This window comes from Populus euphratica, unplaced genomic scaffold, assembly GCF_000495115.2.
Source record: "Populus euphratica unplaced genomic scaffold, PopEup_1.0 scaffold68.1, whole genome shotgun sequence".
Lineage (NCBI taxonomy): Eukaryota > Viridiplantae > Streptophyta > Magnoliopsida > Malpighiales > Salicaceae > Populus > Populus euphratica.
This window is the reverse complement of record NW_011499901.1, coordinates 957808-1096634: the sequence shown is the minus strand read 5'-3', so window position 1 is coordinate 1096634 and position 138827 is coordinate 957808. Positions and strand designations below refer to the sequence as shown.

At 33.4% G+C, this 138827-nt stretch overlaps 20 protein-coding genes, 1 long non-coding RNA gene and 2 pseudogenes across 28 annotated transcripts; 9 read left to right on the top strand and 14 right to left on the bottom strand.

The window, feature by feature from the left end:
• The first annotated feature begins 5357 nt into the window (after nt 1-5357).
• Nucleotides 5358-6457, top strand: LOC105132932 (SKP1-like protein 1B). Its single transcript, XM_011036684.1, has 2 exons — nt 5358-5807; nt 6097-6457. The coding sequence occupies exons 1-2, from the start codon at nt 5508-5510 to the stop codon at nt 6268-6270; spliced, it is 474 nt and encodes a 157-aa protein (XP_011034986.1). The 5' UTR covers nt 5358-5507; the 3' UTR covers nt 6271-6457.
• A 302-nt stretch (nt 6458-6759) lies between these two features.
• On the bottom strand, nt 6760-10411 carry LOC105132930 (CO(2)-response secreted protease). The gene is made up of 9 exons (XM_011036682.1): nt 10022-10411; nt 9452-9711; nt 9258-9357; nt 8645-9164; nt 8423-8523; nt 8062-8304; nt 7837-7951; nt 7507-7717; nt 6760-7405 (listed from the first exon to the last, which is right to left on the bottom strand). The coding sequence occupies exons 1-9, from the start codon at nt 10195-10197 to the stop codon at nt 6843-6845; spliced, it is 2289 nt and encodes a 762-aa protein (XP_011034984.1). The 5' UTR covers nt 10198-10411; the 3' UTR covers nt 6760-6842.
• Nucleotides 10412-12397: 1986 nt separating this feature from the next.
• On the bottom strand, nt 12398-14385 carry LOC105132931 (uncharacterized). Its single transcript, XR_843668.1, has 6 exons — nt 14047-14385; nt 13677-13947; nt 13432-13596; nt 13034-13270; nt 12527-12949; nt 12398-12430 (listed from the first exon to the last, which is right to left on the bottom strand). It is a non-coding gene; the product is annotated as an uncharacterized LOC105132931 (long non-coding RNA).
• Nucleotides 14386-21316: 6931 nt separating this feature from the next.
• On the bottom strand, nt 21317-22991 carry LOC105132929 (protein FD-like). The gene is made up of 4 exons (XM_011036681.1): nt 22411-22991; nt 22141-22243; nt 21971-22048; nt 21317-21835 (listed from the first exon to the last, which is right to left on the bottom strand). The coding sequence occupies exons 1-4, from the start codon at nt 22776-22778 to the stop codon at nt 21764-21766; spliced, it is 621 nt and encodes a 206-aa protein (XP_011034983.1). The 5' UTR covers nt 22779-22991; the 3' UTR covers nt 21317-21763.
• A 3371-nt stretch (nt 22992-26362) lies between these two features.
• Nucleotides 26363-29276, top strand: LOC105132927 (probable cinnamyl alcohol dehydrogenase 6). The gene is made up of 6 exons (XM_011036680.1): nt 26363-26548; nt 26651-26764; nt 26867-27094; nt 27904-28192; nt 28645-28798; nt 28903-29276. Exons 1-6 carry the CDS (start codon nt 26454-26456, stop codon nt 29103-29105), a joined length of 1083 nt encoding a protein of 360 aa, XP_011034982.1. The 5' UTR covers nt 26363-26453; the 3' UTR covers nt 29106-29276.
• Nucleotides 29277-32936: 3660 nt separating this feature from the next.
• Nucleotides 32937-34636, top strand: LOC105132926 (UPF0496 protein At1g20180-like). Its single transcript, XM_011036679.1, has 2 exons — nt 32937-33055; nt 33251-34636. The coding sequence occupies exons 1-2, from the start codon at nt 33007-33009 to the stop codon at nt 34375-34377; spliced, it is 1176 nt and encodes a 391-aa protein (XP_011034981.1). The 5' UTR covers nt 32937-33006; the 3' UTR covers nt 34378-34636.
• A 261-nt stretch (nt 34637-34897) lies between these two features.
• Nucleotides 34898-37388, bottom strand: LOC105132925 (Single hybrid motif superfamily protein). The gene is made up of 6 exons (XM_011036678.1): nt 37090-37388; nt 36962-37010; nt 36751-36877; nt 35967-36037; nt 35801-35873; nt 34898-35480 (listed from the first exon to the last, which is right to left on the bottom strand). The coding sequence occupies exons 1-6, from the start codon at nt 37271-37273 to the stop codon at nt 35367-35369; spliced, it is 618 nt and encodes a 205-aa protein (XP_011034980.1). The 5' UTR covers nt 37274-37388; the 3' UTR covers nt 34898-35366.
• Nucleotides 37389-38032: 644 nt separating this feature from the next.
• On the bottom strand, nt 38033-39537 carry LOC105132924 (peroxidase 64-like). The gene is made up of 4 exons (XM_011036677.1): nt 39268-39537; nt 38989-39177; nt 38691-38853; nt 38033-38610 (listed from the first exon to the last, which is right to left on the bottom strand). The coding sequence occupies exons 1-4, from the start codon at nt 39472-39474 to the stop codon at nt 38216-38218; spliced, it is 954 nt and encodes a 317-aa protein (XP_011034979.1). The 5' UTR covers nt 39475-39537; the 3' UTR covers nt 38033-38215.
• A 2804-nt stretch (nt 39538-42341) lies between these two features.
• On the bottom strand, nt 42342-44013 carry LOC105132923 (expansin-A11-like). Its single transcript, XM_011036676.1, has 3 exons — nt 43696-44013; nt 43286-43607; nt 42342-43186 (listed from the first exon to the last, which is right to left on the bottom strand). The coding sequence occupies exons 1-3, from the start codon at nt 43835-43837 to the stop codon at nt 42880-42882; spliced, it is 771 nt and encodes a 256-aa protein (XP_011034978.1). The 5' UTR covers nt 43838-44013; the 3' UTR covers nt 42342-42879.
• A 3558-nt stretch (nt 44014-47571) lies between these two features.
• LOC105132922 (probable 26S proteasome non-ATPase regulatory subunit 3) lies at nt 47572-49549 on the bottom strand. The gene is made up of 6 exons (XM_011036675.1): nt 49413-49549; nt 49184-49329; nt 48900-48954; nt 48734-48844; nt 48272-48511; nt 47572-48140 (listed from the first exon to the last, which is right to left on the bottom strand). The coding sequence occupies exons 1-6, from the start codon at nt 49506-49508 to the stop codon at nt 47631-47633; spliced, it is 1158 nt and encodes a 385-aa protein (XP_011034977.1). The 5' UTR covers nt 49509-49549; the 3' UTR covers nt 47572-47630.
• A 1249-nt stretch (nt 49550-50798) lies between these two features.
• LOC105132921 (probable 26S proteasome non-ATPase regulatory subunit 3) lies at nt 50799-53903 on the bottom strand. Of its 4 annotated transcripts, none has more exons than XM_011036673.1 (8): nt 53486-53903; nt 53189-53385; nt 52890-53018; nt 52643-52788; nt 52387-52441; nt 52198-52311; nt 51736-51975; nt 50799-51593 (listed from the first exon to the last, which is right to left on the bottom strand). In XM_011036673.1, exons 1-8 carry the CDS (start codon nt 53568-53570, stop codon nt 51081-51083), a joined length of 1479 nt encoding a protein of 492 aa, XP_011034975.1. In that variant the 5' UTR covers nt 53571-53903; the 3' UTR covers nt 50799-51080. The 4 variants fall into 4 exon arrangements, with proteins under 4 accessions (XP_011034975.1, XP_011034976.1, XP_011034973.1 ...); XM_011036674.1 differs by having other exon boundaries at nt 52198-52308; XM_011036671.1 differs by having other exon boundaries at nt 52198-52441; nt 53486-53582; nt 53663-53903.
• An 846-nt stretch (nt 53904-54749) lies between these two features.
• Nucleotides 54750-57597, bottom strand: LOC105132920 (Alba DNA/RNA-binding protein). The gene is made up of 9 exons (XM_011036669.1): nt 57487-57597; nt 57262-57388; nt 56906-56986; nt 56729-56817; nt 56538-56612; nt 56381-56442; nt 56243-56302; nt 55679-55936; nt 54750-55125 (listed from the first exon to the last, which is right to left on the bottom strand). The coding sequence occupies exons 2-9, from the start codon at nt 57382-57384 to the stop codon at nt 55049-55051; spliced, it is 825 nt and encodes a 274-aa protein (XP_011034971.1). The 5' UTR covers nt 57385-57388; nt 57487-57597; the 3' UTR covers nt 54750-55048.
• A 6930-nt stretch (nt 57598-64527) lies between these two features.
• LOC105132919 (Thioredoxin superfamily protein) lies at nt 64528-66058 on the bottom strand. The gene is made up of 4 exons (XM_011036668.1): nt 65700-66058; nt 65401-65503; nt 65042-65203; nt 64528-64845 (listed from the first exon to the last, which is right to left on the bottom strand). The coding sequence occupies exons 1-4, from the start codon at nt 65972-65974 to the stop codon at nt 64714-64716; spliced, it is 672 nt and encodes a 223-aa protein (XP_011034970.1). The 5' UTR covers nt 65975-66058; the 3' UTR covers nt 64528-64713.
• A 5045-nt stretch (nt 66059-71103) lies between these two features.
• On the top strand, nt 71104-72293 carry LOC105132918 (E3 ubiquitin-protein ligase ATL23-like). The gene is made up of 2 exons (XM_011036667.1): nt 71104-71299; nt 71396-72293. The coding sequence occupies exons 1-2, from the start codon at nt 71167-71169 to the stop codon at nt 71656-71658; spliced, it is 396 nt and encodes a 131-aa protein (XP_011034969.1). The 5' UTR covers nt 71104-71166; the 3' UTR covers nt 71659-72293.
• A 12257-nt stretch (nt 72294-84550) lies between these two features.
• LOC105132917 (probable nucleoredoxin 2) lies at nt 84551-89783 on the top strand. Its single transcript, XM_011036666.1, has 3 exons — nt 84551-84890; nt 87301-87798; nt 88865-89783. Exons 1-3 carry the CDS (start codon nt 84642-84644, stop codon nt 89492-89494), a joined length of 1377 nt encoding a protein of 458 aa, XP_011034968.1. The 5' UTR covers nt 84551-84641; the 3' UTR covers nt 89495-89783.
• Nucleotides 89784-95990: 6207 nt separating this feature from the next.
• On the top strand, nt 95991-99667 carry CPK29 (calcium-dependent protein kinase 29). Its single transcript, XM_011036665.1, has 8 exons — nt 95991-96844; nt 97455-97598; nt 97816-97968; nt 98179-98294; nt 98525-98692; nt 98824-98951; nt 99064-99163; nt 99524-99667. The coding sequence occupies exons 1-8, from the start codon at nt 96112-96114 to the stop codon at nt 99599-99601; spliced, it is 1620 nt and encodes a 539-aa protein (XP_011034967.1). The 5' UTR covers nt 95991-96111; the 3' UTR covers nt 99602-99667.
• Nucleotides 99668-103150: 3483 nt separating this feature from the next.
• Nucleotides 103151-107408, top strand: LOC105132915 (eukaryotic translation initiation factor 3 subunit C-like). 4 transcript variants are annotated; one of them, XM_011036660.1, is made up of 4 exons: nt 103151-103258; nt 103692-103760; nt 103871-105646; nt 106264-107408. In XM_011036660.1, the coding sequence occupies exons 2-4, from the start codon at nt 103737-103739 to the stop codon at nt 107194-107196; spliced, it is 2733 nt and encodes a 910-aa protein (XP_011034962.1). In that variant the 5' UTR covers nt 103151-103258; nt 103692-103736; the 3' UTR covers nt 107197-107408. The 4 variants fall into 4 exon arrangements, with proteins under 4 accessions (XP_011034962.1, XP_011034965.1, XP_011034964.1 ...); XM_011036663.1 differs by having other exon boundaries at nt 103152-103258; nt 103724-103760; XM_011036662.1 differs by having other exon boundaries at nt 103152-103258; nt 103717-103760.
• A 3200-nt stretch (nt 107409-110608) lies between these two features.
• Nucleotides 110609-113800, top strand: LOC105132914 (Pseudouridine synthase family protein). Its single transcript, XM_011036659.1, has 8 exons — nt 110609-110949; nt 111026-111169; nt 111258-111485; nt 111592-111791; nt 111946-112024; nt 112466-112641; nt 112736-112838; nt 113338-113800. Exons 1-8 carry the CDS (start codon nt 110647-110649, stop codon nt 113353-113355), a joined length of 1251 nt encoding a protein of 416 aa, XP_011034961.1. The 5' UTR covers nt 110609-110646; the 3' UTR covers nt 113356-113800.
• Nucleotides 113801-114074: 274 nt separating this feature from the next.
• On the bottom strand, nt 114075-116214 carry LOC105132970 (probable prolyl 4-hydroxylase 3; annotated as a pseudogene).
• Nucleotides 116113-118803, bottom strand: EMB1793 (LYR family of Fe/S cluster biogenesis protein). Of its 2 annotated transcripts, none has more exons than XM_011036657.1 (2): nt 118296-118803; nt 116113-116131 (listed from the first exon to the last, which is right to left on the bottom strand). In XM_011036657.1, the coding sequence occupies exon 1, from the start codon at nt 118780-118782 to the stop codon at nt 118309-118311; it is 474 nt and encodes a 157-aa protein (XP_011034959.1). In that variant the 5' UTR covers nt 118783-118803; the 3' UTR covers nt 116113-116131; nt 118296-118308. The 2 variants fall into 2 exon arrangements, with proteins under 2 accessions (XP_011034959.1, XP_011034960.1); XM_011036658.1 differs by lacking the exon at nt 116113-116131 and adding an exon at nt 117458-117961.
• A 2190-nt stretch (nt 118804-120993) lies between these two features.
• Nucleotides 120994-122190, top strand: LOC105132912 (uncharacterized protein At1g76070). The gene has a single exon (XM_011036656.1). It carries the CDS (start codon nt 121180-121182, stop codon nt 121999-122001), a length of 822 nt encoding a protein of 273 aa, XP_011034958.1. The 5' UTR covers nt 120994-121179; the 3' UTR covers nt 122002-122190.
• A 2699-nt stretch (nt 122191-124889) lies between these two features.
• LOC105132969 (thioredoxin-like protein CDSP32, chloroplastic) lies at nt 124890-126742 on the bottom strand (annotated as a pseudogene).
• Nucleotides 126743-129242: 2500 nt separating this feature from the next.
• Nucleotides 129243-130709, bottom strand: LOC105132911 (24-methylenesterol C-methyltransferase 2). The gene has a single exon (XM_011036654.1). The coding sequence runs from the start codon at nt 130612-130614 to the stop codon at nt 129520-129522; it is 1095 nt and encodes a 364-aa protein (XP_011034956.1). The 5' UTR covers nt 130615-130709; the 3' UTR covers nt 129243-129519.
• Nucleotides 130710-138827: the final 8118 nt, after the last annotated feature.

The following is a 138827-nucleotide window of genomic DNA, read 5'->3' as shown; positions in this document are numbered from 1 at the left end:
GTAAAAAAATTAAAAAATTGATTAAATGAGAAAACCGGAAAAAAAAAACTAAAAAAATCAAACCGAAAAAAAAAACCGATTAAACTGATTAAAATTTTGAAAAAACCAGTCGGTTCGGTTCGGTTTCGGTTTTATAACCAAAAAACCGAAAAACCGAACCGAACCGAAACAAAAAAAAACTGAGCCAAAACCGAGCAAAACCGGAAAAACAGAGCCAAACTGGAAAAACCGAGAAAACCGAGTCAAACCGATTTGAACCGGTTTTCCTCCTAAAAAACCGACCGAATCGAACTGAAACCGGTTGGTTTGACCCGATTTCGGTTCGGTTTCGGACAAAGTCAAACTGGAAAAACCGAGAAAAACCGAGTCAAACCGATTTGAACCGCCCTATCGCGATAGACCACCTTACTCAAATAGGGGGCATCTCGGGCATTGAAAGCAAGGAGACTGGAAAGGGCTGAGGTAAGGGATCGTGAGCCATAAGCAGCAAGCACAGTATTCAAGTAAAGGCCTTACTAATCTAATATAATATATAATATAAAGGAGGAGGATTTGGATCAAGCTCATATTACTATCACATTACTATGTTAGGAGATAAAAGCCATTCAATCCCCGGGAGCTCTTTTTCCCTAAAGCGAACGGTCTACTCAAGCTCAAGAAAGTAGAAGTTGTGCAGCAAGTCGGGACTTCAATTCCTATCGTATCAGTTCGAGACAGTCAATTGTATCCCCCTCGACGCGAGGCCATCCAAAAGAATGAAGACGAGCTCACCCTGCAAGAAAACGGATGCAACAAGCAACGATTGAGCAGGGCGAATCCCTTACCCGGAGTCAAAATGCGCTGCGATCTAGCCTCTCTTGGCGCACCTACCTAATAGATAGAGATAAAGCTGAGGTAAGTAGTTAACTGACTAGTGCTTCCAGTCCAACAAGTCTCCTATTTCCGAGTGAATTAGCAAGAGCACGACCCGCGACCTGTTATTCAGCGACATAAGACTTTTGTCGCCTAATCTTCCGTTCCCCTCTACCTATGAGCTCCCAAGTCGGTCATTCCAGGAACAGCACGTCGTCGAAGCGGGAGTGGTGAAATAAAGAAGTCGGAGCTCACTCCTAAGGGTTGGTCGGCTGGCTTGTCATCCCGTGAATCGGGCTAGACGAGTGAATCTAGCCATAAACACTCTTTTGTTGCTTGCGTATCGTACCCGATCCCTCCTTCAAGCATCTCTATTCCCCAGACCGCTTGAAAGAGTAGAAGTCGGCCAGTCCGTAGTCATAGGGCAGCTAAGCTAAGCTTTCAGGCAAGGGAGGTATAGGATGAGATAGAGAAAGTCTTTCCAGTCCTACAGCTTGAGCAGTAAGTAGTCTTTACTAATTTATACGCGTCAGCGATCAAAGGTCAGCATAGTTGGGCAAGCATGAGGAGATCCAGTTTAGTCCGAACAGTACTATTATCCCGAGTCAAGTAGTAGCCTCATGGAGGAAACGAATATTGAGTGGATGATATATATATATATATATATATATATATATCATTGTTTAATAATTATTGAAACTAAAAATAGTTTTTTTGGCTATCAATTCATAAGTTCATGATTGATTTGTTGTTTAGCGAACACACAATAATTTTCTTCTCTACAAAGTTTTCTTATGCAATCTCATCTCCTCCAATCACCTTGTGTTTTATCAATGTATTTTTTTTGTTTGTTAAAACAAAAAAATGTTAGAAATTTTATTTGAAATTGGTTTTTAATTTCATCCCTTGTTATTTTATTTTATTTTATTAAATTTAATTTTTATTTTTTTAAAATCTATTTATTTTTATTTTGATTATTTTTTTGTTGAATTTTTTTTTAATTATATCCCTAATTATTTTTTGTTGAATTTATTTTTTTTAATTATATCCCTAATTATTTTGATTGATTGAGAATTTAACATTATAATTTTTTAAAAAAAATTATCTTTTATGGTGTAATTCGACCTTATAATTTGTGTTGCAAGCTTTGACGATTTGATAGAATATTATTTTTTAGGTCTTTTATATTATTTATTTTTAAATTTAATTTTTTAATATTAAATTAGTTGAAAATTGATTTTTATTATTTTTTCTTAACTTTTCTTTCTATAATGAATTAGTTGAAAATTGATTTTTGTTATTTTTTCTTAACTTTTCTTTCTATAATGTTTTCTCAATCTCATATTATAGTTCATGGATTTTGCAAATTCATCAGGGTTGATTCAAACTTTTTTTTTTATTTTGTTTAAAAATATTATTTTTTCAACTTTGTCTCTTAATATTAAGATTGTTTGAGAATTGAGTTTTATAATTTTATTCAATTTACTTTCCACGAGATTATTCTAGTCTCGCAAATATGTTATAGATTTGATGTGCTGGTTCGAATAGACCCAGGTCAATTTCTTTTGTGTTTTTTAAAATTGTTATCTTTTTCTTTTGTGTTTTTTAAAATTGTTTTCTTTTTATTTTCTTTGTTTGATATTTTATTAGCTAGAAATTGAGATTCATTTTTTTTTATTTTTCTTTCTATGCAATTATAATGTTCTCATTTGATTTTTATTTTGTTAAGAAACAAGATCATGAGACCTTTTAAGAATATTATAAAACATATTTTTATAATATATATTGACATGTATTCATCTTTTGTATTGAATCATTATTAAATTTTTGTTTTGTTTTATTTATTTTTGATATTTTCTGTTCGAATTATATTATTAAATTAGTAAAAATTATTAAACCTAATCAAGTCAATAACAATAACCTATTTCTTTTTATTATATCCTTTTTATTAAAGCATTTATATCACCCTATTATCTTTTTCTACAATAAAAAAAAAGTTAGACCCGCGGCAATGCAACGGCGTAACCCTAGCATTCTTTAAACTTGAAATTTAAATACTAATCTCAATAATTCATTTGTTTTAATGCATTTCGATTAATCCCCGATGATTTATTATGTTCCTTATACACGATCCTATCCTTATCTCATCAACCAGTTGGCTGATGACCCCTTCTATTAATGTAAACTTTAAACCCAAACACGGATGTCCATGATTGACGGTCAAATTAGCAGCCAATTCTTTGCAATATGAACATTAATTTACACTTGTTATTAATGCACTCCACCGATTCTTGTTGATTTTCTCTTTTGCCAAAATGAAGTTTGCTTTGCTTCTATCGCGTGTTTTTCTTTCATTGTGCTGCTCGGAAGCTGCCAATGGAACAGTTCCGTCTGTTTTTCTTTTGGAGATTCAATCCTTGACACAGGAAATAGTAATCAAAATCCCTATTTTGTTAAAGAGCAATGCCCCTCCGTATGTAAGGGATTTCCCTGGAGGGAAAGCAACTGGAACGTTTTTAGTGGTGGAAAAATATTGTCCGACTTGATTGGTAAGTCAGCTTTAGCAGGCTGAGCTTGCATGATTACTTCCTTTAGTTTTAATGCTCTTAACTGTTTGCATGATTCCAACTTTTCTAGTTATCATTATTTTTTAGGAAATATTTCAATTTTTTAATATTAAGAATAGATTACAAATGGTATATTTCCAATATGGTGCTTCAAGAAATTGATTTTTTCTCCTTAAGAAATAGCGTGAACGTTCGTAATTTCTCATCTCTCAATATGGCACCCATCTCATGAACTCCTCTTAACCTTATTTTCCATTATTTGTTGGATGGATATAATTCAGTCTTATCAATGGAATACCAATTGAATGTCTTCAAAAATTACATATCAAAGCTTCAACAAGTCGTTGGAGAAGAGAGAGCAAATCCCATCATATCAAGAAGCCTATTTCTAGTTCCACAAGGAAACAATGATACTGTCATTACTTACTGTTCACTTCATTAGGAAACAATGATATCAAGAAAGAAAAAATATAGTTACAATTGATGAATAAGAATAGGAGAAATCTTTTGATTTTTGTAATTTGTAATTATAGTCACATTCTAATTTAATTGCTATTGATTAAGAAGTGCTGACAACCTATTGCTTTCTGTTGGTGCAATGTTGAAGAATTTGCATAATCTGGGATCTTGAAAAATAGTGTTTCTGAGTACGTTTCCGTTGGGATGTCTGCCACCAACTAGAGTTGCCGTAGGAGGGTTAACTAGAGAATACTCTGATGATATCAATAATATAGGTTTGGTTTTTAAAGCTAATCAGTTTGAGTTTTTTAAATTTAAAGATTAATAAAAGTTTATATAAAATGAGTTTTAAGTTATATTTAAACTGGCTCGGATATCCAGAATATAAATATACAACACCAAGTTATCATCTGAACTAACTAGTCGTCTTAACTGTAGCCTTGCCGACTCCGACTCCAAGATTTTCTATCTTGATCAATGTCTACAATAGTACCCTGCTTGCTGTCTTCCAACATCCCGAAGCATGCATCAGGTAAAATATTGTTTACAACAATTTCCCGTTTCTTTACCTCAGCCATGGCGTGATTGTTATAATTATATTATTAAAAACATCAAATTAACTACTGATAATATCAGGATTTCAACAAGCTGCCAGAGGGTGTTGTGGCACGGGAGCCTTTGAGCTGGGGATAGCTCAATGTACCAATGCACTCCTACACGCATCCCAATATGAGTTTTGGGACGCTGCCTATCCATCTGAAAGAGCAGAAAGAATGATTGCTTCTCAGCTCCTCCAAGATTATGCAAGCAGCTTCTCTGGATAATATCAACTGATTTTCCAGGATTAAGGGTTACCTTTCATTTGCTCTCCTTGCTTTAATTAGAGAAGATTTCCCAATATTCCATGCTCTAGAAATTACTTTTTTTTTTATAACTTTTAATTAGTAGCATCTTATTAGTTACTCTTAAGTATCCACTTAATAATAATAATAAAAAAAATTAACCTGATAATAATATCTTCATCTAAGATTTTTTTATCTTAATTTTTTTTATTTTTTTAAAAGTAATATCTAAATAATAGTTTAAATATCATTAGTTATTCATTAAGCACCATAAAATTATTTTTTATTGTCGAGTTAATATTTAAATGTATTATTAAATATTATAACGTTATTTTTCCTTGTTTTTTGTCTTAAAAGACCCTTCCAAATGGACCTAGAATCAAAAAAGGATAAATACGACCTTCATTAAAAAAATAAAAGGAATTTTATAGGAAAAAAATAATTTAAACTAATTTTATGAGAAAAGATAAAGGAAACACATTTGTTTGATCTAGGTTTTTACTGGGCTATTAGTACTTTCCCTTCTCATAACTAGGCCCAATGACTACTAAAACAGTAATTTGGGCTTGGGCCGTTTAATGTAATTTCTCCCTTTTTGGAAAGGAAAAACATACCACCCCCTAGAAATCAGAGACAACAACGAACTCTATGCCACCGTTTTTGACCGTAGATTAACATCGGTTCCACATAACCCGAAAACACGATAAAACAATCTGCTGTTACTCTCAGGCTATTCATTGCTCTGTAGATATTGTTGGAGCTTCTCTGTAGTCTCTCGATCAAAGAAATGTCGTCGAGCAGGAAATTTACTCTGAAAAGCTCAGACGGAGAGGCTTTTGAGGTAGACGAAGCTGTAGCGCTTGAATCGCAGACTATAAAACATATGATCGAAGAAGATTGCGCTGATAACGCTATTCCTTTGCCTAACGTCACAAGCAAGATTCTTTCTAAGGTGATCGAGTACTGCAAAAAGCACGTTGAGACTCCTAAATCGGACGATCGCCCTTCTTCCGCTGATGACGATCTTAAATCCTGGGATGCTGAGTTCGTCAAAGTTGATCAGGCCACTCTCTTTGATCTCATCCTGGTTTGTTCGTAATTTTTTTGTATGGTTTTTAATTAGGTTAATTAATTGCTAGGGTTTGATTTATTTATTTTACGTAATTTCTAGGATTGAATGTCATAGCTTTATTTTATTGTAAGAACCTTATTTAATTGCTAGGGTTAGGGTTTGAATTTATTTTTAGCTGACACTAGAAGTTAGGTGAATGTTGAATTAATGGTGTCTAAGGGCTGTGGTCACTGTATGTGTTTGCGCTTGCTGTGGAAGGTTTGGGAATAGATCTTAATGTTCTAATCTGCTTGGATTTGTTTAGGCTGCCAATTACTTGAACATCAAGAACTTGCTGGACCTAACTTGTCAGACAGTGGCTGATATGATCAAGGGCAAGACTCCAGAAGAGATCCGCAAGACATTCAACATCAAGAATGACTTTACACCAGAGGAAGAGGAGGAGGTTCGGAGAGAGAACCAGTGGGCTTTTGAGTAGAAGGGAAGGGGTTTAATCTATTTCTATAATTGCCTTTTTCTGTTGGACGTGGATTGATGTTAAGGTTTTAATTTTTTGCAAACAATTGTCATTTTGTTTCTTTGTCTTGTGTCGTTCTGTAACAGTTTAAATCTGTTGATATGGTATTTGTTGTTCCTTTATGATATCTTTGTGTTTTAGATTGCCTGATTATGCCATCTTGTCTTACCATACTGATGCTTTACTATCAATTCTTTGGCACCCACAAATTCAGAAATTCGAAGTTGGTTTTATGCGAGAAGGATGCGATGAACTTTTTGAATTCATGTTGATGTTAGGAATAAAACTGATCATTCTTAAGATTCATGTGATTATAGTGAAATTCAGGTTCCTTGCAGTCTTTTTCTATTCACTAGGTTGAGAGATCTCAATGAGAAATATAAATGCAAGACAGGAAGCTGTCTTGTCTTGCACAACAAGCATTCTTATATACAGATTGAGCTTGAGATATATAGTTTGAGCTTTTATTATCTCAAGCATTCTTAAATTTATTACTTGTGAAATACATCTTTCTGATGCAGCTGTTTTGTGAATTACCTACTGCTTGCAACAAATGGAGTGCGGACTTTAAGTTTTTTGTTAGTCCATATAATTGACCCAAACACGTCTTTGGGTAATGAAGGGACAGTTGTAGTGAAAATTACTTGATAACTCAATCTCTGGCTGTTCTTCGTAAATTGCAGGCTGGTTGGGCTCACGGTGATGGTTAGACTGCTAGGTGCTTCAATGGTTAGAGAGTATGTTGAATTACCATCTCCAGCAACATTTGTTAGGGTTCTGGTAATATTCTTGCTCTGCTTTCCAGTGAGGTTGAAAACTGCTATTGACGGGTAGTTGATGTTGGATATCAAGTCGACACTTGATTCCTCTGGACAAGTAAAACCATCTGGAATGTCTTTGGAAATAACTTTGATGGTGGATGTGTTGTACCCGTGATAGCATAGGAAGTTTAAGTAGTCAGTGGTGGTCGTTTCATAAACCAGCCCTGGTTGCAATGCTCCACTTGTGCTTATTTCTCCTGCCCCATAATCATAAGCCGTGGCTATAGCACCTAATTCTTTTGTTATTGGGGCCTTCATGTTGTTTATCTGAGATGCTGTAAGAAAGGGAAAGAAAACGGAAGAGGAATTCTAAAGTTAATATGAAATAATGAAATATTAACTAATTAGTTTTCCTTTGCTGGTCATAGATCTTTACCTGTTGACATAATGGCAGATTTGATTGCAGAGGGGCTCCAAGAGGGGTACTGGGATTTGACCACAGCAGCCAATCCAGAAACATGCGGACATGACATGGAAGTTCCCGAGATAATGTTGAATTTTGGGGATTCTTTACCTTTAAGAGTCACTTCTGTATCATTCGCCATCCAAGCTGCAAGTATGTCTACTCCTGGAGCCGCAATATCAGGCTGCAAAGCAAGAAGACAAGAGAACAATTTATTCACACATAGACTCAGGTGAGGCTTCTGTGACTTGTGGGAGATTCATGAATCCAGTGAAATAATTTGTATAGAAGAACTGGCTTTGCCTTGAGGATATTCCTTGAGAGGGAGGAAGGCCCTCTGGATGAGAAGTATGCGATAGTAGGTGCTGGCTTATATTGTGACACCACTGTGCTAGGTAGGATCGTTGCAACTGGATTTCTGGGAAATTATAAAATTTATCAGAAAACAAGTTGCCATAATCAATTTAATGAATTTGTTACTCACACAGTTACAGGTAAAGATTGCACCAAGATAATAGCATGTCTTACTTGGTCGAGTTAAGGTACGAAAGGATCCCGGGAGCATCCTTCGAACTAATCACAGTCAAAGGGTATTCATTGTAATTAGATGCAACTCCGCTCTTCTTGTCATCAACCAAAACAAGACCAATTCCTCCCAAACTCTGCACTTCGCCCTCCTTTTCATAAAAGGAGTATGAATCGTCATCGTTGTCACAGAGGACAATTTTTCCTTTGATCATTTCCCCATCCATAGAATCCGGGTTGCAGTTTCTGAAACAAAACGTCTTGTGACGTAAGTATTGGTGCCACTGCCTAAGATCCGTGTGGACTATATTGTTTTGTCATCTTAGATGAAAAAATAAACGGCTATCACATAAATATAGCACACCTAGCCTCACTTTCGGTTGCATCAGTCTTCTTAGCTGACTTTCCATAAATCAATGGATGTATTGGAGATGTTCCAATATTGGCGAAATTTATGGCTTCACCCTGAATTGAAATAAGAACACTCATTATGTTTCAATTGATATGATCTTATTGGTTGAAAGATTGCTAATAGAAAAAATTATAAAGGACAAGAAATTTAGTTGCTGCTAAAAAATTCCATCACCTTGATCACCTTTCCCCCATCGAGCACAACATTTGACTCAAATTTGCGGTCTATGGTTGTAGCAGCAACTGTCAGAATCCAGGGTGCAACATTCGTAACTGTTTCCTCGGATGGACCATCATTCCCCGCAGAGCAGACCACAGTGATCCCATTTTCAACAGCATGGAACGCTCCAATGGCTATTGGATCTTCCTTGTAATCGAGCATGAATGATGCTGGTGACCCTAGTGATAATGAAAGTATATCGACACCATCTTTAATGGCATCACTGAATGCAGCTAATATACTGGACCCATCACATCCATATTGTGCACACACTCTGTACATAGCAATCCTTGACCCAGGGGACCCACCTTTGGCAGTCCCAGTAGCTAATCCATAGTAAGATGCATCAGGTACCATAGTTCCTGCTGCAGTGGATGCTACATGAGTGCCATGCCCATTCGTATCTCTTGGTGTATTATCTAGTCCGTCATCGTCATCGTCGGGGCTATTGTAAGCTCTTGCTCCGATTATTTTCCTGATGAGGATCAAGATCTTAAGGTCATGGATAAATATGTGCAAACCAATGGAGGACAGATTTTCAAATTCTAGTTGACAGAGCAGGTTTTACCCGTTACAAAAATCATGAGCATCGACACAGGTACCGTTCCAGCGCGACGGTATTGGACCCATATCCTTGCCACTAAAACTCTCAGACTCGGGCGAAATACCTATATTACATATAACTCAAAGCTACACGTCAGTTTTTGGGAAAGAAATGATGTTTCGGAATGAGTTTATATAGCAAAGGACAAGAGATTTCACCTGTGTCTAGGATTCCAATGATCGAATCATATCCTCCGGAAGATGAGCTGGAGTTAGAATTGGGGCTTGAGTCAATCACTACATCGGTTCCGTATTTCAGGAAATCCCATGAACGAGTTGTGTGGAGTTGGTAGACAGGATCAGGAAAAACAGATACAACTCCGGGGTTTCTAGCGATTGATTGAGCCTCTGCTGCTGATAAACGAGCTGCAAACCCTGAAATTCCATGTTCATAGCTCTGCACTAGAGCATTCTTTCTCCTGGCAAGCACAAATATATTCAGTTTATCATGAAATTCCATCTGCAAGTAAAAACAGTCTTCTCATCGTTTTCCTTAGATTGAACTGTCTCCTAAAACCCTAATAGGAAAAAACACAGAGCCAACTTAGTTTACAGCAAGTGGGCTTAGGCCAAAAAGTCTTCATTTATTTATAGAGTTATCGTCACTTGGTCTTAGCTAGCTTAAAAATAATAGCAAAAGCTCGACACAGGCAAAGTTCTTAAAAGCTAGAATATTAGTATTGACACAACTTAACCAAAAGAAAAGAGTGATATTCCTAATGTGTTCACCGTTTCAAGACAGAGCTCAGAAGCTGGGCATGATCATTCTTCGAAGAACCTGTCGCAGCTCCCATGTAAACAATATAAACACCATCCTTCTCTCCCCCAGCTGCTCCTGCTGATTCTACCAGCACTGCAACAAAGAGGATAGGAAACAACACATAGCATATAGTATAACCTTTCATTTTAGCTGATCGCCAGGCCTCTCTAGTTTACTGAATCAGGCTGGATGTAAGTGAGGAAGCTATTAGCTAGACAGCCATCTACTGCTTCTTATATTGGTAGGATGGTGCTTGTGTGTGATAGTTGGCAACCGCAGGCCCAATGTCATATCCACCCGAAGTGCGCTATTGCTCAGCGTTTGCACGTAGACATCTGGATATGGTGGCAGTGGTGGTGCTGGTGGGGTGGTGACGGTGCATGGAAGTAGTGGTAATAGGTGAAGGCACCAACTAAATGTGCCAGCATCTTGAGCATAAAAATAGCAAAGAAGCTTGGCAACGGAACATCTCTTGTACTAAAGATACGTTTGTTCGCTGGAAACAAATTCTTTTTGGTAAATGAATATTTAGAAAATAAGTTTTTTTTATGGTATTTGAATGTCCCAGGAAAAATAAATTGAAAAGTTTGTTGTGGATATTGAAAATAAAATTATTTTTTCTATTATCCATACTATATGACCTAATATGTATGGATATTATATAACATGAAATGCCATCTTTTTAGCGTATTTTTTAATGGTTTTATAAATTTTATTTTATGCACTAATATAATGTGCTATATATGTATATAATTGTATTACTATTAAGGTATATTATTTAATAATTAAAATCTAGAATGTTTATATACTTTGGGCACCAGTACAATATTAATAGCCATCAAGATAATGAATTTAAAGGGGCATTGACCATTGGGGAAAACGTGAGTTATGATACATGCCAAAAATAAAAATAAAAACCCCACCAACATTACAAGAACACACAAATACATAAATTACCATAAAGTTCCATATTATTACAAACCACACCAGTTCATTCACTTAAGTTGTGTCACACTAGGCAAGTATTTATCGGATTGACTTGTACAAAGTGTCATTTTCAACATGCCTTACTCGATAAGTTTTTTGAAATATAATTGTAATATATGATCTAGGATATGACCAGGTTTAATGATGAGTCTACTGGGTTGCTGAGTTGATTCCCAGGTTATAGAATTAACTATTATTTTATTTAAAGTGATGTTGTTTATTTTTTAAAAAAATTCCTTTTTTATCCAAGCTTAGGCAATTTAATTCAATAATGAGTCAATGAATTGTGAATTAACTCTTCAAATCATTTAATTTGAAACGAGTTAATATTTAAAATTGTTTCAAAGTGAATGGATAAAATAAAACTCTAATTGTCGAGTCATTGAATTGACCCATAAAATCGAGTGATGCAGAGTTTAATAACTATATTAAAGCTTTGTACAAGTGCGGTCAGTTGTTTTTTCTAATAAAATACAAAGAGGCTGATAATCAATCTCGAATGGGTTTTCCATTTAGGACCAAGCACGTTTAGTGCTTTTTGAGACATAAAGGGACAGTAATTACTTCTTCCAATCATATTTTTGGTGCATGCTGAGCATGACTTTCACCATTTTCATAGTAATGGCGAATCAATTTTGGCAACCATATGTATATACAATGGTGTTAGACTTTGGAGAGGAATCTCTCACGATGAGTAAAACGCACCAAAATTAGGATAACACTCATCAAATCAAAATCTTTCCCTGCCCCCACCAAAATTATGACCCTCACATTCTTGTTAAAATAACCCTTCTTCGGTCAATTTTGATTTTTTGTCTGTCGATCATAGATTGTGATTGGCAATTTAAAATTATGACCCACATATTTTGTACTCTATTTTTTTGTATTTGCAATTTGGCACGGTACTTATTTTTATTACTTATAAAATGCCTGTAATGAAGAGATGGTTGGAGTGAAAGTCACTTGATAACTCAGTCTTTGAGCATTCTTCGTAAATTGCAGGCTAGGTGGACTCACTGCGATTATTAGACCGCTCGGTGCTTCAATGGTTAGAGAGTCTGTTGAAGTACCATCTCCAGCAACATTTGTAAGAGTTCTGTTAATGGTCCGGCTCTGAAATCCAGTGAGGTTGGAAGCTGATATGGACGGATAGTTGATGTTGGACATAAGATCGACGCTCGAGTCTTTCGGACAAGAGAAAACACCCCGAACATCCTTGGAAATAACTGTAATTGTGGACGTGTCAGTAGTCAATGGTGGTGGTTTCATAAACAAGTCCTGGTTTTAATGGTCCAGTAGTGCTTATTTCCCCTGCCTCATAATCATAAGCCGTGGCTATAGCACCTAATTCTTTTGTCATTGGATCCTTCGTATTGTTTATTTGAGAGATGCTGTAGGCCGGAAAAAAGGAAGAAAAATGACTCAAACATTAGTGTGGAATAATGGAAATAATTGTATTCAATGCTGCTTGTTGTAGATCTTTTTACCTGTTGTCATTATGGCAGATTTTATTGCAGAGGGACTCCATGAAGGATACTCGGGTTTGACCACAGCAATCATTGCAGAAACATGTGGACATGACGTTGAAGTTCCTGAAATCACGTTGAATTGTGGGGATTCTGTACCTCTTAGATTCACTTCTGTATCATTGGCCTTCCAAGCTGCCACATTGTCTGCTTCTGGGGCTGCAAAGCTCGAACAAGAGAACAATTTGATTACATATAAACTCCGGTGATTCTTCTTTGATTCGTGGGAGATATATTATTCATGAATCCAATCAAATAAAGTGTCCAGGAGAAAGAGAGGCTTTTCCTTGAGGATATTTCTTGAGATTGAGGAAGGCCCTCTTGATGAAAAATATGCCACGATAGGTGCTAGTTTCTGGTAGGCAGGTTGTTGCGACTGGATTTCTAAGAAGTTTCCGAATGTGTCAGCACATAAATTGCCATATATTTGTAATTGATATAGGTATCGAGATATAGTGTGTATCTTACTTATCTATGTAGGCAAGGACCTCTGCAGCATCCTTTGAACTGATCACAGTCATCAGAAATTCCATGAAATTGTCTGCAAATCCCCTTGTCTTGTCCTCAACCTAAACAATACCATCCCCTCCCAAGCTCTGCACTCCCTCTTTCTTGGCATCCTGCGAGCGTGTATCGTCGTCATTCTCACAGATGACAATCTTTCCTTTGATCATGTCACCAACCATAGAATCTGGGTTGCAGTTTCTGAATCACTACATGTTACATAGCATAAATATTGGTGCCAATATTTTAGGATCCATGTGACCTATTTCTAGATTTTTTTAATGATACATCTTTAAGCTAAGTTGGTAATCGTTTGTCATCTTCGTGGGCTAAGTAAGGGATATATCACAAAAATTGCATACCTAGCCTAATTTTCACCCGCTTAAGTGTTCTTAGCTGACATTGCAGACATCAATGGATGCCCTGGAGATTCTCCAATATTGGCAAAATTCATGGCTTCGCCTTGAATTGAAATGTGAACTCCCTTCATGTTCAATTGACTCAATTTTATATAGGATCGATCATTTCTTTATATACAACACAAGTAAAAATGAAAGGAAATTTCAACAAGGAATGGGACTCAATTTCTACCAAGAAACATCATTACCTCGACCACCTTGTTTCCACCCAACACAACATCAGACACAAACTTCTTGGTTACTGTTTCTTTGGTTGGCCCCTCATTTCCTGCAGAGCAGACCAAAGTGATCCCATTCTCTACGGCATGGAACGCTCCACTGGCTATTGAACCTAGTGATAAATATCAACACCATCTTCAATGGCATCGCTGAATGCAGCTAGCATACAGGCACCTTTCCAGCGCGATGGTATTGGACTCATATCCATGTCGTTGAAACTTTCAGACTCGGGCCAAATACCTGTGTTACAAAGAACTCCCGGCAGACATGTCAGTTGTTGAAAAAAGGAATGATTCTTTGTTTACCATTGATTTTAGGTAGTGAGTGCATGAGGTTCACCTGAATCTAAAAATCCAATGATGGTGTCAGATCCTTGAGAGAACAAGTTCGAGTCAGAATTGGGACTCGAATTAATCTCCAGATCGGTTCCATACTTCAAGAAATCCCAGGAACGAGTTGTGTGGAGGTGATAGACAGGATCAGGAAAAACTGATACAGCTCCAGGTGTTTTAGTAATTGATTGTGCATCTGGTGCTGTTAAACGTGCTGCAAACCCTGAAATTTCCGGCTTAAAGCTGCGCACCAGAGCATTCTTTCTCCTAACAAGCACAAAGAAATGTTGGTTCAAGTTATTATTACAAATCTATGTCCCGAAAACGTTCTGAGATGAAATTTGGCTACGAAACCACTTATGCTGTTTAGGTGGGCGTCGCTTTCCGGTGGAGGACGATTCTTGTTTTTTTTTTTGTCCATATGTCAATAATTCCCGCAGGAAAATGATTCATAGTGAGGACAAGTATTTTTCAAATTTAATAATTAATAGCTAGGATATATATAAATTTAAAAAATATTAATTACTATTTTTTTTATCTAACATTTTTAATTTAGTCAATGCATTCTATATCTAACATTCTATCATTATGGAACATTTTTAATTTAGTCAATGCATTCTAATTATATGTGACGTGAATATAAGTTAAAGATATTTACATGAATTAAAGTTTTATAAATCGTTTTATAAAAAAGCATGCCCTTTTTAATATTGTTAGTGTTTTTCTAAGGGTAAATATAATGTAAGGCAATAACTAAAAATAGCCCACAAGAAATTATTTAAGGATTCAAAATGAATTTTATTTTATTTAATTATTTTACTATTTTGTGTTTTTTAGTGTGTTGTGTCCAACACACCCATTATAAACCATTTTTATTTTAAATATTTTTTTTTAACTTATGCGTGATATGGATAAAAACTAGCAATGCATACATAAATAATAATAAAAAAGTCTTTATCCAAAAAAGTAAGTCACGACTTTGATCAAATAGATATTAAATTATTAAATTTAATAATTTGATAGATTTTGATTTAATTTAATTATTTTCATACTCTAATACTTTATATTTTTATTGGCTTTTTTATAAGCCTTTTTAGAGCTTTGATGGTCGAAATAAAATACCAAGAGCACCACATAGTTTATAAGGGATTTAAATAGATTATTTTATATTATTTAGAATTTTATATAATCTACAAGAAAAAATAAAAAAGAAAAAAGAAATGAGCTTACATTTTAGGATTCATTCTAAAAAGACCACCTATTCATTAAAAGCTAAAAATCTTATTTTCAAGAATTTTAATTTTTCTTAATTAGAGGTGGGATTGAATTTAACTATAATTAGGACACCGAAAGCCCGTCTTTTTTATAATATATGTATTATAATATTAGTTTTGTATTAATGATAAGATAGTCAATGATAAGGCTCTATAGCAATGGGATTTTGCTAAATTGCAAGTCGGCACTCAATGGAGTACTGTGGTTGACGTGCTAAGATTCCCAGCTGGGAAAAATGGAGCCCAAGAACGCGAAGATGGTAGCAATCAACATCTTGAACAGTGTTGCTTTCTATTAATCATCAAAGAGATATGTTCCATTTTGAGACATATAGGGCCAGTAATTGCTTCGGCAAATCATATTTTTTGTGCTGGCTCGGCGTGACTTTTATCATTTTCTAATTTGGTGACGATAATTTTGGTCAGGAATCAATTTTGGCAACAAAGTATAAAGTGGTGTTAGGGCCGAGTAGGAAGGAACCTTGCATGATGAGCAAGGTGTAGGTCCGATGTCTCGACTGAGTCTTTTAATCAGAGTTGTTGCGAGTGCGCCACTACCTCCTAATAAACTACCAAAATTAGGGTCCACATATTTCTGTTTCCACCCTCCCTCGAGCATTATCTATACTGATTCTTTACTGTAGAGGATTGAAATATACCAAAGGAATACCATGTCGGTGTCCATGTAAAATTTCATATGTATCCATGATATTATTGATGGAGTTGTCAACGGAAAACTATTGCTGGAAAATATCATGTTGGGTTTCTTTATCCCGTCATAAATTGCAATCTTCAACAAAACTCCCTTGCTAAAAAATCAGATTTTATTATTTATTTTCCGTCAGCAACTTCATTGACAGTTACCTTTTTAATGAAATAAAGATTTTTAAAAATTGCAAATTTGACATGTCAAAAAGGCCACCGGAATGGCTGGCAATTTTGTTTTATTATTATTTTTGTTTCATCGCCGTTTCTGTCAATAATCATGGACAAGAAAATATTGTTGATGGAGTATTTTCCGTGAGCATTTTCGTTGTTTTTTCTCGAGTTTAGAGTAGTGTGGGGTTCGGTTCATACCCTGAAAATTCAAAGATGTTCTTAGAGAGCTCCTTCATTGTGTCTTTGATGGATTCCGATGAACCTACTCCACATGTATCTGAAGAAAAGTCCCAATTGGTTGACCTAAAATGTAACGCGTGACTTTCAAGTTCGACAGTTTTATTTCGATCATCGGAGGTCAGACGTACTCCGACGAGGAAACTTGGGCACCATCTCCAGCTATCCTACCATCTTTCTATACGAATAGTTTATATATATATATTAAAACTTGTTTTTAAGATTATAATAAAGAGTAAGGAAAGAGGTTTTGTTAAAAAAATACATTTTTTTCTCTTTATTTTAAATCATTAAATGTATTTCTCATATTTATTTTAATTGCCTTTTTATGCAATAAATCACATGGATTAAAAAAATGTTTAAAAATTACATTAATCATCAAAGAAGAATTTAGACTAAGAAATTATACACACACACACACACTCACTCACTCCAGAATTTAGATTTTGTTTTTTTTAGGAAAACTCATTTTTATTTCTATGTATATACACACACTCCAGAAATTAGATTTTGTTTTTTTAGGAAAACTCATTTTTATTTCTATATAGTTAAATAAAGAATTGAATCGCATCTCATGACACAAGATAAATTACATACATGTACATTTATCTTTTATTTAAAAAAATATTGTATTTTTACTTTAATATTTAATTAGAGTTAATTTTTTTTTATGATTTAATATATAGTTTATATAGTTTTCAATTCATCTTATTAAGAAAATATATATTAACTTTTCAATTATCAATTAAAAAATCTCATGACATTAAAAAAGAAGAAGCAAGTTCACAACGCTTACTCATTATGCTTACTCATAACATTAAAAAAAAAAAAAAACAAGTTCACAACGCTTACTCATTATGCTTTTACATTGAAAATTAAATAGAAATCCTATTGATAGCATTGCACGGTTAACTAACTAGTAATCTTGTATTTCAATTCACAAAAATAGAGTCTATGACTACTCTTGATTATTTAATATAGGTACTGTGTTTATGTAAAATAGGAGAGTATAAATATTGATATACCAAATAGTTTTCACTCATTTTTATGAGATCAATATATAATTTATTTTGGAAAAAAATAATTTTAAGCAATTTTAATTATTAAAATTGTATAAAAAATCACTTAAATTTTGATTACGAAAATAGTCTTAAATCATAGTTCTCAAATTCAAATATAATCCTACCTGAAAAGTTGACTCGGGAATCCTGAAATTCAAGTTATAATCTAAATCAAATTTAAAATTAAATAATTAGTTTACCCGATGAAAATAAACTGTTTCTATGAAATTGATTATAAAATAAATAAAAGAAAAGAAATTGAAATAACATTATCGTAGTTTTTTATTTAAAAAAATGATTAACCAGATGTTTCAGTAATCCAAACTCTTTCACTAGATAGATGAAATTCTAAATAATATCTGACGCACATATCTAAAATACTTATTTACACCTCCAAACCATAATAAAAAAATGAATAAAATATTTGTCAACTATCTCTTAAATATTTTATTTTCAAAGGCCCCCGCGAGGAGGGTCGGCCCCTTTTTTCCAAAGCCATTGATTATTCTTCCTCCTTTCCTAGGTAGGACCCCGACATCATAGCTTGATTTTGTGCCAAGAAAAGACAAATAAATAAATAAATAAAAATTATGCCAAATAAAAATCACCGCAACAACACGCTGACTAATGTTGCCCCAATGAGAAGGATAAACAAACATCCAATCAAAAAAGGCCTCGTGGCATACGGAGCAAGTACCAGCACGTGCTTATCACGTGGATCGAATGCCCCTTTTCAATGCTGCATTTGTTTGTGCCGATTGTTTTTTAAAATATATTTTTAAAAAAATATTATATTAAAATAATATATATTTTTTATTTTTTAAAATTTATTTTTATTTCATCATTTAAAAATAATTAAAAAAATTAAAATTTTTAAAAATAAAATTTCTACAGTAAGAAAAAGCATGACTGTCGGGACGATTTGGTTCAATTACTGTACTCGAGCAGCTTTGAGTTCCCATTAATGGAGTCATTATTTATTTCCCTTTAACGCATTTGTTAAGAAAATATGAATTAATTTGTGATATTAATAAAATTAAAAAAATAACAATTTGATTAAAAAAATTATAATCACCTTATTGATGTACATTTTTTTTTCCTTTACATATAGGCATTAGAATTTTGTTTTTAGCTGCTAATTTCACAGAATCACTATGTAATTCCTTTTCAAATTTTTTTTTAAAACAAAACCTTAGCATCATTACGCTTTTGTCAAAATTTTAATTTTATCAAAATTTTAATAATTTTTAATTTTATTATTCAAATCAAATTTATAGTTTTTATTTTTTAATAATAATAATATTAATAATAACAATGATAATGGTGCTAATAAATAATAATAGTAATAGTAATGTTAGATATAATGATGATGATGATAAATAGTGATAGAGATAATAATAATAATAATAATATCATTAATAATGATAATAATAATAATAATATAAATAATAATGAAAATATTAATATTATTGATGATAAGAATGATAATAACAACAATTAAATTAGTAATTATAACAATGATGATGATAATGGTAATAATATTATTAATGATAATAGCAAAGATAATAATAACAAGATTAAATTAGTGATGATAATAAAAATAATAGTAGTTAATGGTAGTGACGGTGACAATGATACTGCTGTTACTATTAATAATGATAATAATAGTAATAATAATGGTGATAATAATAGCTGCGGATAAATAATAATAGTAATAGCAATGTTAGATATAATGATGATGATGATAAATAGTGATAGAGATAATAATAATAATATCATTAATAATGATAATAAAAATAAAAATAAAAATATTAATATTATTGATGATAAAAATGATAATAACAATAATTAAATTAGTAATTATAATAATGATGATGATAATGGTAATAATATTATTAATGATAATAGCAAAGATAATAATAACAAGATTAAATTAGTGATGATAATAAGAATAATAGTAGTTAATGGCAGTGACGGTGACAATGATACTACTGTTACTATTAATAATAATAGTAATAGTAATAATAATGGTGATAATAATAATGATAATATTAATAGTTATAATAATAATACTGATGATAATAATAGTTTTTGTGATAATAGTAGCAACAAAAATAGTAGTAATATTAATAATAATAACAACAGTAATAATAACGATGATGATGTTAATAATTATGAAAATAATAATGATGATAGTAATAATTGTAATGATAAAAATAGTAGTAATTATGGTGGTGATAATAATAGTAATAGTAATGATAATACTTATAATAATATCGATAACGGTGATAATGGTCGTAATGGTTGTAGTAATAATAGTTTACGATGATAATAATAGTTGTGGTGGTTATAATAATTGTAATGAAAATAATGGTTATGATATTAGTAATAATAAAAATAATATTAACAATGATGAAGGTAAGAATAGTAATAGTAATAGTAATTTTATGTGAGGGAGAAAAAAAAATAAGAATAGTGATGATAATAAAAACACTAATAATAATAACAGTGATAACATTAATAATGATAATAATAACAACAGTAACAAGAATAATAATAATAGTGATTATGAAAGTGGTAATTACTGTTAAGATAGTAATAATACTAATAAAAATATTACTATTATTATTAATAATAATAATGCTAGAAATAATAATAATAATAATAGAGACAACAACAATAATAGTTAATAGTAACACTAACATAGTTAATAGTAACACTAACAGTAGTAGTAGTAATAATAATAATAATAATAATAATAATAATGTTAATAATTATAATGTTAATAGTATGATATTACTAATTAATATTAGTGGTGATGGTGATTTTAATTCTTATTTATTGAATTGCTATTTAAAAAAAAAAATATATGATTTTTTTATTTTTTTATTTAATATTTAATTTATAAGAAATTAAATTTTATAATTTTTCTAGATTTGAAGTTTTGAGTATAATAACTCGGGTTATAAATTTAAAAAATTAACACTTTATTTTAAGGGTTTTATAATTTTTTTATTTTTTTATCAAATTATTACAATTATATAATCTGAACTATGGATCTAACATAATATTCTATTTTAACTTAGTTCAAATTAGTACTGTTATATATTTATATTTATCGGTTTTTAATATTATCTTTACTGCATTTCAATATTGTTTTTCATTAAAAAAAAAAATAGTTTGGCTTTGCCGCGCAGCACCGTGACCGACTATAGTTCACGCTAAATGTTGAACAATCTTTTGCCTATGTAAGTTCACTTTGGTCCCAGATTATTGACATAGTTCTTACAGCATTTGCCAACGGACGGAGATGGTCTTTAACGTGTCGACCAAAGCTGTGTGAATGATGGAATATAGGTGCAAATCGAAGATCCTTTTTTGTTGTCGTTCTGTTTCCGAGAAAGTAATGGTGTGCACTGCAAGGCGATGGAAGTATCCCATACCTATTCATCCTTATGAAATGGTTTATTCGTTCGGGGAATGTTTGGAAGTTTGATAAATATTATTTTTTAAAATATTATTTATTTAATAATATATTAAAATAATTTTTTTAAATATTAACATATTAAAATAATTAAAAAATAATAACTTGAAGCTAAAAAAAATCAAAAAGTTTAAAAAACATGTTTGAGCCAGCCTAAGTATTTGTCATGTCTCTAATTAAACCCACAGTTTCCCCTTCACATTTGATTTGCAGATTCTCCGTCTAGACAAGCAGTAAAATGCAAGATTGCTCGGAATGGGCACATACAAACGAGGTAGAAAAACACAAAGCACTGTCAAATATCAATAAAAATAATCAATAAATCATGATGGAAAGGAGGACACTGAAAATGAATAGATAAGATTAGAATAGAAAGTGACATTGATAGCCAAGCAGGTCCCATGTTTATATACATATTTGTAGGCAAACAAACAAGCTAGGGCTATTTTCCCTCGGCATTTATCTCTCCCAACGTTACAGCGTCCACATAGGAGGAGGAAAATTAGAAAGCAAACAAGGAAAAGAAGACAAAGGAGTGAAGAAATAGTGGTTTAAGAAAATAAAATACGAACCCTCCACTAGTCCTGCGGCTTGGCGTCCAGGCAACTTTAATTTGTCCTTGCTACTTTCCTACCTTTCTTTTCCCCTCCTTTCTTTTACATCAAAAGCCCTTTGAAATGATATATGGAAAACATCTCCCTCTTTTCTAGGAAGTTATTGGCAAGATAGCCAAGTGGAAACATAAAGGGATGAAAGGAGTAAATGGGCTAAGCATAAATTTCTTACTTCTCAAAATGGAGCCGTTGAGGTTCGATAGAGGGTGTGCTTTTTTGGTGGCTGAGCAGGAGCTGCTGCCAAGAACTGTAATCGCAAGTATGCATCACAAATTTAAATGCCATGATGTGATCTCTTGCTTTGTGTAAATTAACGTTCCATATCTGGAAATAAAAATGTGTGTGTGCGTGTGTGTAAACATTCCTCTTCTACAGTACTGACCCTTTCTTGCTGCTTTCTAAGCTTGGCATTCTCCTCTCCTAACAGAGCAACTTTAAGTTCCAACTCGGTCGTGTAAGCCTGCAAAAGGGTAAAGTAAATAAATAAAACCATTAAAGTTATATAATCATTAAATTTCACTAAAACAGTTTCTTAGAAGGAGAGAAAGATTCCTGCTTTTTTGCCCGGTACCGAGCTGCAGATTCTCTGTTCTTGATCATGCGCTCATGCCTCCGATCGCCGCCAGAAACGTCACCGTTTTCTTGAGGCCTTTTTCTGCAAATGGAAGGGAACAATGAAGAAGAACCCAAAGAATCAAAGGGGGTATCGAAAGAAGAATAAAAACTTGGTGTGCCAGCACCAGCACCAGCATGGCTATGCATTTGTGTGGATTTGACCTCAAAGGGACAGTCCTGCTTTCCAGATATTGAAAATGATCATACCCATAATTCAAATTCAGCATAGTAGCTGGTGGTGGCCCTAAAGCGTTCTTCAAGAAATTGTTGCCCCCACCAGATGAGGGCTCCTTAGAGGCAACCCTTGTTGGCGTGTCTTTATTGGAAGATCTAGCCAAGAGGTCTTGAAACATCATACCATGAAAAACATGGTCGTCGGTGTTGCTGTTGCTGCCCGTGTGACTATTTGGATGTTCATGAAGAGAAGCTAGGTTTATATCATTCCAAACTTCTTCCATCGAGTTTCCAGTCGTTGATTGGTTTGCTATTGGAGAAGGAGAGGACAAAGTTGAAGGAGATGAACATGTCTGAAGGGATTTTGACTTCGAATTACTAGAGGCTTTATTGGTGCTCATGCTGTTTTTATTTATATTTTGATCTCCTGCCACTGATCACATACTTTTACAAGGAAACACGGATCAGGAGGCCATGCGAGAGGAGATGTGACTCGGAGTGACTGGAGATGAAGAGATACTTCTTCTCCTCTTTCTGGTTGATATGGGGCCGTACGAGAGGAGATTGGACTAGGAGTCACTGTAGATGTAGAGATATTTCGGTTTCTCTTTATATGGGGCCATATTACGTTATATGGTGTGTCTTTAAAATCCTCCAAGTTTTAAATTCCTATTACTTTCTTTTCAAGCCATATCAACAACAACAACAATAATATATATATAAAAAAAGTATGCAACGTAATCTTCTGTCCTGGTTTGTCACGAATTTATATGGAAAAATTAATGGAAAGTGAACGATAGTATTTAATTAAAAATAAAAATAAAAATTATTATAATTAATTAACAAAAAGATATAAATTTTATATATCATATTACAATTATCCCGTTTTCCAGTTAATGCATCTCGAATCCTTAAAATCCTTATTTTATTAACTCGAGCTTTTTCTTACTAAAATTTACATAAGAAACAAAAAAAATAAATAGAAATCAGCAAAAATTATGTTTTACCGACCTTTAAAATTCATAAATAGCCAATTGTTTGTTTTTTTCCTTGACCAGAATAATAACGTAATTATAAATATGTGTTGTTTAAGTTGCGGACTTGGACTAATATGTGTTGTTTAAGTTGCGGACTTGGACACAAATTTACACAAAGTCCCAATTGGGTAGGCAGCCCAAAAATGGAAGAAGAGGTTAGATGGATCAATACAGGCTTGCACTTCTTTGATCACTTCCGATTATGAGAGAGATAAAATAAATAAAGGATTTTATTTTGATTTCTCTATCAAGATTTTTTTTTTTGGAAAAACCTTAAAAAAAAATTGATACAACCGTTTCTCTCTTTCTTTTTTACTAATTTATTTTGACCGAAGATTTATTATACATATATATTTGATGTGGATATCACCTATTTTGTTAATCTAGAATTTAAACCGACGCGGTTGAATAAAAAAAATTAGATAATCCTGTTAAAAATTTAAGCTGACCTGTAATCCTTCTTGCTTCCGTGAAACCCATCAAATCACCTTGTTGAATTTTTAATTTTTTATTTATAAAATGATGTTTTCATGTATTTATTTAAAAAGAATCTGAAAATCAACTCGAGTGGATTTTCCAACTTACGATATTAATCTTGTCCGGAGTCAATCCCATAACAGGTTTTATATATGAAAGGAAAGAATATAGCTCCAAGGATAATGACTAATCGCACTCGTGTTACTCGAACCGTATGTATTTATGAATTTAACGAAATCTTGGATCAACTGTGGCTTCGAACTTGGGCATCAGATATAAATCGTGAGCAATTTATTAGGAAAAAAAAAAGATTGTGGATGGATCATTGCCTGGAGAAAATACTTTGGTAATTTTCTTAAAACTTTTTTCCTTAAATCTATATGAGTTATATTCAAATTAAAATAACGCTTAGAAAAATAAAAGGGTTTCACTTTTGATCTTTGTTTTGACTCGAGGTTCATTAATTAATTGAATGTATAAAAGAAGAAGAAGCGAGTGACATAAACCATTGTCTAGGAGAGATCTACAATAAATTGAAAAATCCTTGGAAGAAAATCAAGCATTTATTTTTCTCTGATGAGTAAAATTACATGATTGCGATTATGTTCTTTCTTAGTTATATATATATATATATATATAGCTTCGGGACCATTTCCTCTTTGCTCCCCCTCCACTCGCAATTTTAATAATGAATGGTTTTTCAATTTTATTTATCATGTATTAATCTTACAAAATAGTGAGATGACAAATGGATCTGATTTGACAAAATTGCCCATGTCACTAGCTAGAGCCTGGAGGAGCAACGCGTGCGGCTTGGGAGTGGCATGTTTTGGGGTACATTGGGCCTCCAGGACCAGGCCTGAATGAGGCCAACTACTGCACAAGTTCTCTATGGGCCGTTTTAGTCCGAGTAAACTTTGAAATCCATAATGATCTTGAGCTTGAATCCATCACGGGCCCAGATAAGGGGAAGCGCTCACATGCGCTTCAAGCTGATAGGACGGGCACTGTCTTTCTCCATCGCTCTTTCCTTTGTTTTTCTTGTCTTATATGCCCAAAAAAAAAAAAAAAACACCCTACCAAACATTTTTGACAATTTCAGAAAGGAAAGGCAGTTGGAAAAGAGGGCCTAATGCAACGCTGAGCAACCTTATCATCTCAAGCAAAGCGTGCAAGTGGCTAACGACCAAAATTAATGTATTAAAATACTGGTCACATCCCTGGCTTGCATAGCACTCACCTAACACTATTTTGTAAGCATTAGTAATAGGCAATTATTAATATAATATTGGTTCTAGACGATAAATCCCAATCTCCAATTATCTTGTTTTTGCTTAAAAATTAGGACCGTATCAATATAAAAAAAATGGTTCCTCAGCCACGACAGATTTGAATATCCTGCCATGTGGTTGTTGTTACTAGGAAGTTTATGTTTGAAATTGTCATGTAAGTATTTTTTGATTAAGAATATATTAAAATATTTTTTTATTAGGTATATACACATTAAAATAATAAAAAACACTAAAATAAATTAACTGAAAAATTATTTTAAAAATTTTAAGAAATAAGTACAAACTACACCCTCAAATCGTGCAAAAGTCTCCTGGAAAAATTGGTTCGCAAATCCTGAGAATCTTCGGGTTAGAATTTATTAATTTAAAACGTATCATACCCTGCTTGATGATATCTGAGGCTGTTGCCAAGAAATTTCAGTCATTGCCCGGTGAAATTTTATTTTATTTTTTTCAAAAAATTATTTGTCAGAAGAAAAAAAAAGCGTATAAAGCGACGAGATATTGTTTTTGGGTAATAAAAATATTTTTTTACGAGATATTGTTTTTGGGTAATAAAAATTAATTTCACGGTTTTTGTACTACCTTACTATTTGGGATTCAAAAAAAAAAAAAAACTCTTGAATTCATGAGGCATATAGTAACTGTACCTGATAGTCAAGAATACACGTCTCTATTATTGATTTTTCGAGCTCAAACTTTAAAATTAATATATCGCGAAATTCATTGAATTATTTTGAAAAATCATGCGAGGTTATTCCTTAAAATCACATGAAAAAGAATATAATCGAGGATATTCCTTATAGTTGAAAAAAAAATCAGAGAAATTTAGTAGTCATTCAAGCAAATTGATATTACTACTGTTCACTCAACAACCCAATTATGATACCATAACTAACGACATAACTAAATATGTGGTAGCCGTGCAGTTCAAAGTCCAGATAAAGGCATGGTCACAATGCATATGAATTTAAGTTGATCAATGGGAATAATTTAATCCACTTTGTTAGGAAATTATATATATATATATATACATAAACAATAATAATATAATCAATCTACCGGTGGTCCTATTAGCCTGACCTCAAGGACGCAAAAAAAAACAATAATAATATAATCAATCTACCGGCGGTCCTATTAGCCTGACCTCAAGGACGCATCATTAAATAGACATTCCTCCCATAGTTAAACATACTCGAGAGAGCAGCTTCTTCTCAAGTGACCCATTTTTCCCCTGCCTCTGTCCGAGCAGAGCCTCGAGTCTCAGCTTATGGCTCAAACAACTCCAAACCACACGCAGACTGTTTCTGGCTGGGCAGCCCTCGACTCTTCTGGCAAAGTCGTCCCTTACACTTTTAAAAGAAGGTAATTAGCAGTCAGTTTCATAGATTTTTTACAGTATATTTGTTCCTCATACTATCAAGGAAATCAGCAGTAAACAATGGGCTTGATTTGTGTAATGAACAGGGAGAATGGTGTCAACGATGTGACCATAGAGATTATGTATTGCGGCATATGTCATACGGATCTCCATTTTGCAAAGAACGATTGGGGCATTTCCATGTACCCAGTTGTCCCCGGGTAACAAGTCTTTAAAGTCTAATGCCTGTCGTGCAAATGAGATACCAAGTCCTGTGTATTTGTGTTTTTCTTCAAAGTTTTAATGTTTTCGCTGTATGATAGGCATGAAATTACTGGGATAATCACGAAGGTGGGGAGCAACGTGAACAAGTTCAAGTTGGGAGACAGAGTTGGAGTGGGGTGCTTAGCAGCTTCATGTTTGGAGTGTGATTTCTGCAAGAGCTCGCGTGAGAATTATTGTGACCAAATACAGTTGACTTACAACGGTATTTTCTGGGATGGTAGCATCACTTATGGTGGCTACTCTAAATTCCTGGTTGCAGATCACAGGTATTGAACAGTCTTAATTATTAATTAATAATCCACTTCAATGTCCTCAACCACCACCTAACATAAATTTGTCATGTTCTTCATGACCTTCGTGTGGAAAATAAAAGTGAAGTGGGAAAGTGATGAGCTGCAATATTATTTGTTAATAACAGTCGTTTTCTTGTGCGTGCAACGACTTCATCACCGAATCCTTTATTTTTAGCAAAACCTCGTATTGCCCTCTAACTATTGCTGAGATCTGAATTGACTTCTCAATTATTTTTTAAATAAAAAATAGAGTACAATTTGGATAGAATTTGTTGAAAACATGAATGGAAGAATTCGATCCAGAATTTCTCACAACTTTAGAGACCCCAATGAAACAAGAATTTGTTTGTGAATGTCTATTTGGAATGTTTATTTGGAATTGTGATTGTGGTTATAGTTAAAAGTATTTTTTTATTTAAAAATGTATAAAAATAATATTTTTTATTTTTTAAATATTATTTTTGAAATCAAAATAATTTTAAAATATATAAAATATTTTTTAATAAAAAACATTTAAAATTTAAAGAAATGTGGATTCAACTATACTCCCAAACGGAGCCTCAATCAAGAATTATTATATAGATTGGGAACTTATTTTAGGGTCCTCCATTTTTCAATGCAAACATGTATGAGAGAAGAGGGGTATCTCTTCCATCCATGTGACCAAATTAAATATATTTGATCTGGGGCAAGTAATTTTTGTCTTATCGTAGGAGGCACTTCGTTGATTGAAAATTGTTAAGAAACTACATTTTCTTATTTTGCTAAATTTCTACACGAAGGTATGTGGTGCGGATACCAGAAAACCTGCCAATGGATGCAACAGCGCCCCTCCTCTGTGCAGGAATTACTGTATTCAGCCCTTTCAAGGAAAGCAACTTGGTCGAAACACCAGGAAAAAGGGTCGGGGTGGTTGGTCTCGGAGGTCTAGGACATGTAGCTGTCAAGTTTGGCAAGGCATTTGGTCACCATGTAACTGTGATCAGCACCTCTCCGTCTAAAGAAAAAGAGGCCAGAGAACGCTTGGGAGCTGATGATTTCATTGTCAGCACCAATGCCCAAGAACTTCAGGTGTGTTATCCTCTACTTCCAGTTTTCCACCAACCAAATTATTGTCCCTATATAATTGCTTGTCCCCTTGTAGCTAGAATGGCTGTCGATTTGATTGGTCATTGGCCATCGAAAAGTCAGGTAAGTGGGATGGGCCCTCGGATCTCCATACTGTATGGATCACAAATTGATCACTAATCTAAACTCTTTTCCGAATTAATTTTTAAGTCCAGTATAACAACCATGTGCTTTCTCTGGTATTCATTGTCGGCCGAGTAATTATAATAAATTAGTTAATCATGTTTGATAATTGGTAGTTACAGAAATTATATTTTAACTTCTGTATTGTAAGATTTATTTACAATTTAGTCCTTTTATCAATTTCATGTTATTTTTCAATAAGTTCTGTTTTCTAGAAAAAATAAAAGAGATAAAGAATAAATGAGTAAGAAGATGTATTTTTTGGATGGCAGGCAGCGAGAAGAACTCTAGATTTTATTGTGGATACAGTGTCAGCTAAGCATTCTCTGGGGCCAACACTAGAATTACTCAAAGTAAACGGGACATTGGCAGTGGTATGCGCACCAGACCAGCCGATGGAACTGCCAGCTTTTCCTCTGATATTCGGTAAATTAACGTTTCGAAGCTAAGTCGATTCATATGTAATCGAATATGGAACAGTAAAACAAGTGTTCTTCTCTTTTGCTTTCTTGTTTGTGTGCATAACGCAGGCAAGAGATCTGTAAGGGGCAGCATGACAGGATCAACAAGCGAGACCCAAGAGATGCTGGATGTGTGTGGCAAGCACAACATAACTTGTGACATTGAGCTTGTGAAAACAGACAACATTAATGAGGCTTGGGACCGCCTTGCAAAAAACGATGTCAGATATCGTTTTGTCATTGACATTGCTGGAAAGTCTTCAAATCTTTAGAGATACAGAAGCGCTCCCTCACATGAGAGTATTCCTTTTCTAAATTTCGTGGGCATATTTCTTTTGTTTTCGTGTGTCGCCGGAAATAAACAATTATTGCAAATTTCGGTTGGATCATTCTTCTTATTTCACGAGAAATGGCAATTTGTCTTAAAATTCCAAGCTTATGAATCAGAATTAGTGACCAGACTTTCATTTTATGGCAATGGAACCTGATTACGGAGGATAGAATATTTTATTGACAACTCCACATAAACAAACCAACTAAAAATCAAATTTCAAAGTTGAATGCCAAGATATCATTAATTTAATTATAATAAACCTAAATTTAATATACAAAAACTTTAAAAAATAAAATAAAAATTATGGGTTTGACTACCATTCTCAAACCCAATTTCTACTATGATACATGGGCTCAAGTATGATAACTCAAGCCCGTACATCTGGGCTCAAACATGAAATTCTAACCCCACCGTCTGGTGTAGATTAAAATGGAGCTATTAGCTGATTTTTCCCTTCATTGCACGAGTCTCAATCATGATAACTCAAGCCCATAATGGGTATACATCTGGGCTCAAACATGAAATCCTAATCCCACCGTCTGGTGTAGATTAAATTGAGCAATTAGCTGATTTTTCCCTTCATTGCACGATACCCTTTTGATCCCTGCCCCCACCTTCGGCCGACTTGAAGACCTAAAATCAGACACAATTTCTTCCCATTGATAGAAAATAGCAATCATATTATCCTGTACTTCTCTCAACTTTTCCCCATTTAATTTGCTTATGATTGCTGGGTATAGTGAGGAGTTGATCTCAATCACTAGTTTGAATCTTCATACCACAATTACAAACTCAACAATTATAATTTTATAGTTAAGGAGGTATGCTCTATTCCTTAATTTTTGGGTTCAACTCTTAAGATCAACACCCAGTAAAATTTATTAAATTTCTTTCAATTTATAGGACTGATGTGAGAATTCACTCTTAAAATCACATAAAAAAATTTAGTCTCGAATGAACGCATAAAATAGCTTGAAAATATCTCTTATCATAAAAAAAAAAGATACAAAAAAAATATTTACTGACTTCTAATTCTCAATATCACGACCCATAATAATTAGGGCATGAATAAATAATGGAAGGTTCCCAAACCCTAGAGAAATCCCAGTTCATAAACCGCCCTTGTTGAGAAGAAATTGCATAATCAGTTGGAAACAAACAAATATGTGGCCTCCTTTTAATATCACATAGTAAAGCTAGCTCAAATCTTAATTCTGTCCGGTTGCAAGATGCCTAGGAGTGGAAGCAAGAATGTCTTTGAAGTTTCAAGGCAAATGCCTGCTCCGAAAGCAATCATATCGCGTGCTACTATAGTCGGTCTCGGTATGTAGATTTAGGCTGGGTTTATAAATTTTGAGGGGTTAAGACACAAGTTTGCAAACGTCTTTTTGCCCACTAAACGTGAATAACAGGGAGAGAACAATCAGCCGCAGACTAGTGCCTAGTTCAGCAGACGAGTATGCTGACGGCTCATCAAGCTTATCCTATCTCCTTTCTGTTCCCTACATTTTTAACCCCGAAATGGTGGATTGAGTTTGAGCATGTTAAGTGAAGTAATTACCGATAAAAGTTTTTTTTTCTTTACCCTTCTTTTATTACATGGAGGGATTAAATCCTATAAATCGAAACTATCAAACACAATTTAGGAAAATTAATTCCATGAATATCTCGAAGAATGACAGGAACAATTTGGGGATGACGAAGCCATAAATTTAATAGAGAACGGGATTTTTTTCTTCCTATAAAGTTCTTATAAAAACTTCACGCCACTAGATGTAGTTTGTTTTTTGTTATCTTATATGACATGATTCCTAACTAATGTGGACTAAATGGCATCTAAAAAGTGGAAATATCTGACGAGTTCCTTCGCATCTTGGATGATTTGACGGGGAAAAAAAGCTTGCAAGTCTATTGTCAATTCCTATCAAAATTGAAGGTTATTAAACCCAATTTAATTTATGACTTGATCCAAGATCTGGGTAATGAATTCAGTTGGTTGACGAAGATTAAATCAAAATATTGAATTCAGTTTTAAATTTTTTAAAAACAATCAAAGTAATTTTGTTTTGAATTTTTATTAACTCCTAATTAATTTAATTTAAAACCTTACTTGAATTAGGTTATTAGTTAGCAGGTCAACATGCCAACCCATCAAATTACAACGTGTTTGATAAAACTGGGAGGAACAACTAGGTAACAAATATCATGACGCACCCATATAAATGCTTTTATTTTTGAAAGTGGAGACCGAGTTCATGTCCTTAGCTGGAAGGGTTCAACAACATAGAAGAACTAATAAGAGATCGGTGGCCATTACTTAAAGATACAGTGTAGACTAAATTAAGGACTACAAATTCAATCATCTTACATCTTTGATGATATACTTATAGCATCGGTATTAGCATGCACAATATCACAATATTTTTTGCTTAAGTTTCAAATACTCTCGATGGTAGCTGGAAATTGCGATTTTTAATTACCAAGCAATTAAGAAAAAGAAGGAAATTAAGTAAAAGGAAAACTCTATATTTTCCAGAAGTATTTTTCCCTGGGGAGTTTCGAGACAAGTACTTTAAGAAAAATAGCATCATCATCTCACATGCACAAAAAATAAATAATAAATATTTATTTGAAAGTATAATTATAATTATTTTTTACTTAAAAATATATCAAAATAATATTTTTTTATTGTTTAAAAATACTTTTTGACATTAGTATATTAAAATAATTTAAAAATAAAAAAAATATTAATTAAAAATAAATTAATTTTTTTTAATTTTTCTTAAAAATATTTTAAAAATAAACAGGATTTTAATAAACATGACCGTCTCATGTCAATCCTAGCAACAACCTCTTCTCTTACTCGCTTTATCGTCCTAGAAATTTCAAATCCTCTCGAACTGTATGTAGAATGTCCATATTCAAAGCAACGGATATTTTGAAAATTTGTACGCGGCAATCAACACAGCGCTGAAACTTCCTGAAGAAAGCTTCTTTTTTATTTTTCTTAATAAACGTTCTAGATTTTATTTATAGAAATTCAATTATATTAAGATAATCAGCGGATGATCTATATTTTTTAAATATTTTTAACAAATTAATGATTGTAATAATCAGTATTATTAAACACAGTCTGATTTAATAGGTTAATCTTATAACTCATCAATTCCAATCTTGATATGAGTTAAGTTTTAAAATAAATCAAGTGGTAATTAACTTAGTCAAATTAAATTTGATAGGCTAAGTTATGATTTAGTTTACTCTATTAAAACTTGATTTTATATTTTACAATAATATTATTTTAATTTTATCTGTAACTTGAAATTATATTATTTTTAATTAGTTTAGAATAACTTATATAATCCATGACTCAAGAGTTCAGTTAAATTTAATAATTTAAAAAATTAAAGAAAAAAAGATTAGAGTAAGTCATAATATGTTCCACGAAAAAAAAGGAGAAGATAATAATATTATACATAATTGATTTCAAGTTAATAACGTATGATAATATTTTTTTAAAAAAAAACCTAGCTATATCGTGTCATCTCATCCTGTTCTTGGTACGTCCATTTTTGCTTGCAAAAGCTCTGTCTCAAGGCATTACACGTAAGGTAAACACAGCGTGTGAGGGATGTTATCGTGTGACAAAAGCTATTAAATAACGAAACGAGGCGGTCCTAATTTCTTCCACCTGGACTTTCTTTATCCCTCATTTCTCATTATTTTTTAACCCAAATTGCTCCATATATATATATATATATATGCCCCTAAATTCTTTAATCGAACTCTTAATCTATTTCAAGAAACCATAAAAAAGAAAAGGAAAGGATTTCATCAACATGACAAATCTTTTGTGGGTTAAGATAAGATCTATCTTTTCAAGGGCAGGTGTTTTTCAACATCACCATGTCTTTCTCGAGCTTATTTCCATCAAAATCCAAAGCATATTTTGGAAAAATCTTTATTCCATGTTTTAGTTTCTTGAAATTGTTGATTCAAGTTGCTTCATAAGTTTTCTAGTTTCGATCCTGTTATTATTGTTATTTTACAGTTTGATTCATGTTAGTTGCTTTCTGGTTTCAGGAAGATCTCCAAAGGAACGTAGCAACAGCTTAAGCAACAAGCTGAACGTTAATGAAGAGTACAATGAAGCTTTCAGGACGAAATCTTATGTAGAAATGTGGAGCAAGGTTCAAGACCAGCTAAGAAAAACGAGCATTGATGGAGTTGACAAAGTCGTCTCACCGTCTAATCCATCTCTTCCTCTATATCTTCACCTCTCTGACTATCTATCTGAACCACAACAGCAAGAGACACTCAGAGAGATGATGGGAAGCTTAAAGTTTCATCACCTTCTGGTTGATTACTTTGAAGCCATCTCAAAAGCATGCCATATTTGTGAGTTGCATCTCCAGTGCATCCAACAATCACGAGGTAATTATAAGAAAATTAGAAGGGTAATCAAGTTAAGCAAAAGGGTGCATGATTCTGCAGACTGTTCAGATAAGATTCTGGGCGCTATGTTTAGAGAGCTGGCTGCTTATGCATTGTTAGAAAATCCGTTGTCGATGTTTTTTAGCACAGAAAAATTCCTTGATTTTCATGACGACAACGTGGTGTTGCTCCATGGATTGACTTCACAAAAGAAAAGGATTATGAGGAAAGAGAAGTTCAGAAGGATTTGTATTAGGGTTGGAGGAGGATGTCTTGTGATATCACACACTGCACTTCTAATTGCCTTGCTTGTAATTGCAATTCATAGCATGGCCGGCATTGTGGCTGCACCAGGACTAATGGGCTGCTCGTTGTATGCATTCAGAAAGCAAATCAAGTTGGTTCATCGAGGGCTTGAGAAAAGCAGGTTAGAAAAAAGACTTAGCGCACAGCTAGATCTTGCTGCCAAAGGAATTTACATATTGATCAATGATTTCAATACCGTGAGCAGGCTGACGAGGAGCTTATTTGATGAGGTCGAACATCAGAAAGCTCTTGCTGATATGTGTGTTAGGAATAACAAGCCTGAACTATTGAAAGAGGTTGTGAAAGAAATTCACATTCACGACTCAAGCTACCTGGAGCAGCTAGACGAGCTTGAGCGACATATCTACCTGTGTTTTCATACCATAAATAGATTCAGAAGGCTTGTTATGGACGGGATAATGGTTGCATCCAGCAGTACAGCTGATGATCATCAGCAAAAATTCCCATGAAGACGAGGACAATATTGGGATAGAGATAGTTGCAGCAGGCGATATTTGGTGTTACAAATACAATACAGGATCCACATTGAAATTGCTTCTCCCCTGGCTCGGCTCACCTGGACTTTTGTTTTCAAATAACGTCAAAACAAGGCACGTCCAATGCCAGTTGTTAACCCTGTATTCATTAATACAATCTCCATTGATAACCCAACTTCCAGCATATTATGCTAACGCCCGATGAAATCTACGATTAATCTATATTCCCTGCTAACATGTTCAAGAAGTCCATGTGTTCTTTTGCTTGAAAAATATATTAAATTAATTTTTTTTAAAATATTTTTAATACCAGCACTTCAAAACTAATCCAAAGACACACAAAAATTAATTTGAAGCTAAAAAAATCAATTTTCAAAAAACACTATAACCGCATAACTGCAATCACAAACACCCCCAAAAATATTTTACTTCTTTCATAGTCAGAAATTACTTTGCATATTTAGCATTGTCCGATTCTAGTCAGGTATGCCTAAAGTAAATATTTTGACATAATAAATTAAGAGAAATCATCAATAAATGTAGAAATAGTTCTCTAGCAACCTGACATGTTTTATTGCCAAACAAAATAAGAAGCTGTTTTCTTGGCATCCCAGTTATTACCCATCAGGTAGCGCAAGCTCAGTCACGCATCATTGTGCTACTTGTGCAAGCTGTACCTCAATGTCCAGTATGACGAGGCCGCTTCCTATCCGCGTATTAGCAAAAGAAGCACAATCCAATTTACTGTTCTGCTTTATTCTATTTGTGGAGGAATAAAATGAACTGATAATTTAACGAGATACAATATGGGGGGAGAATTACAATTCGTCAAATTGGTTTGGAGATTAACCTGGAGGGTGTGGCCCATCAAAGGAACGGATGACCGGAGGAATTCCACATGAAGCTCGGCAATTCTTGTTTTTCTCCAAGGCCATAAAAGTTACCTAAGCATCCCTGACAGCTCAGCTCCCTTCTCTCAGTTTCTTGTATTCTTCAACGCCCAACAATGAAGCTTTGACCTTCAGCCAATCTGCTGGCTTTGGCATGATAATGGCAATGTACCCTTCCCTGTCTGTCTGCAATTTGGTCAGGAAAACATCTGATAAATTTAGATGCCGATACGATTTTGTCTACCTGGATATTTTCCTACATTTCGACATGATATGTAAGGCTACAATCAGCACCACACCATCATGTAGATTTACAGTACATTGGGCCTTATTTTGGCACAAGTTGCTATTAACTAAAAAAGGGCAAATCTTGTAAAGAGCACATGATAGTTTTCTCTGAAGAAAGTAAGAGGGAATATTAATTGATCACTAATTCAATAATGAGGTTCCTATCTGGAAAGACACTTGCATCTGAGATATGGTATGCATGGAAGAGTAAAACTTACTGAAGAGTTAAGCAATTCTGGCTGTTTGATTAGTCTGTCATTCACTTCCAACAGAGAGCCTTTAACACAACATCTGTCAAAAATCAACAATAAAATTCAACTCCAATATTAAAATGAAGTTCGGTGGGGGGAAAGGGAGTGTGGACCTGAGAAAAAAAAGTTATACCTGACAATATAAGAATCATTCTGGGTGCAAACTTTACACAGAGCAGTATTAGACTCAAAGTGCTGCGCATTCTGCAAAAGAAGATCTCCATTGTTAGTAAAATTTTGCTAAACAAGTATATAAGAAGATGAATCAACTCCTGATCCTAACTGCATCGTTACAAAACAGAAATCCAACTGGTCTCCAGAATCATTTCCCTCCAAAGCAGTCACATTACCTCTCAATGCAATCAGCTCAGGTTTCCAGTTCTGCTATGTAAAACTGGCCGATTGCACTTCCAATGATACAAAACCCATGAAACCAATGTGCACCAAATGAAACAGTGCCGCTAAAAGAAGTGGAAACTAACTGATTTTTAGATTTGATGATCTTATTCTTTCAGTGAATGACACTATAAATCCAAATTAGATGGTGGACTTCCATTATCACTACGCATCCAAACATCTAGAAAACCTAAAAAAAAAAATATCTTAATGCTTGCAACCATGTTAGAACTATAAATCCAAATTAGATGGTGGACTTCCATTTTCAATAAGCATCCAAACATCTAGAAAACCTAAAAAATATATCTTAATGCTTGCAACCATGTTAGAAATTTAAATTCCATTATCCCCATCAATTTAAAAGCCAGCAAGAGGCCCTTTTAAGAAACCAACCAGGCTCCTAGTAATGGGATTTTCAAAAGGTCTAGTTTTTACCAATTTCTTCATACAATTCGCTAAATTCTTAGGAAAGTTGCTCAATTTTTATACAGTAAAAGAGCTACAGCCATAAAAGAACAGACCTTCTTTCGCTTTCCGGTGACCTTAATGCCACTACGATCAGACTTGCCAACATTGAAATCAACAACCGTTATCCCTCCTTCATCCTTAAAAGCCACATGGGTCCGAGCCAAACCAATCACACACAACCTTTTTTCAATCCCAAAAACAAAACACATTTAATTCAACAATCAATCAAACCCTACAAATTTAAAACAAGAGTTAAAATACTACCCATTGGCATGCCTATAAACGTACTGGTCGTGTCCTGGCTTCACAAAATCTGATCCAAAATCCCACAAATCAAGCAAAGTAAGCATCATAAATTAAACAAAAAAGATAGAAGTGTAGAGTTAATCAACCTGGAGCAAAATAGGAGACGAAGTTGGTCTGAACTGAAGAGGGAGGAGTAGTAGGAAGATCACGAATGTCAGGTAAAAGCAGCTTATGCAACTCTTCTTCTTCTTCCTTTAGTTCTTGGTCTAGGTTTTGAGTGGGGTTGTTTCGTACTGGTGATTTTTCAAGATCGTTTGCTTCATTATTCATTGGAATCTCTAGAGAGGGGAGACAAGAGAGTCGACTGTGGCAGCTCGTAGGTTACAGTTGAACAGTCCTTGCCTGTCTCTGATACCTGTTACGGCTGTACAATATATCTTCTCGACAATTTTTGGGGAGGGCGCTTTGCTAAATTTTGATTTTTATAAAAAAATATTTTTTTATATTTTCTTAATAATAATATCAAATATATTACTTTAAAATATAAATATATTTTAAAAAATAATAATTACTACGCTTTTAAATATTTTTCTAAATTAATAATAATTCCAGCCTTCTAAATCTACAAAACAATCATTGTAAAATCATTAATTTTAAATTTATGTTGATTTAATCCCAAAATAAAGAATACCTCGTAGAGGGTATATTATTATTTTGAGATTAACTTTAAAGTTTATATTAAAAAATCTAGATATATTAATTTTTTTTTATAATTGTACACTATAATTAATCAAATAACCGAACCAAATTGATAAATTGAATTTAATTTTATATTTTTAAAAACTAAATAAAACCAATTTAATTCATATATATTTTAATTAAACTAAACCGAATATCTAATTTACAATAGTTTTCTTGAAATGGTCTGATAATCTCAATAACTATCCAAGATAGTGCTATGAAATTCAATTATCATTTTTTTATAATAAATGTTATTGGGTTTGTGACCATTTTATTATTCTACTAGTGAAGTGATGGACATGAAGAATTTGAAAATTCTTTGTCGGATGCAAGGATAGAGAAAGGAAAAACACAGAAAAAAGGAATTCCTTTCACTAAAAGATCGATCGAACAGACAGGCAAGCTCCCAAACAATAGCTTCAGATTAACTTGATCCCTTAAAAAGAATGAAATCACTCACAAAATGGAATAAAAATTACAAAATAATGTGTTGATGGATAGTAGTCTCGCTCACACTCCCATGAATCCACATCATCTGACCACTTTACAGTCTAGCCTGATCTCTTGTCCGCCACTGATGCTAGTCATCTTGATCATGGACTTAACAAAAGCTTTTTCAAACATCTCATGGGAGCTAGCGAATTTAGAAACCAATGCCTTGGTTTTTCTTGTTGAGAGTAGAGCTTGATCTGAAGAGAAAAGACTTTTTCCCTGGAGTAGCAACTTGTAGTAAACGTTGTCGAATGTGGTTGTTGAAGAGTCCATTGTAGCACCTGCATTTTTTACCTTATTGTGTGCAGGACAGACACTCCTTAGACTGCTTCCAAAAGATGGGTTCAAAGTTGGATCCACGTCGAGAGTCGCATTGAAGTTGTGGATTCTGTTCTGGAATGATGAACAATGAGAGAACCCAAGAGTGTGACCTCCTACACGCATACATGTTTTTGATCAGCTGTACGATTTTGTAATGGATCAATGTTTTCATGATGGCCATTGAATATGTTACCTGAGAGAGCTACTAGATCCTTCAAAGAAAGACCTCTTTGGGAGAAGCTTTGCTGTAACTGGGAAATGTTAAAGGTGGGAGCTGGTAATTGCCTGGTTTCGCTTGCCTTCGAAATTCTTCCATCTTTTCTTCCTTTTGGCACATCCCAAGTGGGACCTCCAGACTAAGACACGCACACATCAGATGTCAATAATCTAAGCCAAGGTTGAAGGTTATAAGTTAATAGACAGTTGCAATAGCACAGCTGCCATTATCATCACTGTTACTGAGTTTTTGTATTGTTGGAGGAACTAATTACCAAAGCTACTGCATCTCTTGCGGCAAGAGCCAAAATATCAGCACAAGAAACCACGCCAGGGCACAAAGCTTCCACCGCTTTCTTTGCATTATCAATAACATAAAATGCATGCAATGAAATGTTAGGAGGCCCATCTTTCTCCGCTTTGTTCTTGCCCTTGGATGCCAAGAGCACAGAAGCATCACAACCCTTCAAAATGCAACCAAAAGGAAATCAAGTAAGCTACCATTAATTTTTAAAGAACTGATATATGTAACTGTAAACAATGTCAGTAATTACTCTGATAAAGCAATCATGAAACTGCATCCGAAGTAGCGCAGCAGGAACTGTTTTGTCATTCATCATTGCCTTCTTGACAGCATGAGTAACAGCAGACTCAAGCTGAGGGCAGGTCTGTTCATAGTAGTTTGAGCTCAGGGCACTAACAGAGGAAGACATTTGGAAAATGACCAGAAGAGCAAATACAAGACCAACCGCCGCCGCCATTGTTTCAAAAAATTTGAATCGAACTCCTTATTCTTGATCCTCTGTTATCTATGGAACTCAACTGAAAGAGATAGGTATTTATAGCAGAGACTCGAGAGACAAGACTTGCATCAGGGTTGTTAGTGAGGGATATGGTTGTTAGCAAATTTGGTGATCAAGAACCTTATTAGTGGAGTGGTGTTGAAGCATGCACCAAAAAAACACAACCCTTGTCACAGTTTTGTTGTTTGTTTCATTCTTTTAAAAAGAAAGTTGATGCTACACTGGAGGCTTGCCTCTTGACTTCCGTTCTAAAAATTATTGGACTGCATTTCAAGCCATGTTACATTTGATCATCAATCAATGATATTCTTTTTGTTGAAGTAGTGCTGAAGCATCCTTAATTATGAGAAAACAACCCATTTATCGAGCCTTAATCAGCTAGTTTGAGCTTATTACTCTTAACGTGTGGCTAAAATTCATGTTTTATATTGGCTAGTTTTTACATATTAGCATTAGATTACTTTCTTGAAATATTAAAGAGACGAAGATTGTGGAAACAGAGAGGTCGTATTCCTCTTATACCCTTTTGTTTTGAAATAATAAAGATTCATTTTAAAATTATTTTAGAGATAACTTATTTTGTTTATCCATGTCTCTTCGATCAAATACTTTTTCTTTCCATGCAAACTAAATTTACTCATCTCTTCGATCAAATACTTTTTTTTCTTTCCATGCAAACTAAATTTACTAGTTCTGTTTAATGAAAATTGAGAATGGTCTCATACTGGATCACAAACAGTTGAAACCAGGGGAACGTGTAGGTGGCGGCCCAGATTACCTGCTTATAACTTTCTTCAAGCAAGATTATAAATACGTAAAGTGCGATCACTGGAGCAGAAGAAACTAACCCCACAAGAGCTTTAAAAGAATATGTTTGGTGGATGAGGTTGAACAAACAAAGGCATTCTTGCATAATTTAAGCTTAGTCAAGCTTTTCATGGGGTATCTATGTATTCTATGGGTCTAAATCAACAACCTGATAAAATTCAGATTATATTTTCGAATTTATATTTCATTGACGACCTTAGAAGTTGAAATCATCAATAGGTTCAATCACTTTCAGATTGTACAGCAGGAGACGCAAGTTAGCTGGAGGAATTTCAAAATTAAACCTTGAAACTGCTGTTTTTAATTATCATTTTTTCTATTATAGTGTACTTTGATGTCTTTAAACCATAATTGTAAAATCCAGATGGACATGGAGCTGATCTGGACTTGGATCGGTTCGAATTGAAAAAAAAATATTTGCTGATATAGTAAAAATTAGCACCAATAACAGAAACACGGAGGGCTAGCAGGGCCCCGTTCCCTACAAGAAAATTGTTTTTCCAATTCTTTTTTAACAATATTTATAATTTTAGTCCAAATCTTGGCCCCCCCCTTAATTTTATTTTATGGCTTCTCATCAAACTTAATCTTTAACTCATTGATTTTTTTAATTAAAATAATATTTTTTTAATTCATGAATCAACTTGTATGTCAGGTTTGATTTCAAATTAATCTGGATTAGGTTTTATAACTATATTTCAATATAAAATTAATGCAGCTATTATATATTCCAACATGATAAGGATGAATAAGATAGTATCTTCAATATTTGAAGGGATTTGCATATAATACAATATGATATGAGTTAGGGTCAGTCAGTCCAGCCAAGGGTCAAGTGCTATCATGTCGAGTGTCCTGACCCTTTGATGGAGTGGAATATAACTTTTAGTCCTTTGTTGTTTATTAAAAACAAAAAAACAAAACACTAACTATTTAGTTCCTGCAGTACAAAAGTTGATTTAATTGACCAATTAAAGAAAAGGATTGTTATAAAGGAATTTTAAAATATAAGGATTAAATGATATAGATTTTTAAATCACAATGACAAATTGATTAGTTTCATTAAATGCATCGAGATTCAAGAGTTAACCTGAAGAATCTTAAGTGAGATCTAACATTATCAACTTAAAAAAATCTTTATTTTTATTTAAAATAATATTGTTTCAATATTCTTCTAAATTTTTTTTGTTGAAATTATATTATTTTATTTAAAAAAAATATAAAAATTATTATTTTATAATAAACATGATATTTATATAATAACTAGTAACTCAGTCTTCTATTAGGTCATTTATTTAATTGGATTCGAATCCTGGTGTGCACACCTGTCATTCTCGCGATACCTTACATGTTTATTGGGTTTGCAGGATATTCAGTAGGTCATAAAAATTAATCGTGGTGAGTGTAAGCTGGCCCGGACACCCGGATAAAAAAAAAAGTAGGAATATAAAAGCTTAAGACTGAAAGCTTTGTGCTTAGATTGACTTCTACGTTTCTAACCCTGAAGCTTGCAATCAGTTACATGGATTTATTATGTTGTGATTATTTTTTTTAATCCTAGATCAGGCTCATTTTTCAAAAGAAATCATATTACTACAGGCTGGAAAAGATAAAAATTTCGCATGGTTAAGCGGAGGTTTACCGTTGCGTGAGCGGCTGAGGACCGAAGAGGAGGGGAACTCAAAGACCCGATAAGAAGTAGGCATCAGTTGGGCCTCCAAACACACCAAACTTGTGGCCTGCCTATGACCCTGTGTTTATCAGGATACAAGTGTTTGAGTTAGTCCCCAAACTATAACTATTTTCTCAACAGATCCCCAACTGGATTATTTGTTTACCAATTGGGTCACCGTTGTATTCAGGAATTCCCAGCACTATCTATAGATTGGGGACCCAGTTGAGAAGAAGTTGTAAGTTGGGGACTAATCTGAGGTTACCTTTTCTATATTTTCACAAATGATATGTTAATTTCGTTGGCAAACACTGAAATACAAGGATGAGAAACATAACCTTGAACATACCCTGTGCCTTCTGGTTCGTGAAACATTCCTGCAATGCGTTTTGTCGAGCAAAAGCGAAAAACAGTCATCAAATCTATTGGTGGATCGATTCTTCTATCTCATAGAATCATGTTACAAGCATATGAATTGGAAAAAGAAAAAAGAAATCTTTTATTTTACAAGCTTAAGATAACCCAGATAAAGATATTATTTATATGATTAAGCTGCAAATTGATTGCGCTTCTTATTAAGCCGCAACTATATACTACTCTGCAAACCCCTGATCTCCAAATGTTCCGTGTCGAACTTAATTTGCTTCCTTGGATTGGAAAGCCCAACAGCTCAGGAGAAGCTAGCCTTGACTTCATGGGATCACCTCCTTACCCTCCCTCTTCAAAGCACAATCCAGAGCCAGAACAGTACTGTCCCGGCCAACATCAAGGAAAAGAAAAAATTGTGGCGGGCTACTCTATTAAAATTACAAGCAGGCCTCGGCCAATTTAGAGGCTGAACTCTAAAGCTGCTGATGATTAATTTAGAACTGTACTGAGCTTTGGAAAGTCTGGCCAAACCCCCAATTTGCTGGAACAATGCCTGTAAAGAATCGAGTCTGTCCATCAGTAGTGGTGACCTTAAAGGACAAAGATTGGCCATTGAGATAAGCATTAGATTGCCAATTAGCCCCCCAGTTTCTTGACATTGCCAGCCAGCCTGTTTTTGACCCTTTAATGGACACAGATTGAATGGATCCAGCTCCAGCTACATTGGTAATCAAGACGAGCTCAAAGTAGTTTCTTCCATTAATTGTGAATCTGACTCCACCATGCTTCTTGCAAGGAACCCTGCAGCATTAAACCGCATAGAATATTTGATTATATATATAAAAAAGAAAATTGGAAAAAGGAAGTATAGCCAGTGAATCTGATTAGTACTATACATACTTTTGGAACAAAACAGGCACGATCCCTCCCCTATAAATACCAATCTTTTCCCAAGCAGGCTGGGCCATATCGAAATGCTGGAGGGGAGGGTTGCACCAGCCTCCATTGTTGTTGGGAAGAGCAAAATTCGGGGGGCAGAAATTTGTTGCAGTAATAGTCACAGACTTCCCTTTAATACACCATCTGGAATCCGTTTGGAAATCACACATAATTCTGTAGCATTCTCCACATGAAGCTCCATCATTGAACAAAGCAGTGCTTAAAGCGGCAGTCCTAGTCCCATAACCAGTAGAATACAAGTTTCCATATCCACAAGCCCCTCCTGTAGAAGTGAAATGTTATTAGCTGTTGTGAACCCAAAGAACCATGAAAACAAGAAAAGATATACGAAGTGTCGTTACATTACGTACCCATAGTTCCTGAGGCATCACTACCTCCATAAAATGTAGCATGACCTTTCATCCATCTTGATGGGGCAAATGCATTAACATTGATAGCAAAATAGTTGCAGAATTGCAGCCAGATTGCAAATGCAAGAAGCAGTTTTCCCATTTTTTGAAAAGATAGATACTGCAGAAACAATGATAAGAGAATGGAGAGTGAGGATTGCTGATAGCTAGTGTATTTACATTTGCAATGACAAGAACCGCCTCTATAAATAAGGTAACAGATGTGGCAGACTTCCTTGACGCAACATCACATGTGACCTCTGTTAAACTTGTAAACCTTATTACGCTTGAATTATCTCTGAAAGAATGCAGAATTCTGAACCTCATTCAATTATTCCCACGTTCTCATTCTCTCTTGTTGCATGTCCACATGCACTCACCCAGCAAAGAAGCCGGGAAAAAATCAAAATCCACAAGACAAGTTGCTTCTTTTAATTTTTAAGTTGGTGGTATTTGACAGCATATACATTTTTTTTTCGTAGATCATATCATGTTGCCTCACATGGCAATGCCTTGACCCTATGATGCAATGATATTAATCATGTCTCATGAGCACATGACTTGCTCTTTTTTTTTTTGGACAGCAGACGGTGATGTGTTGGTATATATTTCTCCTGTTTAGATCTGTTTATACAAGGTTTAGGCTCAAGCAAATCATCATGATTTTTACTGTTAATTAAATTTATCAAAATTAAAGCACCCAACTCCATGTAGGGAGGGATTAGTGATCATACTAATATTTCAATCGGCTAAGTTTAATTTAATCATAAGGCCTAATTATATTTTGTATTAAAACGTAACTAATTAACATGTTAATGAGTGTATTTAATATTGTAATGCATAATATTTTTTAAAAGTATTTTTATTTAAAAATATAATAAAATAAATTTTTTTAGTTTTTTTAATAGTAACAAATCAAAATTAAGACACATAAAAAATAAATTAATTTAAATTTTTTTTAAAACAAATATATTTTTTTAAAATACATAAAAACGAAAGCAGCTGCTAATTGAATAGTGCTAATCTTATTGGAAATTCTTCTCGGAATATCTTACCGGACAAAAAAAACCCATTGAATTCATGGGATTTATTAGCAGAATCAACTAATTAAATATATGAATATTTTCACGAAATGATTTTGGGAAAAAAATTCAATAAAATTTATTAGCACTGCTGTATACTCCCCCAAGTTCCATCTGCCATTTCACTGGACTTGGTCTCATGATTAAATTTGACTGTTTTATCGGCAATGAGTAGGTAATTGTGGGAATGGGATTAAGAAAAAGTAAAACAATTGGGATTCGGTAATCGTACAAGTAGGAACTCCATGAAGTTTAATCAATCAACAAGCACATTTCCATGTAGTTGATTTGATATGATAATAAAAAGTCAAAAACAGAACATGGACTTATGAGTACATTAGGAGTTTCCTTGTTATGTGGCAAAAATGATTGGAATCATATGGTCCACATGAGATTAGCTGATCGGACGGGAGAGATTCCTGTTTTCCGATATAAAAAAATAAAAAAATATTGATTTACGAGTATATTTCTATGTGGTGTGGGTAGATAGATTAGAAATTCGGGATCTCTCGTTTTTCGTTTTGTCCCTGGCCCCTTAATCTCTTGATACGAAGAAACACCTGGAAACAAAGACATGACCAAAGTACCTTAGTCTTCCTGGATTTCTGTATCATGCTCGGTTCTGTAATGTGGAGTCATATGACACGTCAGGCCTAGTTTTAGAGACCAGATTGGGAGCTTGTAAGCTGTAGCTCGATTTGTATCCATACCACTTCTCTTGAAGAGGTTTCGGGTTTGACCCTCTCTCTTGCAGCGTAAATGTCTCGAGTCTCCTCCGATATATCAGCCACCCATTTGCATGATCAATCTTAGCTTTAATTGCTCCATCACGGATGGCCTTTGCTACGATGTTTTCGACTTAGTGTTATCAGGACTGGACTGCGCAACGTCAGCCTTGTATTTCCCCTGCTAAACTTAGGCACAGAACAGTTAAAAACACAAACAGATTACTTTTTCTCCTATTTTTTTAAACAAACGATCCATAAGAAGTGATCAGAAGCAAATTCCATACCTGCTGACTTGAGCGTTATCGGAATTTTGGTGCCTTTGACCTCAATTTCTCTGCCTGATCATATAGGTTGTAATGCAGGTAAGTACAAAGCAACAGATTGAGAAGTGTTTCCTACATGATTGTCATTGTAACAGATTGAGAAGTGTTTCCTACATGATTGTCATTGTATCACATATGAACTCTTGACTTCCGAACAAAAGCAAAATTCAGAAAATCTTGAATTAAAGTTTCTTCTGTCAGATTCTTCCTCAAGCGATTCGAAATCCGAACCGCTCGTGCTGTTCAGAAAACATACGTGCTATGCGCAATATATGATACTATAACTATGAAGCCTGCTAAAAAGAATTGGAAAAGAAAAACACAAAACAGATCGATCATAGCCTAAAATAAACATAATGTAGATTAATCGATGTGAATATGACAGTTGCTAACTTCGAAGAGTGGCCATGATAGTTGAGCTGGAATATATAGCAGCGGAGTTGCTGCTTATCTTTGAATCTTTAGACATTATTGTTGAAATCTGTATTAGATATTAAATAATTATCTTGCTAGATGAAGAGTGAAGATATAATTTATTTTATTTTATAATATTTTTTTTTTAGGAAAAACTCTTTGGTATTAAGATTTATATAAGCCTACACTACTATGTATTATTAATTAGATTATAATTAAAAAAAAGAATAAAGATAAAATTTAAATTCGTAATCTCTTAATTATCAAGGTTTTAATATCATATTAAAAAATTATCTTATTAAGGTTCTAATATCATATTAAAGAACTATCTTAATTTAAAAATTTAAATTGTTAGGTCAAGATAGTTTTTTAATATGATATCAAAGTCTTGTTGATTAAGAAATTACAAGTTTGAATCTTACTACTCTCATTTAATTTAATAAAAATTTAGTATAAGGTAATGTAAGTCTATTTAATAAGTTTTTATTTAGGATGATGTGTTAAAGAATTATATAAATTATATTTTATTGTTTTATTTAATAATTTAAATTATTAAATTAAATTAATTTTTTCAAATAAAAATAAAAAACTGGGAGGTAATGATGGATTTAGGGTTTTATTTTGGTAAGTGAAATGCAGTGAGTACGTCCCTGCAAATCTTAGCTAGTTGTGGAGCCGTAGAGAGTTCGCTCTAGAATGGTTGGAGTTCATTTTGGTGCTTTAGGATTTGGAGCAAACTCTCTAGTCGTGTTTTTAACCTTTTGTCCTGTTGTTATGTTATTTTGATGGGCCCACAAGTAGATTTATGCTGGCACAACAATAAAATAAATTTTAATATAATAAATAAGATAAATTATTGAAAAATAAAATATTTATCTATTATCTTAATAGACCTATGAATGAATTGAATAATGAGATTTTGATGCTACCGTAATAAAAATAAACGGTGGTATTAAAAAGAAAATATAATAAACAGTAAATACGATAAATTTTCAGGAAATAATTATTGTAATTTATGCCGATTTATTTATTGGGGTGGTTGTGATTTTAAATTGTAAGAAGTGTAGATTATAATTTAGTCCATGTACTTTGATAATTTAGTTGTTAGCACTTTTAGTTCTTAAAATCATAAGTTCACTGTTAATTATTCCTTTAGCAATTTCTAAATTATTATTTTTAATTAGATTTTTTATTTTTTGAGTAGTAGATGAGATTCGAAATTTTAAATTAAACGAGGGATATTTTAGAAATAAAAACAATTCAATTGTCATGAAAAACAAGTTTATTTTCTTAGTAAAGAGAGTATAGAAAGTGGGGGTTAAAGGCCACAAACTGAGAAACATGGAGCGTCATTTCTTAAGATACTTATCCCTCACCTCTTCTAATAGTTCAAGTAGTTCTCCACAGAGTACTTGACTTGCTGATCTCCTATTGTCATGCATATCATTGCCTGATGGGAGGGGCAAAGCCCGGAGAGTCTCATTGTACAAGTTAAGATAGAAAGAAATCCTAGAGCTGAAGACAACCTGTGGCTCGGCTGTAGCGTAGATGTCTCGAGTCTCCTTCGATATCAGCCACCCATTTGCATGATCAATCTTAGCGTTAATTGCTCCATCGCGGATGGCCTTTGCCACAACGTTTTCGACATCTGCAAGGAGGTTTCTGGAATGCATCTTCAATTTATCAGCTACTTCTGCAAGTGAGATGCTGGAATAGGAGATGCTGGTGCTGCGCAGTCCACTCCTGTTGACACTATGTTGCAGACGAACAATCAAATTTTTTGTTCCGTCTGATATGAAAGTGCCAGCAAACTCTTCTGCGACATTACCGAACAGCTCCAGGTCACCAATTCGTACAGCCTGACAAATTAACCAGATAGTCGTAATTATGCAGAGAAATCGATAGAAATGAGCATGTTCATGTATTATCAGGCCTAAAGATCCAAACCATTGGCCATGTCGGCTAAAGCACTTGAAGAAAAGTCACCCACATTTGTAAGCTCGAAGTATGGCCTCAAAATCCTTTCCATTCCACTCTGCATAAAAGCTGTCCTCTCAGGTATTTCTCCCAGTAGTAAACGAACTAGGACAGTCCACTTTGTACATTGAATTAGAAAGCCACGAGCTGCAACTGGACCTCTCCAAACAGCTTGCCGGAAACTTTCTTTTGCATCAGTATATGCCAGTCGAATCGTCTGAATCTTTCCAGTATAAAACAAGTATCGGCGAGTCTGCAGGGAGCATGTATTAATTCAGGAATAAATTGGATGCACAAAACATTTTCTTTTTGTTGTTAGGTGCTCTCTACCAGCAAAAAAAGGGCCTTGTCTTTCCCCTGCTAAACTCGGGCACAGAACAGTTAAAAACACAAACAGATTACTGTTTTTCCTCCTTTTTTCTTTTTTTTTTCCAACAAGCGATCCATAAGAAGTGATCAGAAGCAAATTCCATACCTGCTGACTTGAGCGTGACAGAAATTTCGCTGCCTTTGACCTCAATTTCTCTGCCTGATCATATAGGTTGTAATGCAGGTAATTACGAAGCAACAGATTGAGAAGTGTTTCCTACATCATTGTATTTGTATAACATATGAACTCTTGACGTCGACTAGCAACTAACCTGACCCAGCTCATCATGTTTCAAAGCGGCTACGCTATACCAGTCAAGGAGGTTCCTGAAAATGAAAGTAAAGCACTAGAGTTATAAAACAGTGTGATCATATTTCAGAACAAAGCAACTCTGCTATTACATTTCGCCTTCATCTTAACAAGATGTCAATATACCTTTCGAAAGAACGTGTAGGTTGAGGTTCCATACAAAATTACAGGTTTAAATTATGCTAATTTATCTTCCTTACAGGTTCCGCGATAGACAAAGTAACATCAAGATAAAGATCTTCTTACCAACGAATTTCAGCAAGATCACCTGAGACCTCATAGCTATACGAGTAATAGAAATACAGCTTAGCTGCTAGAACATTAACAGAGTCAAGCTCTGCCATGTTTAGGCTCATCACTCGAGTAATGCCATCCAATGAACAAACTTTAGCCTGAGAAGAATAGATCACACACCACATTTATCATACATACAAGAAAGTAAACCCAGAAATACATCACCCGAATCCAATATAACCTCATTATATCTTTTCTGATCAATCAGAAATATCAGAACAAGAAAGTAACAGTAAAACTCCAGCTCTAGCGAAAATTCTATCGCGCAAACAGACATTGCAGAATCGGCTTCCTCATCTTCCCACAACCAGGAGGGGGGGGGGGGGAATCGATTATATCAATCTACAGGAAAAAAGAGTTTGCGTAATCACATCATTTCTCCTAATTCACTAACTTCATAGGTATCAATGGCAACATTTAGAATCACTAGCAGCCAAACATAATGTAATTAAATCATTAAAAACAATAATCATATATTAATTTACCTAATCTTGAAAGTTTACCTCGATAATTAGAAATGAAGATAGTCGAGCATTCAGTTCAGAATTCTTCAAAAGACTAAAATTCAGCAGATATTGAATTAAAGTATCTTCTGTCAGATTCTTCCTCAAGCAATTCGTAAGTCGAACAGCACGAGCTGTTCGGAGAACATCCGAGCTAAGCTCAATATGTGATACTATTTTCATCAAGCCTACCAAAAAAGAATTGGAAAAGGAAAACACAAAGCAGATCGATCATAGCTTAAAGAAAACGTGATATTGAACTACATAAATAAAAATCGATGTGAATATGAGAGTTGCTAACTTTCATAAGTGGAAATGAAAGCTGAGGTGTAAGATGAAGCAGCGGAGTTGCTGTTAACCTCTGAATCTTGAGACATTGCTGCTGAAATCTGTATGAAAAATGGAAATTTGAGAGGAAATGGTGGATTTGGGGTTTGATTTTGGCAAGGGAATTGTAGTGACTTAGTACGTACCTGCAAATCTTAGCTAGTGGCGGAGCTGGAGAGAGCTAGCTCTAGAACGGTTAGAGTTCGTTTTGGTGCTTGGGATTTGACATCAGTTTCACGTTTCTTTTCGTCCATGTTTCTCCCTCTCTTTTAGTTTTAGTTCTGTTTTTCTGTTATCTTGATGGGTCCATAAGTAAATTTATGCTGGCACAATAATAAATTAAAATTATAATATAATATAATAAATAAGATAAACTTTAAGAAATAATTCCATTGTTTGTTGAAAACGTATATCATCTAGAGTAATTAGATCCACACCGAGGTTGGTCCGACTCAAAACCTAAATTACCTAGCAAGTCATTGAGTCAATTTAAATTATAATTTAAAAACCTCATTTCAAGAATTTTTTTTGGTGATTCAAAATAAAACCTGGCTTAGGTGAAGTTTCAAGTGGATAGATCCTGTAATTAATTCGTTAAACCGGCTTAGATTTTATAACCATGTTACGATAATAGTAGGAGCAATTAGAAAAATGGATAAATTAATGGGTGGAAACTTAAATAGAGGGATCCTATTGAAACAGCTACAGAAACGTCAAGCTAGATTTTAATCCACGAATTAGAAACAGCATATATGGAGTCGGTCCACAACGACACCAACCATAAAAGTGAATGTAGTCTTGGTAAAAAACGGTGGTCATCTACGGTCTGTCCGAGATAATTCATCCCCAGGTACATAGCATATCTAAAATGGGGATTGTAACATTAGATCAAACTAGTGATTCCACCATGGAAATACAGAGTACTATCCATATGATACTGAAACAAACATGTTTGTTTAGGAATAGGAAATGTAGAAAGTGGAGAATGAAGACCAGAAACATGGGGCATCGTAGTCTTTCTAAAAATAAGTCTCATCCTCGTCCATGTATTCCCTTGCTATTTCTTCATCAAGCACTTGGCTTTCTCTCCAGTACTCATCGGAGTCTCTCTCTTCTTGTGTCTTTGGCGGGAACCGCAGGGCCTTGACTGCGTCATTCTGCAAGTTACGACAGAAAGCAATCCTAGAGCTGAAGACAGCGAGTGGCTTGGCTGTAGAGTAAATGTCTCCGGTGTCCTTTGATACCAACCACCCATTTGCATGATCTAAAACAGCGTGGATTGCACCATCACGGATGGCCTTCGCTGTGATGCTTTCGACATCTGCAACAGGGTTTGCAGAGTCCAGCTTCAATTTTTCAGCAACATCAGCAAGTGAGATCCGGGAATAGGAGATGCTGATTTTGCGTAGCCCGGTCCTGATGACATTATGTCGCAGTCGAACAATCAGATTGTAGGTTTTGTCTGATCCGAAAAAACCAGCAAAATCTTCTGCAACATTCCTAAATAGCTCCAGGTCACCAATTCGTACAGCCTGAAAGATTTATCAGAGTTGTAGCTGCTCAGAGAAATCCATAGAAATGAGCACGCCTATGCATGCTTTGCATATTTGTCTGGCCTAAAGACTCGAACAATCGGCCATATCAACTACAGCACTTAAAAGAAAAGCCACTCACATTTGTAAGCATGAAGTATGGCCTCAAAGCCCTCTCCATTCCACTCTGCTTAAAGGTTGTCCTCTCAGGTATTTCTCCCAATAGTAAATGAACAAGGACAGCCCATTTGCTACACAGAATTCGAAAGCCATGAGCTGCAACAGGAGCTTTCCGAGCAGCATGAAGGAGACTCTCTCTAGCATCTTTATACTTCAACTGTATTGTCTGAATCTTTCCAAGATAAAACAGGTATCGACAAACCTAGAAAGAGCATTTTATTAATTCAGAAATAAGTTGGAAAAACAGATTTAGCATTTTTGTGGTAATTAGGTGCCACCCAGCTAAAAAGTGCTATGCATTTCCCCTTTTAGATTTTGATATAGACCATTTAAAAACACAAAGAAGTCCCTTCCCTGCCCCCTTTGTTTTTTTCTTTAATGTCCAATACAGATATCAAGAAGAGACCAGAAACAAAATCCATACCTGCTGAATTGTGTGTGATTGAAATCGCCGTGCCTTTGACCTCAATTTCTCTGCCTGGTCATAGAAGTTGTAATGCAGGTAATTACGAAGCAACAGATTGAGAAGTGTTTCCTGCTTCATTGTCATTGTATCGCATATGAGAAACTGAATTTGCAAAGTAAACAACATCCAGGTTGACTGGCAACAAACCTGACCCAGGTCATCATGGTGCAAAGTCGAAATGGTAAGCAAGTGAAGAAGGTCCCTGAAAATAAAGTACAGTAGTAGCAATGTTACTTAGAAACAGTAATCTGACCATATATGACTTCCCTCCAATAACCTTATGTTCCCCATCTTACACCAGGATGTTAATGTATCTTCCAAAAGGACGCATATGTTCTATACACAAAATTATAGACTCAACTGACAGACAACCACGTGTAGGTAAAGATAAAGTTTCACTTACCAACGAATTTCAGCAAGATCATCTATGACCTCATGGATATACGAATAATAAAAGTACACCCTAGATGCTAGAACACCAGCAGTTTCAACAGCACCTCTGCTTAGGTTCTCCACTCGAACAACAGCAGCCGAGGAGAAAGCTTTAGCCTGAAAATGATATTATTAGCACATTTACCATACAATTACAAACACTATGATTCCACTCCTAAATAGACAGAAAGGAAAATCAGGATAAAAACTAGCATAACCTCATTGTATCTATTCTGATCAATCAGAAATAGCAGCATAAGCAAGTAACAGTAAATCTCAAGCTCTGGAGAAACGCGTTTTGCTGGAGCGGATGTTGCAGAATCAGCTTCCATTCCAAGCTCACCTCTCTATAACCCATATGAATAACAGCTTTAATAACCAGACACTTTCAAGAAGACAAAATGTAAATCGTCCCTCGAGATTTTATTTAAAAAAAACTTCAAAAAAGCGCCATAAAATAATCCCAAATGTAATTAAATCATTAACAAAAAATGATTTCAATACGTTTTGAAGTTACCTGATGATGAAGAAATCCAGATAGTCGGTTATGCAGCTCAGAGCCTGGAGAAAGGGCAAAATCCAAAAAAGCTTGGAGCAGATTAGGCTCCGCCAGCTTCTTCTTCAAGCTATTAGTAAGGCGAACAGCACGAGCTATATGAAAAACCTCCTTCTTGCACGAGCCAGTCTCGATAAGCGATGCTATATCCATCAAGCCTACCAAAAAAACAAAATGGGAAAACAAAACAGAGAACGGATCATAGCTTAAAAAACGTAATGTGCAATGGAAGTAAAAGCTGAGAATCGATGTAGTTACTTTTGAGGGAGCATTCAACAGGCGAGGTGATGGAATTAGAAGGAGAGGGGGTGCTGGAGCTTTTTATCTGGGCTTCGACGGACATTTCTGCTGAGACCTTTATCAGAAGTGACAATATGTGAGGAAATGATGAAGTTGGGATTTTATTTTGATGAGGGAAATGTAGCAAGTTACTACCTGCAAATCTTAGCTAGCAGTGTAGCTGGAGAAGCTCTGTAACGGTTGGGAGCTCGTTTTGATCCTTGGGATGTGGCATCAGAGTTACTCACGTTTCTTTTCATCCAAGGTTCTTCTGTTTTTTTTTTTTTTTTTTTTTTTTTTTGTCTATTTAGTGAGTGGATGAATGGGTTGTTCTGTTCAAGTTACGAAAAGATTAGGAAGGCAATGGGTTTTAACGATTGGGTTTTTTTTATATTCGTATTTTATTTATTATTTATTGGATAAAAAATTTATATATTTATATATCATCCAACAAGTTTTAATTATGGGATATTCATTATTTGATTATTATTATTATTATTATATATATGGATTGATTTAAGTCAGCATTCATCAAACTCGAATTAAATTATCATTCCTAGAAAAGAACCCAAATTAATGAATTCTCAAAATTCAATATCAGAATCAAAATGCAAGTCTCAGGACAATCCTCTGAAGCAGTGAAACTAGAAATTCCATACATTACTTCATTTTTTCTTTTTTTGATAATATTAGCGATATTTCATTTGACTGAAAATTAATACAAGCAGCCGAACTTTCTGGAGTGGGACACATACAAGCACGGGAGGGCCTCCAACCAAATGGTGGGATGAACCGTGTCCAGCATCCCTAGCTAATTCAACTCCCTCTTGGTTATATGAGATGAGTCTGGTTTATGAGATAAAATGGCATTTCTAAAAAGGCTTCTGAAGCATCCATAGTTTATTACAGAGTGGTTCCCTTGCTAGAAAGAGTGACCCCCTGCTCTGTTATTCTCAAAGGCTCACAGAGGTTGGCAGTGAGTCTTGCTAGATTATCTGGTCAGCATTTAAGAGTCTAAGCATGTCAATGTGCATGGGCCAACATTCGAACATCTTAGCACCCCCACGCCGAGGCTTCGGCTAAAGAATAAACCACAATTAAAAAAGAGCGCGATGGGAACAATCGCTCCTTTAGAATGTGCAATTCATTATTCCGAGGGAAATTGATGAGGGCAAAATCTCCGTGAAAGCAGCTTTTTAAAGCATGCATCAATCCATTTCAATAGTAAAACAAGACAGAAATTGAAAAATAAAAGAATGCACTGCTAGGTAGAGATTAAAACGGTTACAAAAGTTCAAGCACCCCAACAACAGCCACAACATAAAAAGGTAGCCCCGAGAGGCAATGGTTCAAACTTGAAAGGATTGGTCTACGGCGGTTACACAAGAATGTCCTAAAGTTAACACTACTGCTACTTGAGTCCAATAAAAAAAAAAAAAAAACTAATGGGAAAGAGGAATAGAGAGATGCTAAACATAATATTGGAGAAGGCACTAAACATTAACGTCTGCACTCAACTCTAAGGATGCCAAAATGAGCATCTTATGCAGCTGCAGGGATTGGGCCATTAGATCTAAATCCACGGCCTCTTCCGCGATTTCCCCTCCCACGGCCACGGCCTACAATCAATATACAACACCACTGACAAAGAGCACTTTTAACTGAAATCAATATGCAACAAATTATGCACCACAACTGACAAAAAGCATTTTTTTTTAATGGTGTTGGCACTAATTGACAGTGTGACTCCAGAGAGAAACCCAGCTACAAAACATCAGGGGACTTCACTGAAATGATTGCTCAATTATCAACTGTTGTTCTTACCTGTAGCATGGCACTTCCAAGAGTCTGGAAATGTGTCCTTATGTTTCATGTTTTATATAAGCCATGTGATGTTTATTCAATCCACAGCTTTCATTGAGCTTATGTTTCAAGAAAGTAGAATTATTTTTCAAGGAACCTTTCTGCTCAAAGTACAGTTGGAAAGTTAGATGGTTTTCACAGCAAACAGTGAAAGGTTAAGAATGGACAAGGGATGAAGACTCACCTAGAGGGCATCCTAGTGAAACACCTAAAAAATCAACCTAGGATTTTTTTTATAATATAATATGAAGTCAAGGATAGCCACACAGATCATGAAATGCAAAATAAAAAATAATGGGGAAAAAATACCGCGGCCATGTGGAGGTGCTTCATAATTATAACCATCGCGGCCTTGTGGAGGAGCTTCATAATTATAACCACCGCGGCCTTGTGGAGGTGCTTCATAATTATGACCGCCATCTTGCTGGGTATCAGTATGAGGTCCGTTAAATCCTCCCCTTCCACGGCCACGGAAACCACGTCCTCTGCCTCGACCCCTGGCCCTAGGATATCCCCGATTGCGATCCCAACCCCCATCCTCGTGCTCAGCAGACACAAACCCATTCCCTGCAAAATCATGTCATGCAGTCTTGCAACTCAACAGCAACAATATAAGAAGTTAAGAACTCAGGTGTCTAAACTTAGAAACAAAAACTCTTAAGAATATTACAAAAAAAAAAAAAAAACATCACATAACAACATTACATAGCCAAACCATCACCCGTACAAGAACAAATAAAAGGAGGCAAATACACCAAGTGAACAAACATTTAGCACACAATCACTCAGAAAATTTTCTGGCAATAGACATATATGACCAAATATCTCAAATGAAAACAGTAAAGCATGCAGTCAAAACCCATCAAGACATACCTCTACCCCTTGCCCTTCCTCTGCCTCCTCGTCCCCTGCCACGGCCACGTGGTGAGCCATCTGCCAAAAAAAAAAGCTCAAAGAAGAAGCAAATAAGATCAATTTAAAACAAGTACAAAGATGATAAGTATTTCTTACCTCCCTCATACTCAAACTCTGTGAATGCCTTCACCTGCTCAGCAGGTAACGGAGGCTGGTACCTGAAGGGAGTTGCAATTCATAAGTGATTGCACATCATTTTATTTACAAATATGGGTTCAAAAGTTACAAGTAATAGAGACGCGCACAAACTCACCCAGCAGAAGATGTATTCAGCTCCTTCTTGGAAAGGTTGATTGTAATCATTGAAACATGCCTTGTGGTTTCCAATCTGCGATCACAAAAACAAAATTGCATCACCCACGCAACAGCAACAAAAGCCACATAAAGCATAAAAACTATATATAAAAAAAATTATCAGCCATTCTGAATTAGGACTGTACTTACGGAAGGAGGCCTTCCTCAAGCGGTTCCCAAGTATCTGTTATGTCCGTGGATCCAATTGATGTGATTTGATGAAGACCAACAATTCTTCTCTGCATTACAACAAGAAAAATAGCAATACTACACGCAATCAAACACAAATCGCTAAAGTCACAAAATAACCCATTATTCGGTGAAAACCTTGATTAACTCCACTATAGTCACTGTCTTGTTGATGGCTCTCCCCATAGCCTTGAATACAATTTCGTTCGAACCTTTTTCCTACAAATAAACAAAAAAATTAACCAAAAAAAAACTAAACACAGAGCTCGTCATCAGTAAAAACCAATTAATCCACCTAGCTTGAACACTAGCTGCCCGCAGACATACAAAGATAACACATTCCAGTACCAACAGAATTATCAAGCTCCCGAACTTATAGAAATTCAAATTTTTAGCCTCGAATTAATTGAAAACACGATAACATACCGTCCAGATCCGATTATCGTAAAATATAAACCCGAAAAAATAAAAATAGTGATAGATAAGAGAAGTACTTGAAGCAGAGTCAAGGCATAAGAGATATAGCTACGCATCCTTCCTTGACTAGTAATTCGAATCTCGTTCTCATCAATTGTTTTATCCGCTCTCGGCTTCTCCACTCTCTGGTACCGGTCCATCTTTCTTCACCGCCGCCAAACAAAAAGAGGAAAATCAATTTAATTAGGTTTTTGTAGGGAAAAATCGGAGCTAAGGTTTGTTAAGGTGGATCTGAGAGTTACCTTGAAGAATAAAAACAGAGAGAAGCTTGCTCGGCCAAGAAAGAGCCCTCTTCTACGGCTTCGTTTCTTCTTTAACGCCCTAAACCGCTTGCGGAGGCTTATCGTGCTTTATATACACCACTCTTTTCTTCTCCGGTTCAAACCGGTTTTTATACCCGGGTAGGAATTAGGGTTTATCGTTGATTGCTGCCACTTTTTAAGTGATATCAATTTAGCTCCTCAAGCTTTACTTTATTATCAATTAAGTACTTATCTTTCGATTTCTATGAATTTTACCCCATAATCAATACCACCATATTTTGGGACAGTTTATTTTTGCATTTGAAATTGTGTTTAGGTATGTTTTAAAAATATATTTATCTAAAAAAATATTAAATTAATTTTTAATATTTTTTTATGATTTTGATGTTTTGTTATTAAAAATAAAAAATCCTAAAAGAATTATCTTGATGCATTTACAAGTTAAAAACATCTTACATTACAATACCAAAACACTCGTTCAATCATTGATCGGAGGAAAATTAAGATTTATTTTTACATTTAATACTTTCCTCTTTTGTTAATTTTGTGTTACGGTTATATTACATGGCATATTAGTTTTTTTTGTTTGTATTTGATGGGAGCAATTCATAAGCTCATGCAAATTGAATAAAATATTTTAACCAACACCAATTAAGATGGATAAAGTAGTGATTTGGTTGAATTTTAATTGTGTTTGGGGTAAGATTAATAAAAGCAATAAATTTAAGTGAGGAAGAACAGATCCAATTAGATCATTCACACGAGGGTCATTAACAATCCAATCTTTCCTATTAAATAGATTGTAAGATAAATCAAATTTCGTTAACTAATCCGCTGCAAAATTGACCTCTCGAAAAATGAGCTGAGCCTTAGTTAATCTCTTTGTCAAAAGTGTAGACATTTTAACAACTAGGTATAGTTATTGTCTATTTTCTCGGTTTGCTTGATGAGGATATTCAATACCACGAGAGAATATGACTCTCCAGTATAACATTGAAATATTCCAAGCTCCCATGCAAGACCGGTGATGGTAGCGCATAAGTATGCTCTTACTGAAGGACAAAAGCCTGCGTTTATCACGAACCTCTTTTTCCATGTAGTTTGTCTCGAATTAGCCCTCCCGCACCTGCAAAACCTGGGTTGTCTTTGCTGCTGCACCCATCAACATTTCCTTTCATCCAACCTCGAGGAGGGTATCTTCATCCCACCCGCTGCATCTCTTTTTAAGTTGATCGGTCACATTCCCTGATGTCTATGCGTGTTCAATTTCTTCCACCATGCAGTTAATGGCTTTTACAGAGCTGTAAGTTGACAGGTCTTGGTCTGTGAAAATCCTCTGATTCATTGCCTTCAATGGATGCCACACCGTGACCCTAAATGCCACCTCCCATCTTCGGACTTCTCTTGACACGTGCATACTAGACAAATTACAAAGCATCCAAGTAACAATTGTGAATTCTCCACTTGCCGAATTGTGCCAGAAAATAGTATCATCCTCTGCTTGTTTACAGGGGACAGGATGGCTCGTAATTGCCATTAATACCTGCATGGGAAGTAGGCGAGCAAATTCCTCCCATCTCCATTCATTATCGACTTTGACCATATCCTTCATTAACAAATTGCTTTCCTTCACGGAAGATTCTTGTGCCACATGCTGTAATAATTGACTGAAGCCTTCAAGCCAAACATCTTTCCAGAACCTGACTTTCTTTCCATTCTCTATGGACCCAGCTTGTACCTGCAACATTTTGAGGCAACACCTTGCAAATTGCCTTCCAAAATGGGAATCGGTATTCCTAGAGCGCAGTTGTTGATCTTGCGCATGTGACTTGACATACTTGGCCCTCAAAAACCAAGCCCACAGACTACACTTATTATTCAAAATACCCCACCCTAAATCACAAAAACATTGTCCATGCCTTGCATTCTCCGCAATCCTAGACCTCCTTCACATTTCGTCTGACAAAGCTTTTTTCCATTTGACAAGGTGAAGTCGTTGACTCCCCTCATAATCTGCCCATATAGAACCCCTACATATTTTTTCTATTTCATAGCAAATAGATTTGGGGAGTAAGATGGACTGCATGGGATGCAAAGATATAGTAGTAGTTACGGACTTACATAGCGTGATTCTACCCGCAAGTGACAGGTTTTTGGCTTTTCCAGTAAGCCAATTTTTGGCGCATGTTCTCAGTAATATAAATATAATACTGTTTTGTTATCCACTGGTGAATTACTACTTCCCCAATCTGTATTGATAGCGAAACCACTATGGTGACTAATAGACTTCGCTAACGTGGGAGAAACACCTTTAGAGAAATACACCTTCGTTTTAGCTGCACTAACTTTCTTACCTGATATGGCACAAAAATAATTTAGACATTCCAAAATTGTATCCATCTGCCATACTGTAGCTTCTCCGAAGAGAAGGACGTCGTCTGCAAAAAATAGATGCGATATATTCGGTCCTCCTCGATTAACTCTAAAATGTCTCCATGAGCCTGCATCGACTGCCTTCTGAATTAACTGAGACAACCTTTCTACACATAGCACAAAAATATATGGTGAGAGTGGATCGCCTTGTCTAATTCCCCTAGTTGAAGTGAATATTTCGGAGATCTTTCCATTCCATAGAACACTCAACGAGGCCGTTTCAATACACTTCTCTATCATGCTTTCTGGGAAGCCTGTCAAAATCAAAGTCTCCATGATGAATTCCCAATATAGTCTGTCATACGCGTTCTCCAAATCCACTTTGATTGCCATTAACCCTTACTTACTTCTCCTAGTGTTTCGAATAGTGTGGATGACCTCCTGGGCCACTATAATATTATCCACAATTTGTCTCCCTGGAAAAAAGCTGCTTTGGTTATCCGAGACTAAAGTTGTCATTGGAGGTTTGAGCCGATTGACCACAACTTTAGTTAGGATCTTAAAGATGATGCATTACAAAGGCCAATGGGTCTGAACTGCTGCAGCATCTCTGGTTTCGACACTTTTGGAATTAAGACTAAAAAAGAATGTTTAATTTCTGCTAAATCCTTTTTGTTGTCAAAAACATCTCTGATGAACCTGCACGCTTCGCCACCCATTGATTTTGAAAGAAGAATGGATGAAAACCATCCGGTCCCGGGGCTTTAAACGGCTTCATAACATATGATGCCCTCTTTATCTCCTCGCTTGTCACTCTGTCCAATAACTTCTTTCTTAACAATTCTGTTATTTCCGGAGAACTTGCGGCAATATGACATCCTCTAATTACACTATCCCTCAAAAAAAAAGCTTTTGATAAAAATCGATGGCCATCTGCTGAAGCTTATCTTCCTCCCAAGCCCAATGTTTATTACTATCTTTCAAGCATCTCATCATATTCTTTTGTCTTCTAGTAATTGTCTTGGTGTGGAAATAAGCTGTGTTTTTTGTCGCCATGAAAAATCCACTTACACCTAGACTTCTGATACCAGTGCATCTCTTCTTGGCCGAGAACCTCATTATACTCTTGTATCAGTTGTTTCTCCAAACTCATAAGAAACTGGTTACACGTTCCATTCGTTGCCTTATGTATCCCTCCAGTTCTCGCGAGTGTCCTTCTCTTCCGACATAATATATTACCGAAGATCTCTCAGTTCCAATCTTTCAATTTGCTTGTTAATTTCTTCAGTGCTGAAGTAACGTCTTTTCATTTTCTCCAATTATTTTAAATCAGCTCAGCAAACCCATTGTGAGAGGTCCACGCCGCCTCAAACCTGAAAGGTCTCTCCTTTCCCTGACTATATATGTCTTAGCTCTGAAATTGATTCAATAACGAATGGTGACATGACTTGACTCGTGGAAGAACCTTAATAAACATATCTGGAAACTGGTGTCTCAGCAAATGGTTTCCAAGCCCCCTATCTAGTCTTTCAAATACTCTTTCATGACCCCTGCTTTTCTGACCTCGCCAAGTGAACCGAGGACTCACACTACCCAAATCCATTAAGTCACATTGCTGGATCCATTTACTGAATCGAGCACATCTTCGACTGTCCACTGCCACTCCCCGCGTTTTCTCCTTAGCTATTAATACCTCATTAAAATCCTCCACCGCCATCCAAAGAGCCGATATGTTTTCAGACAGCTCTCTGATCTCTTCAAAACATTTTCTTTCTTGACTTTCATTGGGATTGGCATATACCACTACACACACCCAATAACTTCCACCTTCTTCAATCACAGCTAGATGGATAAAATTTTGAGAAGAATCAAGGATATTGGTATCTACTCTGGCCTTATTCCATAGTAATCATAACCCGCATGATCATCCTTGAGCCTCTACCCGAAAACTGGAATCAAACGGCAACTTACTATCTACTTGGTATGTAGTTTCCCCGCTTACTCTCGGCTCTGCCAGAGCCAAAATCTCAAACCCATAGGTTCTTCGTAAATCCTTAACTATTGAGCAAAACCGGTTGCTACTTGCACCTCTACAATTTCAAAAGCAAGCATTAATCTCCACCGTAATTAATATGTAAAGGATTAGAACCCAACCTCAATCTGACGCCATCGCATCATTCGTGCCTTCCCCTTCCTCTGTCACTTTTGCATCTTCATAATCTTGGACACTTAACCTCTTGTCCAAGTCCAACTCGTTCATCGTGAAATCCTCCCCCTCCCCCTCCCGTCCCATAGAATCTGGTGGTCTCGGCATCTCATTGGAATTTGTGTTATTGAATAACCCAACTCGCTCCTTCCCCAGTTTCCCAATGTGACTTGTAAATTACCTCATCATTTAAATTTGGTATAACTTCACACTCTAAAGATGTGCTAGGGCCTGCCAGATAACCCCTAATATGGGCTTGCACCTTCGCTTTTTTTACTAATAAAGGGTTAGCTGCAAAAGGTTAAAAAGACATCCGCTTGTTTAATACCATGAAGCAACTTGAACTCTCATGTCGGGTTGATCTTTTTGTGTTGGTGGCATCGTGTTAAAAGTGTTTTTTTAAAAAAAAAAATTCAAAATATATTAAATGATTTTTTAAATATTAATACATAAAACACATTAAAAAAACATCAATTTATATTTTTTAAAATAAAATATACTTTTAAAACATAATCAAAAGTGAAAGTTGCTTGCTCCAAACATTACTATAGGATTGAGAGTCATTATTTTTGTGATAAACTTTTATTGTGACATGTCATAGCTTACAGTAATTAGGTAAATTCCAACTTGTTTATGGACATATCTAGCCTTAATGATTTAGACCAATTTTAGATTTATATATATATATCTATATATATATATATATTTGTGAAATAAAAAAAAATCCAAGTTTGATGAGGATGGCAAAAAAAAGTCTCTAAATGATGTAAAAAATCATTGAAATAATTATTTTAATATTCAAAATCAATAATTTGAGAAAAAAAAATCAAATCTTCTTAACCATCAAATTTAATTTATGAAACTAGATGTGTTATATTGTTAGAATATTGCTAGATCAACCTCAATTACTTCCACATTTCAAGTAGTGTATTTTACGAGATACATTCATAAACATATGTCATTTATATTATTGAATGAGGCTATTTGTATCTTCATTCAAGGATGATTAACTGAAATTCGACCTCTAATATATTTGGTGGAATTAATTAATATAAAAAAACTAATTTATAGTAATTAATATTAAATTAATATGTTTTTAGATATTAGCACAAGTAACCCCACAACATGGTATATGTGTTAGTTTTTATTTTTAAAGTGTTTTTAAAATTATTATTTACATAAAAAAATATTAAATTAATATGTTTTTAGATTTTATAATAATAAACGGATTCTCGACTATTTCCTTGTTATTCGCACTACTTATTTTATTGTTTTTCGTCACGGATTTTGTCGGCTTCGGACATCCCGGGTTTGCGGCAAAGCCCACGTTTCTGCATTATGGGTTGAAAACCCAGTATATAAGCACAAGCCCATATGTTTTATTACAAAGTTTCTTGTAAACAGACTCCTGTTCGGTCCAAGTGTTTTTACTACGAAGGAGTATAGTTGTCCGGGATAGGGAGGCTCGGGGATCTTAATTGTCACTTCGGATTAGTTTGAATTGAAAATAAATGCAGTCGTAGCAAAGGTATTCTCGGTGTAATTATGAAAAACCATGTCATGGATATGAAATTTCATCCACTGAATTTTATGTTGATGAAGTTTATAAATAAATAAATTTATTTATTTATTTAAAATTAGAAAAAGTACACTTTTTTAATGTTTATAAATGTGAATTTTTATTGTATTGGAAGTCATAGTGAATGAGTTCTCCTAGTAGATTTTTTATTGCTATTATATTGATATTTATAATATCAAAAAATAGCACTTAGAACTTAAAGATTAATTTATTTTTAAATTAATTTTTTTGATTTTGATAATTATTCAGTTTAAATTAAAATATAATTATTTCATTAATAATTATATAGTTTGTGTTAATCAGAATGTTAATATACATAATATTTCAAGTCTAATAAATATGTTACCAACATAAATACAAAGACATGTTTTAGAGGTTCAAAAAACTTAATTATACCAGTGAGGTGTTATTTTCATATGAAATAAATAAACAACTTAGAAACAATATATCACCTCTAAACAAACTCTTTATTTGTTTCTATGTTAAACTGGTTATTTACATTCTAGCACACCAAAAAGATATACTCTTGCGAGTTTGAGCACAAAAGACCCATAACAGAGGAAGAAGAATAGTCTACAATGACAGCTGCCTTCTACAAAAGACCCATAACAGAGGAAGAATAGTCTACAATGACAGCTGCCTTCCCCTCAAAGAAAGCTCACTTGCAATTCGATTTTACACGAAACTCTACAATAAGCCATGAGATAGGTTTTCAGAGGGTAGAGCGTCTGATTGGTGCATGATCAGACGCTCATGCCTTGAATGGTTGCAAAATAAAGCGCTAGGATTGAAACAATGAACAAAGAGGTGTATGGTCTCCTTAACCTGGATCTAGAAGTGTGGTTGGAAGATGCTCTTGCTTTCAGTCAAGTAGAAATAAAAACGTTTTATTGTAATATCATTAGCAATTACAAGCAGAGAGATACAGGTGTTAACACCATGTAGTACTGTGTCGATTCTTTCTTCTATACGAAGCATAAAACAAGGTGCCTGAGGTCTTGCAGACAATTTCCTTCATGGAATGAAATGTGGAAGATTGATGCTCTGACTACTTTGCACCAACCAACGGATCGATAATGCTTCTCCAAACTTTATATTCCAAAGCAGAACCGGCACCAGGCAATCCAAATCCATTGACGAAGAAAAAGGGAGTGGCATATACCCCTCTTGAAGCACTATACTGCATGACAGAAAATGTTGAATAAGGTGAGAAATTGTGTCCTACAAAGAATTGCAATCTACAAGCAGATGTATTATTACAGAAATTGCAATGTGAAAACAAGCTGTAGATTAATAATAACCATTGGTTCTGGCATACTAAAACATTCTATACTGTAGGCTTTGCATCAATCTGGAATCAAAAGTTGTTGTCATACCTTGAAGGAAACCCTTGTTTTCAGATCAGTTTGTATATCATTAAAACCAAATTGCAATGGAGAAGAATAGGAATTCCCAACAATTACAGTCGCAAACTTCACGATCTCCTTCACGATGGAATCTTTTGACAAATTGCTTGTTTCGGAACCATAGAACTTCTCCTGATTTTTAAACATCCAATAAGTTAGCTAGCATCAAACTCAAATAGCTAAAAACAAATTCCGCTCACTAGCCACCGAGCAAATACATAATTGTGTTTAATGGTAAGTGGCGTATAGCACGCCTAGATAATAGACATAATTGCATTTTCAAAAGGAAGGAGACGCAAAGCAAGGGCATTAGGAGTGGAAATTCTAACCTGATGCTTGAAGAACTGCTCCAACAAAGGAAATGTAAACGAACAGTTGAGCATGTTAGCAATATGCAGAGCGCGGGAAGCTACAAATGCGTTGTCGTGGTAGCTGAAATTTCCAAGGAAATACAATTTAATCAAATCAAGGTAGAGAAAAAATGATCAACACACATCCAAGAATTAACTGAGAGCATCGCTCCCAATATCATCACAACTCTAAACAATCGTTATCTACTCAATAAAGCTACGATGTACTCAGTTGCTGTCTCCGTTTTTATTATAAAGAGCAGCAGGGTATTACTGACGGTAAAGGGAGGAGGTGAACGACGAGCGAAACACGAGAACCGTAGTGTTTAAGAGCTTTTTGGAGAGGTGGCCAACTGTCCCTGGAATCTGGGCAGACAGGGTCAAAGAAAGCTTCGATCAGGATGGAGTCCGAGCCACCTTTGCGATTCTCGTATACGAACCCATCGTACCTCAGAGGTGGCAAATTCTGGGGTAGGACGTTCCATTTGAACAAGGTGATGAAAAGAAATGTGTAAGAGAACTGAATTACGACAAAGTGATGCTGTCTCTTCATTTTTTTTTTGTGTTTCTTCAGTTCTTTTCGAAGGATATGTTGGTAACGGTTGGAGCTTATAGAGCAGGAAAGAGGGCACTCGTCAAATGCATAAAAAATGACAGGTCGTTGGATAGTTTAGTGACGACAAGTCGTCGGGTGCAAGCCATCAAGGCTGAGTCACATTGGTTGAAAATTATTAAGATTCGAGGCATATAAGACAATGAATACGGTTTGAATGATGGACTGGTACAATTGAAAAATCAACAGTCAGTATTTTTTTTGTACGGTGTTACAAATCTAACCCCATTCCAAGCCTTCTATTGCATTTTCCAATATTTGATGAGGGTTAATTAGGTAAAATAAAAAAAAATCGTGCTGTTCAACCCTACAAGGGCGTCAATTGTTTGAAAAAAAGGAGGATCAAATGGGATTTAAATCTTCTCAATTATTGAGTACTATGATAGATCATCTTGGGTGAGTCTAAGTCATTAGCTTTGAATTCAATTGTTTGTATTTTTATATAGAAAAATAAGTAGTGAAATAAAATCGTAATCATCAAAATTAAAATCAAATATTATTTTAATATCTTTTCAAATAAAAACTAAATTTGAAAAAAATGAATTTCAAAAAAAAAAATTCCTGAAAAGTAAAGTATTTTCTAATTTTTGGTAGTGTTATAAAAAATAAACTGGAAAATAATTTATTAATATTTTATTTCTCTCAAGTTTATTAAAATAATAAGGAATAAATCTTACAAATTAAAAAGTTGAATAATAATGAAATTTAAAAAAAAATCATAAATTATCTCAAATAAAATAAATAATAATCAAAATAATAAAGATCAAATCTAAAAAAAAAAAGATGAAGAAATTAAAATAATAATAATTAACATTTCATAAAGTATTTCAAATAAAATAAATAACAATAAAAAGAATGAGGACCAAATTTGATAGAAAAAAATTTTAATAAAAAAATAATAGGAGAAAAGCAAATAACAATTATAAAAATGAAGACCAAAGTAAATATAAAAATTAAATTTTAAGAAATGAAATTGAAAAATAAATATTCAAAACAAAATATATATAGCAATCAAAAGTTTGAGGATCAAATTTGATATAATCAGCAAATAATGACATTTTTAAACTTTTCACAACTTCCGGAAAGTGTTTTCCTCCTAAATTTTTCAGGAAAACACTTTCCTGAAAATCAAGCCAAATTTTTCTTTGACTGGAAAGTGTTTTCCGTTTATCAACTTTCCTAATAGCAAATAAACACAGGAAAGTTTGGAAAGTGATTTCCTAGAAATCACTTTCTGCAAAACAAACACAAGAAAGTTTGGAAAGTGTTTTTCCGGAAACCACTTTTCAAAAAACAAACACAGTTAAAAAGGAAAACGCTTTCCTGAAAATTAAGCAAAAATTTTTTTGACTAAAAAATATTTTCGTTGACCAGAAAGTGTTTTCCGTTGACCGGAAAGTGTTTTTCGTTGACCGAAAAATGTTTTCCATTGACCAACTTTTCTAATGACAAACAAACACAAGAAAGTTTGGAAAGTAGTTTCCTGAAAACTGTTTTCCGAAAAACAAACATGGCCTGAATGATGGACTGGTACAATTGAAAAATCAACAGTCAATATTTTTTTTGTACGGTGTTTCAAATCTAACCCCATTCCAAGCCTTCTATTGCATTTTCCAATATTTGATGAGGGTTAATTAGGTAAAATAAAAAAAATCGTGTTGTTCAACCCTACAAGGGCGTCAATTGTTTGAAAAAAAGGAGGATCAAATGGGATTTAAATCTTCTCAATTATTGAGTACTATGATAGATCATCTTGGGTGAGTCTAAGTCATTAGCTTTGAATTCAATTATTTGTATTTTTATATAGAAAAATAACTAGTGAAACAAAATGGTAATCATCAAAATTAAAATCAAATATTATTTTAATATCTTTTCAAATAAAAACTAAATTTTAAAAAATAAATTAAATTATAATAACAAACACATAATAAATAAAATCCCTTTGTATTTTGCATCTTCACGGAAAACACACCCACATTTAATTCTTCCGTCCTTTTCTCCAACACTCCTTTTCATTTCATCCGTGGACAAGTTAAAAGAATTATTAGTTCATTTACTATGATATTAAAAAAATTCTAAAAAATTACACAATTATTAATTCTCTATATATTTTTTTCAATAATTTAAAATTCATTCGGTTTTAAAAAATCATGACCGCATTGAAAATATTTCTAACTCTTGCAGTGAATCTTTCACCATGTTTGAAAATGTGTTTAATTTAAAAATATATTAAAATAATATTATTTTTAAAAATCATTGAAAAATAAAAAAGTATTAATCTAATATATTTTTATATAAAAAAATAATTTAAAAAAAAAAACAAAACAAAAGCTATCAGTTTAAAACATATAGCAAATCAAACCTGAAAGGTCTGACTCGGTTGCCTGGCAAAAGTCAATAGGATCCCAATATTAACCTTCACCGATTAATGAGAAAAAAATGATCTTCGGAGGCTGGTTTTCATCGGGGCTGGGCTGTTTCTTGCAATTGGGACGACCTTTTGTATTTGTTGTTCCTTGGGACACTGCAAAGAACTGGGAACCCTTCTTCTCGATCACTGATTCTATGCTCAGCAGTCAGCACTGTATGTGCTCTTTTGGGCCCGTCAGAACTAGAGATGTGCCAGGCTGAGCCCATTATAGATTGAATATTCTTGCAGGGAGAGCAGGCCAGGCCGAGTCAGAAAAGCTGATGACTCAAGGTTCATGTGAAATCCCACGGGCCAATTTTTTTAGAAATTTCAAATGCTTTCTCTTAATTAAATTGGAAATAATAATAGCTAAAAAAATGTTTTTTTTCTAAATATTCTCTTGCATGTTTTTTCGAGCTAGAGAAAACTCTTTCTCAAATTCAAATTGCTCTTAATCCTTTACGTGCTCGGTTTTTTCATTAAACATATCATATCAATCAACATTATTCTTAGCCTCCCTGGCAATAAAATCAACCTTAGAGCCGGAAGAAGATAATAAATTCTATTTCATGACTTTCATTGAAGTAGAAGAACGCTGATCTTGACCCTCTAAATTCTAAAATTCTCTTTTAAGTACAGCAAATAAATAATTCATGTTTTATTAAAAATACCTCTAGAAGCACATCTAACATGGTTTTTTTTTTATAAACATTACAAATCAATAAAATATCTCGCATCAAGATATGAATATTTAATAACCAGTCTTATTATTAATATTGATTGTTAACTTATTAAACGCGTTTTGAGACCATACATTTCACCAAATACAAATCTATGAGGTCAATAAAATCCAAAGCAAACAATACCTAGCAGGTTGGGCCAGGCTATTCCATTTAGTATCAGAGTAGGCCTTACTGATTGTCCAATTATGCTGACAGAATCATCGGGCTTCTTAAAAGGGATGAATTATAATATCCTGCATCAACGGATGATGATTTAGTAGATAACCTTATTAGTAATGTTGATTACTGACTTATCAGTCGTGTTTTGAAACTATACGTGATCATCAAAAACAAATATATGAGGATAATAAAACTAAAATGGATAATATCTAGCAAGTTAGCCCTTGCTATTATATTTTGCATCTAAATCTTCTCCTTTAGTGTTATCTTCATCATCCTTATGGAAATTTGGTAGTTGATTCTAGTCCACAAAGAAATAGGAAGTATCAAAACTTTTAGTTTTCACATCATATTTATTTTAATTAAATTTTTAATTTTAACATCATATATATTTTGTTAAAAAAGTTATCTTTTTTGCTTATGCTTTTAGAGTGGGTTCTCAAATTTAGTTATAGATATATTATCATTTTTTTTATAATTATCTGAGTACCTCATTTTCACCAACTAACATGTTAATTTTAAAGTATATCTTTGCTTATTTTTTATCATTAATTTTTAAACACTTATTTTCAATTATACAATATGTTTTTACATGTTTTATATTATTGGTTTCTTAACATTTCTTACTTGAGAAAGAACCTCTACATCTCCTTTTATGCAAACATATCATGTTCAATCATCTCTTCAAGCCTAGATTGTTTCAACACATGATAAGCAAACAACCACTTGAATTGTTAAATTCTATTACCACCTAATACAGTTGAAAATATAAATCAAAGAATAAATTATTAAAAATACATAATTAAAATTTAACAGGGTTCTCACATATGATCTTAATTTATAATTTTTTATCTTAAAATAATTAGTTTTAAACTAAAAAAAATATATCAATTTTAATATTTGATTTTTTAACTAAATAAAAAAATAAAAACATCATAAATAATAATATTTTTGTAAACTAAATAGAGATAATAATTAAATGTTTTTTTTCTAAAAATCTTTTTGCATCATCAGCGCATGCACAGAAAAAGCAAACGATCGGTTATCCCTTCACATATCATGCCATTTCAAGGTTTTTGCTTCAACGAAACGTGTCATCTCTGGCACATCAAAACCAAAATATCTTCCATTTCCTTGCCTATATCCCAACCATTGACTCTACATATCCATAACCCGAACTTGATTAATATGATGTTTTAGGGTTTGTTTTCGGAGTGCGGTAGGTATCACTTTTTAAAAGTATTTTTATTTAAAAATATATTAAAATAATATTTGTTATTATTTACAATTTACTTTTAACATTAAATTCATATATATATATATATATATATAATCCAATTAAGAGCAAAAAAAAGACTTCAAAACATTTCAAAAGCACTGTTAACTATAATACTATAATTTAAATTGATTTTGCTAAATCTAAATTATTTGAGAAATTAAATAGTAATTTAGTTAACTCATAAAATTAAAATCAGCATCATTTTAATTAATAAAATAAAATATTTGTATAAAATAAAATAAATTGATATATTTGAACTTAAATTAACAGTTAAGAGTGTACTTGAAGAGATTATTTGTTAAAGTATTTTTTATTTAAAAATATAATAAAATATGTTTATCTTTATTTTTTAAAAAATATTTTTAAAAGACAAAAATAAATCAAATTTAATAATAATTGATGTATTAACCGCTGGCATTTCCCCTTCAGAGTCAACGTCATCTTCCACCAACCTTCCTTTTAAGCCCGCGGCTCACCCATCCTCTCATATTGATACTCCAACTTCTTTTCCCTACTTTTGTTGCAGCCCCTATAATGCGCCATGGTCACACCACCTCCTATTCACTGTCCCACTCCATCACCAACCCCCTTGAACTTCAACAGCGACGCTTCCATCACCACCGGCCACAACATGCTTGTCTCTGTGCTTCTCGCACTTTTTCTGCCATGTGTAGGTATGAGCGTAGTGTTTTTAATCTATATTTGTCTCCTATGGTATGCTGCTAATAATCAACCAGAGAACATTGCTTTACCGGTAAAAACTGTGACAGAGAAGGGTTTGTCATCATCGGAGCTAGAGAAGTTGCCTAAGGTCACCGGGAAAGAGCTTGGTTTGGGGACAGAGTGTGCTGTTTGTCTAGATGACATTGAAAGTGAACAGCTGGCTAGGATAGTTCCTGGCTGCAATCATGGGTTTCATCTGGAATGTGCTGATACTTGGCTTTCCAAGCACCCTGTTTGTCCTGTTTGTCGGGCAAAGCTTGATGATCAGTTCTCTACTGCTTCTGCTTCTCCAGAGAACAATCCTTGTTGAAATTTTAAGAATTAATTAGAAGTTGATTATGTCTTGAGTTTCTTATTTAGGATTGCAAACGATGCAGTGTATTATTATGTCTCGAGTTTCTTGACGCAGTGTGTGCACGGGTTGTTAATTAGAGCTGGTTCATGGCATGGTCATCAGAATTCTCCTTGGCAATTTCTGTCAGAGCAAATGCTGGAAACATTTTCATCATGGAAATATCTCACAAGTTTGCTTTGGACCATTAATTAGCTTAGATAATGGACATATAGGTGGCATGAATTTAAGTTTTGACATGAAGAGAAAGGGACGCAAACAACAAATCCTAGTTTACCATGTTCTTGTGTCAATAGATGACGAGTTCTTATAGGATTTGTTGTCAAGAAGTGATACAAACCAGTACAAAGTTCAGTTTATCCCTCTGTCTCATTCATAGCCATGGCATGGTTTAGAATCCTTGTACAGTTTTCGAAGTTATCATCTGGACACAAATGTCAGTGACTTGTACCATGGATGGAGGTTACTGTTGGCAGATTGACGGTGCCTTGGTTTTCGGAATGCTTGCTCTAGAAACTACCAGTTTTAGATGCCCACAGGTTTCGAGTAGTGTCTGTTCATTCCTGGGAATCTGCAGTGATCACCATTCTTTAGTTTTGGAAACCCATAAAGGCAATCATGGTTGCTTGTTTTTTCTGTACAATTAATTTTAAAAAAAAACTGATTTTTTTATTTTAATATTCATATTAAAAATAAAAAATATTATTTCAATTAAATTCTAATTAAAAAATTGATCAGACGTATAATGTATACAAGTATACAACATCTCAAGACAAGCTTTATTATGCCTTTGATTTTACCAATATCTGGCGATGTGGCGAAGGCCCATAAGAGACAATCGATCGATCACAAACCACTAGTACTCTAATACTATAACGAATTCCATGTGAAAAGGCCTTCAACAGTTGTCAAAAGTATTTTGTCCTCCATTAAATAGATTCTTAATTTCGTGTGGCTACACTCCGACGGAGTATCACATCAGCTTACAAGTTAGTCAAAGTTATAAAGTTGGATCTGGCTTGATTGAAAATTTTAATTTTAATTTGTATTAAAAACAGATTTTGTTTGCTAAATCCAGTTGATTCATGGACTGGTTCACTGGTAAAACTCATTTCAAACTTAATAAAATCAATATTAAAATTAAAAAAATAATAATACCATTCTGATACAAAAATAATAAATTTAAATTATCATGATAATCCAATAACCTCAGATTTTTCTTACCATATCAAACCTTGCACGGGTCAGACAAATCAGAATCTGGCATTTTTTTTTTTTTTTTGCTTTATGTGGGGTGTCCGGGCCAGCTTGCGCGCACCACGACTAATCTCCACGGCCTACTGAACACCCTGCAAACCCAGCAGGCAGGTAAGGCAACGCGGGGCTGACAGGCATACAACTCCAAAACTCGAACCCTTAACAGTGGAAGGCACAAGACGTCTGTCACCGCTGGGTCAATGCGGACAAATCAGAATCTGGCATTTTGTTTTGGTCAAAGAGAATCCTTAGCTCAGAATCTAATAGCTTGAGCTAAGGTAAGTTGAGAAATTGCTATCATGATTTGATTTTGTTTTGCATTTCAAGTCTTAGACATTTTTCCTAAGCGCTTTCGTCTCTTTTCTGAAGAAGATGCAGAAGGCTTATTTCGATGTTCCTGAGGTAGTGTTCATAGTAACAGTGGATTTTTATAAAATGTTTTTAATATCAATACACTAAAACAATTGAAATAAAAAAATATTTTTAAACTTTAAAAGAAAAAACACACGCCCAGCAGAATCAAACACGTACTTGATATTAAAAAACAATGATTATAAGTGGCTCTTGATTTCTAAGTTTGGGATTTAGCCTTATACAAACAGTTCATTCTTAATCGAGAACTTGATGTAAAGGAAGGACTCCTGCCACCAAACCTTCATATGAAAGGCAGTGTGTACATGGAAAAAGATCTAGCCAGCCGTGTCCATTGGTTCTGGTTCACTTCTAGGCAGTTTACCTGTCAAAACAAATTTCCTTTACAAGGACTTTTCCATGGATGCTGGTCCATCAATTTATATCCCGCATGTTTGGAATTTTCTTTAAAAGAAAATTGAATTTAAATATTTTAATGAAATTTTACATTTAAAATTATTTTGAAAATTAAGAATTGAGTTTCAAATTAAAATTTATCTTTAAGAATATAATAAAGATAAATTAAAGGTTAACCCATCTAATTTAATACACTAGTTAAAAAAATTAATGTTGAGATTATTTTCCTCAAGATATCTATTGTCTCATCTTTTTTTTTAAATTTTCTTTGAAAAAGTAAAATAAAAGCAACGAGAATAATATAAAAATTAAATTAAAATAAATTATATATTTTTTCAAACATGTTAAATTAATTTAATATTTTTTTTCAAACATGTTAAATTAATTTAATTCAAGTTAAGTATTATAATCGATTTAATTATAATAAAAAATTAGTTAAAAACAACACTAAAAAAATATTCTGAAACACTTTGCTGAAATTCACGTAACCTTCACTTGATTCCACGACTTGCAATTTCCAAATTCGGACAACATATAAACAGATGTGGAATAACACTTGCTGCAAGTGAGAATCTTGGTATTGCCACGAGGATCACGTCAATCTCCCAGCGCACAGTAGGGCCAGGCATAAGTCTGGTGATTTAAGATGTGACCTGCTATTGGTAAAATTATATTATTTTTTCAAATATTTTATGAACAATGTAATTTACCTTATTTTTTATACTGCTGTGATTTTTTCTTTTTCTTTTTTTAAAAAAAAAAACCGAAACAAATGCCAGTACTCACATGATGCTAGACAGGAGATCCAGAGAGATATTAATAGGGCAGGTGAGCTAAAAAAAAAACAGAGCAGGTGTGTTCGAATTCCGAATTAATTCAGTAGACGAGATATATATTTTTATGCGTACTTTCATACTAATGGGGAGTTTGAAGTGCAATGGGAATTATATTTTTAAAAATTTTAATATTTTAAAATTATTTTGATGTAATAATATAAAAAATAATTTTTAAAAAATTAAAAATTTTAATTTAATTTATTTTAAAACAAAAAATATTTTAAACCACCATCATTATTACAATCCCAAATATACTATTAATCCAATGCACGTCTTCTCATTTATTATGCTCTATGTAATTATTAATTGAAAGCATGAAGCTCAACTTCTTGATGGTCGTCCAAGACCCAAGTAAATGACACGGGGTCAGCAAGTAATGTAATCTTATTTGACATTCTTACAGAATTTATTAACCGGAAAGAAAAATTAATAAATAGATTTAAGAAATTCAATAATAAATTTAAATCACCCTATTTATTATAAAAAAAATTAAAGGCTCGAGAGAAATATGAATGATCTCAAAGAGAGAGGGGAAACTCTAAATAAAAATAATAATTTTGGGTGTTGAGGAAGGCATTTGAAACTGCTCTCATATATATATATTTATTTATTTTAAAGTATAATTGACATGAAAAAACATTAAATTATCATATATTTTTTTAAGGTTTTGATGTGGTTATGTCAAAAATTAAAACAAAATTTTTTTAATTTAATATATTTTAAAGTAAAAAATTATTTAAAAAAACACTGTACATTACCATTCTAAACACATACAAGTGTAAGAAGGAATGACCGAGCCCAGATATAAAATGTTGAGCATCTAGTAGCCCAAGTCCATCAATGCTTCCACTAAGTTTTGACCACCCGTGCTCTTCTAGATTCCGAGGTGCTCGCGGACAGTGGCATGGGAAAAATTTAGAGTGCACAAAATTCCAATTCGGAACTTATGGTTTCACCTTAACCCTATATCGAAATCTGAGTTTCCAAAAGGTTGCGATTCGATAAGTTTTTCATAAACATCTAAAGACAACTAATAAGGGCACCGCCGAAAGCTTTTTCTCGAATACTTTCCCATGTTGAAAATTTCTATTGTTTAATTTAGAATCATGACTTGATTCGGGATAAATTTCTTTTAAGTATAATGGATATTGATCTCGTTAAATCAAATTAATCCTATTAAAACTTTAATGATCTGATTAATCAAATTAAATTAATATAAAAAACTAATTTAAATTAACTCATAACCTATTAATTAAACATGTGCTCAATAACCCATGTACCTTTTCAAGTCAATTCTCAAATAGATTTGACAATTATAGACTGACCCGTGGGAAGGAGGAGGATGAACATGGTTTCCCATAGCTACTTAAGAAATCTATTAGGCAACACTTAAACGGAGCTCAGTTCTTTTTTTGGTAACCATATCGAATAAAGGCTTTGGGCTGCCGGCAGCCTACATAAAAAAGCTAGGCAGCTCTTTTATATATATATATATATATATATATTCCATTCTTTAATTTTAGCTTTTAACTTGTTTTAATCTTCAGTGGAAGATTTTAACTCTTTCAGGAATAATTACCAATATTTATATTTATAAAAAGGTAATAAAAAATAAAATAATATATAATCCATCAAAATTAATAAAAATATTTTTACATGGACTTAAAGATAATTTTTTTATTTATATCTCATCACTCTTTCCATGAATTTTTAAGAAATTTTCCATCCTATAATACGGTAGATTTTTTTTAAAATATTTTTTAATATTTTTTACCGCAGATTTTTTTTTAAATATTTTTTAATATTTTTTACTTGAACAAAATATTAAATTAATATTTTTAATATGAATAAAGTATTAAATTAATATTTTTAATATATTTTTAATTTAAATTTATTTTTCAGCTTATCTTATATTACCAACTAGTATTTGTAGGCAATATTTGTTTATAAGATACAAAATTATTTTTTTATTTTAAATATTTTAAATATATTAATATTATACCAACTAGTATTTGTAGGCAATATTTGTTTATAAGATACAAAATTATTTTTTAAAAAATATAATTATTTTTTTCTTTTAAATATTTTTAATATATTAATATTAAAAATAAATTTTAAAAAAATAAAAAAATATTATTTTAATATATTTTAAAACAAAAGTTACTTTTAAAAATTACTATTGTAAAAATAAAAAAGCCAAACAAAAAGAAATTTTTTAATGAAAAACAATAGGGTCATGTTATACAGTGCCACGTGGTAGAAATCGAAGATCAACACGCATGTTTACATATCGCTGTCCTGCAAGGTCACGAACGCCCATCAAAGACCTTCAACTTCGGCTTTTTAGAAACTGGAACATTCATCCTCTGGACACGTGTGTTCATGTCGTAGATCTGTGGGCTCCAGTGGTGGGACCCATACATAGAATCTAATAATTGAGGTGATAAAGTAAAGCCTACCACTTTCATACGGCAGTACGTGGCACATGTCTTTTGCTTACTTCATGTGCCTCATCTCGAAACTAGCAAGTTTAGAAACGCCATCTGAAACAATATTTTTTTAATTATTTTTATTAAAAAATATTTTTTAATTTGAAACAATATTTTTTAAATTATTTTTATTAAAAAATATTTTTTAATATTTTTAGATTTTGATGATATATTAATTTTAGAAATAATTTTTAATGTGATATATTAATTTTAAAAATAATTTTTTTAACTCTTATTATAATTTCAATCAAACTATTTTAGTTTAAATGAGGGTCTGGAAATGTGGTTAGAATTATATTTTTTTACAATTTTAATTAAACTATTCTAGTTTAAATGAGTTTTTGGAAATGTGGTTAGAATTATATTTTTTTAAAAATAATTTTTTATATTTTTTTAATCATTTAAATATGTTAATTTTAAAAATAATTTTTTAAAATAAAAAATATTATTTTAATATAAAAATATTTTAAAAAATAACCACGGCTAAATTTCTATACCCTAAATTTCAAAGAACTCTCCTGCTTGAGCTCCATCGCCTGGAGCTCTCTGCCCTTTTGGAGTGAGGGAGAGTCGCAGAATCCGGCTCTAAAAATATGCCCGAGGGAGTGGGCTACGAGGAATATTGTTTACCCTTTAGCTTTCTTAATTATTTTCTGGGATCTCACAGAATTCTTTTTGTTAAAATAGTGCTGTGATTTCATGCTGAATGAATTTTTCTTTTTGTAAATAAATTTGTTCCAAGGCAATCATTTAATACAAAACCAAATTGTATTTGGACACTTGTGGATCAGACCAAAAAGTTTTTTGCCCAATATAAAAGATCATTTACATGCTTGTTGGTGCACTTGCCTGTGTTAATTATCTTTATTTAATGTACTGAAATGCACTTATATAATTAATATAATTCATTCGAATACTTGGATCTTTCTGTGTACTATCTCACCTAAAAAATCCGTCGGCATAAAATGATGTTTTTTAATTTTCTAGTGTTGTTAGTTGAAAGGCGTTCATAGTGGAAAATGAACATATCATCCCAGCTGTCGTAGCCGAACGTAACCCTGGCTATACTTTTCTCTCGAACCAATCCAAAGGGATTAATGAAAAAAGGGTATTGCTCTGATACAGCAAGTGATGTTTCTCCAATTGGCAAGTACCTTCCCGTGTTATCATTTTCTCTACAAAATAGGGAAAAAAAAACAAAAAAAGGTTTTTCCTTTTCTAGTGCCTAGGTTATCAAAATTATATTATACAGTATTTATAAAGCCATCTGTTTAACATCCCGGAGTAACATTATGATGGATAAAAATAAAATAGGCATAAAATCTCTTAAAAATATATTTAAAAAATTCTATGAATAAAAATAAAAATAAAAATATTAAATAAGCATGGGCTTAGCTCGAGTTCACCTCTCAAAGAACATGAACTTGAATAAGAAGCCTAAGCCCATATACTTGGAATATGGGATTCGACAAATAATCTAAATCTATGTTCGTTGCATGAGTGCATAAACACATAATACATTAGATGTTCGTCTAATGCATATACACCCTATGCATGGGTGTCAACGCCACCATTAAAGGTGCCGGACATACATTATAATGTTATTGCGGCTTGGGTTATCCTGTCCGAGCCTAACGTGTTTAGGTTTAGATAGCGCGCTCGAATTTAAGTACGAGATTGAGAGGTTTAATGGGAGCAATTTCTCATTGTGGAAAATGAGAATTAAGGCAATCTTAAGGAAAGACTCACCTCTAATGAGTTTGGAAACTTTACCCAAGCCGAATACTCACCAGAGAATTTATCCTGGATCCCGGGTGGTTTCTTAATATTTTATACTGATTCCATACATGTTACTTTAAGTAAAATTCAATTCAAAATATCATAAAAGATGAAATTACACTTCAGGCCCTCATTTTCACAAAATAATAAGATTCATGAATTATAAATACATCATGGATATTTTATGTCAAATATTTTATGTCAAAGGTTCACAATTTGTTTATTCTTTACTGTATATATATTTTCATAACATCTCTCTTTAAAATATTTATTGTATTTTCACTCTATAAACTTATTGAATTTACCATTAGAGACTTTTCATGTTTATCAATGAAGACCTTTTACAGATACCAACTATCAATTACCTAACTTAACAGGCACTATATGTTATTACCACAACTATTGGTCACATAGTTTGTCATGTGTTACCTATTATTAGTTATCAATATTCTAAGCTTTTCATATCAAGTATTAGATACCTTAACTACAAAAATAGATCATACTTGTTAAACGAAAAGATTAACCAATTATCCAACACATTAGTTTTATTCCTAAATATTTTAGATTTTAAGACCAATCACATTTTATTTTTTAAAAAAAAATTCTAGAGAAAATATTAGGAAATTTAATTTAAACATGAAAGTGAAAGTGAAACATATAAGGAATGCCATTACTTTTCACAAAATCAGTCTCTAACAAAATTAGCTCCTATAAGTACAAATTTGAATGTTTAAATTTATATATAGCTCATAGTTGATAGCTTAGATATTCAGTTACAGAATAACATAATTTCAGGCTAAACTCAAGCTTTTAAACCTTGTATTTATACTTGCTAATGTAATTGGAAATATGTGTGGAGTTATTACTTTCATATCTTCTTGGTATTTTTTCTTTATGATATTAGAGCTCCCCTTCCTCCAACGAGTTTTTTGATCCTTTCTTCAGTTTCTGTCAATGGCTAACTCAGTCCCTCCCACTGTTGCCATTAACGTTACCTAACAAATCATTAACCGACTTACACTAATAAATTATCCCTCTTGGCATGCACAATTTGAGCCCCTTCTTCTTAGCTACACCCTATATGGTTATGTCGATGGTCTACTCACATGCTTTTCATTTATGAATCCTGATGCATCAACTACTACTGCTTATACTCATTGGTTTTGAGAGGATAAATTAATTTTGAATGCTATCCTCATTTTGGTGTACGATGTTGTGATACCTTTCATAGTCACTTCCAAAACATCTTTTCAAGCCTGGAACAAGTTGACCAAGCTCTATGCCAGTTGTTTTAGAACACAAGTTATACAACTCAAAGATGATCTCATTCTTATCTAGCATGGTACACGCGTTGTCACAAAATTCCTATATTCTGTCAAATCTATTGCAGATAAACTTATTCTTATTGATGCCCCCCTCTCTGTTGATGACATTACCCTTTATGTTCTCAATGGCTTAGGCCCTAAATAAAAAGAAATGGTGGCCCCCATTCATGCCCGAGAGTCTTCTTTATCGTTCAAAGAACTTTATGACCTTCTTATAAGCCATGAGTCTTATCTCAAACACTTGGACATCAATCCTTTATCCCTGATCATCACAGCCCACAACACTCAGTGCAAGGAATATAACTTAAAGTCTAAACCTTGTAATTTTAAACAACAGAATTATACCCCGAAATGCCAATACTGTGATCAACTCGACCATGTTGCCAAATACTATCCTCAGTTACAAACTTGAAAGGCCGCAACTGACTGCACTATTACTTATTCCAGTTCAGATCAACGGTGGCTCATAGACTTTGCAACATCTTATAACATCACTTCCCAAGTATCCAACTTGCATTTATATTCTGAATATGATGGAACATATGAAGTGCTCTTCGAGGATGGTTCAGGTTTGAAAATCATTCACTCAGGTTCTCTTAGTCTTGATTTTCCTAAACACACATTTCAAATTCAAGACACTCACTGTGTTGCAACTATAAACCAACATTTGATTCCAATTCATCATTTAACCAAACACAATAATATGTTTCTTAAATTTTATCCTATTTGTTTTCTTGTCAAGGATTAGAAGACGGAAGAGACTCTTCTTCAAGGCCCGTGTGAGAATGGTATCTATCCTCTATCTCATCTTCTCCCACTGTAATGGTCTATAAACGCACATCTATAAATGGTTTGCATCAGTGCTTTAGCCATCCTTCCTTCAAAGTTGTGACCAGATTGACCACTTCCTTCTCTCTTCCAGTTTTCAGCAATCCCTCTATATCTTATGTTTATGATTTTCATTCTATCAATAAATCTCATAAACTACCTTTTCATAAACATGAATTCACTAGCTCTGCTTCTTTTGATTTAATATACACCAATGTTAGGGGACCATCCCCACAAACCAACGTTCAAGATCACAAATATTACATGATCTTCATTAATCACTTTATAAAATATATTTGGTTTTTTCCACTTTGCAACAAATCTGTTGTTAGAACTAGCAATAATTTGACTAATCCTCTTTGTTGCTGTCATGAATGGTTGGTCACTTCAGCAGCTCGACATCAATAATGCTTTTTCTTCATGGTAGCCTTGAAGAAACAGTATTCATACATCAACCTTCAGGCTTTAAAGATATACCAAAGCCTGATTATGTTTGTAAACTGAAGAAAAGTATCTATAAATTGAAATAAGCACCCCATCAATGATACAAAGCTCTTGGGGATGCTCTCTTGCAGTTTGGATCCTTTTACTTAGCTACGAACACTTTTTCATTCATCTATGCCTTTAACAGTGTCCTATGCTATTGTCTTGTGTACGTTGATGATATTATTATCACATGAAATACCTCTACATTGGTAGTTGACATCATTAACAAACACATTCATATATTCTCAGTAAAAGACATAGGACATCTCTATTTTTTTCTTAACATTAAAGTTATTCCTACAACCAAGGGTCTCTTTCTTTCAAAGCACAAGTACATAAGATATTTACTACTTAAAATTTCAATGGATAAGGCCAAAAAAATTCACAATCTAATGTTAACTAACACCCCATTAGTTTTTATAGACGGTTGATACCCTGCCGACAATACAAAGTATAGAAGAATTATTGGGGCACTATAATATCTTGGCCTACCTAGACCCGATATTGCCTTTGCAGTGAATTGGATTTCCCAATTCATGCACAAACCGACAACTTGTCATTGGATTACAGTTAAAAGACTTGTCAGGTATCTCAAGCAAATAATGTTCTATGAGATCCTTATTCAAAAGAATAGCCCCTTTAAACTAAAGACCTTTGTTGATATAGACTAGGCTGCCAACATTGATATAAGGGTCTTAACAACTGCAATTATCATTTTTCTAGGCTTGCAATCTATTTTTGTTGTTTGCTTACAAACAGAGAGCTGTGTCTTGCTCTTATACAGAAGCTGAATTTCATGTATTAACTGTTATCACGTCGGAAACAGTATGGGTTCACTCATTAATCATAGAACTTGGCCTGCATCTACAACATCCTTTACAAGTTTTTTACAATAATATTGGTGCAACTCACTTTAGCTTAAATCCAGTTCAATAGATTCGCATGAAACATATTGAAATCAACCTCCTTTTTGTCTATGATTTTGTCAAAAAAGATCGTATTACTGTCAATTATGTTTACACTTTACATCAGCTTGCTGACTTACTCATGAAGCCTCTACCACACCAACACTTTCAAACTTTACAATCCAAGATTGGTTTTACTGATGATACCTCCATCTTGCGAGGGTATATAAGAAAAGCCATTACTCTTTCACAGAATCAGCTCCTACAAGTTCAAATTTGAATGTTTAATTTTTATACAGCTCACAGTTGATAGCTTAGATAGTCAGTTATAGAATAACATAATTTTAGGCTTAACTCAAACCTTTGATCCTTGTATTCATGCCTGCTAATGTAATTGAAAATCTATGTGGAATCATTATGTTCATATCAGCTTCTTATTTTTGTTTTTAAAATATTGATCAATAAATGAGGGAAACAAATATTTTTTATTCATCAATGTAAGTATAGATGCATGTCTTACATGCAAATAGTAAGAGATTAACATGGGGAGTCTATCAAGAAAAAATATATGATTAGATTGCAGATAGAATCTCACAAAATCAATTCATAAAAGCAAACAAATATATTTTACCTGAGACAATTATAATTTTTTTTTTGAACATTTGTTTCGCAACAGTACATAGACTTTCTATGTAAAACTAATTTGATGTTTTATAATCATAAATTTCATTTATTTTTTTTTATTTTTTTTATTCTTTCTAACTTCTATTTTACTATCTTTACTTTCACTTTAAGAGAATTAATTAAAAAAATATACATATTAATTTTATTTTCCTTAATCAACCAAAATTCACTTGGAGAATACTTCATAATCGGCACCTTATTTTCATGTCAGTTAGCTTGTTTACTTAAATATTTAATGAGGCTGTTTGGTAGTGTGGCTGCGGGTGAGATTCATCCCCAACCACACTTATTAGTGTTTAGTTAATAAAATAACAATGATTTTATACTGGTAAGACCTATTAATTTTGAAGTTGTGGTGTAGGTTATGTAGAAGCAGCATCTTGTAAGGGGAGGAATCACTGAACAGTGGAGATATGACTCCATTGTTCTAGTCGGACCGGGTTGGTCCAAAGTTAAAAATGCATTAAACCGGGTCCTACCTGACAAAATAAAAAAATTATTTTTTACTTTTAATTGTATTTTATTCAAAAAACTAGTGTTAAATATTATTTAATGACACTATATAAATTAGATGAATATTGCTTGATAAGGTAACATTTGCAGAATTTGATCGCAATCCTAATTTTTTTCTGATTATATTTTACCTGATATTACTGTACTTTTAAATTTTTTTTAAAAATTGTAGTCCTTCTCGTATGTATTTTATACATGATTAAATTCTAGATAGTTTAATGAAATAATAAAAAATATTTTACATAAATTATTATTTATTTCGAGATGTAATAGCAATTGTTAAATCTATAATATTTAAATTAAAAACCATAAATATTAATTTATATGTTTGAAAATTATTTTATAACCTCAATTTTAAAAATATTTTTAACCAAATATATTAAAACTATTTTTTTGTTCAATTTCAATTTTAATCACAATTTTAACTAAATATATATTTTTTTAAATTAAATTTAATTATAAAATAATTCTTCTCAAACTACAATCACAATAATTATTATTACAATACCAAGTACATCACTTTTAGTTTAATGGTGGTTTAGTAGTAATTGTTACAATACCAAGCATATCACTTTTAGTTTAATGGTGGTTTAGTAATACGTTCCAAAAATGAGATTGGAAAAACCTTAAATTTAATTAGAAGAAAAAGCGAACCCTCCCTCGTCAACGCCGTTCGATGAAATTCTTCTCAGAGTTGTGTGCCCCGTACGTAGAGCCCCCTCATTTATTTTATCGGAAATTCCCTTTTAAAATAATGGAAAAATCAGAGCGAGGGACAGGTGTGCGCATGTTTGCTTGCCTCCCGTGACATCACTATTCAAAGTCTTTTAAGAAAACACGGACCCTGCTTAAGCACATGGCAAAACTACAGTACATTTGTTCACACCGATTTGTTGCTTTAATTAGTAACCCTACACGTGGCAAATCATCTAAAGTGATCTCTCCATTTGGTGTGATTTCTAGGAAGGGTTTGTGGTCGTGGTTCCCTACCGAAGAGAGGTGAATGCTACGTGTGGGTTTGGTGATGTACTATTGGGGGTGCAATATTGTAATGATGTGGAAATTGAGAATATGGTTCTTAGGAATATAAGCATTAGTCGAGGGTGGTATTTTTTCTATAGAGAGGGAGACGGGGACCGTGGGCGTGTAAAGAGGAGAGAGGTCATGAAGCCGACGAACTTGGAGGAGAACACAAGGAAACTTCAAGCTAGTGAAGATGAAGAAAACGGTGATCACTCCCAGAAAATCTCAAGCTCTAGATTTTCATCACTTTTGGCCACCAAAGATCGTGATTATCTTCTCTCTCAAGATGGGACTCAGGTTCACTAAAATTCTCTGATCTCTCGATCGCCATCTCTTTCTGTACATCCATGGTTCAAATTAATCCATGAAGATTCATGTAACAAACTTGGGATGCATACCTCATAACTTCAAGTCTCATGGTTTTCCAAGAAAGTATTTCTGTCAACTTTTTTTATTTTATTTCTTTTCATGGTTCAGAAAAAAAAATTGTTTTTTTTCTTGTTTTTTTGTTATAAATAATTTTGAATATTTTTCTTTTGTTCTTGATCACTGATGATCGTAGGTCATACTTTTGAATACTATATATACTTAATTAAGTGCATGAATATAATAGCTATAGCTAGGGTTACAAATATCAATTGATAACCTTGCAAAATGGTGATGCCATCTGAGTGTTTTTCTTTACTATACTTATCTGATCTCCTTGAATCTTTTGTTCTTAATCTCACGTTTATAATTCATTTTTTTTCTTCTCATTTATATGTTGTGGCTGGTTTGGTTACTTATTTGTCGCTAATTCAAGTTGTTTTTAATAAAAATATATTAAAATAATATATTTTCAATTTTTTTTTATCTTTAACATTAGCTTAGACTATTAAAAATATCTAAAAAATATTAATTTGATATGTATTTATACAAAAATTAGTTTAAAAAATATTTTTTAAAAATAGATCAAACGAAAGAATAAAACACCATAAGTTGGTGACCGCACACATGTACGTAGTATATACGTCGCAATAGGTATGAGGAATCAAAACATTACTCTATATTTCACTGTTCATCGATAGCGAGGCTCAGGTATATAAATTATTAGCAATGGTGGACTAAAAATCTGTTCGATGCTTATTATTATATATTATTATTATTATTATTATTTTGGCTTTGTTCTTGTAAGCCTATCTATGGTAGAAGATAAAAACTAACATGTTGGTCTTCCGATATTCTTTTTTCTCATTCAAATAGGTTATTAAATACAAGTATAACTTCTTTGCATTTTCTTTAATTTCCTTTGCTTGCCACATATATTGGATTAATTTGATTAAAAAAGTTAAATTACAAGATCATACAAAAAAGGAAAAGGTAAAGCAAAATGCAAATAGGTTTGCTCGATTGCTATTTCCGACGTGACTTGCATTAATTCGATGTGTGAAGCATTAACATTTATAATTAGGAGCAATTGAATATTGAGTTTGTCCTGTAAATAAGAAAATGTAGAGCTGCCTTTTATATCATGCTTTTCATCCTACCTTTTAAACTTAATATCTTTATTTTCACTCTTTTCTTGAATATTCCAATCATACTTATCTTGGTAATTAACTTGTCAAGTTGCAGCAAGACCAATAACGGGTGGAGTATTGAAATAATTAAATTTCGGTGACCTCATTAATTAATTTATGATTTAGTTAATCTGACTATATTTGAGTAAGACCGAACTGCATTAATAACTTTAATGAATTTATTTTTTTATATCCAGAACAACATTGATTTATTTTTATTTTTTTATTTTTATTCAAACCATTGTTTTATTTTAAAAAATAACTGAATCAATAATATTGTAAAATTGACTTGGATTCACTTAGCAAATCAACACAAGTCAAATCTTAAAAGAAATCGGGTCAATTACTATAAATATAATTCCAATTACTAGATTATCGATGGCTTCTTGGCTAAGGAGGAGATGATTAGAATTACATTAAACATTCAACCTTACAATTCATTGGGTTGATTAACCATATAAGCAATATCATAAATGTAATTAAAATTATCGATTCCTTATTGTTAGCATCTTGTAGGCAACCCAACAGCCTTAACGACGTCGCAGTAGATAATATTCTTCCGGTTCTTGCTGTCGCTTCTGTGGGGTGGGGGGAGTGGGTGTCCTTTTCTGGGACAGGGCATTGTTGTTCACAAGCCAAATATGCTGTCTTAATCAACAAGGGCTACCACTCAAACACAATGGTTGACCGTTAACAACCAAGCTGATAGGACACGTGTCATAACTTAATGATTACTTGTTCCTTACATCAATTTATAGGCACAGCACGTGTCCCTTTTCTCAACTACTGTACACACCAAATTTGGCAACACATTGTTTTCATTTCTTTTTATGGCTTCTAGCTTGGCTGGGCTGAACTTCTTGGAGAATGGATTCTTTGTTGTCATTGCCTATTGGATACGTTTTCTTGTTGGTGCTCTTTGTTCCTTGCTTCATTCTTATCCAACTCTTGTTTTTGACACATTTTATTTTCTTTCCCATAATTATAGGTGAATAATCTCCAATTATTTTCATGTTTTTGATAATTCTCTTGGAATAAATAAAATGGGATTTATTTCATCGTTTTCTTCGTCGAATTGTAGATATCTTACATTAAATTGCCATGCAAGTGTTTTTTGACGGCCATTGTCCCATGCATCCGTCTACTTTTAGGTGAAAGTTTCTGATCTTGAAGGCAAAGTTCTGGGCCTCTACTTCTCTGCAAACTGGTACGTCCCATGTCGAAGCTTCACTACCCAAGTCTTAGTTGGTGCATATGAGCATTTGAAGAGCAAAGGGTCTAATTTTGAAATTGTCTTTATTTCATCCGACGAGGACTTGGATGCCTTCAACAATTATCGTGCCAACATGCCATGGCTTTCCATTCCATTTTCGGATTTGGAGACCAAAAGAGCCTTAAATAGTAAATTTGAAGTCGAAGCAATTCCTTTTCTAGTCATCTTGCAACCTGAGGATAACAAATATGAGGCAACAATACATGATGGGGTCGAGCTTCTTAGCCGTTTTGGGGTCCAAGCTTTCCCATTTACGAAAGAGAGGTTGGAGGAATTGGAAATGGAAGAGAAGGAGAAGCGTGAGAGCCAGACCCTAATTAATTTACTGACGAACCACGATAGAGACTATCTTTTGGGTCCCCCCGCAGCTCAACGGGTAAGTCCCTACCTTGTCTAGATACCTTAAAGTGAAATTGATCTTTCGATTTTAATTTGCTGGCAAAATTGGTAAGAATCCTGGACGTGTTGCTCTATAAAAATGTTTTTCAAATGTGTATAAAATATTGCCATCAATCTCATTCTAAGGTGATTTGATTGGACCACGCAATGTTAGAAATTATTGGCCAGCTGCCAAATTTTTGGCGGGTCATCAAATTCCGGCGGGTCCAAGGAGTCAGCACTTAGCTCTAACACGGTTGCTTGATACGTACAGGAACATGTCTGAAAAACCTCATCTAATTCAAAGAAAGCATAGGTGACGTACATCATGACACGTACTGTGTTATTTCCACTAGATTCCACACCTAACAAATTTATAAGTTAGAGTAGAAATTATGCTTCCATTTATTTTTAAAATATTTTTTATATTTAAATATTTTTTTATTTTTTAAATCAACTTGTTACAACAATCTAAAACATAAAAAATTAATTTTTAACAAATTTTGTTTTAAAATTTTTAAAAACACTGGAGCGAGTTAGAAACACTTTCTTAGTTTTTAATTATCAATCGATGTTATTAAATTTGTCATAACCACTAAATTAAAGATTAATCCAATAATTTATTAATTTAAAATTTGATTTGATTGTGTTTTATATTAACAAAATAAAAGTTTATTTGATCGTCTTTGCTTTACTTAACAAATCTAAACTTGAATAATTTAATTTTTATTTTTATTTTCAAAATCATAATTATTTTTTAAAAACTATTAAAATTAAATTAATTTAAATTTACTTTTATCAACTTATATTTATCTATCCAATTGTGGGCGGGTCTCCTTGCCTGCAATTTTGTGGATGCCATGTATTATTTGGAGTTTCTTCTAGCACTGACCTGTTAGAATTTGTATTGAATACGTTTGTAAAACAAACTGTTAATATGGGGATCCACTTAAACAATGTTACAGTATTATTTTAATATTGATTCAAAATCTTGCCAGACTACTTTCATGGGAGAAACACCTGTGCTTGAAAATCTCTGTGCCTAACATATTTGTCACTCGCAGGTGCCTGTTGCCTCGTTGGTAGGCAAAACAATCGGACTATATTTTTCAGCTCAATGGTGTCTTCCAGGAGTGAAGTTCACTCACAAGCTAATATCCATCTACCACAAGATTAAGCAAATGGTGGTACATAAAGGCAATGAAGATGACTTTGAGATTGTGTTTGTGTCAAGTGATCGCGATCAAGCCGCGTTCGACTCCTACTTCAATAGCATGCCATGGCTAACATTGCCTTTCGGAGATCCTGCCAGCAAAATCCTCGCTAAGCACTTTGATGTGAAAGGTATTCCTTGCTTGGTAATTTTGGGCCCAGATGGTAAAACTGTTACGAAACATGGTAGAAGCCTAATCAACTTGTACAAAGAAAATGCGTACCCATTCACTGAGGTCCAAGTGGATTTACTACAGAAACAAATAGATGAGGAGGCTAAAAGCCTGCCAAAATCGAAGTACCATGCAGGGCATCGACATGAACTCGGTTTGGTTTCAGAAGGAACTGGAGGAGGACCGTTTATATGCTGTGATTGTGATGAACAAGGTTCAGGATGGGCTTACCTGTGCCTTGAATGCGGATATGAGGTGCACACCAAGTGTGTCAGAGCTGTAGACCGTGACTCCATGGTTGACAGCTGATCAAATAAGTGTGCTGATATTTCTCAGAATTATGCTTGTGTGTTCACTTGTGCATGCTGTGGAGTTGAATTCTTAGATTTCGTATGTCAGTTTATTACAAGTATATATATATATATATATATATATAGATAGATAGATAGATAGATAGGTTCTCTCATTAGGACAGCCTTTTATATTTGTTACATGGGATTTAACGTGTGGATTTTATTTTAGCTGAAGCTATGAAATCTATTCCAATGTTGTTACCCTATCGTATTGATGTCAAGATAAATATATCCCTTTCCTGTCTGGTGAAATTGAATGCTTGAAACTTCCTTTGCTTCTATAATAAAATAATTCGTAGAGCAACTCCCGGATTAGCATGCTAGAGATGTATGATCTTTTCATTTTAATTATAACTTTCCTTTTTATTTTAATTATTAAAAAATACTTTCCTTAGATGTGTTCAGAAATATTTTTATATTGCATATCATAATAATTAAATTTCAATAGCACATCTTTAGATCGCATTAAAGAGTCATATAATATATCTTGTTACGAGTAAATATACATTAACAATTAATATACAAATTTAAAATCATAGTATTATATTTCATGCCATACATGATATAACATACGAAAGTGTTCTCTCAATACGGCTAAACTTCTCCTTATCTGCTATGGAAGGTGTGTTTCTAGACTTGATTTGAAAGTTGGTCTCAATGTTCTGATTTCCGTTTCCTTCTTATATAGAAGGAATGGCTTCTGCTCATCTCCTTGATGGTTCGGGGCGTCTTTTGTACTACCACGCCTTTCCAGGGCTATTTGATGTTTTCTTTTCACATATTGCCTACACGTTGGGACACTTCTTAATTAATTTACCTGGGGAGTGACCGAACGTTTTTAGTTATCACTGCTTGTGGAGGTCACGGATGAACAACAGGGACCGAGCCTGTGTTTTTCATTTGCACATCCTTCTTTCAAGTAACAAAATTGTCAGCTGCTGATGGTCCATTTCCCTCCTCTCCGGAGGAGAGGAATTTTGTAGATGGCGGAAGAGAAACGGTGCTTTCTATTCAAAATACCTTCTTTCTCTTTGTATGCATAAAATCTCTTCTTTAAGCAACCGGGCATGCTAATTTCTGCTCGTTTCTAAACCAATTAAATGCGGAAAAGTAGTATAGAATGTTACTTATAAATACTCTTTACGCTCATTCCTGAATCTACTACGGCCGGTTTCCAAGCACGTGCTCAAAAGATGCTCTGTCTTTTCCAAATCCTGGATTAGAGCTACCTACATGCAGCCTATTTTCTTTCTCGTTTGCTTGATGCATCAAAGCCTGTTACATGTTCTAAGTAATTGTCTCTTCGTAAGGAACTGGCTCTGAAAAACCATTCCTGAGAGCTGTTTGTTGATGGGGTGCGCTCAGATGCGGCATCCTGTCGGCGACAACAGTTCACAACAATTTTACATTGCTGATAGCTTACGCCTTTTTTCTTTTTCATGATTTGCGTGCTACTTGGTTTGTTAGAATTGCTTTAGCTCATCATGTGTTAGATTTTCCTTGTACTTATTATTTCTGTTCTCATTTCTGTCCTCTTCGGATTTGTAAAAGGTCTTTGGAAGCCCTCCACTTCGTTGTTTGAGTAGCTTCTTGCATTAAGCTGCTCTCAATTATGATATAGCAAATGGGTAGCAGTGCCAGTGCTCTATTATATTGAACACAGCCTGTGAAATCAATCTCCAGCATTAGTTCGCTACATTTAGCACTCCAAGCCATCTCAATTACTCCCAATTCGACTCTCCAAAGCTCTCGTTAATGCAGTACTGCCAATATGCGTGCCCCTAAAGTGTGATGAAGAAATTGTAGTAGTCTTTGCTGGACGTCATCTTCTAAATGAACCCTCTAGTTACAACTTGCAACCTCTCCTAAATCGTCCCATTCCAAGCCCTTATAACCACAGTCCTTCGAATTATAACAAAAATAGGAATTAACTAGAAGATTGAGGGGAGTTCTTCCCAAATAAGCACATTTCACACCCATATAAGCACGATCCTTGCAGAGCACACACACACACTCACACACACGTATGTATGTATGTACACACATACGTATAGATGGATAATGGTTTCAAGTAGAGGTTCGAACTTAAAACCTATCGAAAGAGGATGGATACTAATGCCCAGTTGATCTATTTAATTGGCAAATGTATAATTATTAATAGCTATGAAACCTTGCTTAATTTTCCTACTCTCCTTCTTGCGTTCTTCAGCTGCAAAAGGAAATTGGTTCTTAGGAAACAAAAACTCACTGCATCAAGTTTATATGCCTGCCAAAAGTAAATGAAATGCATGCACATTATCCTTGCTTATTAGTACGCGAATCTAAACTTGGAAGATGATCTCCTGACAAATAAATTTGGAGCATGTATAAACAATCCCACATTGATTTGAGAGTGGGGACACATGAGGTAAACATTTTTTTTTTCAAGTACAATCCACTTTTTCAAGCATAAAAGGCGTTTTCCTGCTCAACAGGCAAGAACTGTGTCCAATAAACCACTGACCAATACAACTTGGATGGAAAATGTGACGGCACGGTGGCAAGCTACAAGCCATTTCCCCCTTTTGGAAGTCCTGACAATCATTTTACACAGGATGAGTGCTAATTAACACAATTATTAATCAAACTGGGGAGATTTTTAAAGCTGAAAAGCCAAAAACCTGAAGGCAGATTGAGCAGGTAGGTCAATTCCATGAGGTGTCCACTATGTTTTTGCCTGTTAATCTCTTATTTGGATTTTTCATCATTGATTTTCCGTTGCTGCAAACTGTGCTGTGCACTAAGCGTTTATATTCTTTCATTCAGGATGTTTGAATCTGTTTCAACCTGAAGTTAAAAGACAAGGTCAGGGCATTAATTCAACACTTGAATCCATGAAGTGACTAGTGAAGCGAGGAGCAAGATCACTTACGAAATGAATGAAGAACCCAATTGCCCAATCATCAGAATCCCAAAGAACAAATGATTTTCTAAAAACTTCAATGGAAAGAATGCACCCCATGATGGCTCCAACTTTGGCTCCATGAAGCAAGCCACTCATGGAGTTTAGGCCAATAATTGCTCCACAATAGGCTCCCACTGTCGTGCCAGCTATAAATTCAGAAAGACCACTTTGTAAGTTACTTCTTTTTTACTGTGAAATGGAAAGAAAACCAGCATAGGAAATGATAAATGTATAGCGAAAAGTTAAAAAATAAAAGAAAAAATGCCATGGCCCTGCCTTTCCTCTTCTTTTCAATGATTTCAATACATCCAAAACTTGTTGGTAGGCTTTTTGGCAGTGATTTTTTAACGAAAAATCTTTGAAATATTCTCTTATAAGTAGTTATTCACCCCTAATGGAATGGGAAGAAATGGAGTGCTGGTTCTTGTTCTTTGATTAATTAAAAGATTTTGGTGTCGTTGATTTGGAGCTGACCAGGGGATATGTTTTTCATGGCAAGCCAGAGATAATCTATAAATTACCCTTAAACACTCTTCATCAGATAGTACTACACCTCGGTTGATCACTATCCATGTACTAGAACGTATAAAAACCAATATTTTAAAAAGAAAGAAAGAAGGAAAGAACTTGACAGCATAAAACCAAGAAAGTTTGGCACTAATTAACCTAGTGCAAATTCGAATGTCAAGATTGCACAGAATAGCTTGCAGGCAATTGCAGAAGCCGTGGCAGAAACTCAAATTAAATGCAGAAGCAGCAGCAGCACAAGATGATGGGCACTTGTGTGGGATCTTCAACTGCTGATGTGATGTATCATGTCAAAGTAACAAGTCCGAATCCAAATAGATTTTCTGACGGAAAACAAATCTATCAGATTTCAAAGGGAGAAATAGCCTGCAAAGATAGAACACAATCATGCAATTTGATGAATAACTAACGTAAAAGAAGTGGCCTATAATACAGCCGCTGCCATGTAAAAGCACACAAAATCCATGTTGAAGAGTATGGTTTGAACATTGACGACAGTGTTTCTACAGAGCACTCTGGTCAAGGTCATTCCATTGACGAATTCCCCTACTTCAGGGTCAAAGTCTGCTTTCACCAATCATGTACAAACTTGTGTGGTTTCTTTTTTATTTTTCAAAGTAGATAAAAGATTCTCCAACTTGTGTGGTTTAATTTTAACACAGCTAGATTTTGCCAAGTCTAAAGTAAATATTTTTACATGTACTATACTCATTAGGAAGACTAATTTAGGATCTCAATCTCCTAGTACCATGTCTAGCAGTTGGGACACTTTGACATGTTTTTGCATTAAATCTAAGATATTGGCTTAGTCTAATTTATCATTAAATAAATGGTTTTTGCAATCTTTTTTCTTGATTATTGTTAAAAAATAATATAAATTTTATTTTCAAATATCACCTAACAATTTAAGTTTTGGGGTTAAATTAGTTCTTTAACATAATATCAAAGTTTTGACAACCAAGTGATTACGAGTTCAAATCTTACCATTTTATTTATTTAAAAAAAAAATAAACACAAATTAACGTGTTTATTTTCAAAAAAATTTGTTTTTTTTATTTTAAAATGATTTTTTTCATGAAAATTAAGAAAATATGTTTACTAAAGCAAGTTTTTAAAATTTGAAAACGCCAAAATAAATGACTAAAAAGTATCAGGCGGGTCAAATATGTTTATTTAAAAAAAAATGTGTTTTTGTTTTCATATATAGTTTTCTCATTAATTCTAAAATAAATTTTTGATGAAAAATTAAGGAAATATATTTACTAAATATTCAACATTGAAAATGAGGACCTTCTTTTTTATTAAATTGAAAATATTAAAAAAATGATCACAATTTTTTTTTATTACGGAACCAAATAAGATATTATTTTATAATGAAGAGTTTATCTAAAAAAACTTAGATGTTTTTCAATTTTTTTTAAATTAAATAATGCATGTTTTCAAGAAATATTTTTTTTAATTTATAGTCTGTCGTAAATATATTTTGTACAGTTTTCTGGTTTTTTTTAAAGAATTTTTCTAAAAAACCTAAAATCTCTCTCTAAATAAACACAACGTTAATGATCACAAAACAAACTGAAGAAATTATATGAATAAAATACGTATTAATGCCATGACTTACCAAAGAAAAGAAGCATGCAATTGCAGTACTATCATCAGAATTCCAGGTAGCCCTCTTAATTTTAATGGTATATCCACACATCCACCTTAGTGCTTAATTTACAAGTACTTGCTCTATATTTTTACCCAAAATTGATGAAAGAGTAATATTATACGATCACATAGAACCAATAAAATCTTCATATAAATATAAGTAATAGTTATATATCTTCTTTAATGGAAGACCAATCGTTTGTAATATATTGTAGACGAAAGAAATTACTGTTTACATAACTGCTACATTGCTAAGCTACTATGAAAGATAACAAAGCAAGAAGAGCAAAAGTTACACTACCACCATAATATTGCATAGACGAAATATTTTGTCGGCGACTTTGTTAAAAATAACTTTACCGACGAAAATAGATCTTTAAAAAGAAAAAGAAATGTGTTTATTAATTTTAATATTTTAAAATGAGATTTATAAATCCCATAATATTGATTTGAATTAATGATTAACAAGTATTCTCTGTATTAGAAATATAAATTTTCTTATCTGTATATGATTTCACTAGTAAATGACTTTCAGAAAGATGGCTTCTATAAAAAAAATCAGGTTAACCAGGTATATAATATTTAAATTCTTGATATAAATATTATATATTTAATTCTCATTCTTTAATTGCTACAAGTACAATAGCAGCACCTTCAATTGATCATGAGCTAGCAAAAGAGGTCATATTATCTCTTCCAAGTGAAATTTGTGAAGGCTGTTCTTGTTGAAATACAAGTGGGTTAGATGCAAAATGGATGCATACGCCACCGACTATAGTACTATACATCTTTTGAAAAAGAAGATTCGACGAGTGTAAACCGAGACTTTGCTTTGTAACTATTTAATTTATATCTTCCAGGAAAACCTAGCATTTTCATAACATTTTTATAAGAATCTAGTGCTCTTGAACATGCTAAGAATTAAGGCATTCTTTGGTTATCCCCAAAGAAATTATAGCTGGACCAAACACAAAATTGTTAAAGCCTCTGTTCCTCGTACCTGTCTCTCTCTCCCTCTCCCTCTCTTAAATAAGGTGGGTTTGAGCGAAATTTCCTTATTTCACACGTCAAAGAAATAGCTTTCAAGTTTTGAGCCAAGAAGCAGTCCCCTCCGCCTTTTTTTCTACACACAACAAGGCAAAGCAAATGCATATTCGAACGTTTTTCTTTTCTTTATTTCCACTGCAACAAAAAATAAGAAGAAGAAGAAGCATATTCAAGCCAAAAGATAAAGAAAAGAAATAATGATACCCAGGACTATCCCGAGGGCAAAAGCAAAGAACCAAAAAAAAGAGAAAAGAAACAGAGTTTCCTTGACAAAAAGTTGCCGATCTCTTGTTATTGTAATAAATGCAAACCCCATATCAGCAGATTTACTACTTAACCATTCTCAAAAACACCATAAGACAATTTTGCTCTGTTGTCTTCCGTTTCTGCCTACCAAGCCAATGGGAATTTGTTTCTCTAGACTCGGTTTCTCCAAGTTTCGTTCTCATGATATCCATATTTCCTCTACCTCGGAAGAGGACGGCTACCAACCAAAACCACCTAAAAGACGAGCCCAAGAACATTATAATCCACCACCATCACAAGCAGCCACAAAACCAGCTCCTCCTTCAGAAACATTTGGCAAATCTCAAACTGCTCTTACTCCATCTTCAACATCAAATATTGGCCCTATTCTTGGTAAGCCATTCGTTGACATAACCAAGATTTACGATCTTCATAGAGAATTGGGTAGAGGCCAGTTCGGTATAACTTATCTTTGTACAGAGAAGGCAACACAAAGAAAGTATGCGTGCAAGTCTATTTCAAGGGGGAAACTTGTGACTAAAAAAGATATTGAGGATGTTAAAAAAGAGATTTTGATAATGCAGCACTTATCAGGCCAACCGAATATTGTTGAATTCAGGGGTGCTTATGAAGATACACAAAATCTGTACGTGGTCATGGAACTATGCTCTGGTGGGGAGCTTTTTGATCGGATTATCGCTAGAGGGAGTTATTCAGAAATGGAAGCTGCTGTAATTATTAGGCAAATTGTGAATGTGGTTCATGTGTGTCATTTTATGGGGGTCATGCATAGAGATTTGAAGCCCGAGAATTTCTTGCTTGCAAATAAAGAAGATAAAGCTCCGATTAAAGCTACTGATTTTGGACTCTCTGTCTTTATTGAAGAGGGTTAGTAATTTTTATTTTTATTTACAAATTTAGTTCTTTTATTTTTATTTTTATTTTTTTTATGATTTTTTTTCTTTTTCAAAGTAGATAAAGGATTCTCCAACTTGTGTGGTTTAATTTTAACACAACTGTATTTTTCCAAGTTTTTTTTTGGTTGAATGATCTTGCCAAGTCGAAACTAAATATTTTTACATGTTCTGTAACCATTTGGAAGACTAAATTTATGATTTTAATCTCCTAGAACCATGTTTAGCAATTGGAAAAAATTAACAAGTTTTTGCACTAAATCTAAGATATTGGCTTGTTCTAATGTATCATTTAATATTTTTATACTTTTAAATGAAATGTGAAATTTGAGTCTAAATATTCAAATTGGTGTATTAAGTATTTCTTAATGATGCCATAATGGATTAGTAAGACCAAGTCAATTAAGAAAGTGACTCCACAGGTTGACCACGTCTAATTGTTTTTCAATCACAAGATAGGAAAAGGAAAGAGAATACAGTACATCCTAGAAAGAGAGACTATAGTGAAAAGTATGCAAGGATGTTATTATACTAAGAGTCATGATTTTCTATTATCACTGAACATTGCATAACTAATTTTCCAGGAAAAGTATATGGCGACATTGTTGGAAGTGCATACTATATTGCTCCAGAGGTGTTGAAACGGAGTTATGGAAAAGAGATTGATGTATGGAGTGCTGGGATTATTTTGTACATTCTTCTGAGTGGAGTACCTCCTTTCTGGGCTGGTATGTTCTTTTTGAGGAACCAGAAACACTTTGACATTGTTTTCACTCTTTTGTTTAAAGAATGACATCCATTCTGTTTGTTTTCTTTACAATGATTTGTGAGTCCATTCTGTTTGTTTTTTTTTACAATTTTTAAACTAGGATTTTTCTCTATTTAGATATTTTTGTAGTGTAATGTTTTTCCAACTGACGTTCGAATGAACTCAATTTATGATAGAGACCGAGAAGGGCATATTTGAAGCAGTACTGGAAGGCAATCTTGACTTGGAGAGCTCGCCATGGCCTCACATTTCATCCTCTGCAAAGGACCTTATTAGGAAAATGTTAACGAGGGACCCTAAGAGAAGGATTACCGCTGCCCAGGCACTTGGTAAGTACATAATCATCCATGAGAATTTAATTGATTAGTCCTTCCTCTCATTCAATGGGTGTCTATGACTTGGATCTCTGATATCCTTCTTCAATTGATTGATCTTACAACTAATTACGTCTGCTAGGGAAATTTTCTTCATTATCAAATTATAGATGTCGTAAAATTATGTGGCGTAATGATACTATTCATACCATATACTTGATCCAGAACATCCATGGATGAAGGTGGATGGTGACGCATCTGGCAAACCTATAGATAGTGCTGTCTTGATTCGGATGAAGCAATTCAGAGCAATGAACAAGTTAAAGAAGCTTGCACTAAAGGTATGCTTTAAAGCTGCATTTTCTGGATGATCACAGCCGTATAATTGTCCTCAAATTAATTCTTAAATAACTCATTTTCAATGTTATACCATATGAAGGAATAAATATAGTTGTTAGAATGATGCTAGTTTTTAGATTTAAGTATCAACAAGAACAATTCTTCTGTTTGTCTTTTATTGCTTTCATCCTCTTATCATTGCTTTCCTAATCTTAAATTTACTTTCTTGAAGGTAATAGCGGAGAACCTTTCAGAGGAAGAAATCAAGGGTTTAAAGCAGATGTTCCACAACATGGACACTGATGAAAGTGGTACTATCACATACGAAGAACTCAAATCTGGACTGTCGAGGCTAGGATCTAAGCTTAATGAAGTAGAAATGAAGCAGTTGATGGATGCTGTGAGAACTAACACTAGATATCCTTACTTTTATCATTGCATTAGTTTGTTAGTTGCTAACAATCATTGCAAAAAGATTCATACTTAAGTTTGCAAGAATAAGCATTGATGAGACCAATTTTGTTTTAACAGGCTGATGTTGATAAGAGTGGGACTATCGAATATCTCGAATTTATTACAGCTACAATGCATCGGTATAAACTTGAGATGGAAGAGAACTTGTACAAGGCCTTCCAATATTTTGACAAGGATGGTAGTGGGTTAGTTTGCTCCTACATTTCTCCTTAGGGTTTTAATTTTCTCATGAGACAAATCTGATTCATAAATCTTCCTGTGAATGTCAAACTTTATTAAACTTGTTTAATTTCACAGGTTCATCACAAGAGATGAACTAAGGCAAGCTATGGCTCAACATGGGATGGGTGATGATGCTACAATAAATGAAGTCATAGAAGATGTTGATACTGATAAAGTAATTTTCTCATTTCCTTTTCAACCTCTTTATTATCATATGGTGGTACTTTTGAAATTCATTAAACCTGGGGATCCAACCCAAGAATTAAATCTCAAGTTGGATAGATTAATTTGAAAGGGTGCCGTTTTAAGTTCTTTGTTTTAAAAAAGTAAAAGCAAAATTATTTTGATTTTTTTAAAATTCTAACTATTAATGAGTTGACCTATCATATTAATCATGTCTCACCGAATTAACTCTAATTTTATTTTATAAAACATATTCTAAGTTAGATCTTGGATTAACATGCTAAATTAAACCGAGTTTAATAGTATTATGCTTTTGTATAACTGATTTGGTAAGGGGAAACATATTGTGCAGGATGGAAAGATCAACTATGAGGAGTTTACGAGCATGATGAGAAAAGGAACCCAAGATTATGAAATAAATTTAACATAGAAATATCATTGTATATAAAGTGCTTAAAAATAAGCCCTTGTGATATTTGCAAATCCCTTGCCTGAATTTTTTTTTTAATGTTAACAAGAACAATAATAATTAAATAAATAACCTTATGTTGCAGCTATTGTAAATGATCCATTGATCAAGGGATAATCAAGATTCAACTGGAAATTGTAAACATATTTGTTAAAGGAAAAAAAACAGAGATAGAGAAACTGCGAGCACGTACCTCTCTCATGCCCTAGTTATTCAATGAAATTATTTTATACCTAAACATTTTTAGATTAACACTTCCATAACTTGCATTCACGACATTATATTGACTTTAGTGCAGAATTATTAATGAAAAAAATTTGAAAATTTAAATTTTTTATTTTTATTTTTAGTGTTATAACCTACTTTTAAATTGACTTCGTTGCAGAATTAAATTAACCTTTTCTTATTTGTTTTTATAATATAACAAGCTTTTCAAATTATTTTTCATCTAAAAGAATATCAAAATTATTCATTTTTAAATATGGTTTTAAGATTTTGATATGCTAGAGTAAAAAATTAAAAAAATTAAAAAATTATTATAATATATTTTCAATTAAAAAAACTTTTTTAAAAAAATTATATCATAATACCAAACACACAAACAAATTATGATGATAGGTTTGAGCAAAATTTTCTTCTTTCACATGCAAGTAAATAATAAAAAAAAAATAGATGCGACATGATAAACATGTTAGTTGTTATACTTATGGATTTTTTGGCATTATGGTCCAATTGTGCTTTTGGAAACTTTCAATTTTTTTAAGCTACATATTAATAAGTTTTAAGTGTTTTTTTAATTAATGTGTTGATATTAAAAAATATTATTTTAATATTAATATAGGTAAAAACTATAGATAACAACAAACAAAAAAAGAACATATAAATATTATTGTATGGGCTCTTAGATTAGAAGTTTTGCTATTAATACAGAAATTTGTATTTCAATTCGTGTTAAGTAATGAGCAGTGATTATAGAACTAGAGTTAGTGATTACAGAACTAGAGTTGACTTAGTCTTTAGGTTTTTGCAAGATTATTTTGGAATTTAATTCTTTAGTTGTTATAGGTTTGCTTTTGAAATAGTTTATGAAAGCTGATGCTAACTTTTTCTTAGTTAATAGGGTTAATGAAGCTCCAAATAGAGATTGAATAATCCAAATGCAACATTTTTTATGTTAACAAAAACAATAAAATAAAAATAAATAAAAACCTTCATGCTGAGGCCGTTGCAAATGATTAGTTAATCAAAGAATTATGAAGATCCAATAAAAATTATACATATATTTTTTAAATAAAAATAAAATAAAAAGGGAGAGAAAATGCATGGGTGTACATGTCTCTGATACCTGAGTTTGATACTTTTATAACTTATAGTCAGTACATTCATTATATTGACTTCACTAAATAATTATGTAGTAAAGAGAAAAAAATACAAAGATTAAAATTAAAATTTAGTAATTGCACTTATTTTATCTTAACAAATGCTCAACTAATTCATTCTAAAAAAAAGTAAAAACAAAAGGCATAACCAATTAAAATTTATCAGGCTAAACAACAACAATAATAATAAATAACATAAAAATATCCTCAATATATTTTAGTTGCATTTTTTTTATGGTATGATATATTTTTTTCCTAGCCACATATTTAAAAATAAATGAAATGATAAATAAAAACATGAGGTGTTGATGCTAATTGAATGATAAAATAGGAAGCTAATATTTTTAGTAAAAACAAAATTTTTACATCAACTGCATATAACATTTTACCTGTTTTTATTTATTATACATTAGAGGTTGATTTTTATTGTTAATAATACCATTAAAATTCAACTAATCTATATAAAATATAAAAGGAACAAATTGCACACATATTATAACAAAGAGAGTACAACTTGGAAAGCTTCTCTATATCCTTTATAGTTTATAGATTTTTTTCAAATTTATTTTTTAAAATTATAATTATAAAAGTTATAACCACATCAAATAAACACTTCAAATAGCATCAATTACTAGGATTTTATGTATGCAATACAAAATCAAAATTTTCTTTTTTATTTATGTAGATATGATTTAATTCAAACACTTGAGCTTCAGTATTTTTTTAACTAAAAAGATGTTATTAAGAGTTTGAAAAGATGGTAATTTTACTCAAATTATTGGATATATGATCATCCAATCTAATTGAATTGAATTTATATATATTTTGAATAGAGACATATATATATATATATATATATATATATATATAAACAGGTGAGTGATTTATCTAATTTATGAAAAAAAAATTATATTCTTGTACCTAAATTTGAAATTAAAACTCTATTTTATGATTTATAAATGAAATACAGTTTCTTTTCTTCTTAAATCTATATTTTATTTTTAAAAAATCATTTAAAAAAACTAAATATATTAGCAAAATACATTATAATAGAAATTAAAAGGCATTAACCTTTTACTGTGGCAAAAAATATTGTGCATTCGCTCATTATTTACTATGAATTAGAGTAGTAAATTTTTTTAATAATTTTCACTTTGATTTTATAACTTTTATCTTGAATGATTGACTCTTTTGAATTTAAATTAGTCTCTAATTATATCTTTTTTAGGAGAGATGATTGAATTGAAAGCTAAGTGGTAGAATTTTAGATTTCCCAAACAATGTACTATTTTATTTTGAAGTATTTGAGGAGGATGATGCATGATCTATCTCATTCAACTATTTAAAAAAAAAAGGTTTGCGCTAGAGCTTGGGGTTGCAAGCCCGTGTGTGGGGTATTGCTTTATTGGGTCAGGCGTTAGGCCTCACTTATTAGCTCAAAATTGTTTGACCTGTTAATTTTTTATATTTTGTTTATTATTATGAGTTATTTTAAAGAAATAACTCATTATTTGTGTATATTTTTTTGAATAAATTTTTGGTTTATATTTATAGTATTTGCTACTCTTTACTTACTAATAATTACTAAGACTTCACTACTTACTCAAAAATTAAAATTTTATATTCATTTTTTTTATCATGTCACTTTTTTATTTTGAGTTACTCAAATAATTTTTATGTTAGATTAATGTCTTTTTATATTTTACAATTTAATTCTTATATAAAATTTGAGATAGTTTAAACAAGTTTTTTATTTATTTTTTATTTATTGATTGAAAGTCAAATCATATATTTTTTAATTCTATTTGTTATTATTTATATTCTTAAAAAATATTCTTTTTTTATAATTAAAAACAACATGCATTTTCAAAAGTAGCCTATAGCAAAGCGCAAACATTCTTTCTAGTCCCCAACCAAATCTAAGTCGAGATACTAGGCATGTGATCAAAGTCCGGGAGGAGACCCCTAGAGGGTTTTTTTGCTTTTTTTAGAAACACAAAAGCCCGATGCTCGCACCCAGTTTATGTGGGCTTCTTAAAATCCAGGTGGGCTCACATTGGGTCTCTTAACTTGGGCTTTTCTTTAGACCCTGAAATGCTTCCGCCTCAGAAAGCGAACTGTAAGAAACGGCCACAGTACTAAATAAAAGCTATAGCTTTGGAAACCCGAAGAAAAATCCCTCCGCTGTCAGCAAAGAGGCAAAAACCCTAACCCTAACTCCTCTTCACTCGCAAATCAGGTACTCTGTCTTTCACCTTTTGTCTCCGTCAATTAAAAACTAAATAAGATTAATTTCTGCACAACACTATCGAATCAGTAACCTAGCAATTTTTTAAATATTTTTTAAAATCTGGGTTTTCCTTCGTATCGGCCCCGAATAGTTTAGTTGTTTTGAGTGATGGAAAAATTGAAAGTCTTATTAATTTCTTTATCCAGCTAGATTATAGATTTGTCAGCATCTTTTTTATATTTTTGTTGCTTTATTTTTATTTTCTTATAAATAAATTCCATGAAATCTAAAGTTGTTATATTAGGCTAATCTTGTAGCAGGATTTTGTAATTTTATCTTCTTAGATTCTTGATTATTTTAGTTGTGATTTGTTGATGAATCTATTTGTTGCCGAGGTGTAATTTTTTGTTTAGTTTTGTTTTTTAAATTGTCTGTGTTTTAGGATCTTGAGGCTTTCTGGCTTGTAGCCTTTAGCGTGAAGGAGAAGATGGCATCGCGTTTCTGGACACAGGTTTGCTGATATTTTGCTAATAGTTATTTTGTTATGTTATATTGTAGGGGAAGGACTGTTTGACTTGGTTTGCTGTATTGGTTTGTTATATTTTTCTGGTTTGGTTATAGGGTGATAGTGAGTCTGACGAGGAGAGTGATTATGGAGATGAGGTTGAGGATGGAGTACCTGGGGAGCCAACTGCCCCAACAACTGGGGATAATAAGTATCTTAGAGGAATTGCTAGTGATAGTGATGAATCTGATGATCAAAAGCGTGTGGTCAGGTCAGCCAAAGACAAGCGTTTTGAGGAGATGTCAGCCACTGTTGATCAAATGAAGAATGCTATGAAGATTAATGATTGGGTCAGCTTGCAAGAGAGTTTTGATAAGATTAATAAGCAACTTGAGAAAGTCATGCGGGTGATGGAGTCTGAGAAGGTTCCAACCCTTTACATTAAAGCTCTGGTAATGCTGGAAGATTTCTTAAATCAGGCTTTGGCAAATAAGGAAGCTAAAAAGAAAATGAGCAGTAGCAATGCCAAGGCTTTGAATGCAATGAAACAGAAATTGAAGAAAAATAATAAACAATATGAAGATCAGATTAATAAGTACAGGGAACACCCTGAAAGTGAGGAAGAACCAGAGGCTGACGAGGACTCGGAAGAGGAGGAAGAGTCGGATGTGGAGGAGGACCCTTCAAAGATGGCAATGTCTGATGAGGAGGATGAGGAAAATGTCGATGACCAATCTGGGAAGGATGGGGGCTGGGAGAAGATGATGAGTAAGAAAGATAAGCTCATGGATAAGCAGTTCGCAAAAGATCCTAGCGAAATCACTTGGGATATTGTGAACAAGAAGTTTAAAGAAATTGTTGCTGCCCGGGGTAGGAGGGGAACTGGAAGGTTTGAGCAGGTTGAACAGCTAACTTTCTTGACAAAGGTTGCTAAGACTCCTGCACAGAAGTTGGAGATTCTTTTCAATGTGGTCTCTGCACAGTTTGATGTGAATCCAGGTCTCAGTGGGCACATGCCTATCAATGTCTGGAAAAATTGTGTGCAGAACATGTTTATTATTCTTGACATTCTGGTACAATATCGTAATATTATAGTGGATGACACGATTGAGCCTGATGAGAATGAAACCCAGAAAGGAGCAAACCATAATGGGCCAATTCGGATTTGGGGAAACCTAGTGGCTTCTCTTGAGAGGATGGATATCGAGTTCTTCAAGAGTTTGCAGTGCATCGATCCACATACACGTGAGTATGTTGAAAGACTGCAGGATGAACCCATGTTTTTAGTTCTTGCTCAGAATGTCCAAGAATATCTGGAGCATGCTGGAGATCTCAAAGCTGCAGCAAAGGTTGCCTTAAGACGTGTTGAGCTGATCTATTACAAACCACAAGAGGTTTATGATGCTATGAGAATGTTGGCTGAACAGACAGAAGATGGAGGCAAGGGTGAGGAGCCTGAGGTTGAGGAAACTAGAGGTCCGTCTGCTTTTGTTGTTACTACTGAGCTTGTGCCTCGAAAGCCTATCTTTCCTGAGAATAGCAGGACAATGATGGATGCTTTAGTCTCCCTCATTTACAAGTCTGGAGATGAGCGGACCAAAGCTCGTGCAATGCTCTGTGATATCTATCACCATGCTCTCCTGGATGAGTTCTCAACCTCCCGTGACCTGCTATTGATGAGTCACTTGCAAGATAATATTCAGCACATGGACATTTCAAGCCAGATACTTTTCAACAGGGCTATGGCGCAACTTGGTTTATGTGCATTCCGGCTTGGTCTAATCATTGAAGCACATGGATGTCTTTCTGAACTCTATTCTGGTGGAAGGGTGAAGGAGTTGCTTGCACAAGGTTTTTCACAAAGCCGATATCATGAAAAAACTCCTGAACAGGTGCTGCTCTCTCTGTCATGTTCTTACCGTGCTTGCATCCACAAGGAGTTGTCTTATTATTTACATAAACATGGTTTGTTTTATTTAGTCTCCCGGGGGGTTGCCAAGCTAACATGGGGATTTTATTTTTGTATATGTAAGTCAATATTAGATGTAAACATTTTGAATTGCTTGCAGAGTGATATTCTAACAGCTTAGGCACTGAAATTATTCTTGCATTATGCTAAGTTTTGATCTTTATCATTCGACATCTTAAATTCTTTCCTTTTCTCATTTTCTTTCAACTCCCTATATTTTTGTAACCTAGCTTTTTACAGGTTCCAGATTAGTTTCTCCGATAGGGTTTATGCATACTGGTAGCATAGCAGACAAATGGTTTGCCTATGATCTGGTTTATCACTGAATGATTTCTTTGCCGGTAGAGGTGGTAATTTTATGTTATTGTGCATGCAGTTATTAAATAAAATTGTATTTTTTGTTTGTTATACTAGTTGGTATGAGTGAATCTTTTTCGAGCATTTTTCTTGGTTTAATGCTCTTAGATTTATATTTGTCATAGTTTGCTTGTTGTCCAAGGACGAGTCCCCCTCACTGGTGCAAGTAATTGATTTCAACAGGAAAGACTAGAAAGGAGACGCCAGATGCCATATCATATGCACATAAACCTTGAGCTTCTCGAGTCTGTCCATCTCATTTGTGCAATGCTGCTGGAGGTCCCCAACATGGCAGCTGATGCTCTTGATGTCAAGCGCAAAGTTATTAGCAAGAATTTTAGGCGGTTGCTTGAGGTAAGTGAGAGGCAAACTTTCACTGGGCCTCCTGAAAATGTTAGGGACCATGTGATGGCTGCTACACGGGCACTTAGCAAAGGAGATTTCCAGAAGGCCATCGATGTTATTGAGTCTCTTGATGTCTGGAAGCTCCTCAGAAATAGAGATGGTGTTCTTGAGATGCTTAAAGCGAAGATTAAGGAAGAAGCTCTGAGGACCTACCTGTTTTCCTACTCGTCCTCCTATGATGCACTTGGCTTGGACCAGCTGACCAAAATGTTTGACCTTTCAGTAGCCCAGACTCGAGTCATTGTCAGCAAAATGATGATTAATGATGAGCTACATGCAAGCTGGGACCAGCCAACACAGTGTATTGTCTTCCATGATGTTCAGCACACAAGGTTGCAGGCTCTAGCATTCCAGTTGACAGAGAAGTTGTCAATCCTTGCTGAAAGTAATGAAAGGGCAACAGAGGCAAGAATTGGTGGTGGTGGTTTGGATCTGCCTCAGAGGCGGAGAGATGGCCAGGATTTTGCTAATGTGGCCGCTGCAGGTGGTAAGTGGCAAGAAAACTCTTCTTTCACTCAGGGAAGGCAAGGTTCTGGCCGTTCTGGATATAGTGGTGGTGGTGGGAGGCCACAGGTGTTGGGCCAAGCTGCCGGGGTTGGCTATTCAAGGGGAGCAGGCAATTTGCGAGCAGCAGGTGGATATTCTGGAGGCGGGCGGTATCAAGATGCTCCCACCCGCATGGTTACTCTCAACAGGGGAGCCCGCGCTTGAATAGCTTTTTATTTTTGAAAGACTCTGGGACCTATTTTCAACTTCCGAAACTTTTTTTTATCTATTTGGAACTTCAAGCATGCAGTATTTTGGGTATCCAATGGCGGTGTAATCCTTAACCTTTTTCAGGTAGCCCTGTTTATGATTTTTTAAATTATATGTATCTGTCAAATAATTTTGGTTGATTTAGTACTGTGCAACAAATTAAGTAATAGTTCTTTCATACAAATAATCATGCAGCTGCTATGTTTAATTTGGTATAATGATAGTGATACAGGTAAAGCACGTGATGTTCTTCGATTTCTTTGTGGGGAATTCTAGCAGCTGTCCACTTTCTCAGTAAATTAAAGAAGATTTGCAATTTTAGTGAAATAATACGTGAAATAGTATAATTTGCGTTTATCGTGATTTTAAAATGTGATATAAAATTATCATCATCCATGGTTATCAGCGAGTGATAATTGGTCACAGAATTCATGGATAAATATTAATTATCTATATCTACTAAACCTTAACTTAAAAAAAATCTAAAATTATTAATATAATTAACAACTACTAGGTAAGTTGCTGTGATTATGAATCGTGATGGGCTGCAATTGTATTGTTTTAAATCGTATGGGGTTAGTATTGATAAATTCAATAACAAATACTAAAAAACGCACCCTAATCGTGATTATGAATCGTGATAGGCTATTTTAAATTCATTGAACCCATACGTACCTGTCGACCTAAAATCAATTCACTTGTATAAACACGCACCCTAATCTCAAAAACACAATCTCAATGAAAAACATTGACTCCACCGAATGGGTACCTTGAAATATTGAATCCAACATCCGGAGAGTATCAAAATCAGCCGAAGATCCAAGTTTATATTATCAATGGAGTGTCTGGTTTATGCAGATCAATGTAAATATTGTAAAATTAACTCCTAATTATATGAGTGGATGCTACCTTTCTGCAAGCGAGTGCTTAACCATCGCTATTATACATGATACTATAAGAAATCAATATTTCATTATTTATGTTTTTAATGTTTATCAACACACAAGTCACTGTAAATTGAAATAGTATAATAATATGATTATTATTGTCAAAATAATATTAGATATGTAGTTGGAGTGAGCTTTGTTTTTCACGAGTTATATTTAATATTGAAAGAATAGTTGAAGATAGAATGATCTGTTTGAGTTTTTTAGAGTTTGGCACTAAAAAATAGCATTATTGCTAGACACCTAGTATCGCAGTTAAACATATCTGTCAGACCCTAGATGCTAAGACTAGACCCGCACACCTGGATTTGACATTACACATGGTTACCAACCCAAGCAAATATATCTTCATTATTATAAACAAATCACCACAAAAAACTAATTTAACATTTTAGATCTAAAAATTCAAATCATGTCTTCCCCTATAATTTAAAGTAAAGAAAAAAATTATTTTTTTAATATTTTTGAAATACAATAACAAACATGTTATAATAATCATGTTTTTCTCTTATAAATCTATAAGTAATAAAAATAATTTATAAACTATAATAATTAACAAAATCAAAGAAATAACACAACTTAATATTGCAACCAAGTTGTGCTACTCTGATTGAAGCTTTTTAAAAATTTTAAAAGGGTGTGAAAACATCACATCTATTAATATTTTAAGTGTTTAGAATTAAGTTATTTCGAATCACGTAAGCTTATTTGCCAGCCGAAGATGTGCTACTCCAATTGATGTTATAGTATATTAGGTCTAACATGGTCATCAAACATATATTTTTTTAAATTATTTTTTAAATTATAAAATATTATTTTTACATTTAATCTTTTTTATTGTTGATTTGTTGTGGAGCACGGAATAATAAACTAGTATTACATTAGCCTATAATGATGATTTATTGGTTAAGGGGTAAAGCAAATTTTTCTGAGATCATGGGTCAAATCTCATTTTTTACATATATATATATATAAGCCTGGTCTAGTTTTAAATCAATTTAAGATGCAAATTGTAAGATGAGTAAGTTGATTTTAAAAAAAATATTTTAATTATTTTTTTAAAAAAGGTCAAAATAACTTAATTTTATTTTCAATTTAAATTAGATTGACTGGGTTAACTTCTATTATATTTAGCAGCTTAACAATTGGTTAGAATAAGATCTTGAATCAATGGATTCTTGGGTTGATCCACGAGTATAATAACCACTATCTTTAAGCCTCAAACGGGTCTATGGATCTTAACAATGATCCAAGTTACTGCTCATAGGCAAAAGCACAAAATAAGAGCAGCTTCAATCGAGCAGCTAAATGAGAAGCCAAACGTTCTTTGTCTTTTATTTCTTCATTGTTTGCATTCCAATGAAGGAGCTAAACAAATAGTCAAAATGGTTATTTGTTTCCTTAACAGCTATTTCTACATTTAACTGTAGAAATGACCAAAATGATAGTTGTTGGGCAACGGCTATTTGTATAGCCATTGGCCAACAACTTTTTTTTTTTTAAATATAGAAGAAATTTTCTATAAATACATGAAGAAAAAACTTATAGTTTTAAATTTTTGTATTGTGCCTCACCCTTCTCTCAAATTTAAAAAAAACAAGAATCAATTATTCTCCAGTTAATTATTAACATCGGTTGTGTTAATTAACTGAAATTAAAAGGTATGCTTGTTTAAAAGCTTTTTTTATTTTTTTTATATCTCTTGATTTTTTAGAAATTTTTTTGTTAATTTAATATTTGTGATGAGTTTTATTTCTTTATTATTTTATGTTTTTAATATGGGTTAAGGAAGACAATTTTTGTTTATGTTGTTATCTTTGATAAAATTGAGAGGAATTAATAATGGTAGTTGATATTGATAAAAAAAAATAGAGTTACATATTTAAAATTTAAAATGTTGGCAGTTATTTTTTCAAAATTTGAATTTGAATTTACTTTTAAAAAATTAAATTTTTAACAACAACATATAAAACTTAAAATTAAAAATATTCATATAAATAAATTTTAAATTTAATTTTAAATTATATTTTTTAACTTTCATATTACTTCATTAATTTTATATTACTTTTATAAATTACTCATATTAATTATATAATTAATAACATCATAATTATATTATATATAAAATATCTAAATTAGTTATATAATTATATTAAAATTAATTTAACATAAAATATATTAAAATATAAATGGATTTTCTAAATAATTTTTTTCTATTAAAATGCATATAATTCAAAAATTTATATTTATACTATTAAAAAACTATTTTTTTTTATTTGAATCTTTAATATAATATTTTTAATTGGAGATGCTCTAATACACTTTATTCTATCTCGGCCTATTTGCTACAGTTGGCCTCTGGCTCGACAGACATGAAATCTGAGTCCAGCCCACGGTCAGTTCCACTCTCGATAAACACATCACGCTGTCCAACGGGAAATACAAACGGAGCAAGAGGATGCTCTCGATTTCCTCTGTATCCCGTTGCTCAGCTCCCTCTTTCTTCCTCTCTCAAAAGCCAACAGCTTCAAGACTCCTCACGGTTCACTCTAGTTCCACAAGGGAGCCTAATTCGAACCAGAATCCAGGCGAAAGAATCAATTACTCTGGTGTAAAACTCGAGGAGTCAGTAGATTCTAAGTCAGGAAAGTCAAGACTTGATTCTTGGATTTCTTCTCGCATTTCTGGCATCAGTAGAGCTCGTGTTCAGTCTAGTATTAAATCAGGACTTGTCTCTGTCAATGGAAAGGTTATCGATAAGGTAGTTTTCTCAACACCTCTGCGCTAATCACTTCTTGGCTGGTTTTCTGGGATGTTAATGTTGTTGTTTGTTTAAGGTTTCGCATAATGTAAAAGCTGGAGATAAGGTGAATTGCGTAATTTCAGAGTTGCAACCTTTGAGGGCTGAACCTGAAAATATACCTTTGGATATTGTCTATGAAGATGAGAATGTTCTAGTAGTTAACAAACCTGCCCACATGGTAATCAGTCTTTATAATTTTAAAAAGGTTGAAACTTTTGGAATTGAAATGTCAATGTTGTAATTTGAATTTTGATTGTGTGATTTAGGTTGTTCATCCTGCGCCTGGTAATGCTACCGGCACGCTGGTTAATGGGATTCTACACCATTGTAGTCTTCCAACAGTTTCGAGCCAGGAAGTTTTGTCCGGTGCAGAAGATGTTTCTGATGATGATGATGATGAAGGGTTATGTTCTAGCTCACACGCTGCGTCTGTTCGACCAGGGATAGTGCATCGGTTGGATAAAGGAACTAGTGGATTGCTTGTTGTTGCTAAGGTATTTCCCTTCTTTTAACTAACAACCTTAGTGGGTCCAATGTCAGGTTTGCTGTTAAATTATGATAAAGTTTTGATAATTCTAGTGTACTACATATTGATGGTAGGATGAACATTCGCATGCTCATTTATCTGAGCAATTCAAGCTACACACAATTAAGAGAGTATATGTTAGTCTTACTTGTGGAGTGCCCGCACCAATGGCAGGACGTATTGACGTTCCTATTGGCCGAGATGTGAGTAACAGGATACGTATGGCTGCTATAGCCGAACCAAACCGGGGACAGGCCCGCCATGCTGCTAGTAGGTGATTATTGGCATTCACCGGTTCTGTCTTATATTGCTGCTAGTTGGCACCATGTACTTTCTTATCATTTTTTTGTATAGTCTCCTTGAGTGTTAGTCAAACTCAACTTTTTTGTGCTACATTTGTTTTAAGTTGATTGAATCCTTTATATCAGATATAAAGTGATTGAAATACTAGCTAGAGGTGGTTCAGCTCTGGTTGAGTGGAGGTTAGAAACTGGTCGCACTCATCAGGTACAAATAATGTAAAAGTTTCATTTTATTTAATGAATTGTTGGATACTGGAATAACAGTGAATGTGACTAGCTATTCAACTAGTTTATTTTAATCTAAAGGTTCTTTTAATCTCTGGAAGTCCCCTTATAATTTTCATGTACAAAAAATGGCATCAGCAAATGTTTCCTTTTCTTGATGCTTTTTTCATTTATATTTTGTTTTCAATGGTAACTATGGATCTTAAAAGTGCCTGTGTCTTCGAGTTGCTGAAATCTTTCACCCAATTCCTTGTTTATTATTGCTGCACTCATTTCCCTTCTGATATCTTCCTTGCTTATTGATTTTTGAATGATGATCAGCCTTGGACATAAACCTTTCACTATTGTTGACTATGTTTTTTTAACCTCTTTAAGCTTTGACACTTTTGTGAGTGATGGTTAGATTGTTTTTCTGAAGCAGATCCGTGCACATGCAAAGTACATCGGAATTCCTCTGTTAGGTGATGAGGTTTATGGAGGGACCCAAAACATGGCTTTGTCACTGCTTCGATCCAGAACCCAGCCTAGCTGTCATCGCCAACTTTCTTTATCACTTTCAGGACTAGAGAGGCCTTGCCTCCATGCTTTGGCTCTCGGGTGAGACAATTAGAGTAAGGTTGTCTGCTTGCTCCACTTTTTTATATAGACACCACAGGTGAATATGGGATTGCTGCTTTCCATTGTTTTGTAGGTTCACACATCCATGCACAGGGAAAGAAATACATTTTGCTTGCCCACCTCCTCCAGATTTTACAGAGATCTTGAGCCAGCTTCGGGAGATGGGAACAGAGAAGGTATAATGCAATTCTGTGCTGGGGCATCACTTTATGAATATTTGTGCTCCTTGGCAATTTTACAAGTTGAATGTAAAACTTAAAGTTTGGGGAGATAATCTAATCTTGTCTGCAATATGATTAATAGAATAAAATCTAATATAGGGTTACTTAAGTAGCATTCAATCCTGGCAGACCATGGATAGTTGTAACAAGCATATACATTTGCTTAGGAGTATCATTCTATTGCATTGTTGCACTTATTGTGTAATTCTGCTAGTGTATGGTATTGGATGATATGGTATACACTTTTCATCTTGATTCTTTAATCTGCAGGGCTCTATAAGCCTGCTTGAACAAATCCCAATAAATCAAATGACTCATCCTTTGACCTTTAACATGGATTTTCTGTGGCATCATTGGGTGCTCATGAGACTGAAGTTCTTGTTAATGTTGATCATGGTGTGAGCAAATAATTTAAGGAACTTGCCTGTCTTATGACCTACCGTTTGATGTGCAGCCTTCATTTAAGGAATGACAGAACTTATTTGACCAACAATGGGAAAAGATTTAACTGTGTCTGTGAGCGAGATGATAGTGTGAAGATATGTGCAAGTGTGCAAACACCAAATGGACAAATCCATGGTGAGGGCAAGATTCTGGCATGTTCATGGATGTAATGGGCAACAACAGTCTCTGACAGGGGTAGATCTTCATCACGAGGGATGGTACTTCTTCCTTCACTTCATGTTTCTCCCCAGAATAATCTGCTCAGTTGGCATAACTTCTGAAATACCTTATCTGGAAAATCTTGGTTTATCTTTAGATTGTTTTTCTAATGATCTGAGGATTTCTATTGATCCTCCGCGAGAAGCAGCATCCAAAATAAAACAATAAAGCATTCTATAGTGCAGCTATAAAACCGCAATCAGGTGAGCCAATATGCCATTGATAATTCCTAAGTTATAGGGCGGGTTCACCAAGCTAAGCATTCCAAGGCTCCATCGGGGTGTTATGCAGAGGAATTAATCTGCATCTTCAACCCTGTTTAGTCCCAATTTAAAGGGCGTGGTCTATAGTCTTCAAGGTCTACATCATTTTCACAGATGCGCTTGCAAGACATAGAAGCCAGCCTCTTCAAATAAACTTTAATAATGTGAAAGTATTGACATTGCCAAATTAAACTAAATGCTGGCAAACCTCTATAAGAATTTTATCAATACCACCGACTTCTAACCTAAATGCTGGCAAGAAGAGTGAAAAAAGTCCCATCAAATTAAAAAAAAAAATCTCCATGCCTGAGTTGTAGACTATCTGTTTGATTACTATGAGGTACCCGCCACTATGTTTCAGGAATTCTAAAACCATTCACCATGAACAGCAACTGATCCATATGGTACAGGTCTTCCTATCCTGCTGATAGAACAAAAGAAGAAAAATGTATTGTCAAATAATTATATTGCTAGAAGTCAATAGATTTAATTGATTTAGCAAATAGCTTCGATCATAGTCGTTGCAAAATGTTATTTGTACCAAAAAACAAGATTCATATTCAGGAAGGCAGGTTTTCTGTTACCACCACACACCCGCAGACAGATGGCAGCATAAAGGGTATCGGTAGCTATAACACCTATGGAGTTCCCGAAACACATGGCAACTCTGACTTTACACAACATTAATAACTCCTTTAGCCATCAAATATTACCTTTACAATTACAGTCTAGACATTGTATTCCCCAAGATGCAACTATTTCGTAGCTGACCACTTGTTCCCTCTAATCACAGGGCAGCTACCTGGCACAAGCCATTATAACAATTTTATTAGTGGAACAGGCATTAGCTTCCCTACGAAGTATTCAGGAAAGGAGCATGTCATAATAGTAGAAAGGAGGACCGATGAAATGTAAGACAAACTTCAGAAACATCGTTGATCCTCAATTAAAGCTATCAAACACGAGTAAACTGAATGATTACTAACCATCCAAACTTGAAGCATCTGGTGTCGCATCAGGTCTTGTGCTCCAGAAAAGCAATGCATTGCCCGTTTTTGGTTTCAGTGAAAGGCCCTGTTTGGCGCATTCAGACAACTCATTCCACCAGGGCATAGAGCTTATGTTTACGTTGGCATAAGGAAATACAGTCTCACCCCCTTCTTCAACAGCCGACCTTCATAAGGAGCAGAAAGAAAAGAGGAAAAGGAAAGGCATGAGTTTATTTACTGGATGTATATAAGCACATCCAATTACATGTTATCAAGAGGAAGACGGTCTTACAGATACATAAGAAGAGTAGCTGTCCGCTGGCCACCATTCTTTGTATTGAACTCGTCAACGAAATAGTCAGCGTGAGTCTCGTACTTCTGTCCATCTTCATAGTGGAGAACTTGAAGTTCCTCTCCATGCTCTGGTCGTTGTGAAGGTAGACTAGGCAGGCATCTTTAAATATAGTTCAGGAATATACATTAGAAACAACGAACGCTAATTCATCGCATATGATTCATTACACAACACATTGCATATTCCATCCTCAATAATGGTGTAAATCCCCCTTTTCCATTGATAGATTAAGGTTGTCACGTCATGGAAACCAAATTCTACAGGTCAAGAAACTATTGGATTAAGCATCCCTGCATTGGTATTGCAAGCTAAATATAAAAATTTGACTGCATTTGGATGTCATACCTACAGGAATAAAAAAGAAGTCAGCTATCCTCTTTTCTATGTCCCTGATGTCTCCATCCTGTCCTCTATCCAAGAACAGTCCAGTACTTGTACGCACCCTGTGACGAAGAGATGTAACCGTCAACAAATAAATTTAAAACTTATTCAAACCAATGCAAGCCCTTCTTCTTCTATATATGAGGTTTGGCAAGGTTTCTTAAATATTCACATTCTTCTTTTGATTGTTCAAAATCAAGATGATCAAGAACACAAATGAATTTTCCATCCACTATATATATATATATATATATAAATTGGGTTTTTGTTAGAATATTATACCACACAAATTAATTAATTATATATAATTTTGTGAGAATAAATTCAATTTCAAGAAATGCAGAGACAAAATTAAAAAAGAAAAAGAAAACCCACCAAGAAATTGTGATAAAGAAAAGCTCTAGGTACCCAAGAAAGAATTTCAGTCCACTTTTCTTCTTTCTTCTCCATTCGATCACCTTCTCTGCATCACCAAAACACCCCACCAATTAAAAAATAAAAATAAAGAAATCATTAAAGAAATCAATGTTTGAAATAATTTACCTCTCAGAAGTCATACGCCTATAAGAACTGAGATCAATGGGGAAAAAACCTTCACTGCTTGAACGAAGAGAAAAAATCCCAAGACCCAACAGCACCAAAAGAACAAATGTCAGCATAAATAACATGCTCAAGACCATCGTAAATGTCGACCATTTTATAGCTTGTAACCTCGAGTGTGTTACTTTCAACATTGTCTTTAAACCCTAAACTCGGCTTTCTTGAATATATTACAGCGATATTTGAGGTTTGGACCGAGGTGTCAGTGTCAGGGTTGGTGTTAGAAGATGGTCTGTTATGGTATAGGAAGTTTTCGAAATAAAGCTCTCTTTATTAAAGATAAATTTCTTGATATATAATTTGTTAATATAAAATATCTCTCATCCGATAAGATAAAATACTTTAAATTATGGTAATAAAATATTTCCAATTAATTATTCAAATTGAGAGCCTAAGATTCATTATAGTAAAAAAAAAAAATATACTTAGACTCTAACACTTGATAAAACTAAACTTAGAAATAATAAGTTTGATAATTTATCAAATTCATTTAAATTCATGTTTAATATTTAGTTGAACTCAAAAATAATAGATTTAGCAATTCACCAAACTAATATGTGATTGAGTTTAACCCTTAATTGAGTTTAGAAACAATGAATTATTACCTTATTTTTTGTTATTTTTTTAAAAGGATATATCTAAAGAAAAACAAGTTAACAAATTAGTTACTTCGATTGTTGATTTTATTTACTCGGAATCTATGATCAAATATGTTCAAGGAAAGAAGGATATAGTCAATTAAAAGAAGATTGTATTCTCCTCAAACAATTATTTTCTCCGTTTTCGTATAATCAAATGGATACCATCAAACTTTAAGCAGAAACGAATAGGAAGTAATATAGTGCAAGGGCCAAGTCAAGGTGAGAGGGTAGATCTTCAATCTTTTATTTTAAGAAAAAAAAATCATAACAACATCACACTGATAAAAAAAAATTCAAAAAAAAATTAATGGATTGAAGGTCGGCTTTAATCGGGTCAGCAAATTAACCTTTTTGTTTTCTTATTTTATTTTTTTTCAGCTCGAACTAATCAAGATCCTAGATCACCTAGGTCTTTATTCCAACAGGAAACTGAATCGGCCCAGTGAGAGAATAGACCTCCAAATACTATCGAGATGAAAACTGACAAAAGAACGCAGCAGGATTTCTGGAACGAGAGCTTCTTCATACAAAGAGGCAAGAAGGTGCACATTCTATAAAACGGTTCTGGAATCACTTTAATGGTGTTTTTAGACCCACCCCTCATCGTCATCAACAGCAGGATTCTGTCAAGCAGTGTTAACCGTTGCTCTTACATAGGGTTACGTTTGGAGGCCATGATGCATTTTTAAAGAATAATATAAATCTTCCTTGTACTTTCACAACTCACATGATAATTTAAACTTGAAATAATTATTTTACATAGAATTAGAGAGTAATGATCATGTCGCGAGTTCAACAGCTGGCCGCAGACATAATTCCAAAACTGCTGGTGCTTGCAAGGATAGGTTCCTATTTCTTCGTGGAATGAATTGACGAAAAGGTTTTGGTGCAGGATCAGTTTTCCCCTTTCTCTAGTGCATATGAATCAATCTTTCCTTCAAGCCCTGGGAGGCATCATTGCCTGTCATCCTTGCACCGTCAAGTGCACATACAACAACCATCCATGATCCAACTATCCTGTCTGTTCATACAGTGATCATTTTCTTTTTTCTGGCAGCAGACTCTTCATCCCAGCAAAGAATTCCAGTTTCTCATCCCTTCAGGCTATCGAAAATCGCAAATGGGAGCAATAATTAACTAGTAGAGAATGCTTAGATGATCTCGTTTAAACTCTCTTACAGAAAACCTATATACACAATTGAACAAGTGCAGAATTCCCTTTACGTTCAGCTATATCATAAGTATTGGTAATTACAGCTTCAGCATCATAGAATTTCTCGATGGTAAAATCCATTTGGGGCAATTGGATTGTTAAATAGAAGTGTGTAAAAATTCTTCTGCCCAACACCATTAACACAGAGTTAATGAAGCTCCTAATTGCACAAATTATTAAGAATCGGAGTGATTTGCAGCATATGGCATCAAATATGAAATCAAACCTTCTGGGTTTTACAAGAACAACATGTCATCGACTCCAGTTTTCAGTTACAAAAGAAAAGAGGAAAGAAAAGGAAAATTACCCTCATCGACTAATCAACGATTCCCTCCGCCGCCGCGACGTTCTTTCTCAATTTGCTCTCTCTGCTTCTCAACAAGTTTATCAATCGCCGATTCCACAGCCTCTCTGCCGCCAATGAGCAACCGGGTCACAATTTCCGGGTCTTTTTCAAACCGGGCCTCTTCAAATTCCTTCCTCGCATTCTCCCTCAATACATCTCTCCACAACACTCCTCGCGAATCGGGCCACATAAAGTACCGGGTGGCCCTCAAGATGTCTCGGTATAAATGCAGCGCTTCACGCCGCGTGCTGGTTAATCGCCGCTGATTCAGAATCTCTTCTTCTTCCTCGTCAAATGATTTCTCTTTCTTCACTAAATGTCTGTCTAATAGTTCTTCTAAGGTGTCTGGGCCATCGTGTAATAGACGTTGATTGAAAACGACGCAGCTTCGATTTATCATGTATAGAGAGGGAGATAGACTTCGCCATTTTTGCAGCTTCATAGCCATTTAGGCTGCCTCTTCGTTAGGACAAAATGTCAGCAATGGAGGTTAAGGGGATGTGGTTTATTTAGATGGGCCACCGGAGGTGGGCTTATGTTTCTTTCTGGAAATTGGAATATGCAGGCTTGTGGCCCATCAAAGAAGCACGCTTCCAGGTAATTAAGGATTTCCTCGTGTCTACTTTTACATAATGTCAGTTTAGATTTGGGTACTGATCGTTTTTAAATTATTTTTATTTAAAAATATATTAAAATAGTATATTTTTTAAAATTAAATCTATATCAAGATGATTTCAAAATATTAAAAAAATCATTTAAAGTAAAAATTTAATTTAATTTAAAAAAAAAAACACATTTACACCTCAAAAACTATATAAATACTCTACTCTTATTTAATAGATATTCATGTTTTATCTATCAAATTTTGAGTATTTATTATGTAAATATGTGTTTATTATTTATAATAACAATAATAATAACTTTGTTGTAAAAATTATATTCTTAGCTCGTTAAAGATTCCCTAGCTACGCCCTTGCCATCATTATGTAAAGCTAATCTCAGGGTTTCAATCCTTGGAATGTGCTAGATGTATTATTTGGAGCTAGCATGCATCTATTACTTTTTTTATAAAAACAATTCCTTAATCAACAACCAGTTGAAGATAACTTCATTTTATCTTACCAACCTTCCCATACAAAGATCTGCGATCATTAGACTCAAGAACAAAAGCACAAGAAAAAAATATTCATGGATTAATGGGTCTGAAACTCGATCGACATTCATGCTAAGCAAAAGGACAGGTCGTCCCCAAGAAAAGCCTCCGTGTGAGATCTAAAATCCCCACCGTCGTAGGAACACGGTGGTCTAGCATCTAAAAGTCAAAGGGCATTTGTGAATGCACATTCCGAACGTTTGTTAGGTTTGACTTTCATGAAAAAATCAAACCTTTGCAATAGTTTAAACTCTCCACGGCATGCACAACCGTAGCTATCAATGGATAATTGCAGAGGACCACTTCGGTGGAGGAATCGTAATTACTAAGTTCACTACAGCAAGAGGGAGATAATTATCCATCATTTTCCTAGTAAAAAAAAAAAAAGGAGGGTTGAGTGGCATGATCAATTACATTTTCTCTTCAAGTAATATCATTATTGAAAAAATAAATAATAATTGCAGCCTCGTTAGGCAAGTTTTTGGATTGCTCTCCACCAACTCTCTTGCCTTGTGGGTTAAGATCGATAAAAATTAGGTGTCCTCATAATCTGTCTAGTCCAATTCATTACACGGGTTGGTGAATGTTCGATGTTACAACTTATCATCAAGTGTGTTCATTATTAACAAAAAAAAATTATTGGACAGTGTGGGTTTTTTTTTTTTAATTGTATCCTCCTAACATAAAACTACTTACTTGAATAGTAGTTTTTTTTCTTTAGCTTTGTTTAGTTTTTTTCTGATTTTTTATTTTTATTTTATTATTTAAAATTAGATTTATTAGAGATTAGGTTATATATTTTTCTAATTTATTTTTTATATAATTATTTCAAATTTATAACTCAAATAGAGGGTTAACTTGAGTTTTTTTAATCAATTTTTTTTTAATATCATTCTTTATAGTTGGGTTAATAGAAAATTAGACTTTGTAATTTATTTTAATTTACTTTTGATAAGATTATCTCATTTTATAACTTGAATAATAAATTTAGTAGATAAATCTTGGTTGATCTGAATTTTTTTGTGGTTTTTTAATTATTTTTTATTTTTATTTTTTATTTTTCAATACTAGATTGATTAAGAATTTAATTTTATAATTTATTTTAATTTATTTTTTATTAAATTATCTCGGTCTTATAAATTGATTTAAATTTTTTAAAAATTTTAATAACTTAAGTGATTTTTTTAGAGTTAAACCTTGATTGATTTATTTTCTATTAAAATATCTTAATATTATAATCTGGTTGAAATTTTCTAAAAATTTTAATAACTTTGGAAGTAACTGTCTTCAAAATTCCACCCCTTTTTTCTTAATCTTTTTATTTTATTTTTATCCTATGTAAGCATCACGTTAACTTTTTTTTTTTTTGTTTGATGACTAGGATGAAGCTTAACAAGTCATAGACCGACATTGACAATGTAAATGCATGGGCAGATGAGGGCATTAAATACATTAGGAATTAAAGTTGTAATGCCAAATAAATTTCTATCAAGAAAGGAAATCTTCATAATCAGACAACTAATATTAAATTCCGGTGGGCACAAAATGGTTTGCTAAGTCGCACCTTCACATTTTGACCAAACCCTATCTATCTCTTCGATAAGACAGACACGGTCAAGTCACAAGAAACTTGCTGGTGCAAGTTGATGTTCCAATTTTATCTTCCTAACACATGAATATATAAAGCCGTGTATGATTGAGGGACTGAGAATTTCACAGAGAGAGAGAGAGAGTTCAGGAATAACAGGAATGGAGAAACAAGCAGCACCACCACCACCAAATAGGATCCTGAAATTTCTACCAAAAGCTGCTTCTGCGGTCAACTTTCATAACCTTGCATTTAGCCCAGGAAGAGACAGGAGATCAGAAAACATACACAAGCACAAAGCCAATGTGGGAAAAGGAGTTAATCCTTGCAGGTCAATGATCCCAGTTGAAGTTAGAAGACAGCCCATGAATGAGAGCTTTGAGACCCAAGAAGAACCCACCTCACCAAAGATCTCATGTATGGGCCAAATCAAGCACAAGAAGAAGATGAACAAGGCTACTTATAAGCGTGTTTCAGTTCCTCAGGAAACAAAGCCTGTGTCACAGACTCAACGTCAGGTAATGAAGCATGCATCTAAACTCAAGAGGCTGTTTACTGGATCAAAAGCAGGAAGGAAATCTAATGCTTTTGATGTTGGTAAGCCAAAACTTCCTGATAGAGCACCTTCATTAAGTCAAATGAAAAGGTTTGCAAGTGGTCGTGATACTCTGGCAAGTTTTGATTGGACCGCTCATCAGATTGCACCAGTGGAACCTGCTGGCAGGGACTATTATTCTGATGAAGAGAGGGGAGATAGCTTTGAAGATCAAGAAGATGAAGAGGTTATAATTCCTTTCTCGGCACCTATGGTGTTAGGTGGAGGAGTAGATTTGCTACCAAGGAAAGAAGTTAATCTTTGGAAGAGAAGAACCATGGATCCACCTGAGCCTCTTCGATTGAAATCCAGTATGGTTAGAGCAAATTAATACCAATCTTTTCCTTAATCTGTTTATGTTTGCAAAAAAATTCATTGTTTTTAAAAAATCTTAAATGCCGCAAGATAGAAGACGTCATTGAGATATGTAAGATAGATACAATTGTTAAGGATCATGTACAAACTGTGTTCATTGGATCTTAATTTGCTTAAGCTTACTTCGAGTTGGCTTGAAATTAAATCGATGACTAATCCAATGCAAGGCCACGAAAATGCCAAAAAACCAGAAGAATAAAGTGATTCGATCGACTGCCAACAGTTTTTTTCCTGGTTTTTTGTTCTCTCGGCAAAAAAAATCTTGTTGTAGGTGATCATTTTGAAGAAGGCTCCTGGTCCTTGCCATATGCACAAGTAGAATTTTCCATATACATTTTCACACGTTGGAAATTAATACCAGATATTCTTCATTAAAGAATTAACACCCTGCGGCATAATTGGCCAGCTGCCTTGATTGAAAAATGCAACCATATGAATGGTAAGGGGTGGCTTTGGGGTCCTATCAGAGGTGTTTGAAAGGGCATCTGCAATATCATGTGTGTTTGAGGTAGTCCAACATGTCGCTTGCCTGCTAAGGCTAGCCCTTCCTGCTTGACAATGACATTTATTTTTTAACTGATATTTTGATAAATTAATAAAGAAATTTTTCGCATCCTCTCTTTTTCAAATAAATTAATAAAAAATATATTTTTCTTAAAAATAAAAATATTTTCTGCCAATTTAAAATTTGGCACAGCAATCATGTTCATCATCAATTATTCCATCCACACAGGTCTCGGTTCCTCACGCCTAGCACGCGTCTACAGCCTCAAACCGTGTCAGGTCGATCTTCTGGCTACATTCAACCCATAAACAATAAACCCAGCCCATTCTATCTTGCAACCCAAATGCCATGTAAACTCCGTAAAACCTTTTCTTTTTTTCCTTTTCAATTGGTAAACTCACTTCTGACATTCCATGTTTGAAATTATTTTATTTGTAAATGATTGGATTTTAAATAAAATTTAATCTTTAAAAATAATACAAAAATAAATCAAAAGTCAACTCATTTAATTTACTACACTAAAGAAGAAGATTTGATATTAAAATTAACTTATCCAAAATACCCAACTACCTCTCTCTTTTTACACACACACATGTATATATATATATAAAAAAGTGATTATTAAACATGCATCAGCAAGCAAATATCGTCCGAGCTCTTCGAGTGGCTAGTATGATCCCAAAACAACTTAAAATATCGTTATTAGAGTTGATTTTCAACGCACCTCAAGCCCCTGTTACGGTGATGAGGTGCATGTAGTAAGAGTATCGACTGTTAAGCTCCCATGATATTATTTTTTTTTTGTTCTTTTTCTCTTTCTTCTTTCTCCTCTGGAAAAGTATGCTAGCTATTACCCATAAACAAAAATTTAGTTATTTATTTGTCCATTAATCAAATTAAATTTTTATTTTTTGATTGTAATGTATTTAGTTTTAAGTTATTTATTGAATAAATTTTATTTTTAATTTTATCTCTCCACATTTTATTTTTATATCAAGTTTGATCCTTATTATTTTAATTGCGAATGTATTTAGTTTTGAGTTTATTTATTGAAATATTATTTTTTTAATTTTATCCCTAGACATTTATTTTTTATCAAATTTTATCCTTATTCTTTTTATTATTACTTTTAATTTTTCTTATCATTTTTCTAATTGAAATTGTTTTTCAATTTCATTATTTATGATTTTTTAATCAGATTTGGTTATCATTCTTTTCAAATCTATAATTTTTAATTTTTTTTTTAATTTGATTTTTCAAATTTATCCCTAATTATTTTGGTTGATTGAGAATTTTACATTGTTATTTTTTTTTTTGTTTTCCTTTCATGCTATGATTCGGCTGGATAATCTATGTCACAAGTTTTGAAGGGTGGACTAGACTGGTTTCAATTATTTTTGTTTTTTAATTTCATCCATTATCATTAAATTCATTGTAAATTTGTATTATTTATATTTTTTTATCTTTTCTTTCTATAAAGCTAATCGATATCATGTCTCAGATCATGAATTCAGTAAATTTACCAGGTTTGACCTAAGCTTTTCTTTCCATTGTTTTTTAATTTTTTTTTTAATTTGGTTCTTCAATATTAGATTGGTTTGAGAATTAAGTTTCATGATTTTATTCAGTCTGTTTTTAACAAACTTATCTTGATTTCACAATTAGGTTATAAATTTATTTTGATTTTTGCTAAAACTAGATGATAAAAAAAAAATCATGTTTAGTTCTATTAGCGTATTTAATTTTTAGAATTCACCTATATCATAGCTCAGACAGAATTGATTCAATTTATTTTTTATTTTTTCAATTGTTTTCTTTTTAATTTTGTTATATGTCATTTTATTTGCTAAGAATTGATATTCATATTTTTTTATTTTTTTATGCAATCATTCTATTTTAATTTAATTTTTACTTTGTTAATAAATAAGATTATTGAGATGTTTTAAAAATATTGTAAAGATATATTCTCATAATATTTATAAGCATTTACCTTTTGTGTTAAATCATTGTTGTTTTTCACTTTATTTGTTATTTGTATTTTATTTTTTAATTATATTATTAAATTAACTGAATTTAGTAAATTAATTTAAGTTAATGAGTAGCATTTTAGATTTTTTTTTCCTTTTAAAAATACATGCATTGTTTTGATAATTTTTTATAAAAAATAAATAAATAGACATGCAACGTAACACGGGCTACTTATTGAGTGATTACTACAGAACCTGCCGTGCATTAATAATATTGATAATGATACATTTTAGTAATTAAAGTATAGCAATTTCGTGTTTTTTTCATAATTTTTTTAGCTTGAAATTGTACGAGCTCTGATTCTACTTTGTCTACTTGTATTTTCCCGTGTGAATTTTATCTACCCAATTTGAGTCCTTTCGACGATTAATTTCGTACAAACTCTCGTAGGTAACACGAACTCCTTGGTATCTAAGGATTTCTCCAGTAAGTTCTCCTTTGCCAGAACCCACATGCCTTCCACAAATCTTACCATCTCTGATGAACAAAAAAGTAGGCACCTCAAGCACATCCATGTCCTTCAAGAACTGCATGCAACTATCATTCTCATCACCATTCATGCGTGCAAACACCACAGTTGGATAAACCTTCACGCATGGCCCACAATGCTTCAACCCCACATCAAGAACAATGAGCTTGTGACCAGCTTCGATCAACTTTTCCACGTCTTCTCTGCAATGATGCTGCAGAACAGCAGCGTGGTTATCACCATAGTATAAAACCTCTCCCCGTGAGCTTATCTTGGGTGATCCCTTTTTCTTCATGAATTTTTTGTTGGTGTAGTCTGTAATAAAAGGATAGATATTTATTTCATGTTGAAAAGAAAACATTCATTTCTGATTGTGTAAGTAGAAGTTTTTATTGTGTAGTAAAATAAAGCATAATGGATGGACTTTTCAATTTGATTTTTTAATATTATTATATAAATATTTATAATATTTAAAGATAGTACTTTAAATTTGAAACTTAAAACTTCATATGTTAATATGTTAGTAAAATTAATTCATTGTTAAATTAATTTTTGTAATTATTTTGATATTTATAACTATTGAAATAAAACTAAATAATATATATTTGAAAACAATCATAATGTTAGATGAACTCATACTATTTTATTATTATATTTCAAGTCTATAAAAACATGTAACTATATAAAAAATAAAATACAACAATAAAAAAAAGTTCTTTTCCTAATTTTATTTTTTTATTTTTTAAAAAAAATTAGAGAATTTAGTTATATCTTGAAATTATTTTTTTATATAAAACAAATAAATATTTTAATAATAATATTTTTACACCTTTAAACCAACTCTTTCATCCCTCTCGATTCGTTTTCATCCTAGATATTTTTAACATCTTCTCCATGCTCTTGTAGAAGCTAAAGTGTGGAACTTTTTCTATTTTCTCTCTCTTACAAAGGTCTCTGGCCTTCTCTGATTCATCTCCCATCACAAGAAGGAAATCTACGTCGTTGCAGGTTCTGCTTAATTCTACCATAAAAGGGTAGATTTTACTGCTATGGTAACCAGGGGCGGAGCTGGTACCATTTGACAGGGAGGTCAAAATTAATATAACAAGATATTATTAAAAAGTTTATTTATTTAAAATAAAAATATCATACTATTATATATTTAAATACTAAATATAAAAAATTAAATTTTTTTACAGGGCCGGCCCTGCTTGCCTCCTCCCGGTTCCCCTGATGGTAACTGTGGCTCGCTGCATATTCTACAACAACGAGCTTGTTATTGGCAGTTATAAGTGCTTCATATCGAACTCCTCTACGCTATGAACCTTCTGTACCTTTTCATCGTTAATAGGTTTTCCGGTCCCTGGAGCAGCTGTAGCCTTTGCGGTAAACTGTGTACTGCTTGTACCATGTTTGTCGCTAGGGGTTTTACATCCTTAGAGACAAAGGGTACTAAAAAGGAACTGTGCAAACAAGGAGGACTCGCTTCAGTTATTCCTAAAAGAGATGGTGGTGGTTTCGATAAAAAAAAAATCTGAAATAAGCTTGTAGAGGAAAGGTCTCGGCAATTGAGAACCTCAGACGAGCGAAGCAGTAAGCACAGATCGAGAGGGAGAAGAGACGGGAGGAACTATCATGAAAATCTGAGTGACCATAATTGTTATCCACGAATTTTTTTGTGATTCTTGTTATCATTGCAGCTGTGCGGGGCTAGATTTTTAGGACCATAATGTTTTTCTCTTCGGCCTTTAGCATATTAGTCGGGCTTTAATAAAAAGGCATAAATGGATCAGCACATATCCATTGGGCTTAAGCTCTTTACAGATACTGGCCGGGTTTTCTTTTCTGTCGGCCTCGACTGGGAACATGGACAACCGCGTTGTAATGCAGGTTGTCTTGGCTGGGAGATGTGATGGTTTTCTTTTAAGGGTATAATATAAATTATATACATGTTTTTTTATATGGTTTCATAAAAAAATATTAATCACACCTCCAAACCAAACATCCCCTTAATATTATACATAAAACGCACGTGTCTGTTCCATTAATTTTTTTATTTCCAGTTTTTTAATTAAAAGAGTAGAAATGTGTTCATTTGTCGAGAACAAAAGGGAATTTTTTCAACCCAGAAAAATAAAAAATGCATCAATATCACGACTGTTTTCTATAAAAAATCAAAATAATAATTTATAATTACTCATATTCAAAGATAAATTTATGAAACTAATTAAACAGGAAAAAGATAAACAAAAATAAAAATTTTATTGTTTTGCATTGTTAAAGGGTGTTTGTATATAAAAGAAAAACATTGTACTATTGCATTTGAATATCAAATTTTAATTATTTTCCTTTTCTGATTCAAATTTTTCAAAAAAAATTGAAGGATCGCTATGTTTTGTGAACAACCCGTACATGTCTAACATATATCGGATCACTTCTTTCCTAAGTTTGAATTAGGGGATCACAATCACTCTTCCGTTCAGGAACTTGAGACTTGAGAGGAAAACAGTTACGTTTCTTCATTTGATCGGTGCCTCCATGGCTACTTTCCTAGCACAGAACAACTATAAGTACGAAAGGAGCCCGGCATGAAACTTGTTCCTCTTGTCAGGTGGCAACGGCAATCTATGGTCTAAGGATCTATTAGGTGAAATAATCTGTGCAATGATCTGTCCTCGCGTTGTCAATTTCGTAGGTGGACATGAGCTGGAAACTTTCGGAATTTTGTTGGAGGCAGGAATCAACAATCTCCCCTTCAGTTTTATGGCCCAAACATGCAATTTGCTAGTTTATATTTATTTTTATATTTTAAAAAATTACTTCAAATTATTTTTTTGTTTTTGATATTATTTTAATATATTAATATTAAAAATACTTTTTAAAAAAATAAAAATACATTATTTTGATATATTTTTAAATAAAAAACACTTCAAAAATCAACCATTATTACACTTTCAAACCCTTCCAGACTAAAAACCAACCTCACATAATATTTTTGAAGGAGTTATCAAAAACCAATCAAAGGCTCTCTCATGGTTGTCAAAACCAGTTTGGAGCATGACCCAATCTAGAACCTAGATCATCATGCATCACCTTGGGGCAATCAAATTTTACTGGATGAATATCCAAATTGGTTTTTTTTTCCTTAAAAAAAATGACCCGCCAGGGCATGTTTAATAAATGTGCTCCCTCATGTTATATCACAAGTATGTCCATTATAGTCAATTGGTAATTAATGACCGACCTCTAGAGGACAAGACTATACAAATTCGATCGAGTTTTACAACCCTCGATCCACATTCTAAGTCGCAATATTCTGGTAGATTTTGCAAAGATTCAGGAACATTTCCAGTCTGGGAGATGATCCAAGACTGGTGTGTCAGTAAGAACTAAGTCTGTAGGTCACCATAACAGCACCATTCTCATTAACTTCATCCTGTCAGGATATGCAAATTTATTGCAAAACTTCATAGACAGTTCAGAACCGTGACCCCGTGGATCATCCTTCATTTAATACTACAGTTCCTTTAATTGACCGACAGTTCAATTAATCCCTAAGCTTGCTTACCGACCTAGAAAGCCCACGATCCAGTCAAATGAACATATCCCTGGCAAAATGTCTTGCTCTCCTGGCCCCCGAATACTTGATCCGAGTTTCATTTCCATGGGATTTGAAAAGTGCTGGCCATATAATTCAAATGCCAGATAATTAAACATGTAATACTCGTACAGGGGAAAAATTAATTCCCCCAGACTACAGCTTAAACTGACTCTTATATGAGTTCATTAAACCCCACATCGGCTTGTCCAGCAAAAATAGCCCTTGAAGCATGCGACCCCTACATGCTAATTCTTGCAGTTACATGTCTAGAGAATTGTCATAACATGACAAAAGACACAAAAGCTGAACTAAATTGGAGGAATCCAGGCTTGTAAAGCAAACTAACAACACAGCTAAAGTCAAGATCCAGAGCTGGCCTGCTGGCCACCTGAGGTTTTATTTTTTTTTATCGCAAAAGTGCCTTTTTCTCTCCATGTGCGCCTCGAGTGCTCTCTTGTTCTCACATGCACTCATCTCCTCGGTAAATCTTGCCATTAGATCTCCTTCGTTAGCCCAAATTCTCTTTAATTTTTTTAAAATCACTCAGAACACTAGAAACATAAACAACTTCAAGAAGGCCAAAATCAAGTGAAATGAGAAAAACACTAGAAATTTAGATAACAATCATCTTGACCTTTGGATTCTTCACTATCACCATAATAACAGTAAAAAAACCAAGTTACAGCCAGGAAAATAAAAAAGAAAAATACAAAGATGAGGATTTGAACTAAGAAAAAGCTAAAAGGAAGAGAAAAGAGGAAAAAAACTAAAAAGTCACAAAGGAGGTGCAACATGAGTTACTCAAACATAATAAATAAATTAAAAAAGAAAAACAGGGCTTGTTTTGATTTATTACCAATCAAATAAGAGACTAAGAGTTTGAAGCCGTTTCTGTCTTCTTCTCAGGTTTTCTGCAGAGAATCATATGCATAGGAGTGAAAATCCCAGAATCACCACCCTTGGTAAGGTAATCAGCTGTCTTAAACAGCATCTCGTGAACATCAACAGTCCCCTTTGGTGCAATCCCTACAGCGGAAAGTACTGTTACAACAATGTGGTTTCTCCAGTAAGCAATCCTTCCCATCTTAAGCCTAGTCCACCATGGCCGTGCTGGTGGTTTAGCCAAGTCTTTCTCCTTCACAACTTCAAATCCTACCTTCCTTGCTGTCTCTGCAATATCAGTATAGCTTCTTAGCCCAGGCAAAGCATCACCTCTTTCAATACCTTGAATAACCTCCACGTGTTCAGGGTCAGAATCCTTGTACTTATCAGTTGTGACCCATTCATAGGACACGTAAAGAGATCCAGGCTTCAAGACCCTAAAGATCTCTGCATAAACCTCTTCGAGTTTCGGCGCGTGACATGTCGCTTCGATCGAGTAAGCTCCGTCGAAGCTGTTCTCAGGAAACGGCATCTCTAGGAAATTTCCCTGAACAACTTCACAAAGTGAATCTAACCCGGCTTTCTTGTTGTGCGTGCGCGCACGATTCACTTGATAATCGTTGATAGTGATGCCGACCACCTTGGCGCGTGAATGTGCAGCAATAGCACGCATCGGACCACCAACACCGCATCCGACATCTAGGATGCGATCTCCAGGCTTGACATTGATCAGATCCACGGCCATCTCTTCGTGTAGGCGCGTGGCTTCACTGTGGGACTTTCCGGGAACGGATGGAGAGAAGTGGAAGGACTGACCCCATCCCCACTCGTAAATATCTGTGACTAAATTGTAAAATGTGTCGACAAAATCAGGGACCTTTTCAGTTGTTTCGATTTCTTTGGGACGGCGGAAAAAAGACCAGTATTGATCATAGTTATCTTGGACATTCTCGGCCGAGATGGAGCCACCGGATAGATCTACTGCCCGTTTGCCTTTCTGCTCGGCTGGGCCGAGAACGCAAACGAACCAGTAGATGCCACCGGCTAGTAGAGCCCCCGTGAAGAAGAGAGCGAGAGAGTCCATGAGTGAGTGCGGGACGGAGTGTCTGAAGGGTTACGTTTCTCTTCTTTTTTTATCAGGTTTAAGGTTTCCTCTTTTATATATTTTTATCAGGTTCAAGGGAGGAGAGGATATGGTTTTTCATGCCTTGTGGACGGGCGAGTGCACGTGCGTTGCTCGTGTTTGAGATAATTCAAAAGAAGACGGGGAAAAGATTTACTTTTGAGAGGTTGTGATTCCAACTTCCAAGTAGGGTAATTAATTTACTAGCATGCCCCTCGTATTTTTTCTGGTTTAATTAGCTGTACATTTTTTGTTTTTTTGTTTTTTTAAAAGATATGAGGAAGCCTGAGATGATATCTTAGATATTTTGGTTTTTTTAAGTAGCATTTTAAAAACAAAGGTTAGAAAAATAGTATAGGTTCATTTTTATTTTTTCGAAAAATAGCATAGTGTAAAAAGTTACTTTTGTTTTTTTAAGGATATAAGGAAGCATGGTAGGTGAGAAAAGATATTTTGATTTTTTAATTAGCATTTTTAAAAAAAAAACACAAGCTAGATGTATTTTTTAGAAAATAACATAGTAAAAAAATACCATCGAATGTTTAGATAAAACACCACTTGAAGATAGAATCATGAGCTGGAACTTAAAACACCGTCGAGATAGTTTCTTTCTTTGTCTTCACATGGTAATTTCTATTATCAGTTTTATTTTTTCTAAATTTAAAATTAAAGCAACACTTGTTTACACGTTCAGAATATATTTAACTAGAAAAAAAATAAAATTTATGTTTTTTATCAAGTCAAACACTGTATTGCAATATAGATAAAACATAAAATTTCTTTTTTTTTCAAATCAAATAATGTATTACAGCATAGATAAATAGTGATGCATTAATGTATTTCATTCTAAAATTTAATCTATTATAAAACTCACGGCTAAAAGGAATAAAATTTAATTTCTTATAAAGCTTATAGTTAAAAGCATAAAAGAAAATCGTTGATATATAATAAATTCTTTTTAGATGTCGATGGTATTGATATATAATGTTGAAGCATTTTTAAAATCAGCAAGAATTTATTTTAATTCAGAAGTGTATTGAATATCTAATAAAAATGTCAAAAAGAACTTTGAAAATAAAATACAAATCATTGATTTAGATTAATAATGAATTTCATTTTAAAATCATGAACTAACAACTTTAATTTTATTTTTAAATTTTTTTTATTGATATTTATAGTCTTTGTTTGTTTTATTAGGAAGAAATTTTCATGTCAATGATCTAAAAAGAAAGATAAATATATGTTTGATGTTGTGATATAAAATGATTTTTTAAAAAAATAAATTAAAATATTTTTTATTTTTAATATCAACATATTAAAATTATTAAAAAATATTAATTTAATATTTTATAAATGTAAAGCAAATACACACTTAAAAAACACTCGAAATCAAGAGCTACGCAGTCCTGAAAGGGGCCAAATAAACTATTAAAAAAACTGATTTCAATAGTTTCTTGTAAGCTATTAAAAAAGAAAAAAGATTTGATCTCGATACTTTCTTGTATCTTGAGCTGGTGCTTTAATTATTAGATCAGCTCTTATGATTTAAGTAGATCAGATATAATTTGATTTACCACTTGCATCAAACCATGAATGTAAGTGCATGATGTTGGCTGGGACCATGTTATTTCGCAATCCCCCCTAGATGGAAGCACTCATGTCCACCACCACCTATTAGCAATTGCCAAGAAAGAAAAGACAGGAAGGCACGACTCGAGATAATATACTATAACCATATGATAAAAATAATAATCATAATAATGATAATAATGCGCTCGAATCAGTAACGGGTTGGTTCAATGATTAAGATCGCCCATTACGGGGTAAAATATTTTAATTAGAATCGTCTTATGGCTATAATTAGTGATTAGTTAATACCCAACCTACTTTGTGGTTCCCATCACGTGTATGACCAGATCCAGGGGTGATGGACAACGAACGTGCCCTTGGTCAGCAAAGGAGTGTTTTTAAAATTGTTTATATTCACTCATACGATCAACTAGTTTCTTTAAAAATATATATTTGGGGTAATTAAAAAAAAATGAGTTCAGTTTTCAATACAAAATGATCATAAAATACTCATTATTATCGATAAAAGTATAAATAAAAAAATTAATAATATCATGGACTATCTTATTAATCATGGTTATAAAATTAGTATCGATCATGCGGGTTAACTTATAATTTAAATGATTTACAATTTAAATTGATTTCAATTAAAAAAAATAGGAGTGATCCATCATAATTCGATTGAAATCCCGAGTTAACCTATGATAAAAATTAATATAAATAATTATAAAATATTCATTATTATTGATAGAAAAAGAAACAAAGTAAATTATTAATTATAGTTACAAAACTTGTACTGGCCCAACAAATTAATTTAAGAATGAAAAAATTAAAGACTTTGATCCATCCAAGTTAAAAAAAAAATATGAGTGATTTGTCTTAATTTGATTAATAATCTAGGTTAATTCATGCTAAAAAGTGATTAAAATCTAGCTTTTCGAGTTGATTTTTTTTTTGAATTTTTTTGTAAGTAAAAGCAACGTTCTTCTTATATTTTTTTCCTACGTGACAGGGGCAAAGAATCTTTGCAATTGTTTTCCCTTTTTATAACGTGCCCTCGAACAATGTTAGGATGGGCTGTTTTGTCATGTTAATTATGGGTGTCGTGTTTATAAAGTATTGTTGAGGTTTGGTTTGGAGGCAGGACGTGCTTATGGTGTTTTGTGTTTTCGGATCTCGTAGTTTATTCATTTAAGTCTTCTGTCTTGTCGAGCTGTTATCCAACTACACAACATTCAGAAACGGACAAGCTTCATAACATGGAACAAATGGCATGCCTCCAAAACACAAACCGTTAAGTAAATTCTATGACTTATCAATATAGAGCCTGACAAATACTAAGTTTAATTTCGAATTAAGTTTTTTTAATTAAAATAACACTTTTTAATATTTTTAATTTTAATTTTGATTACTTTATCAAGCACGAGTTAACTTACCATTCAAATCTTAGACCCTATTGATTTTAAACCATATTAAAAAGCAAATACTATATATATTGTTATTTTTTTACATCAATCCGTCAAATAATTAAAAAATATTTGAAAAAATAGTAATTTAATTATTTTCAAGTAAAAACAATTTAAAAAAATCATATTATTTTAATAAAAATAATTAGTTTAAGTTAATTCGATTATGTTAATAAGGTGATTTATTAGCCCAAACTCTTTTCCGAGTTATTTTTTAAATCCAGTTTTGCAGCTATGAATTACAAATAGTACACATGCCACTATGCTAACTACATAAACATTGAAATCCATTTAATTATGTAACAATCAGACCATAAGTGGCTCTGAAAAGGCAATCCTTGGTGTAGATCCTGAAATCCTGTCCTTTTAATTTCCAATTTTTCCTCCCTGGCTCATGTTATGATTGTTTATTCTCCGTTTCTCCTCTTGCATTGATGTGATAATCATGACAACCTTTACGTTATTCAACTTAAGTCTCTAGGGCGGTTGTGGTGGGGCGGGAGAAGGAATTTGTTATCTTTCTATATGAGATTCGATTTATTTTATTTTATTTTTTTATTGAGTTTATTAAATATTTAGTAAATTTAAAAATTAGTTATAATATATATAAGTTGGTTCGGAAATTCTAAATTATATAAAAAAAACCCTTAAGTCTCTAGGAAACACTCGTGCTTAATTTTCCAATAAATAGTCGATATTAATTAATATGTTTGGACAGTATTATCTCGCTAGATGATATTCCAATCTTATTACCACAAAAAAACATGGAAAACATTTAGCACAGAACACATGAGGAAAAAGGGAACCTCGTTTCTGCCCCTGGTGTATTATCTTATCTCGAGATTCGTCTACAAGAAATTAAATTTATCGTATAGTTTGTGTAAATGGAAGCGGACACATTAGTGGATCAACAGGATCATAGAGTTGGAAGAAATGACAATTAGCTAGCTGTATGTGTAGTAAATTCCAAATGGATAGTGGGAATTGCTAGGCACTGACGAGGAAGCCTCCTTTTGAAGTGACGCTTTCTCTTTGCCACCGCACTTCCCTTCAAGAAAAATCAGTCCCAGAAAGATGCTTTAGAGCTTTGTGACTTTTCAAATCCGAGTCCTTTCCTGCCTCTTCATTTCTTGCAAGTTTTGGGAGCTTCTGCTTTCCACAGGTCCTTCGAGGACGCTGCAGGTTCACTGCCTTTTTGACAAAATACTATGAGCTGATTACAAATGTCTCGAGTGGAGTTGCCTAGCTTTGGAAGTTTGATGCATCTTTCTAGACGGATTGGATTTGTGGGGACAGAAATCATACAAGTAATTGGTTAATGCAATGAAGAATCATGTATTCTTGCTAGTTTTTTTTAGATTAATATGGTATTCGGGCCAGCTTGCGTGTACCACAACTAATTCCACAGGCCCTGAAGTTAACGACCATGTAAGCCTCCAGTGGTCATCATATGAGCAACCAAGGACTCGAATCTGAGACCACAGAGGGAGCAAACCCCTTGATCCCAAGTTCTTACCACTTGGGTACTACTTCGATGGTTTGTATTCTTGCTAGTTGTTATAAGTTTATGCGATGTGATGTACAATTAGTATCATAATTTGCAATGTTACATAAGTATGAGCTTTTTTTAAAAAAAATACAAAATAACAATAAGTTATTAGAAATTCCAATAAAATTGTGTCCAGTGATATAAAACTTAATTAAAAGCGTGTTTATTTGTTGAAAAAAAATGTTTTTTAATAAAATATTAAGAAATACATCAAAATTACAATTATTTTTATAAAAAAATCAAAACAATAATTTATGATAGTCTAGATTTATGTCAAGTATTGATTTTATTTTGGTTAAATTAAAGATACCATGAAAAAGTTATATTGTTAATTAAAAAATTAAAAAATACTAGATTTATAGTAAAAATCAAGTTTATGATACTACTAAATATAAAAGAATAATTTTAATATCTTACATCACTAAAAATTGTCTGTATATACGGCTCATATCTTCTCATTTAAAAAAAGGAAAAAAGTAGGGAGAACCTCTAATTTTCTCAGTCTTCTAAATGAAAAATATTATATTTACATATAAAATTATAATTGTTATTTTTTTTACTTGAATTCTTAAAAAATATATATTATTTTTCTGTTTTAAAACAATGACATGACAATTATGTTGTTTAACCAAGTTGTACGACGCATGCACCTTCCTTTTCCTGTGAAATTCAACCATTGAATTATTGAGATATAAATTAGTGTATAGACAAGTAGGCATTAATCTTTCGGAGCACGGAAGTTCTATCTTCTCTCTTCTTCCAAGACATGGGGCCTTGTGTCGCTGCGAGCTTTCCTTTGATCAGGTTTCTTCATAATTAATTAATCATGCAAAAACATCACCGAACTGCAAGAAGGTTTAACGAGAAATCAGAAGAAATACTCATCCCATGTAATAAGATCAAACACAAGCTTTCCCTTTCATTTGTTGGCTATATATTTTTTTATATGACGTAAAATAGTCAAAATCCTAACTTTACGTTTGAATACAATGGTTTTGATGATGCTAGATGAACATCGTAGGAATACTGGAAGATCTTAAATTTAATTTGTGTTCTGATATTCGGTAAGGCAAAGGATTGGTGTAAAAGAATCACTTTGCCAGATTCTTGGATAATTTTGAATGAGAAGACGTATATGAAAGCCATAATTATTTTTTAAAATGAATATATTAAAATAATATTTTTTATTTTAAAAAAATATTTTTAATATTAATATATTAAAATAATCTAAAAATATATTAAAAAAATATTAATTTAAAAAATAAAAAAAATACCTTTAAAATATAAAAGAAAACCGTGCTTCCTCAACTTATCCTTCCCCAACTTGTCCTGAAAGCTGACAAGACTTGAAAATGATAGGTAATACAAATTTTATAGCAGTCCAATGCTGACTCCAATGGAGCTACGGATCCCAGCTCTTGTAGCTGTCAATGCTTCCATCAACAAGACTTTTATACCATCATAATTTCTTATGCCAGAAGGCACCATGGACGGTACATGACAAAGGATAAGGGTTTTGTTTTGATTGGAAGTATCGACAGAAGTCAGGACGATGACCAAGTAGCAGTGACTATATCGACAGAAGTATCGACAGAAGCTGACAAGACTTTAAAATACCCATCTCTCTCTAAAACATTCATCCATCTCTTTCTATCTAGCTTTACCCGTGACAACCACACTTTCTCTCTCTAGTAACGACATGTGTTGACTTTTCTAGCTAAAACAGTCACAGCCAGTAAACCGAACCACCCATATTTCATATTTTTAGAGGTATATTAAATATTTTGTCTTCATTAATATGATATAATTTATATTTAATTGGTATTAATTTTATTTTATTAAATATTAAGATTTTAAATTAAAAATTAGGTTAACTAGATGTAATTGAAGTTGTTAATTAGATATAATTATGATATTTTATTTAATTATTAATTATTTTATTTTATTTTATTTTATAATTGCGTCACGTGAATTTTAACCATTGGTGGAGCGATCAGTTCACTTGGTGACTTGTCTTGTTAAATGATATGGGATTAAATATTTCACAGTAAATCTTACTTATATTTGTGAGTTTTATCAAGATGGGTTGAATGTATAGCAATCACGTCAGGTATATATTACAAATGTTTTTTTTTGTTATTTAGATTTAATTTTCCAGTTTCAATTAATTGATATAAATAATTGTTTTATATACTCTAATAAGTTATATGAATATCGTATACAAATGATTTGATAGTTTAAATCTCGTCTATATGATTCGAGAGATGTGATATTTGATTAGCAAGTGTTAACTTACATTACTTCAACATTGTTAAGATGCATTATCCAGATTGGACATTATATTTCAGAGAGGAGTTGCATGATATTAGTTTCTCAGGCAAATGTTAAGGGAGTTTATTAGTAATTTATGCATCTTACCTTCATGTATGAGATGTTATGAATGACTATGTTTTTGACAAGCGACAATACATGATAAATATAGATAATTAGATGACATGATATTTGTTCACTGTGTATCATTTCATTACATTGACTTGGTTGCGTTTCTCGATACATCTACAAACTTGATGCACCATGCCACTTGATATCCAAGATATAATCGATTGGTATGAAATATTATTTTATATTTATTAAATATCATAATAATTTTATCATATATGATAACTGCTGATTGATTTTTTATGTGTGTACGAGAAGCTTAGAAAGTATCAATGAATACCCATGAAGATGTCAACGAGATGAAATATATTATGGCTAATACCATACTTAATTTATGTCGTAGCAAACTTTAATAAGTTTAGGAGGTTGAGTATCTTGAAGCAACTTTGGCGAAAAATGATGTTGTTTATTGTGAGAGTATTAAGGATGTTGATCCATCCATGAGTGATCCAAATTCATTCATGAGTTGATATAATACCGGTCTTCCTCAAACTTATATAAATATTATAGACTCAATCTCAAGCTGGATAAGTTGAGAAGATTGTTAGATATAATTACATATTATTATATGTTATGAGAATTGTGAATAAATATATATTTAATTTAATTTTTAATAAAATGTAAATGCTTTCTTAATTGTTAATGTATATTTATTATATGTGATTAAATATATTATATATTAACTGTGCAAATTATTGTTTTTTTAGTAAGGGCTTAACGGCAAAATAAATTATCCCTGAATGCCTTAACTAAAAGAATCGTAAATGATATATGCAAAACGCGAGTCACATATATCATTTGTGATTTTAACATCGCAGTTGCCATTTGCAAATCTCTTAAATATATCAGATTCTTAATTATTTTTCCACTTATATTATTTTACAAATTAGTTTTTTTTTTTAAAATATGCTAACTTACCAAAAACACTCCTATACCTCGTTCCACACGCGCGGAGATAACTGGGCACCCTAATAAAAGAGACAAGGTGGGCGTTCATCACAAGAAAACAAAGTGACACTAGCAGGCCTGCTATCTCAAGTACACACATTCGGCCCAACACTTATCTGACAAAAACACCATCCGGTTTTTTATTTTTTATGAACCCGCGAACATACAGATAATCTTTGCATCTAAAATTTTCTACCAGTACT

Bases quoted from the DNA above. Each gene is read 5' to 3' on its own strand.
- CPK29 (XM_011036665.1), top strand. From the start codon at position 96,112: ATGGGAATTTGTTTCTCTAGACTCGGTTTCTCCAAGTTTCGTTCTCAT. The intron at 97,599-97,815 runs GTATGTTCTTTT...AATTTATGATAG, and splicing joins AGTACCTCCTTTCTGGGCTG to AGACCGAGAAGGGCATATTT. The intron at 98,295-98,524 runs GTATGCTTTAAA...ACTTTCTTGAAG, and splicing joins TAAAGAAGCTTGCACTAAAG to GTAATAGCGGAGAACCTTTC.
- LOC105132917 (XM_011036666.1), top strand. From the start codon at position 84,642: ATGGTTCTTAGGAATATAAGCATTAGTCGAGGGTGGTATTTTTTCTAT. The intron at 84,891-87,300 runs GTTCACTAAAAT...GTCTACTTTTAG, and splicing joins TCTCTCAAGATGGGACTCAG to GTGAAAGTTTCTGATCTTGA. The intron at 87,799-88,864 runs GTAAGTCCCTAC...TGTCACTCGCAG, and splicing joins GTCCCCCCGCAGCTCAACGG to GTGCCTGTTGCCTCGTTGGT.
- LOC105132914 (XM_011036659.1), top strand. From the start codon at position 110,647: ATGCTCTCGATTTCCTCTGTATCCCGTTGCTCAGCTCCCTCTTTCTTC. The intron at 111,486-111,591 runs GTATTTCCCTTC...TATTGATGGTAG, and splicing joins GATTGCTTGTTGTTGCTAAG to GATGAACATTCGCATGCTCA. The intron at 112,642-112,735 runs GTGAGACAATTA...ATTGTTTTGTAG, and splicing joins CTCCATGCTTTGGCTCTCGG to GTTCACACATCCATGCACAG.
- LOC105132921 (XM_011036670.1), bottom strand. From the start codon at position 53,570: ATGTCCGTCGAAGCCCAGATAAAAAGCTCCAGCACCCCCTCTCCTTCT. The intron at 53,386-53,485 runs GTAACTACATCG...TTTTTTTGGTAG, and splicing joins TGTTGAATGCTCCCTCAAAA to GCTTGATGGATATAGCATCG. The intron at 52,789-52,889 runs GTTATGCTAGTT...TATCATTTTCAG, and splicing joins ATCAGAATAGATACAATGAG to GCTAAAGCTTTCTCCTCGGC.
- LOC105132918 (XM_011036667.1), top strand. From the start codon at position 71,167: ATGGTCACACCACCTCCTATTCACTGTCCCACTCCATCACCAACCCCC. The intron at 71,300-71,395 runs GTATGAGCGTAG...AAACTGTGACAG, and splicing joins ACTTTTTCTGCCATGTGTAG to AGAAGGGTTTGTCATCATCG.
- LOC105132927 (XM_011036680.1), top strand. From the start codon at position 26,454: ATGGCTCAAACAACTCCAAACCACACGCAGACTGTTTCTGGCTGGGCA. The intron at 26,549-26,650 runs GTAATTAGCAGT...TGTAATGAACAG, and splicing joins CCTTACACTTTTAAAAGAAG to GGAGAATGGTGTCAACGATG. The intron at 26,765-26,866 runs GTAACAAGTCTT...GCTGTATGATAG, and splicing joins ATGTACCCAGTTGTCCCCGG to GCATGAAATTACTGGGATAA.
- LOC105132922 (XM_011036675.1), bottom strand. From the start codon at position 49,508: ATGTCTGTTTGCGCGATAGAATTTTCGCTAGAGCTGGAGTTTTACTGT. The intron at 48,955-49,183 runs GTAAGAAGATCT...TTTCATTTTCAG, and splicing joins GATCTTGCTGAAATTCGTTG to GAACCTCCTTGACTGGTATA. The intron at 48,845-48,899 runs GTTAGTTGCTAG...ACAATGATGTAG, and splicing joins AACATGATGAGCTGGGTCAG to GAAACACTTCTCAATCTGTT.
- LOC105132911 (XM_011036654.1), bottom strand. From the start codon at position 130,614: ATGGACTCTCTCGCTCTCTTCTTCACGGGGGCTCTACTAGCCGGTGGC.
- LOC105132919 (XM_011036668.1), bottom strand. From the start codon at position 65,974: ATGAAGAGACAGCATCACTTTGTCGTAATTCAGTTCTCTTACACATTT. The intron at 65,504-65,699 runs GTCAGTAATACC...TGGAAATTTCAG, and splicing joins GTTCACCTCCTCCCTTTACC to CTACCACGACAACGCATTTG. The intron at 65,204-65,400 runs GTTAGAATTTCC...TTTAAAAATCAG, and splicing joins AGCAGTTCTTCAAGCATCAG to GAGAAGTTCTATGGTTCCGA.
- LOC105132925 (XM_011036678.1), bottom strand. From the start codon at position 37,273: ATGAATAATGAAGCAAACGATCTTGAAAAATCACCAGTACGAAACAAC. The intron at 36,878-36,961 runs GTAGTATTTTAA...GATTGAAAAAAG, and splicing joins GTTTATAGGCATGCCAATGG to GTTGTGTGTGATTGGTTTGG. The intron at 36,038-36,750 runs GTCTGTTCTTTT...CTTCTTTTGCAG, and splicing joins TCACCGGAAAGCGAAAGAAG to AATGCGCAGCACTTTGAGTC.
- LOC105132915 (XM_011036660.1), top strand. From the start codon at position 103,737: ATGGCATCGCGTTTCTGGACACAG. The intron at 103,761-103,870 runs GTTTGCTGATAT...GTTTGGTTATAG, and splicing joins CATCGCGTTTCTGGACACAG to GGTGATAGTGAGTCTGACGA. The intron at 105,647-106,263 runs GTGCTGCTCTCT...TGATTTCAACAG, and splicing joins ATGAAAAAACTCCTGAACAG to GAAAGACTAGAAAGGAGACG.
- LOC105132929 (XM_011036681.1), bottom strand. From the start codon at position 22,778: ATGAGCACCAATAAAGCCTCTAGTAATTCGAAGTCAAAATCCCTTCAG. The intron at 22,049-22,140 runs GAATCTTTCTCT...ACCCTTTTGCAG, and splicing joins GGTACCGGGCAAAAAAGCAG to GCTTACACGACCGAGTTGGA. The intron at 21,836-21,970 runs GTCAGTACTGTA...TTGCGATTACAG, and splicing joins TTAGAAAGCAGCAAGAAAGG to TTCTTGGCAGCAGCTCCTGC.
- LOC105132924 (XM_011036677.1), bottom strand. From the start codon at position 39,474: ATGGCGGCGGCGGTTGGTCTTGTATTTGCTCTTCTGGTCATTTTCCAA. The intron at 39,178-39,267 runs GTAATTACTGAC...TGCATTTTGAAG, and splicing joins TTCATGATTGCTTTATCAGA to GGTTGTGATGCTTCTGTGCT. The intron at 38,854-38,988 runs GTAATTAGTTCC...TGCGTGTCTTAG, and splicing joins CAAGAGATGCAGTAGCTTTG to TCTGGAGGTCCCACTTGGGA.
- EMB1793 (XM_011036657.1), bottom strand. From the start codon at position 118,782: ATGGCTATGAAGCTGCAAAAATGGCGAAGTCTATCTCCCTCTCTATAC.
- LOC105132930 (XM_011036682.1), bottom strand. From the start codon at position 10,197: ATGAAAGGTTATACTATATGCTATGTGTTGTTTCCTATCCTCTTTGTT. The intron at 9,358-9,451 runs GTGAAATCTCTT...TATGTAATATAG, and splicing joins CATTGGAATCCTAGACACAG to GTATTTCGCCCGAGTCTGAG. The intron at 7,406-7,506 runs GTAAAGATCTAT...CCTTTCTTACAG, and splicing joins ATCTGCCATTATGTCAACAG to CATCTCAGATAAACAACATG.
- LOC105132912 (XM_011036656.1), top strand. From the start codon at position 121,180: ATGATTGAGGGACTGAGAATTTCACAGAGAGAGAGAGAGAGTTCAGGA.
- LOC105132920 (XM_011036669.1), bottom strand. From the start codon at position 57,384: ATGGACCGGTACCAGAGAGTGGAGAAGCCGAGAGCGGATAAAACAATT. The intron at 56,987-57,261 runs GTACTTCTCTTA...GTTTATTTGTAG, and splicing joins ATGCCTTGACTCTGCTTCAA to GAAAAAGGTTCGAACGAAAT. The intron at 55,937-56,242 runs GTATGTCTTGAT...ATGATTTTGCAG, and splicing joins AGGAAGGGCAAGGGGTAGAG to GGAATGGGTTTGTGTCTGCT.
- LOC105132923 (XM_011036676.1), bottom strand. From the start codon at position 43,837: ATGGGAAAACTGCTTCTTGCATTTGCAATCTGGCTGCAATTCTGCAAC. The intron at 43,608-43,695 runs GTACGTAATGTA...TCACTTCTACAG, and splicing joins TGATGCCTCAGGAACTATGG to GAGGGGCTTGTGGATATGGA. The intron at 43,187-43,285 runs GTATGTATAGTA...TTAATGCTGCAG, and splicing joins GTGCCTGTTTTGTTCCAAAA to GGTTCCTTGCAAGAAGCATG.
- LOC105132932 (XM_011036684.1), top strand. From the start codon at position 5,508: ATGTCGTCGAGCAGGAAATTTACTCTGAAAAGCTCAGACGGAGAGGCT. The intron at 5,808-6,096 runs GTTTGTTCGTAA...GGATTTGTTTAG, and splicing joins CTCTCTTTGATCTCATCCTG to GCTGCCAATTACTTGAACAT.
- LOC105132926 (XM_011036679.1), top strand. From the start codon at position 33,007: ATGACAAATCTTTTGTGGGTTAAGATAAGATCTATCTTTTCAAGGGCA. The intron at 33,056-33,250 runs GTGTTTTTCAAC...TTCTGGTTTCAG, and splicing joins ATCTATCTTTTCAAGGGCAG to GAAGATCTCCAAAGGAACGT.